Source organism: Trichosurus vulpecula, chromosome 3 (genome assembly GCF_011100635.1).
Source record: "Trichosurus vulpecula isolate mTriVul1 chromosome 3, mTriVul1.pri, whole genome shotgun sequence".
In the NCBI taxonomy this organism is placed as follows: Eukaryota; Metazoa; Chordata; class Mammalia; order Diprotodontia; family Phalangeridae; genus Trichosurus; species Trichosurus vulpecula.
In genome coordinates this window covers 260,527,337-260,671,515 of record NC_050575.1, presented here as the reverse complement: position 1 = coordinate 260,671,515, position 144,179 = coordinate 260,527,337, and the positions used below count along the sequence as shown (strand labels likewise).

General features: G+C 38.4%; 1 protein-coding gene across 2 annotated transcripts; it reads left to right on the top strand.

The window, feature by feature from the left end:
• Positions 1–71,677: 71,677 nt before the first annotated feature.
• Positions 71,678–129,339, top strand: FERMT1 (fermitin family member 1). 2 transcript variants are annotated; one of them, XM_036748129.1, is made up of 15 exons: positions 71,745–71,810; positions 75,842–76,009; positions 86,056–86,289; positions 91,146–91,292; positions 92,394–92,607; positions 94,146–94,248; positions 97,966–98,073; positions 98,922–99,053; positions 104,108–104,157; positions 110,148–110,272; positions 113,163–113,269; positions 114,486–114,704; positions 118,458–118,582; positions 124,088–124,229; positions 127,635–129,339. In XM_036748129.1, the coding sequence occupies exons 2-15, from the start codon at positions 75,859–75,861 to the stop codon at positions 127,806–127,808; spliced, it is 2,031 nt and encodes a 676-aa protein (XP_036604024.1). In that variant the 5' UTR covers positions 71,745–71,810; positions 75,842–75,858; the 3' UTR covers positions 127,809–129,339. The 2 variants fall into 2 exon arrangements, with proteins under 2 accessions (XP_036604025.1, XP_036604024.1); XM_036748130.1 differs by lacking the exon at positions 75,842–76,009 and having other exon boundaries at positions 71,678–71,810; positions 127,635–127,876.
• Positions 129,340–144,179: the final 14,840 nt, after the last annotated feature.

The following is a 144,179-nucleotide window of genomic DNA, read 5'->3' as shown; positions in this document are numbered from 1 at the left end:
TATCACAAAATATGAGAGACTCTCCATATAGAAGGTAGAAGTAAAATATTTATTCAGATACCAGATAACCAGATCCCATAACCAAGCAACCACAACCAGTAGGCCCACTTTATAATAACAGCAAGGAACTTAAAACACAATATCACATCATGGAGCCTCACCATCCCAAAACCATCCACCTCCCTGCTGGGGTCTTCCCACAATCACATTCACACAGTGCAGGACAGCACATCTGCTCTGTCCCTCAGCTCTATCATAACTGCTCTCTCAGCATTTCCTGTGACATAACTTCCTTTTCCTGTCAGGAAGCTCCTCCCACCACATGTGACTTAGACTTCCTGTGACATAAGCAGGTCACATGGCCTATTAATGGGTGGGAAAGATCTTCAAATCTAAATTGCTATTACAGGAGCGTGACAGTTTCTAGATACATCCAACTCACTACAATAGTTGCTAACAATGGTAACGATGGCTTAGATTTTTGTAGCTGTAAGATTTACAGAGTCCTTTGCTCCCAACAGTTCCATGAGTTATTCAGATGTAATTATTATTCCCATTTTATAAGCAATGAACTGGTTTCCCTTGTAAATAGAAAAGCTTACATTCCAATCTAGGTCTTCTTACTCTAAGGCTGGTGTTCTTTCTGCTACAACATGCTACCCCTCCCTCTGAAATTCAGTTCTTTGGGTATCCCCATTTAATGTGTTTAAGTAAAACTCTCTCCCCATATGGCTTTATGCGTAGTATCTTGAAAATCTAATCAAATATTCTTTAAGCTAAAAATGATCGAGGAGACAGATAACTACCTTTTTATAACCCTCAAACTAGATAATAATGGTAGTAACAAACAAAGAAGAAAAAAGAGCATCTGGGTCACCCAGAAATGACAAAAGGCAAAACCAAGAAAGGAAGAGACAATGGCATATTCCATGTCATAGGTATCACTGAAACTTGGCAGGATAAAACTCATGACTGGACCATGGCTCTAGATGGGTATATCTTAATTTTAAAAAAACAGGAAAGATAAAAGTGCTGGGGTAGCGTTGTTTATTTAAAAAGGCATACTAATATAAGAAAATATATGAATCATGGGAGAGAAACATGATATAATTTGGGTGAAGGTCAAAAGAGGGAGACACAGAAGTGATTTTGTAATTAGAATATATTTCTGACAACCAGGACAGAAAAGGGAATGAAGAGTTTGGACAATAGATGACAAAAAGCTGGGAAACACAGCTAATCAACTGAACAACAAAAGTCAGAATCCAAAAAGATCTTGACAGACTGAAGTGTTAGGTTGAATATAAAAAGATGAAATTAATTATGAACCAGTGTAAAGTTGTATATGTGGGGAGGGAACAAGCATTTATTACATGCCTACTACGTCTTGGGCACTGTGCTAAGCACCATACAAATCGTATCTCACTTGATCCTCAGAGCAACCCTAGAAGGTGGGTGCTGTTAATATTCCCATTTCACAGTCGAGGAACCTGAAGCAGATAGAGGTTAAGTGACTTGCCCAGAGTCACACAGCTATTAAGTGTCAGAGATTGAATCTGAATTCAGGTCATCCTGAATCTAGGTACTGCACTCTAGTCACTGGACCACCAACCTGCCTATTGGGTACAAAAAAAATCAGCTTCACAGGTGTAAAATAGCAGAGGCATAGATAGATAACTGTTGTTTCGAAAAAGGCCTTCCTCTTTCATCAGACCTCATCCACTCTGTTCTGGGTGCCACAGTTTACGAAGGACATCACTAAGCTGGAGAGCATCCAGAAAAGGGTAGCCAGGATTGCAAAGAGTCTCTGAATCCCAGATATATGATGTTCATTTAATTGGGAATATTCAGCCTAGAGAAAAGATAAATGAAGGACAGATCAGACTTGTAGTTTGGTATCAGAAAGGAAAATCAAGAGCAATGAATGGAAGTCGCAGAAAAGCAAATTTGGACTTAATGTCAGCAAAAACTTCTTAATGATTATTTCTGCCCAAAAGTGGAATGGCTTGCCTTGAGAGGTAAGAGTGCAGGGGGTGGGGCTCCCTTTCCTTGGAGGTCTTCAATTAGACACTGGCCAACCACTTGTCAGGTGTCCAATGGTGCAGATTCTTTGGAGTGTGAGTTGTATTAGATGGTGGCTCAGACCACTTCAAAATCTCAAATTCTGTTGTATTCTATGTTATGTTATCCTACTTATCAACCACGAATGAGCACATGAATTAAATATTTTTTTCAGGAAATGAGAAATACTTTACACTGAACCACCCTCATTTTTTTCACCTTCTCTTTAGAATCATTATGAAAAGATCGCTGGCTTTGGAGTCAAAGGATAAGTCTGAGTTCCAGCTCTAAGTCATTATCACTGTGACCATATGAAATTCATTGAGACTCTCTGAGTTTCAGCTTCCTCAATTGTCACAGAACCCCAGGGAAGTAGTCATTCAACCTCTGTTTGTAATCTTCTAGTGAAAGAAAACCCACAATCGACCCAGACATCCCATACGACTTTAGGACAGCTCCGGTTGTTGAGAAGATTCTCCCTATATCAAACCTTAATCTATCTCACTAAAACTCTATCCATTTCTCCAAATTCTGCCCTTTAGAGCCAATCAAAACATCTCCAAAACCTTTTGAGGCAGCTAGATGGCACGGTGGATGAAGCATAGGCCAGGGGAAAAAGTCAAGAAGACCTGAGTTCAAATCCAACCTAGCTGTGAGACCTTAGGCAAGTCATTTACCCACTGTTCCCTCAACTACAAAATAGGGATAACAATAGCACCTGCTTCGCAGGGTTGTTGTGAGGATCAAATGAGATAATATTTATAAAATTCTTAGCACAGTGCTTGGTGTATATATAAATGCTTATTCTCTTCCCTCCCCCCTCTTTTGTGGGGAATACCTTAAATTCTTAAACTTAGATTGTGGATTCAGTATCTCCTACTGCTACCCCCAAGACTTCTCTACTCCAAGTTCAGTAACTTCATTTCCTTCAGCTGGTCCTCACCTGGCATAAACTTGAACCTCTTCAGCATCCTAGTTTTCTTCATCCATCTACTCCCCAGCTTCTCTATATCCTTACTAAAATGTGGCAGTTAGAACTGAATGGAATGTTTAGATGTGGTTTGATCAGGGCAGAATACAGTGATATTTTCACCTCCTTATCCTTCAACACTGTGTTTCACTCAATGCAGCCTATAACTCAAACTGGTTTCTTTGACTATTCTATCACACCGCTGACTCATGTTGAGCTTGAAGCCCACTACGATCCCCAGATCTTTTTCAGAAAAATAAATAACCCTGCTGTCCAGCCATATTTTCCCTATCTTGTATTTGAGGGGCCAAATTTCAAATTATCAGAATTAAATTAATATGGTAATATTCGTCCTATATACCTCAGAAGATCATTATAAGGAGCAAATTGTAACATAGGTAAAGTATGTGCATGGATATGATTGTGTTCTTGTCATTATTATTATGGTATTATGGCCAATTTTAAATATTTACATAGAGGCTTGCCTATTTTAAGTAAGTCATAGAATAAAACAAAGGTACCAGGGAATGAAACTGTTACTTTGCTGCATCCAATCAATCAGGATAATGTCCATATAGTCAGTCAGTCAGCTAGCATTTATTAGGCAACTACTTTGTGCCAGGCACTGTATTAAGCACTAGGCACAAAGAAAGTGAGGAAAATATCCCCTGTTCTGAAGGAGCTCAAAGTCTAACGGGGCAGACAAACAAGTTATGTATGCAGGATAAAGTGGGGATAATTTCAGAGGAAAGGCATTATGATAAAGGAGACCAGGAAGCCTTGCTGCAAAAGCTAGGACTTGAAGGGAGACCTGAAGGAAGCCAGGGAAGCCAATATGTGGAGGTGAGGGCAGAAAGTTCCAGGCATTGAGGGACAGCCAGTGACAAGGTGAGGAGATGGAGTGTCTTGTGGGAGAAACAATAAGGAAACCAGTGTCACTGGATCACAGAGTATGTGGAGGGAAAGAGGTAAGGTATAAGGTGGAAGGACTAAGTTGTGAAGAGCTTTAAAACTCAAGCAGAGGACTTTATATTTGATCCTGGAAGAAATAGAGAGCCATTGGCATTTATTGAGTGGGGGGAGGGGCAGAAGTAGGGGTTAGATTAGAGTCATAGATGTGCATTTTAGGAAGATCAGCTTGACAGAAGAGTAGAGGATGTTTTGGAGTCAGAAGAAACTTCAGGCTGAGAGACATAAGGTTATGGCAACAGTCTAAGTGTGAGGTGATAAGGGCCTACCCCATGGCGGTGGCAGCATCAGTGGAGAGATTTTATGAAGGTAAAGAAAGGCAGAACTTGACCAGTGATTGGAGAGACACAGAAAGAGAAGAGATAGAGAGGGGGAAGGGGGAGGGGGAGGGAGAGAAGACATAGATGACATATATCTAGCATGTGAGCCTAGGGGTCTAAGAGGATGGGGGTGCCCTTGTCTATAACTGGAAAAATTAGCAAGAGGGAAAGGTTTGAGGGGAAATACAACAAGTTCAGTTTTGGTCATGTTGAGTTATTATGTCCACAGGACACCTAGTTTAACATTTACGAAAGGCAACTGGAGATGCTAGACTGGAGGTTGGAAGAGAAGTTAGGACTAGACAAGTAAATATGAAAGTCTTCTGCATGGAGATGATATGAGAGTAGAATCCATGGCAGCTGATGAGATCACCAAATGAAATAGTATAGAGGGAGAAGAGAAGGCCCAGGACAGTGCCTTGGGAGGCATCCGCAGTTAGCAGGCATGACCTGAATGAAGATCTAGCAAAGAAGACAGAAGGAGCAGTCAGAAAGTTGGAGGAAAACCAGGAAAGAGCCCTGTCACAAAAACCTAGAGAAAAGAAAAGTGTCAAGGAAAAAAGGGTGATTGGCAGTGTCAAAAACTACTGAGAGTTCAAGAAGGATGATGATTGTGAAAAAGGTCATTAGATTCAGCAATTAAAAAATCATTATTAACTTTGGAGAGAATAGAGAAAAATGAGGAGGTCAAGAGCCAGACTGCAAAGAGGTCTTTAATGCTAGTAAGTAAATTTATTTGGGGAAAGAAAAAAAAAAGAAAGTGCTCTGAAACTTTTTTAGAGTACAGTTACTTTATTTAGTATCATCCAGTGGGAGAACTACCAGACACCTGCAAAATGACCAAATTCTAATTCTTAGCTTTGTTGAAACCTGGACGAAGTTAAGAGGACCATGAATCAGCAGAGTCAAATTCATTTTGCCAAGTTAAAATGTCACCATTCCTGAGTCTTGGTAGGAAATGGAATAGAGGGTGCCTGAAGTTCAATGAATTCCAAGTAATTAAAATAGAGGGCAAAGGACTTTGGTTTTAGCACAACATGTTTATGATGTTTGTCACGGATGCTGGTCAGCTGTTTGCTCAGAACATAAATAGAACATAAATTTCCAAATTTCCAGTTCTCATTTTTTTTAAAAAAAATTAGATATTTTTGAAATAAAAACAATAAAAACAGAAATCACAGATGATATATGACAGGATGTTAAGCAACTAGGAATGATCTTTTAATCTGGACACTTACTTAGTCATTGCTCACAGACATCCTTTCAAGTAGGAATTACAAATAACTCCCTGCATTGCAAAGTTTCAAACAACCCACTTATCAAGAATTGCCAAATAAACCCATCACTCATCAAGGGTTGCAAGTCATTAGCAAAGGTGGCAGACTTCCTGATCCAGCAAATTCTGGCCTGCATACTTAATGGACATTGACATCCACATACCCAAGACCCAAAACACATTATTCTTCATTGCTTGACTGTTTCTTTTAAGATAAAAAACAAACAAGTGAAATGCTGCCTGAAGAAAATCAGAGAAGTCAAGGAGACACAAAGCAGCCAAAACGCTGACAAAAGCCAGATGGGCCAGCAGCAAACTAAGCACTTGGCAAAGAGACACAGAGACAGTTCATTCCACTGACCCACCTGTCAGACAATCTGGGCAGGTGCTTATGGAACAAAGACTTTAGTTTCCTGGCCCTTCTGTTGTCATTTTTTTAAAAGAGAGGAATATGTTTTACTATAGAGTGAAGATAACAAACTGCATTATAGTATCTTAGAAAAGGAATGGACTTCTTTGATTGATAGATGAGAAAAATGACTTTTAGACAAGCAAAGTGACTTCAATAGATCATAGCACCAGAACCTAAGTCTTCTCACTCCCCATCCAATGCTCCTTTAAAACCATCATGTGGCCATCCTAAAATATGTCACCATGTTTCTAATTTATGTTCAAGAAGCAATATTTCCTGGAGAGAAGGAGGAAACAAAATGTTTCAAGGAGAGTGAGTGGTTTAATCTTTTCATTAAACATGAATATGTTATATGCCTGTTCTATGCCTGTCACAGAAGCAAAAGCTGCAACCTCTGTCGAGTTCACAACTTAAATGGAAATTAAACTATAACTGATGAACCATTAGAACCTATTTTCTTCCTCAATCAACTTTGAAACCACTTAATTATCCACATTTCCATTTTTAAATTTTCATTAAAAATCATAATAGTTTATATATGCATTTATACTTACATATTAAGGTTTTCAAAGTGATTTATATATGCACATATATAATCATATTGGATCCAACAGCACTGTGAAGTAGGTGCTATTATTATCATTCCCATTTCATGAATAAAACTGAAGCTGAAGGAGACTAAGTGACTTACCCACTGTCATACAGTTAGTTAGGGTCAAGTCAGGATTCAAATTCAGTTCTTGATTCCAAGGCTAGCACTCCATTTCCTGTGCCACATATGGGAATAATTTTGTACAGCAGTTGAACCAGAGGAAATTTAAATGTCTACCAAAGAGAAAGCTCAATTTTTGAAGGTTTGTATTTAACAATAGCAGCCTAACAACCCTGCTCCAGATTTAATGTCTGCCAGTTGTAAAGGTCCCCTAGAAGAGAACTTATTTGAAAATATTTGTGAATGCCCACCTTCCATTTATATAAGTCTTTCATATCTATATACCTGTTTCCCCAATAGTAAGGTGCTGGATCCTGAGACACTCATTAAATACAAGAGTAAAAGGTAAATGTAATCTATACTAAAACAAAAGAGATCAGTAAAACTTTATTTTTCAAAAAGATGTGGGAGAAAGGTAGGGAAGGAAGATTAAATGTGAAAGTAGGAAGGGAAAGAGCTAACTACATATTTAGGTGGACTACCCAAACACAAACTAGCACAAAATCTCAATTTATCATTCTTCTAGTAGTCAACAGCATTGATAGTATCCCTTACCTTGTTAAAGCTCCATATTATATACATACACAGTAAACCCATAAACACATTACCTGTGCATTGCAGGTATTTAATAAACATTAATTAATTATGAATTAAATACCTATTAGGTTTTTCATCTTCTTTTAATAAGGATTCTATATGCTTGAAGAATAAAGGGTAATATCTTTTGTGGGGGACTGAGTTGGGAAAGAGAGAGGAATAATTCTGGAAGATGAGAAGCCCAAATTAAAATCAACATCAACATTTAATTTTATGAGGGAACTGCCCACACTGCTGGCATATCTCAACAAGTTTAGTTTTTGTGAAAAGTTTTTTTCCCAATTCCCTCCTCATAAGGAAAAGAAGCATGGCCTTCCAGCATTAAAAAGAAAATGGGTTTAAAGAAAGGTTTGCATTTCTTTATCCTGAGAACTAAATGTAGTGGATTAGATTTCTAGTTAACATCCATGAAGGACTCAAAATGAATGGCAAAGGGTTAGGGCAGGTGTTAATGTGAATTTATAGAAGGTGAATAGAAGAGATTGAATTAGGAATCCTGTATTTCACCTCCTGGTGACTTGATCAGATCCCCTTCTTTGGAGCAGAGGATGGGAGAAATACACACCTTGGAAGTCAGGAAGGATGGTCTATTGAAACCTATGAAAAGTCCCAGGGGTACATATCCAAAGCAGAACAGACACTAAGATCCAAAGTTGAGCCAGAAATTGGTTCCAGGTCCATACCAATTAGGAGGCCTCTAGACAAACCAGGTCTATGGACTTGAGAAGTTCAAGCCCACTAAATAACAGTCTGACCCTCTCTTCTGAGTCACAACTGGTCCCAAGTTGAGTCCATCATTTGCTTAAGTGACTTTAGTCAAGGCATCCTGCAACCCTTTTCTTATGCCTCTGTTTTCTCATCTGGAAACTGTGTTTGTTTATAAACTCCCTTAAAGAGGCTAATATGGAAAGACGACAAAAATCCAGAGCATGAATAAGTTGGGGGTGAAGGGGTGTCTATCAGCTTAAAAGGTCAGTGCTTTCGTAAGAGAGGGCTAAGTGGGATTGTTCGAAGTTTGATAAACAGCACAAGTGTCAGCTTAACCAGGAGGGGCTTGTACAAGATGGGAAAATTCCAGTGGTTTTTCTAAAAATTCCTGACCCATTCCATCTTGCTTTCAAAACAGCTCAATTTAAGTTTTAAAGTAAAATAAAAATTTCCCTAAGCTGAACAGAGAGAACTTTTATTAAACCTCAGATCTCTCATTCTGAGCAGGGTAAGTTTGTGTCACCCCATTGACCTTTCAATTTCTAATCCATTTGCCATAGCACCAATGAAGAAAGTATCCATGCATGAGAAGGTCCCTTTTCCACATTCCTTTCCTGGCAACCAGAACTTGAGGAGCTGTCTTTGGAGAGCAACCTGGTCCTTGGAGTAGCTTTCCAGGGCCCACATGCATGGATTATAGAAAGGTCAGGCAAAGAAAAGAGCCTTATGCTATTGGTTCAGGTTTGAATGGCTCTGTCTCAAGAGAATGTCTGGCAGGAGAGAATTCCATTCACTGGAATCCCAGGCTGAAAATGTTTTCCCTGTCAATTTCACTTTAAAAACAGATGAAATGCATGTTTCTAATGAACTGAACATAACCAAGAAAGAGAGGTAGAAAGAGCGAGGCAGCCTGTGTGGAACTAGGTCCCATCTTAATAAATATGGAGTTACTCTCTAAACATGGGAACAAGGCAGAAACTGCTTAAAGGTGCTGAATTGTATGAGAAGAACAGACACCCACTGAGTCTAAAATGTATTTGCAGAAGAAATCGGGACCATCAAACTATACAAAAACCTTGGTCCTAATTCTGGACATAACCAGGCATTCTCGATGTTTCACTTCAACACAGCCAGTCTAGAATATAAAAATTTAGGTCTTAAATCAAATACTTACATTCAAGAAGAGTCTTAAATATCTCACTAGCTCTCATAATGGTCCTAGGGCAGGTGTTATCCCCATTTGACAAAGAAGGAAAGAGAGCTATGATGAAATGATGTAAGTTGTCTGAGGCCACACAGCTAGGGGCAGGCAGTGGCAGGATGGGATGGAGAAATACTCCTCCATACTCCTGATCCCATACTCTCAATGACCTTGGCAACACATTTTCTACACCACCAAGATAACATTTCATTTAAAAGACCAGAGAGAATTAAATATTTTCATGTTCACTACAAAGGAAAGGGGAAAAGAGCTTGTTCATTATTCAGGGCTGACTTTAGTTCTGAGTAGCTCTGTTGGGAAGTTCTTTCTTATACCATCTTAATTTTCTCTTTGCAACTTCCCTTTAGGGCCAAACAGATCAATTCCAATGCCTCTTAAACATGATAGTTCTTCAAATTCTTGAACCCAGCTTCCATGACTCTCCTAAAGCTTCTCTTCAAGCTTAGTCTCCCTAGTCCTTTTAACCAACCCATCCTTTCAAGGCACTTCTCTGTAATGCTGCTCTAGGTGCTATTAAATGTACAACAAAAGATACGGCACACAGAATTAAATATGATACTCCAAATGTGGTCTGATCAGTAAAAATAAAAAAATAATACAGTCTGGATAGGATTCCTTTCTTAACGTAGCCTAAAATACATTAACATTTTGACCGCCGTATCGCGCAGAGGACATACATTGAGTTTACAATGCCCTAAAACCTACCCTACATTTATTTATTCATATGAACTGCTATCTAGCCATTCCTTCCCCATCTCCCACTTGTGAAGTTCATTCAATAAGAATTGACATTTGCTCCTAATAAATTTCATCTTGTTAGATTCAGTCCAGTGTTCTAATTTGTCAAAAAATAAAGCTGAATTCTGACTCTATAATCCAGTATCTAAATTATCCCTCCCAGTTTTCCAGCTTCTTAAAATCAGATAACCTTCCAATCCACCAGAACCCCTGACTCTTTTTCATATGAATCACATTATAGATATGTATCTCAATGCAGTTCTTGTTCAGCTGACTTTCAATTATGAAAGGTTCAAAGGACTTTATGTTTAATCCTATTCAACTTCATAGCGACAGCTCCTGCCCTTCCTTCTTGTCTAAGGAGATCTTTTTGGATGCCAATTCTGTCAACCAATATATTAGCTATCCTTTCTGGTTTGTGACACTCAAATTCAAATTGATAAATAAGTTATATCTTTGTGAAATTCTATTCAATTGAATTCAAACCAAACATTTATCAAATGCCTCCTCTGTACAAATCACTGTACCAGGAACTAAAGAAATAAGCATTTAGTTCATTTGATCCTCACATGGTAAGGGGATATATGTGCTATTATTATACCCATTTTACAACCGATGAAACCAAGGCAGGAAGAGATTAAGTTCCCAAGGTCACACAATTAATAAGTGTGTAAGGCTGGATTGAATTCAGGCCTTCCAATCTACAGGTCTAGCGCTCTATCCACTGCAACACCCAGTTGCCTCAGGAAGGGCAGATAGAGACAAAGGAGGAAAAGATGAAAAATTTACATAATACAAAGACCCCCATCCTCATAGAGCTTAGTGACACTGAATAAAAGTGCAGGGACAGAGTCTTGTGGTACCCCTCAAGAGAGTCACCTGCTGGCTACTCATCACTTTTGGGGTGTGGTCAATTAGCTAGTTCTGGGCACACAGCAAATTTTTGCCATCACTTATTTCTATTTCTCCATTACATCCACAAGAGGAGCACAAGAGATTTGGTCAAATGCCTTGCTGAAATTCAAGTATACCATGTCCAAAAGATTCTCCTAAACTATGACTCTAGTAAGCCTACCATAAAAGAAAATCAATTAAACCTGGTAGGGTTTGTTTTAAATGAACCTATTCTAGCCCTTGGTGACGACTTTATCCCCCTTTTAATAATCCTATATAGAATTTTAGCAGGAATCAAACTCGACCAGATGTGTTCACTTTAATAAGAGTCACACTTGAGTGTCTAGTAGCCAATGAAAAGCTGAAATGATTTTAAACTCTAAGATGCAAGTTCTGTGTTCTTCATAACGGATTACAAGAGAGAGACAGTATGGGATCCATAATAAAGGTTTTCATATCAATTAGATCACACTTATCACTCAGTTACTATTAATAGAGGAACAAGGTCATCAAATGGTAGGAGCTGTGGACTTGGGGCAATGGGAGCTCCCAGTCAGAATAAGCATATATCAATCAGTACCAAAGACTTTTCTAGTACTGAAGACTTAAGATTAGATACCTCTCTCACCACCCTTCAAAGAGATGACTATAGAGCAAGGATTCTATTTCTACAGTGAGGAGGCCTGGGCAGGGCTAGCCATCCCAAAGACCTCCTAACCCTCCAGTGTCCAGCATTCCATAATCCTTTCTAAATAACCCGTACTCTTTAACAGCAATATTCTACTAAGTGATGCTTTTTGTTGTTGTCTGGCTGTTTGACTCATGTCCAACTCTTTGTGACCCCCTTTGGGGTTTTCTTGGCAAAGATACTAGGGTGGTTTGCCATTTCCTTCTCCAGCTTATTTTACAGATGAGGAAACTGAGGCCAACAAGCTTAAGTGACTTGCCCACGGTCACACAGCTAGTAAATGTCTAAGGCCAGATTTGAACTCAGGAAGATGAGTCTTCCTGAATCCAGGCCCAACACTCTATCCGCTATATCACCTAGGTGCCCTACTAGTGGTGCTGTATACCTTAAGATCTCAGAAGAACCAAAATAAGATTTTGACTTGATCGAGGACTCAAGTACTTATCCAAGAATAGCACAGGCTCTGGGCTGCTTCCCAGTTGCCACACAAATTAGAAATCCAGGATCCCTGGTGGTGGCTGACCACTGCTCCTTTCAGGGTTCTAGGGGTAATCATGTTAAGGATGTTTTTCTAATATTGTTGCTCACAAGCTCCAGTTGGTGGCTATCCATTGATTATCAGTCGATACCAACTAGCCAGTCAGAATTATTTAGCTTTTAGTTGAGTATTCACTAAGATAGTATAATAAGAACAACTGGTACAAAATACTCCCATAAAGCTTGGAACGCATTCTCCCAAGAGTGTATTTAGAGTCCAGAGGAAGTTGAGCTCAAGCTTAGAGAATACATGTAGAAAAGGGGTAACACAAAGGTCCTAGTTGGATGGAAGACCCTTTCTTTCTGTGGATTCCTCATTAAGTTCCTCCCTGAGTTGTACAAAGTGTCCTACTTGTAGAGTCCTGTAGCTGCCCTCTCTTCACATAGCTCATCTTCTCTCAGATCCTAGCTGGATGCATTGCTACTAGTACAGCATCTGTGATGATATGGTCATAAAGGAAATGAGAGAAGGGAGAAGGGACCCTCTCTCTGGACTCTGTCCATTCCACTCTTGCTGCCTTCTTGTGTAGACTACAAGAGGACTTTCTCCTGAAAAGTGACTCCTGAAATAAAATTGCTTGAATCTCCTTCCCATATACAACTAAGTCCAGAGCTATAGCGAATTCTTTCAACCGATTCCAACAACTTTGATCATCATTTTGAAGTACTTCACTCTTTATCAATGTGATTAAGCGGATTGTTCCTATCTAGCTAATACCTTTGATTCAAGTAATTCAAGAAAGGCATATAGGAATTGTTCACGCCTATTTTAAACCTTCAATTGATTACACAAGGAAAGTTACTCTTATTGTATGTTTCTAGAAGAGCAGGATTTTTTGTGATAGGAAGGAAAAGTTGTACAAATCTTTTGTCAACTGGGGAACTAGTACCAGGAGGTCAAATCACTGAGACTAACACCACTGAGAACTAGCTTAATGCTACTGTCACCAGATACATCTTTGAACATGCATTTCTGAGATACCTTCCCTGCCTGTCATATCTATTTCCAAGAAAGGCTAACCTTGAAGACAGAAAGTAACCTTTAAATAGTAAGGCCAATAACTCCAGTTTTTCTGAAGTCCTTGAAGTTGTCTTGCAAAGCTCTTTTTAACATTTCAGAAAGTCTAGCCATACACCTGTTTGTAAATCTTCCCAAGGTATATCGCTAAAGATTCTATTTCCCTTTAAGGGACAATCTAAAGACCATTTTTGATAAAGGAAAACCAAACATGATTTCAAAAAACAAATCCCTTTCTTTTCCTGAACATATAACCCTTTAATTGCTGGAACAAAGGTTCTGCAAGAAACCAAAGGAACAATGCAAAAGGATGTTCCATAGAGACAGAAATGCTCAGTGGCTTAGGTTACTGCTGATTGGCTGTAACAAGTCAGTTTAAATACACAAATTGGATGGGTGTTTTTATACTACTGAACTAAATTTGCAAAAAACCCCAGGGGGAATTTTGTCCAGCCTATTAAAGAGGTTTATAAAGTGAGCTGCAGTAGCTGTTATGCAATAGAGAACACAGCTGTGAAGAACAAAACAGTTCTTAACAGCCCAGAAAAAGAAGGAAAAAATAAAATAAAATAAAATACTGGAGGTTTCATGTACAAACCGAATGCACTTCATCAAACAAAGAAAAGGCTTTAATTAAGTTAAGTCTTTCTTGAGAAGAAAAGAAATTAAATTATAGAAATAACCTACTTTCTCACAATAGTATAATGAGTTTAAGAAAGACCACATAAAGGGACAAACGAAAGACTTTCATCAGACAAAAAGTGTCTGTTTGGAACTTTTCTAAATGCCTAATCATGTTTTATATTAAAGAGGAATAATCTTTCTATCTTTACATTACACCTTCCTGATTGGCTTTTATTCCTTTATTTTAGCTCATTTCAAATAGAAAGTAGTTATATTCTTTCTCTTAGCAATTCATTAGATTAATTTTGTATTTACCTCCTGATTTTTATTACTTTCCTCTTTTTATGGTTTATTTTACACTAATCTTGCTATTGTAAAAATTTGATTATTGCAATGATACAATTCTTCAACCACAAAGAAACTCATTTAATTATGTCAATTTCTGTTCATGTAGTATGCAAAATATGACCCAAACAACACCCAAAAGAAATACAAATAAAAATGTTAGTATGTAAATGATCATTTTGCAAAATCTCATGTATCATGTAAAGATCAATAAATGTATAAAATAAAAAAATTATTTGTTTATAGCAATTCATAACAGCTGTACTTTATACCACTTATAAAGTTTTCCCATATGGTTTACATTTTTGGATTCTGCCATTATTTCCTTAATTTTTCCATTTCTCTCTTAAGAAATTTAACAAGCTAAGGAAGTTTTAAAAGCAGGTTCCCACCCAAAAAAAAACCTAAGAAAAGAAGTTAATTTTTTGTTGTTGCATTAAAATGAAAGTAACTAATAGAGTAAATTTTTAACTGGAATGTTCAGGAAATGGGAGATTTTCTGGTTAATTGAAATTTTACCCAAAACACTTCTGTTTCAAATCTAGTTGAAAAATATAAAAACTTATAGTCCAGTTCTCTTTCATAATAAACACTGAACTCTGAAGATAATTTAAACTTTCCTCAATGCTTAAAAACTCTGTAATCCTTTTGAATCGTCACTATAGACAACAATTCCCAATGTCTAGGACTATAGATATAAAATGTATAGATTATGTTGCCTTTCAGAAGCTTTTAGATTTTTTTATTTAGAATTCAAAAATCAAATAAATGGATCCTTGGTATCAAATTTCTTCTTTTAATTTTTTTAAATGAAGATCTGCCTTCTTTTCCTTCCACATCTTCTCTCAATTGAGAGAGCAAGAAAAATAAAATCTGTTACAAAAATGTATGGTCAAACAAAATTAATTCTCCCATCAGTCATGTCCAAAAAAAAACCTATGTCCCAATCAGTGCACTGGTTCCATCACCTCTCTGTCAGAATGTAGGTGCCTGTTTGATCATGAATCCTCTGTGATAATGGTTGGTCATTATGATGATCAGAGTTCCTAAGTATTTCAAAGTTGATTATCTGCATAATATTGTTATTATTGTATAAATTGTTCTCCTGATTCTGCTCGCTGTACTCTGCATCAATTCATACAAGTATTCTCAGAAAATCTTTGAAACCATCCCCTTCATCATTTTTATAGCACAATAGTATTCCATCATATTTATATATATCATTACTTGTTCAGCCATTCACCAACTGACAGGCACCACTCAGTTTCAAACTTTTTGCCATCACAAACAGAGTTACCATAAATATTTTTGTACACATGGGTCCTTTTTCTTTTTCATTGATCTCTTTGGGGTATACACAAAATAGGGGTATCACTGGGCCAAAGAATATGCACAACTTAATTGCTTTGGGAACAGTTCCAAACTGTTTTACAAAATGGCTGGACCAGCTTACAACTCTACCAACAATACATTAATATACTATTAATATACTATTAATATACTAATAAACATAATATTGTTTTCCCTCTTGCCTTCACTTCCCATGAGGCTCCACTCCTCTGAACTTCATCATACCCCCAGAAATCTCATCATACAATTGAATCACATTAACTGTGGAGCACACATTTTTATCAATACCTTATGCCCCCAGTGCTCCTCCTTCCCTCTAATTGAACAGGGCAAAAGGCATAGAATGGAGAGTTCCTCCTAGATCCTCCTTTAAGGAAGGAATCTACACTAGCCATCTCTTTGTTTCCTACTCCTCTGGACTTTATCATGCCCCTACTGTAGATATCCTCCCCCTCCTTTTTATGTGTTGTCTTCCTCCTCTAGATTGTGAGCTCTTTGAGAACAGGGATTGTCTTTGGCCTTTCTTTGTATCCCCAGCACTTGATAAAGAGGCCTTTATCAGAGAAACTTACTGGAAAGATTATTTTTCCCCACTTACCTGCTTCTATTCTAAGTTTAGCTGCATTGCTTTTGTTTATGCAAAAAATTATTTGATGCCCATTTTGCCTTCTGGGAAACTATCTCTTGGGCAGTCATGAACTCTTCTATCCTTTGATCTGAATGGTAATTTCTTCCTTGGTCTTCTTCATTTACAATTTCACCCTTTATATGTTAAGTTATTGTAATGACAATTTAGATAGGAAGATCTTTCCCACCCATTAATAGGCCATGTGATCTGCTTATGTCACAGGAAGACTAAGTCACATGTGGTGGGAGGAGCTTGCTGAGAGGAAAAGGAAAGTGTGTCACAGGAAATGTTGGGACAGCAGTTAGAGCTGAGGGAAAGAGCAGACATGGTGGCTGTGCTGTGAGCAATTGTTGGTGGCAAGGCCCCAGCACAGGGGCGAATGTCTTTGAGATGGAGTGGTCATCTGCTGTGATATTACATATTGAATTCTTTGCTGCTGTGATGTATTGGGCTCTTTGGTTTGAATTTTGCCAGACTTTTCCAGTTTAACAAGCAATTTTTGTTGAATAGAGCGTTCTTGACCAAAAAACTGATTTTTGGTTTTATCAAACAGTATGCTACTATAGTTGCTTGCTTCTATATATTGTGTACCTAATCTGTCCCAGTGATCAACTTCTCTGACTCTTATGTAGTTCAGTTTTTTTTTTGTTTGATAATCGATCATTGTTTGATGATTATGGCTTTGTAGTATGGTTTGAGATCAAGCCCCCTTCTTTTCCATTTTTTTCATTAATTTCCTTGAAATTTATGACATTTTATTCTTCCAAATGAATTTTGTTATTTTTCTAACTCTATAATCTTTTTCTATTTTTATATTAACAACCAAATAAATAGATCCCTGATATTAGTTTATTTCTTATAATTTGCTTGAACTTATGGAAATTTAGAACTGGAACCTAGAAGTAATTTACTCTAATCTCATTTTCTACAAATAAGGAAACATTCAGAGAAAGTGAGATTACTCCTTATTTATTTCTATAATTATTTTGGCAGAGTGACAGGAAAAAAAATTACAAAGTATAATAAGAATTCTCAAATTTTTAGCATGTTTTCAAACATGAATTTAACTGTTTTTATTCAATTTATGATCTTTGCCCAATAACTAATGTTAAAGCACTACTGGAAGAAATCAACCAAATCATTGGAATTGGAAGGCACATTATCAATGGAAATGGATGCATAAAGGAATCACAGCTAAACAGAAGTATCACTGGCTTTTCTTCTGGGAGTAAACAAATGATTTGATAGATTTGGTTTCATTTTGAGGTAAAAAGGAAAAAGATATCATTTTTGCATATAGCATAAATATTCTGGTCCCACTCTCTCAGTGTCAGGCAGCTACATCTTCCCTCAAGGTTCCAGGGTACTTTTTCCTTATTGACATCACCTCAAGCTCCCATCGGGTATGTTCTACTTCCATTTGTTAGATAGTGACTAAAAACCCACAGTCCTGTGTAATCACTTAAAATCAGAATAGCTTTTATAAAAGGATATTTATTTCAAATGAGTTAATATTTGTCAAAAACACTTTAGCACAGCACCTGGCATATAGCAAGCACTACGCAAATGATTATTCCCTTCCCTCTATTTCAAAGAAATAACAAGAAAAAATATGCATAATTCTCCCTCCAATACTTTAGGAGGAGGAAGGAGGTTATGTTTGGCTCAAAACTTAGCTTTATTACTGCGTAGCTTTGGTCCCACTATTTTAATGTCTACAGTAATATTAACATTATTACATATAACATATATTATAGATAATATATAATAACAGTATAGTATAATATTAATAATACCTGACTGGCAGATGAGCCTAGGTCTCAGCTACCACTGCACAGTATTTCCAAAGGTCACTCCCAAAATCCACACCTTACCCCTCTAGGTATCAATTTTACTCTGTTTATAAAACCTAGACTGTAGAACAAGGAGATGTTAAAGAATCCTTTGGATCTTTCAAATTTACAAGGGCATAGGTTCCACTCCCTTCACTGGTTGCAAAGTTCCCCCAAAAGCACAGAAGCCAAGAGGATGAGACAGAAGCAGAAGCTGAACACAGAAAGAATCACAGAATATGAGATTTGGAATGGACTTTCCTACGATCATCCAAAACAGCCCATTTCATTTTGAGACAACTCTAATTATTGAGTTTTTCCTGATATCAAGCCAAATTTGCCTCTTTGCAGTTTTCACCCATTGCTGCCCTTTGGCGCCAAATGGTAAGTTTAATTCCCCCTTCCAAATGAAAGCTCTTCAAATTCTTAAAGACAGCTATCTCCTGAGTCATCTCTTCTCCAGACTAAACATCCCCAATTCCTTCAACTGAATTCCAGATGATATTGATTTAAGGTCTTTCACCATATTGATTACCCGTCATAAGCTATGGCACCCAGAACTAAACATTCTGTTCCAGATGGGGTCTAATCAATCATGGAAAAATCACCAACTTGTTCCTGGAAGTTATGCTTCTCTAAATGCAACCCAAACTATATTAGCTTTTTGACCACCGCACCACACTGTTGATATATATTCAACTTGCATTCCACTACAAGTTTTCAGATAAAATGCTAACCATGCCATACTATGTTTAAGTTAATTTTTTGACCTTTATAAATTATCTCTATTAAATCCGATCCTGTTAAATTCAGCTCAATGCTCTATCCTGTAAAGAACTTTTAGAATCTTATTTTGTCAATCTGTTTATTAACAATTCCTCCCAGGTTAGTCTGCTGCAAATTGGATGAGCATGCTATCTGTGGTTTTATCCAAGTCACTGATACAAAGGTCAATTCCCCTAAAGCCCCCTTGCCAACTGGACACCAAACTATTAATTGGAAGACTTTGATTCCCCAAATTCAACCAGTTCCAAATCTATTTAATTTGCCTATTGTCTTCTCCACACCTCCCATCTCATCCATAAGAATAGATTGAGATAACTTATCAAATGCTTTGCTAACATCTAGATGAAGTCTATCAAAAGCATCCTTGTGAATTACTGGTTTAGTAACCCTAACCAAAAAAAAAAAAAGAAATAAGACTAGTCTGCCATGACCCGCTCTTGATGAAAACATTCACATTCTTTGCTATCATTTCCTTTCCTAGTGGTTCTTTAGTCATCCCTTTAAGATCCATTCCAAAATTTCCCCAAGAATTGAAGTCAAGCTCATTGGCCTATAGTTTGTAAGCTCTGCTCTGAAAAGCCCTGCGTGTACATCTGTGTACATATCAAGATGCTCATACAGCACTTGCTATGGTAGCAAAAAAAGAAGAGAAGTGGACTATTCAATAAGGAGGGAACTGCTGAACAAATTGTTATATACGACTATTGATGTACTCCAAGAAATATAAAGAATTCAGAGAAATAGGAGAATACTTGTATGAACTAATACAGAATGAAGTAAACAGAGCCCAAGGAAAATATAAATAATGACCATAATAATGTCAATGAAAATAATCCTAAAGTGAAGCCAATGTTGGATAATTGTGATAACCCACTCCCCAAAAACAAAGAGACACAGACAAAGACAGAGAGACAGAAAGAGGAATAAAGAGATGGAAGAAGGGAGGAAAGGAAGGAAGGAGCAAGACAGAGACAGAGACAGAGATGAGGAAGTACCTTTTCAAGTGAGAATAACAAAGAGGGGGACTGCTGTGGGTACAGATTGTTGCATAAACTGTCTGTCCTATGCTTCAGTCTTCTTTCTAACAAGGGAAGGCTCTTTTAGTCACGCAACAGAAGAGTATTTATACCCAGAAATTACTGGCGAAAAAGCATCAATAAGACTTTTTAAATGAAATAAATTATCTACAAAAAGAAAAGGTATGTCTCTAAAGGATACAGAAAATAAAACATACTATAAATCAACACCATTTATGTACATTGATGCAGAATCTTTTAATAAAATCCTAGCAAAAATACTAAAGCAATTATATCCACAAAATTATGACAGGTTGGATTTATAACACAGATTATTTTTCAACAACAGAAAAACAATTAACCTAATTATTTTCAAAGCAAAAACACCCCAATAACATGAGTCTACAAAAACTGCAGTGAAAGCCTTTGACAGAGTACAATGTCCATTTATACTAAAAAAAATCCATAAAATATAAACATAAGTCAATAATTTTAATATAAAAGGTATAAACCAATAGCCACTAAAATTTGCAATGGCAAAGGACTAGTTTTCCTAATAAATACAGGAGTAAAACAAGATATTTTCTTTCCCCACTGTTTTTGACTTAATTCTCAAAATGCAATAGCAGTAGGACAAGAAAAAGAAATTAAAGAGGCATAAAATAGTAAAACGGAGAGAATTATCTTCATTTTGAAAAGGAATTTTTTTTCTATCTCTTCCAACTGGGTTTTATTGGTAATATGCAAAAAGTCCAGTGGTTATTATAATTTTAATTTGTCTCATTACTTTATTGAAGCTATTGTTTCTATTAACTTTGCTTCACTCTCTAGTGTTCTTTAAATAAACTGTCATGTCATCTACAGATCCACTAATTTTATTTCTATCCTGCCTATGCTAAATACCTCAATTTATAGTTCTTGTCTTGTTGCTATGGTTAGCATTTTGGTAACTATATGGAATAACAGTGGAAATGATGGAAATCCTTGCTTTACACTAATCTTATTGGGAAGGCCTCTAGCATTTCACCATTATAAATAATGCCAGTTCTTGGTTTTAGATAGATAACTATTTACCATGTTAAGGAATGGTCCTTTTATTCCTATGATTTTTAATATAAGAAGATGCTATACTTTTCAAAAGCATTTTCTTCATCTGTTGATATAATCATGTAATTTTTATTATTTTTTTGTTATTAACAACAGAGAATTGGCTAATGGGGACTCAATGCTTGCAGCATTCACAATCTGCTCTCCCTGCTGGCAATCTGAATGGAGGCTTAGAGAGCCTTATTTCAGAAATATGTTGTAGCAAATAATGAAAAGACCATATGCCACCAATTCAGAACATGCAGAGATATTCTTTCTCTTTTTCTTGCTGGTTTACTGTATGTGACAGAAAGTTCTTTAATTGGCTACTGAACAAGAACTGAGTGTGAATACAAAGACACAAACAAAAAACCACTCATTTTCACCTTGGCAGCTTTCAAATAAGAAGCAAGAAATGTTGTAAGTTTCCGGAGTTCTAGAAACTCCTCACCCAGGTTACCATGTGGTCATGAACTCATGACAACATCTGTTTAGGGAGGCCCACACTCCAACTCTGGTGCTGAGCCTCTATGTGCTACAGTTATATAGTCTATTATATGTATAGTTTTCCTAATATAGAATCAATCTTGAATTTCTAGTATAAATCCAACCTTATAATATATTTAACACGTTACCATTATGTCTTTATTGTTGTCATATTTAATATTTTCGCATCAATACTCATTAAGGATATTGGCCTACACTTTTATTTTCCTCACCTTAGTTTGTATATCAGAACCATATTCATCACATAGAAAGAGTTTGATAGGACCTTTCTTCCTCTATTTTTATAAACAATTTGTATAGTGTTAGAATTAATATAATGATATAATACTCTTTAAATATTTGCTTAAATTTATTTCATAGTATTCGATCTATGACCTCTAGGGCTTCTTATTTTTTGTATATGGTTATGTGTAGTTTTGCTATTTAGAATTTTAATTGCAAGTGCTATTGTTTCTTACTCTATTAGTATAAATGAATTAATACTATTTGAACATAAAATATATATACCTAAATCTCACATTTACATATAATTACATAATAAATAAGGCTATTATTTCTCTATGAAGATCTTCATTTATTAGAATTTAATTCTCCTGCCCTATGGAATCTGAGCTAACATTTCAAATATAGTCCCAAGAGAAAAAGAGTATAAACACCTCTATAAGGCCTCTAGTCCACTACAAACATTCTCCTATACTGTCTCCAATGCCTGGAACATTCTCCTTCCTCTTATCCAACTATTGACTTCTCTGGCTTCCTTTAAGTCTTAACTAAAACCCCACCTTCTACAAGAAGCCTTTCCCAACTCCTCTTAATTCCAGTGCCTTCTTTCTGTTAATTATCTCCTGTTTATCCTAAATATAGCTTGCTTTGTATACATTTGTTTGCATGCTGTATCCTCATTTGGATTGTAAGGTCCTTGAGGGCAAGGACTGTCTTTTACCTCTTTTTGTATCCCCAGCACTTACCACAATGCCTAGCATAAAGTAGACACAACAGATGTTTATTGATGATTGTTTTATTGATGGATTGATCCCTCTCTTGAGAGACTAATCCAAGGACATTCTTCTGGCATTTCAGAAAATGTAAGAGATAGAACTCTTTGGATGATTTTATAGCCAAAATAATTGGTATGTGTCCTACAAATATTAGTTGCCACTTGGCTGGGGGGTGGGGTTTAAAGGTCTTTTTTTTTCTTTTGCCTCTGAAACCAGTGGAAGTCTCCCATTATTTCCCTAGCAATTACCACAAAATGTCCATTTGGGCCCAGATGGCCCCATAGCACCCAGCATAATGGATAAGACCCTTTATATACCTCTTCGTCACCAGCCCTGACCAAATTAAATAGCATTTCATTCTCACATGCTCCTCTTTTTCAACCAGTTATCAAGTTCGAAGATCTCGAAGCATAGATATGAAAGTAGAGGTGACAGGTAACACCTTACTACCCACCAATTACCATCCTGGAATCCCTGAAAAAGAGGAAACATCTGTAACACATTTTATTAAAAAAAAAAAAAAAAGATGTAATTCCATCCTTACAATGGCCATATCACCACCCCAATTCAGACGTCCATTTGGAGGACTACAGCATTCTATTCCTACCTCCAACCCTCCTGAGTCCTTGATTGTCTGTACTGAACATCACTTAACAAATCTTTTTTTGGATACATAAGATTTGTGTGTGGACCTTTTCTTTTTCCCCGTTTTTTTTAACATCAAATTAACAAAAACTTTGCCAGGGCAGCTAAGTGGCACAGTGAGTAGAGCACTGGCCCTGGAGTCAGGAGGACCTGAGTTCAAATGTAGACTCAGACACTTGACACATTTACTAGCTGTGTGACCTTGAGCAAGTCACTTAACCCCAATTGCTCTGCCTTCCCCCCTGCAAAAAAAAAGGGCCTTTGCCACTAAATGCAGGAACTCATTCAGAACACTGAACTATAGTTGAATACTCCCTAATTCACCATTTCTGCCTTCAATCATTTTGCATTTGGTGTTTCTTCACCAATTTATATTTGTTTGTTCAACCTTCCTTCATTCCATTCAAATAAGCATGAAGACATGAGATGGCTGCTTCTCTTACCCCTGAATCAATGTTTGCATATTCTTCTGATTAGAATTTAAGTTCTAGATGGGAACTCCATTAAGTTAAATCAGAAATTCTTCACTTTTTCCCCCTTTCCCCCTCCCTTTCTTTAGTTTTTGAAAATCAATGAAACAGAAGAAAACCATACCTATGCCTTAGATTTGTCATATTTAACTCACTCTGTAACCCTTGAAGAAAGTAGGATTCCAAAGAGACACATGTCTCTTCCCCATATCAGAATACAAGCATTTCACCACTGCGTATGTAGCCCCTTTCAATTATTCAAATATATTTACCTTTCTAGATTTCTCTTAACTCCTGTGTTTGCATTCCAAAATTTCTACTAAGACCAGAGTCTTTTCATAAGAAATGCTTACAAGTCCTGTTTCATTAAGGGTCTATTTATTCCCTTATAGTACTATATTTAACTATGCAGGCTAAGTTATCTTTGGTTGTAAGATTGTATTTTTGCTTTTTGTAATATCATTCCAAGACCTCATTTCCTTTTACTTGTTATAAAGACTTATGTGATAGTGATTCTGGTTCTTTTGTATTTCAACTCTTTCATTTTGAATGCTTATTTATCTTTTTACTTAGAAGCTTAGGAGCTGAGTTATTATTTTCTTGGGTGGTTTCAGGTTGGGATTTCTTTCAAGAGGTGATTACGAGATTCATTTTGTTTTCACTTTCCTGTCTAGTTCTAATAGATCAAATTTCTTTTAGGATTTCTTGATGTGTGGTTCCACTGTACTTTCTAGTGATCTATTACTTAAGTAAGGTTTGCCACTTTCTATTCTAAGCTATTTAACCTCCTTCAAATTTTTTCCTAAATTTCACTTTTTATATTTTATTTCAAATTTCACTTTTTATACTTTCCTTCATTTTTCATTCCAATCTTATGTTCCTTGTGGTCAAGCCAATTTTTCTCCTTCAAGCTCTGCTTGTTTGCTCTTCTGAGAGTTACTCTCTTCTTCCAGATTTACTTCTTGGGCTTCTCTTAACCCATAATATTTCTTCATAGTGTTCATCGTTTTCTTGTAATTATTCATATTTTCACTCTCAGTTCTTGGTTTAGGATTGTGTGTCTAGACCATCCTGCACTCAAGAATGATTTGTAGGATTTGTTTGGTCCTGTGGTCTGAATTCTGCTGCCACTGACAATCCAAATGGGATAGCTGGCATTAGTTCCCTCCTTCAGCCTCAATCCTTGGCTTGTTTCAGTCTAGAGATGGTGCCTTGGACAGACCCTGTTTGCTTGTATGATTCTCCAGTCAGGGGGTTGGCTCCACCTCCAGCTTTAACCCTGACAAGCCTCAACGTGATGCTGGAGATCCCACTGGTTTCAGGCCTTCTATATCCCTGGTGTTAGTACCCAGATGCTGAGTTGTCATGGCTTCCTTTTATGGCTTCTAGTATTTCAAGGAGAACTATTCCCTGTCTCCCTGGGCAGACCCCCTATAGGGTCTGGGTCTGAGTCTCTTTCTATTCTAACAGACTAGAGTCTGGCCTATGAGCCCCTCATTCACAGTGCTGGTGTCGTTCAGTTGTGTCCAATTCTTTGTGACCCTGTTTGGGGTCTTCACTGGTAAATATACTGAAATGGTTTGCCATTTCCCTCTCCAGCTCATCTGACAGATGGGGACACTGAGGCAAACAGTGTTGAGTGACTTGCCCAGGGTCACCCCGCTATAAGTGTCCGAGGCCAGATTTGATTTCAGGAAGATGAGTCTTCCCTACTCCAAGCCCAGCACTCTATCTACTATACCACCTAGCTGCCCTATTCATAGTGCTGGCTAGATTCAGTTCCATTTATGGGACCTCATGCTGACTTCCCTGGCAAGGTTCTTCTCCCCAAATCCACTGGCTTCATGATGGTTTACTGGAGTTTATGCTGGCTTCTCTAACATAAATTCTTACTTCTTCTTCCACTTTTCACACTTATCTGCATTTGTGCTGGCTTCTCTGAAGACACCCTCTACCAACAACAAGAGTTTCTGGTCATTTTTTATAGATCTGGACTAGATAAAGAAAATTAGTTATTTATTTGTAGCTTTTAAAATTTTTTTTTAAAAATCATTGCTCTTCCAGGGATTATTTTCAGATATTTTCTGGGCTTTATATAGGAGAACTTTCCTATGACCTTTCACATTACCATCTTAACCAGAAGTCTAGATAAACTGTTTTTCTTTATCCCAAGGAAGGATTCAATTTGGGCCTGGGGGTGAAATGACTGTAATATAAAACAAAGTATACCAATAAAACATTTTAATGGGGAAAAAGAAGAGTTAAAAGGTGCTAGACAGAGTGGGTCCCTAAGACATAATTAATAAAAAAAAAACCTGATTATGTCTTAGCAGATAAGAAGTAACTCATTACCAATGAATGTTTGTAGTAATTTCTTGTTCTAGTCATCTGAGTATTTTATATTTTTATAAATATCCAATCATTACAGAATCAATCATCCTTGCATGAACAGATCACGAACTGGTTAGAGTAAAACTCAAATCAATTTTTCAAATTAGAAGTAAGAATAAAGATATAAAAATATTGCATGCACTTAGAAAATCCCAATGTAGATCAAGATACAAAAGATCCTGTAGGAATTTTATCAGAAGTTGGAACTGTAGATAAAAAATAGAGGAAGTCTTTGACTTACAAGTATTAGGACATATGGATAACCCTTTTAAGACCTGGCAACTGAGGAGTTTAAGTGACTATCAACTGTCTTTTTGTTACTTAATTCAGAACTCCTGACAAGTGATTGAACTAGAAAGATACCTTCTTAAGAAAATGTAAACAAGAAGTTTCTCATGCTCAGGAGTATCCAAACTATCACCCTACACACATACACACACCCACACACACACACACACACACACACACACATATGAAACCTACATACCATGGCCAGGTGCTGAGAGAATAAATGTGTAATTCTCGTCTTGTGCTCGGAGGCAGCTAGATGGCACAGTAGATAGAGCACTGGCCCTGGAAACAGGGAAAAGAAAAGAAAGAGAAAGGAGGAAGAGGAAGAAAAGCAGGAGGAAGAGGAAAAGAGAAGGAGAAGGAAGAGAAAGGGGAGAAGAAAGAAGAGAAGGGGGAAATAAAATAACATTAGAAAAGTGGTTGGAACTAGTGTGTAAAGAGACTCAAATAAAAGTCTACAGAATTTATTAAATCCCATAGGCAATAGAGAGCCACTAAAGGCTTTTAACCAAAGAGGTTTCATTGGTCAGACCTGTGCATTAGCAAGATCATTTTAAAAGTTCTGTAAAGATGAAGTGGGTATCTAGGTGGTGCAGTGGATAGAGTGCCAAGTCTGGAGTCAGGAAGACCTAAGTTCAAATCTGATCTCAGATACTTCCTGGCTGTGTGACCCTGGACAAGTCACTTAACCCTGTTTGCCTCAGTTTCCTCATCTTTAAAAGGAGCTGGAGACGGAAATGGCAAGCCACTCCAATATCTTTGCCCAGAAAACCCCAAATGGGGTCACAAAGTGTCAGACATGACTGAAATGACAGAATAACAACAGAAGATGAAGAGGTAGGAGAAAAACTAAAACTAGGGTGACCAAATGTAACAGATGGGCTGTTACAATTTTTTTTCACAGTTGGCTGCACTACTTTGGGATTTCTCTGAATGACACCTCCACCATGTCCCCAGTTGCTGCTGGTACTGCTCACTACTCTCTGCATTCGCCACCTTGCCTGATTTTTTTTCAAATCCACAGAACAAGATGCCCCTCCCAGATTAAGCTCATCAGCTTTAATATCAGGCACTAACTCAAGCTTGGATTGACAGGACCACCCTTGGCCTCTCCTCCCCTCTGATTGGAGGACTGGAGAGTGGAATACCAAACTCCTCCCAGTGCCTTCCTTTATGGATGGCAGAAATTGGACTTTTGGACTAACGGCACCCTGCAGGTGTTGTTTTGCCTGGTTTTAGCTCCACAGAACAAGATGCCTCTGTCCAGATAGCCCCTTCTATTCCTCCCCCACTTTTCTGCCTCCTTTTTAAATTGTAAGGTCTTTAAGAACAGGACCGTCTTTCTTATTAATTTGTATCCTCAGCTTTTAGCACAGTGCCTGGCACATTTTGTTGTTGTCATTCAGCCGTTTCAGTTGTGTCTGATTCTTCATCACCCCATTTGGAGTTTTTTTGGCAAAGATACTGAGGTGGTTTGCCATGTCCTTCTCCACCTCATTTTATAGATGAGGAAACTGAGGCAAACAGGGTCATACAGTTTGTAAGTGTCTGAGGCCAGATTTAAATTAGATCTTCCTGACTCCAGGCCCAGTGCTCTATCCACTGCATCATCTAGCTGCTCTGCCTGGCACATAGTAGGCACTTAGTAAATGTTTATTGGATTGGGATTGGAATCCAAAATATATTTTCCCATAGAACCAATGTTATGTTAGATTCCATTGAAATAGTTTCTGTACTATCCCTCAGCTACATTATGAGTTAAATCAGCTTTTTTAAGCTGGCCTGGAAACCTAACCAGCATACATAAATTGCTTCTATGGAAAAATATGTTCCAAGTTCCAAACAACCAACTTACAAATGAACTTTTGGAACACAACGTTTTTGTAAATTGGGGACAGCCTGTATTGCTGTTCACCATACAGTCACCCCCTTGTTAGCTCCAAACACAGGGGACCAGAGCTAAATAGACTTGGGTTATTCAATATTTTTATTAAAAAATAAGGGAGTTAGTTATTTGTAAAATAAGCAAGAGTTGTTTGAATTACACTTTATTTTGAATAAACCACTAGGCTTTACTAAATCCTGAGCTCTTCCTTTCCCCTCCTTTGCAACTGCCCTTTTTCTTTTAAAGAAATTAGTTCCTGAACTAGAATCCGCTACTGTGTTTTCTAAGAATTTCATCATGATAAAAGACTTCAAAGGCCATCTAGGCCAAAGAATATGAAAATGACAACGTCCAATAAGTGGACATTCAGCTTTCACTTGAAGATCCCCGATGAGGGGGAGCTCACTACCTTTTTGTTTAAAGAAATGTTACTTGAATAGCTCTGGTAACAATAATAATAACAAAAATGGCATTTATGTAGTCCTACTATGTGCTAGGCATTGTGCCAAGCACTTTAAAAACACCTCATCTTATCCTCACAACAATCCTGGAAGGTAGGTGCTATTGCTACCTCCATTTAATAGACGAAGAAAGTGAGATAAACAGAGGTTCAGTGATTGGCCCAAGGTCACACAGTTAGTAAGGGTCTAAGGCTGGGTTTGAACTCAGTTCTTCATGACTCCAAGCCCAGCGCCCTGACCACTCCATCATCCACCTGCTTCTAGATAAAGAAATATAAATGGAGATGGATTGATGAATTCAAAAAGGCATATTAAAAATCTTTGGAAGCAAACAGAGAAAAGGGGGGGGAGCTGATATACTATGGGCACTTATGCAATACTAGTGCAAAGAAGTGTGGGGAATTGAAGGACTATAAGAAGAAAACTTTTACAGATAAGGAAACCGAGACAAACAGATTTTCAAACTTTTTCATCTCCATCCCTCAGGTGCAATACAGGGTGGGGAGGACCCTGGTAAAATGTCTGTACTTCTTAGAAGGCGAGAGATAAGAAGTCTCATTGGAAGGATGTAGAAGGGGAAACAAACCACAAAATCTCAAGACTGAAAGGGTCCACAAATGTCATCTAGTCCAACCTGTAGATGAGCACGACCACCCTCTACACAGTCCTAGACAAGCTAGCATTCAACCTTCCAGTGGTAAGGAATTCACTTCCTCCTGAAGTCACTTTCCAAATATACCACTTTTCAAAAGTGTCGGTAAGTTTTCCCTGATATCAAGTCTAACTCTGTCTATATTCAGGGACCATATAAAACCAGTGAAATCCCTCTTCTATATGGCAGCTTGGCAAATACTTATAGCCAACTATCATGTTTCCCTTGGGAATCCTCTTCTTCAGGCTACATGTGTTCAGTTCTTTCATCTGGTCATTTTTTGGCAGAATAAAACATAAGCTCCTCGAGGGTAGGAACTGTTTCATTTTCGTATTTATATTCCCACCACTGAACAAAGTGTCTGGTCAATGCTTAATAAATCCTTAATAAGTATCTGCTGATAGTCTTGATATGCTTCAGATTGGGTACAATTATAGATAAATTACTTTTTTTGGAGGCAGTAAGGCAGGGCAATTGAGGTTAAGTGACTTGCCCAAAATCACATGGCCAGTAAGTGTGTCAAGTGTCTGAGGCCGTATTTGAACTCGGGTCCTCCTGACTCCAGGGCCAGTGCTCTACTCACTGTGCCACCTAGCTGCCCCAATAAATTACTTTTAATGTATAAATATAATACATACACAAATAGACAATAAACATCATTCATAAACATTATTTATGAATTTATTATAATTTATAATAATAATACTTGTAAATAAAGGCCCCATCACCAGTTATTGAAGATTGCCAGAGTTTTAGGAGAATGACTGATAAAAATAGAAGAGAGACCATTGTCGTGAGGGACAAATATCTTGATTTTCAAAAAAAGGAAGAGAATAAGTACTATATTTCATTTTAATTACTGGGAGAATTCTAGAATGGACTATTAACAATTTAGGCAGTGAATATCCAGGGAAGAGAAACAGGGATCACAAAAGGGTGAGCATGTTTTCATTAAGAACAAGTCATATCAGAATAAATGTTTCTCTTTTGACAGGGTTACTGACTTGGTACATCAGGGAAGATAGTTTGCCTGGATTTTAGAAAAGCAATGAAGTCTCTCATGCTGTTTTTATAAAACTGATGTAGAGATGTGGATTCGATGATAACACAATTAGATGGGTGCGAAATTAGTCAAAGGGTGAATTTCAAAGAATATACAGTAGTTGTATGCCAACTTGGAAGATAGTCTCTAAAGACACAGCCCAAGGATTTATCTTTGGCCTTATGCTAGTTGACATTTTTATCAATGACTTTGATGAAGGTATGACTAGCATGCTTATTAAATTTGCAGATGATACCCAAGTAGAAGAGATGACTAACAAATTGTATACTGGAGCCATGAGACAAAAGCATCTTGACAGGCTAGAAGAAGGGGCTTAATATAGTAAGATAAAATTCAATATGGCTTTTGGCCAAAATGGCTGATTTAACTGAGGAAGATCACCCGTCTCTTACATATTTACTTAAGCAAAAAAGATGAAATCACACAAGGCCAAATAATAATCAATACATCTAATGGGAGACTGCAGTATATAGGTGCATAAAACTTTACAAAATGTCAACAAGAAGCTCACAATGTTATTGTTGTTCATCCTTCGTTTTTGAAGAGGACAATGACATCACAATGACACACTTGTTAGGCAGAGTTGTGCAAAGTCATCAGCCTCCCTCTCTCTTCCAGAGTCATCAAAGTTCAAAGGCAAGACAAAAAGTCCGGACAGCAGGCAATGGCCTGGGATGCAATGGACGACCTTGGCATCTTCCATCTCTAACCAAGCTCTAAGCACCCCACCTAGCACCTGCTTCAGCCACTTTCATGGCCATTGGAACAAATGGTTCTCATCTGCCCATTCCACAGGTGAAAGTCTTTGCATGTTTGAGGCAAATATTCCTTTAATTCACCTATAGGTTTGAAGCCTCTCAGTTACCTTCAACCTGGTTTAGCCCATCTGCTGAGACAGTACAGGTCATGGCCCCTACACATAGTACAGCTTTAGAGCCATAGGTGAGAGTTAGGTGAAAGGTGGACATCATAGGTGGATGAGCAACCCTGGTGTGGGCAGGCTTGTCGAGTCTTCACAGATAATAATAAATTAGACCAGCAAAGCCAGCATTAACACAGGCAGACAGGCCTACATCTTCCCAGCATGATTAGAGATGGCCTAGACAAAGGCACAATCAGTAGGACTTTGTATCCAGAGGCAGCAAGAATAGATGGCTCCCCTGAGAATGACCCAAGATAGTCACAAAACTCCAGGGTGATCAGAAACCAATAGCAGAAACCATGCAAGCCACCAGGACAGCAACAACCAGTGCAGCACAACAGTGCTCTGTCTGGGACAAGATCCCTAGTCCTGAAATGTCATTGAGCCCTACAAATCCAGTGCTGTGATGCTTAAAGGTATAGGCTATGATCAGTGCAGTAACCCAAGCAATCCAAAGCAAGAACAAAAGTTAGACAACCCCTCCCAAAAAAAGCTCCGATCCAGAAACTAAAGCTGAAGAGATGAGTAAATCAAATAAGATGTGGATCAGTACAGAAAATTATTGTAGATGTAACATCACCCAAAAATTCATCCTAGAGGGAGAGAATAACTATAACTGAAAGCAGTGACTACAAGGAAAATGTGTGTTTTCCACAAGGACTACATGAAATCTTAGCAGAAATGAAGCAAAACACTTTTTAAAAAGAATTAAAATCTCTAGATCAAAAACTTGGAAAGAAAAGAAATAGCTTAGGATATAAAATAGTAAACCAGGCCCTGAAACAGACTCCCTAAAAACTAGAAGAGATCAAACAAGAATCAGCATTCAGAGTGAACTAGAAATTCTCTCTCCCTTTTTTAACTTTTGAAACTGACGCAGCACTCCCCTATCCTTACCAAATCAAATGAGGTTAAGTCGGCACACCCGTCGATATCCCCAATTCCATAAAGGTGTCTGGGCTCCTGGAGAGAATTAATCGTGTCCTTTCAAGTATCTCCCCCATGGCTTGTACCAAAGAATCACCACAAAGTCCATGTGGCACGATTCTTTTTGGCCTCTCAAATGCCAAATTACACACACACACACACACACACACACACACACACACACACCATTTCCTTCAGCAGTTATTTTATACATAGATATATATATAAAAGTTTCTTCAGCATTGTTTTAGAAAAAACAAAATTCTAGAAATCTGACTCATTTTACATTCTCTCACTTTTAGGGTCCCTCATGTCACACCTCAACTCTACAATGATATACAACTATAGGACTGATGACTGCTTATGCAGACTCACTATAATTGCCAAAAAGTCATTCAAAATCAAACAATTCTTTCCCCTTTCACATATAAATCTAATTCCCTTCAAGTTTCTTTCAGTAGACCTCCAAGGAGGCAATTGGGTGATGGCAGCCATTAGTAACGATAACACATCCAGTCTCAGCAAAGGTAAATCAAATCTCATCCTTTCACATTCTTTTCTAATGAGGAAAAAAAATTTTTCAATTGCAAAAAAATATATCAACCTCTCCTGGCTGCTTTGAAAGTAAACTGAGTTCTGAAGAAATCCCCAAATAGAATTTTGCAGGGGCTTAAATTACTAGACCAGAAAGCCCAGGAACAACCCAACTGGGGAACCTACAAGTCAGCTGTTTACCACAGCTATCTTCCAGTACACTGGGTCCTTAAGGACCCAGAGTGTATTCCCATTCCTCTCTCCGTGCTGAATGGCCACAGAAAATTTACTCTTCAATCTCCCAAGGAGATTTTGCTATTTCATTGTTTCAGTCCTGTCTGACTCTTCATGACCTCATTTGGGGTTCTCCTGACAAAGATACTGAAGTAGTTTGCCATTTCCCTCTCCAACTCATTTTACACATGAGGAATCTGAGGCAAAAAGTGCTAAGTGACTTGCCCAGGGTCACAGAGCTGGCTGTCTGAATCCAGATCTGAACTCAAATCTCTCTGACTCCAAGCCAGGTGCCCTATTCACTGCGCCACCTACCTGCCCTAGGTTAGAAAAGATAGGGCCCATCTTTATCTTAGAGAAGATAGAATGAAGTAAAGTACACTGAGGTGTTCTTAAAATGGTATTCCTGGAGCCAGTCAGCAATCAGGAGAATTGAGTGCAGCCCCTAAGTGGAAGCTCCTCTAAGGCATGGTATCTGGTATGGGTGGCAACTGGTTGTTGAAGAGGCTGTGAGGGAGGTAGTCTGAGAGAAGGAAGTTCTTTGGACTAATGGTGTCCTTTGGTAGACTCTTAAAGGTAAATACAGTATGAGAGCTCATGAGCTATACTTTTAGGGGCTACAAACCCACAAAATAGCCTTTTCTTGCAGGGCCGGGGGAGAGGGAATAGACCTTTCCTACAATTAGGTACATTCTAGGCACTACTGAGGGCAGCAGTGGATATAGTGCTGGGCTTGAAGTCAGGAAGAGTCATCTTCACGAATTCAAATCCAGCCTCAAACACTTAGCTGTGTGACCCTGGGCAAGTCACTTAACCCTGTTTGCTTCAGCTTCCTTATCTATAAAATGAATTGGAGAAGGAAATAGCAAACCACTACAGTATCTTTGCCAAGAAAACCCCAAACGGGGTCACGAAGAGTCAGACATGAATGAAAACAACTGAACGACAACAGGCACTACTGATCCCTTTCTTGAAAAAAGGTTTTGATGAATGACTATGGAGAAATTATGAGGCCACTAAGTATCTCATCTAGTGGCATTCCTTTTTTTAAGTACTTCCTTCTGGTGTAGAAAAAGCACTGGACTAGAGTCAAAAATACTGGATTTATGCACCAGCTTTACTACTTCACATCTGTGTGACTTTGGACAAGTCATTTAAATACACTACATCTGTCTCTCTCGTGTGAAAAATGAGAATAATAAATACAACTCAGTTACATAATGCTTTAGAGTTTGTTGTAACATTGCAATAATCCCATATGGCAAACAGTGCCAGGATTATTACATCCCCCCAATTACAGAAAAAGACACTGAGGCTGAAAGGTTAAATAACCCGTACGCTATTACAACTGTTTGTCATTGTTCAGTCTTTCAGTCACATTGGATTCTTCATGACTCTGTTAGGGGTTTTCTTGGCAAAGATACTAAGGTGGTTTGCCATTTCTTTCTTTGGCTCATTTTCCAGATGAAGAACGGAGCCAGACTGGGTGAAGTGACTTGCTGAAGGTCATGCAGCTAGTAAGTGTCTGAGGCCACATTTCGACTCTGGAAGATGAATCTTCCGGACTGCAGACCTGGCCCTTTATGCATTATGGCACCGTCTGACTGCTCCATTACAACATCTGGTTACTGCTTTTTCACTCTTGTCCAGGCCTCTTTCCACTACATGACACTGCTTCTCTAGTTCTCACAGAGCTGTCATAGATTTAGAGTTGAAAGAGTCCTGAGAAGCCATTCAGCGCAACGCTCTCATTTTACAGATGACGAAACTGAAGCCCAGAGAGATTAAGTTACTTGCCCAGAGAATTACAGATAGTCTCTGAGATAGGATTTGAATTCAGGTTTTCCTGACCCCAAAATCCAACTCCATCCATTAGGCAAACAGGTCAAAATGCATGCGACTCCTGAAGACCCCTAAGGGACCACTCTATTTTTATATGTAATGTGGCTTCTTGACAAAGGAAATATTTTTGAGTAGGATCCTTTCAGTGTTCTACACTTCAGTCTCCCTACTGATTGGGAGAAGAAAAAAAGTCACTCATTTGATTGTGCATTATTGGTTTTTGTAGTAAAACACAGTGTATGAAAGTCAAAGGAAACATTTTCTCCTTGCATTTCCAATAAACTCTTTTTCACTTCAGACAAGTGAAACATATATATATACACACACACTTATGTATGTGTGTATATATATATATATATGTATACATATACATGCCTGTATTTAAACAGGAAAATGACGATGAGAAATGAAATCTAGTGAAAAACATGGGAGTAAGCCAAAGATTCTGAGAAGTTAAAGATAGAAAGAAAAAAGTTGTCTATAACTTAAGAACTGATATACTGTGAAAGAAATCTACTGACTCCAAACCGCAAAGAAATGTTTGATAAACAAGACCACAGTGGCATCTGCTGGGAGTAGCATGCTAAAGCAGCTGAAATGTCCATCAACCAAAACCATTTTACAATAAATACACCATAACCAAAAAGAAATGAATACTTCTTGAGTTCCACATATACCTGACATCCTAATTTTGGTTTGGTTTGATTCTGTTTTTACAACAGGAAAGAATTCAATGGATACTAGAAAAATGAAGAGGGAAATAAAGATGAGTTTCATCATCATAGGTGGTTTTAACTAATGTGTAATGAGAATGACCTCATCTGTAGAAAGTGGGCCCCATGTGTGTTGTGAGGGTTTTCCCCCCACGTGTACTATGAAAGTGTCTATATGTGGCTCAAAGGGAAGCAGAATAGACATATGTATCCTCTTCTCTCCCCTGCTCCCTTCTCCAAAGAAAACTTTAATTCTTGCCAGGAGGAGAAGTAGGTAGTTGGGGGCAGAGAGAAAGGGTGTCAGGCTAGAATTATATCTCTCTGCTCTGCTCCCTTAAATATTACTAGAATAAGGGACATCATTGGGTTCAATCTAATGTATGATCGCTATTTCATTATCATTGGGGGAAACAGGACCCCAAGTTCTTTATCCAAGATTTTACCCCTTTCCCACCAATATCACTTCTAGAATGAATATACATAGCAAATAGTAAAGAAAACAATTTATCCAAAACATAGCAAAATAGAAATCAGAGAAGATATACATAGAACAATACATACCAGACAATACCCAACAAAGGCACTCTCCCATCGGAAGCAACATAATTCACCTCAACCAAGAGAGACAGAAAATTCTGGATGTCACCCAAAGGGAAACTCCCTGCAGTCTCCAGTGTAGAAAGCTGGGTACAAGGACATTATAGAAACTGCCAGGCTTCTCATGTCTATCCAAGGGCGGGTTTTTTTTTTTTTTTTTGCCCTTCAGCAACCTGAAATGGATTTTTCTCTCTCAAAGCTAGAGCAACTCAGTGATTGAAAAGTCCTAAAGAAGATTGAAGAAGGCTGGAGCTCTCCTGCCCTCACCAACTCTACCCCACCTCTCACACAGAGCAAGGCATTCATTTCCATCAAAGAGGAAAGAGATCTATACCAATGGACTTTGGGTCAAGAGTTACCCTTATAATATAAAAAAAAATTTTTAGCCATTCTGTGATTCTAGGTCATAATCAATTAACAAATATTTATCACTGCGCTAAGCTACCTCTTGGGAGAGACCCCAGTGTCTGGAGGGAGCAAGAAAGGTCTTTCGCATAACATGGCTTCTGAACTGATTCTTATTTTTTAGTTTATGGAATAAAACAAGCATTTCTATAATACAGTACAATTAAAAAGATAATTGCACATGAAACTGCAAATCTACTATGCACAACTTGCTATTCCTTTCAAATATACAAAATTATCACAAAAATTTCTTTTTTTCTTCCCATTCCCCTACCCCTCCAAGAGATGGCTACCATTAGACCCAAATAGGTGTGTGTATGTGTGTGTGTTTATGTATGTATATAAAATTATTCCATACATAATTCTATTTAACAGCTCTTTTTTTGGAAGCAGATAGCATTTTTCTTCATGTGTCCTTTACAGTTAATTTGGGTATTTATAATATTCAAAATAACTTATTTGCTCAAAGTTGTTCTTAAAATAATATTGCTGTTACTGTATACAGTGTTCTCTTGGTTCTGCTCATTTCACTATTCCTTATTTCATGCAAGTCCTTCCACATTTTTCTAACATCATTGAGCTCATCAGTTCTTATGGCACAGTAGTATTCCGTCACAATCATGTACCACAACTTGTTCAGCCATTCCCCAACCGATGGGCTTCCCTGCAATTTTCAGTTCTTTGCCACCACAAAGAGCCGCTACAAACATTTTAGAACATATAGGTGCTTTTCCTTTCTCCCTAATTATCTTCAGAAATAGACCAAGTAGTCGTATTGCTGGGTCAATTCTTTGGGCCTAATTCCAGATTGCTCTTCAAAACGGTTGGATCATTTCACAATTTTACCAACAATGAATTAGTGTCCTAATTTTTCCACATCCCCTCCAACATCTGTCATTTTCCCCTACTATCATTTTAGTCAATTTGATAGTGTAAAATTACATCTCAATTATATCTTAATTTGCATTTGCCTAATCAATAATGATTTAGAGCATTCTCTCATATGACTATAAATTGTTTTGATTTCTTCTTTGGAAATCTGCCTGTTCATATCCTTTGACCATGTATCAGTTGAGAAATGACTTGTATCCTTACAGATTTGACAAAGTTATTTACGTATTTAGATACGAGACCTTTATTTGATAAACTGTCTAAATTTTTTTTTCCAGTGTTCTGCTTTCCTTCCGATTTTGGCTACATTTGAACTGCTTCTTAAAGGAAGTCAGGAATTCTAAAGGGGAGTGGAATAAGGAGGGAGAGTATTCTAAGCATAAGGGACAATCAGTCAACATTTATTAAGCTCCTACTGTGTGCCAGGAACTATGCTAAACTCTGGGCATACAAATAAGAAAAAGAAACGAAGTCCCTGCCCTCAAGGAGCATACAATGTAATGGAGGAAAACAATACACCAAAGGAAGCTGAAGAGGGTTGGGAGGTAGGAAATACCAGAGGGTACCCAGCTCAAAGACATGAGTTTTGTGGAGTTGAAATGAAAACTTAGCTGGAAACATCTGAGCTCTCTATAAAGGAAGACTTTGGGAAGAGTTTATTGCTCTGCCTTCCAGCTCTGCAATTAGTAGCTGAGGATGCCTAGAAGAGGTTGAGTATCAAAGATGAATCAAATCTTCATGATGATGAGATTTCAGGTGATGAGATTATCCTGCAGTAAGCACAGAGTCAAAACCAGGCAGAGAAGCTGATTGAGAATGGAAAAGATAGCTGGTGTAATGTGAAGAACACAATGGAGCTGGATCGTAGAGTGCATGGAAAGGAGTAAAATCTAAGAAGACTGTAAAATTAAGAAACAGATTGTAAAGAGATTTTAAATGCTAATTTATATTTGACCCAGGAGGTAACAGGGAATTACTGGAGTTTGTTGAATAGAGGAGGTTACATGGTCAGACCTGTACTTTAATAAAATCACTCTGGCAGCTGTGTGACAAATTGGATTTAAATGAGAAGAGAAATAATGCATGGAGACTAATTAGAAGGCCCAATAGTCCAGGCAACAGGTGATCAGAGCTTGAATTAGAGTGGGGGCTATATCAGTGGAAAGATACTCACATATGGGACATATGTGTGTGAGGGGAAGGCGAAGGAGGAATGTTGTGGAAGTAGAAATGACAAGATTGCCCCAAAAGGATGACATCAAGGTTGTGAACCTGGGTGATCTGGAAAATGGTGTTGCCTTCAATAGTCATAAAGAAGTTCAGAAGGGGGGAGGGTTATAGGAGGAAAAATAACATGTTCTGGTTTTGATTTGTTGAATCGAGGTGCCTCTGGCACCTATTTGAAATATCTAATGGGCAACTGAAAATAAAGGATTGAAGTTCAGAAGAAAAACTAGGGCTGGATTATAGTTCTAGGAATCATCTTCACAGAGACAAACCCATCAGAGCTGATGACATCAACAAATGAGATACCACAGTTCAAAGCATGACTTAGACAAATATTCTACAAGGAAGACTGGAGAAAGAATGGAAAAGCTGGTGGGAGGGTAGCCAAGTGGGAGAACTATCATGAAAAACCAGAGAGTAGGGAGTATCCCGGAAAGAAAGTGATTAACATCGTCAAATGCAACAGAAAGTGTAAGGGGGAGGAGGACTGAGAAAAGGCCACTAGGCCAAATGGCAATTAGGATTCCCAGTAACTTTGTTGAAAGCAGTTTTAGTTTAATAATAAAGGCAGAGAGAGGATTACAGAAGTGAGAGTTTGTAGAAAAGAATGAGAGAAATGGAAGCAGAAGAACCAAGTGCTGACAGCTTTCTTAAGGAATTTAGCAAAGAAGAGGAGAAATATCAGGCGATAATTAGCAGGAATAAAGGAATCAAGTGAGCATCTTTTGAAGATGGGAGAGAAGTGTTTGTAAGAAGCAGGAAAGGAGCCAATAGATAAGGAGAGACTAAAGATTAGAGGGTAAGGATGACAGTACGGACAGTCTGCTGGAGAAGGGGGAGGAGGTAGGATCAAGGGTTCATGCAGAAGTGTTGAGCTTGACATAGAGAAGGTCCACCTCTTCATCAGAGGCTGGAGCAGGGGAGATAGTAGAGAAAGATGTCAGGAATGTGAGATTAAATAACATAAATTTGTAGTATACCCAACCAGTATGGTTTTGTGACTTTCTCCAGTTCCACTGAGCAGTTTGTGAAGATAAGGAAAAAGGCAGATGTTGGGAGGGTCCAGGGTTTGGATTTGGTGACACATGATCTGTAGACAGGTCAAGGAAGCAAGTATTTGAGAATCAAAAACAGTATAGAGTTGAACTGGCTCACCAAAGGAGATTGGAAAGGGAGGAAAGTGTAGCCAAGGCAGGGCTGATGGCTTGAAAAAGTATTAAAGAACAGAAGGATTAAGGGCGCTATTGAGAAGGAAGAACAAGGTTAAGGGTAATAAGGCAAGGGGAAGGATAGAATAATAAAAGATTATGATAAGATAAAGGAATTTCATGAACACAGAAGTAGAACATTTGTGGGTGATGGCACGATCAAGGTTATGACCACATCTGCGTGTAGCTGAGGTGTAATAGCAGAGTATACCAGGGAAACTGAGTCATTTGAGGAACTGGGAAGTTAAAGTATTTGAGGGAGTATCAGTATGAATGTTGAAGTCTTCCAATGTTGGAGTAAGAATTGAGGCAGAGAGAATGACAGTGAATCAGGCACTAAACTCAATGATAAAGGAGAATGTCTTGGAGTTTTAGTAGATAATGCCCACTAGCATATGTACTGGGTGATAAATTCGGATAGCGTGAACCTCAATGCTGAGGTTGACAAGTGATGGTCGTAGAGGAAGAAACTGCAAATAATAATGGGGAACAAGGAATATTATAACTATGCCCCTTTTCCCTGAAATACACACCAGTGAATGGAGAATGTGAGGGGGAAAAAAAACAGCAAATGCTGGAAAGTGTGGCCAAGGAAGCAGTGCTATCGGGCAGAAACTCCATCTCAGTGAGTACCAGAAAATGGAAGGAGTGAGAAAGGAAGAGATTTAAGATAAAGGGAAATTTGTCAATTATGGAGCATGTGGCCCACAGGGCACAGTGGAAGGGCCCAGAAGATCTGGAGCAGGACACTGTAAGAGGACAGCTGAGGTGGTTAGGAATAAGGGAAGGAACAGCTAGGGTTGGGAAGGGGAGACTTTAGGCAATGGGATTCAGAATCACTGAGATGAGGAGTATATAAGGGGGTGAGTATATACTAAATATTAAGGAATAAGTCCAAGCAGAGGGGGTTGGGAAAGGTACTTTGAGGGAGGCATATGATTAAACATTAAAGTGTTCCTTAAGGCCTAACCTCATGACCTGTTGCCCTGTAAGAAGGAGATATAACTCACTGGAGACTGGGAGAACAGTCAGAAGGCATGAGGGGTTGGTGTGAGGTGGGGGAGTAAGCCCCTGGAGTAGGGACCAGAAGTTGATGGTATGAGCCACCTTGACTCATAAAAAACTTTTTTTTCTGACCTTAATTATCCAGTTCAGGAATTATTACCTAGGGGCCATTTCACCGCAAGAAAAATACAGAAAGTAGGCAAAAGAAATAAAAAGAGATAGCATGATAATTAAGTAATGTGCTTTCAGCAGCTCTAGAAAAATCTTTAGGTATAATTGAAGCTCACAGAAATTTGATAATTATCAACAGATTTCAGCTAACTATGCTATCTCTATCTAAATCCCCTGTGCTATTAGATAATCATGAATTGGAAGTACACTACAGAGGCTACCACTTATAGGCAAAAATGTTCCCGTTTATAGAGAGACATACCAGACAGACAGTCCAGAGAAATGCTATAGCCTTTGAGAACTATTCAAAATTATTATAGTTCTTGACTTCAAGTAGAATGATATGCTTCTGCCCAAGTAGGAACTAATCCTACTGCCTCCCATAGTCATTAAAAAAAATCCTGGTATTAACTTTTCAAACCACATGCATCTATCTCATTTTATCCTGACAAAGCTAAGAAGTAGGAAAAATAGATGTTAATATCCCCAGAAAGTTGCAAAAAGATTAAATGATTTGTCTAAGGAGAGACAGCTAGTTAGTAGCAAGCTTGACAATAAAATTGAAGTCTCCTGACTCCCCTCCAATATTCTTTCCACCAGACTCTACTCCAAAGCCCTCAAAGTCTGAATGTTACAAAAGTAGTTCTAATGAGTTCATTCTTTTGTTCACCCTACTTATCTAATCAGAGGTAACTTTTCATTGGCAAGGCTAATTGCCCCCTTTTTAAAGTATATTCAAAATTCAAATAGTTTTAAATGGCCCTAAAAAGGTTTCCAAATGGGTCAGGCTAGCTGGCCTGAAAGTATCGATTGTGGCCCTTTTTCTGATTTGTTAGAAAGAAAAACAAGGTGGCATCAATGTAGAAAAGGGAGCATCTAAAAATGCTGCTATGAAATCACTGAATTTTAGAGCTAGTGAAAGCCATGGAAATGGCAAATTCAATTCACTGATTTTACAGATGTAGAAACAAACAGAAACAACAGCTAAATACCTTACCCAAAGTTACATAACTAGCTGGTGCCAGAGCTAGGATTAGAACTCAGGACTCCATTTACAGGATTTTTTCAACTACGGGATCCAGATTCATACAGTTATGAATGAGTATTGTATATATGAATAAAAGTGTACTGCAATGAATTACGTGTTTTAAAAGAATAGAAGAGCCAAAGGAAAGAGAAATTGTTTTCTCAGGAGATGATCTTTCCACTGGGAAGCCGAATACAAAAATGATCAGCAGGAAGCAGAAACCCAAGACAAGTGAGGAGCAGGTCAGACAGCATCTAGGTGTCCTCAGCCAGTTTTAGTTACCAGACCTCGTTCACTGAATTCCTAGGACAATGAAAGAACTAGTTTATAGGACTGATGCGCCATTGTCAGTAACCTTAAAAAGTTCTTCATTAACAGGAACGATTCTGTATTGAACTGGAGACAGTCAAATGTTGGCCTGATTTTCAAAAGAAAGAAGAGGCTAGAGGCTACAAAGTATAGCTTCACTTCTTTTCCTGGTAGAGGTGCAGAATACGTTACTTATTAGCTTTTGAGCACTCGGTAATATCATTTTCATAGTCATTTTCAGTCACGGCCAACTCCGCATGACTCCATTTGGGGATTTCTTGGCAAAGATAGTACGGTTTGATATATACATATGATATATGGTTTGATGGTTTCTTGGCAAAGATACTAAGGAAATGGTTTGCCATTTCCTTCTCCAGTTCATTTTCCAGATAAGGAGACCAAGGCAAGCAGATTTAAGTGACTTGCCCAGGGGCACACAGCTAGTAAGTTTCTGAGGCCAGATCTCAACTCAAGAAGATAAGTCTTCCTGACTCCAGCCAGCACTCTATCTACTTTGCCACCTAGCTGCCCTTGTCAGTAATAGGTTATAACAGATCAATAATAATAAACATTTATATAGCACTTTGTGGTAGACACTGTATGAAGCACTTTACAATTGTCATCTCAATTGAGCCTTCCAACAACCCTTATAGTTAGGTGCTCTTATTATCCCCATTTTTACAGAGGAAGCAACTGAGGCAGAGCTTGTTACTCACATCATTTCCTTCTTTAATAGAATCAACCAAACAGGCAGCCAGAAGAATGGTATAGAAAGAGAACACTTTGAAAATTATTTAATAAAGTCTTGCATTATCCATATGAGAAAGATAGATTTAGGCTAGATCAGAGAATTATAGAATTTCAGAGTCTGAAGGTATATCAGTAACATATCTAGGATTAAAAAAGAACTGCCCCAACAACACACCTCGCTAGTGAAGACCCAGCTTTTGTTTGAAGACCTTCAAAGTAGGAGAACTCATTGCCTCCCAAGGTATACCTTTTTCCATTTGTGGATAGCTTTAGTTGTTAAGAAGACTTGTTAGACAGAAAAACAAGATGAATAGATGTTAATCCGTATGTCAAGCCGAAATTTCCCCAGCTGTTTCTGGTCTTATCTTCTAGAACCAAATAAAACAAAGTTAATCCTTCCCTTTCCAACACCGGTAGGAGGTGGTGGATCATGAATCAATTTGTATAGTTTTCTGATAAATCTGATGAGATTACAGAGAACGGTATGCTATTTGGAGGCAAGCGAAAGCTACCTCTTCCTGAAATACGAACATGCCCACCTCCACTATACTGAGTTTCAGAGATTGTAGCTGCCTCTTAAAGATGGCTGACTGAGTCGCTCCCTGTGGTCTATAAAAATATGCTACAACATCCACCTTATCCACTTGTCATTCACTTTCGCTCCTCTTTTCTATTTTCCCTTGTACCTTCTTTTGGAATGTAGCTAGGAGTGTAAATGGTATTTGTTCCTTCTCCTACCCAATCCCAGATCACTCAACAATGATGATTTACAGGAGAAGCACATATATACTGGGACACAGTCTAAGAAGGTAGTTCATAAGAAATGTTGGTGAGCCTTAAGTACCCTGAGGATTGCCAGATGTTCATGGTTCTTGCACAAAGAAGAAAATATCCATATGGTTCCTGTGTAAGGTCCCACTTGAAGAGCAAAGCCAGTGAGTTACTCAGGCCGTACGAGTCTGATGAGAAGGGGTTTGCATCACTTAAAATATCTTTATATTCCAGGGTGAGTACTATGCGGCTTAGGGAGAGTATGTAGGATTGATTCTGTGGCAAAGAGACTCATCAGAATAACAAATGACTGCCCCAATAGAACTCCAAAGTTCAATTCCCTTCCAGAGGTAAATGACAGGCTGTTTGAATGTTTTCTTTCTGTGTCTAATGATGGGCTCCTCGGTGTCCTTTGCATGTTAAGCATTTTCTATGGGGTAAAGTAAGGCTGCAGATGCCTAATCTTGACGTTGTATATTGAGTGAATGCATAATAGTCCGGGGCCCTGTTCTTCATAGAGACACGAGTTATCTGCACATACTCAAATGCATCTGTGATTTCACTGATTTGGAAGTGCCCTCCAATGACACAAATCTCAACCTCCCCCCTTCCCCCGCCTCCATGCCTGACATAATTATGAGACTTTCATCCAAAAATTTACCACAGAGGTTCCATCCAATATGCTAGAGACTTCCTTTGATTTCTACTGATTTTGCAACAGGACACTCTGGTTTGTCTTCCTTTCCTAATAAATAATTTGATGACATCTTTTTGATCCTGTTCTTTGAAATTACTCATTGGTTACATGGAGCAGACTATGGACACTAACCATTCCCTTTTTGTGATATTCGTTTTTAATTTGTCAGAACCTATTGTATCCCGTGCTTTGCTGCAACAGAGGAACACCAGTAGAATGTTAGTATTCAAAAAGAAAGGCTTTGCTTTCATGGGAAGTTTGGATTCATTAAAAGAGCTTCACAATTTCCTTAAAGCAATCTGACATGTTCTCCTCTTGTTCAACTCTGGGCCCAACTCATCTATCTGTTCGTCTGTGTGGAAATGATTCATTTAGATCCCTAGTTTATTTAGACCCCGGGTTAGTATTATTCAGCAGAGTGATTCCAGAGGGGCGGTGATTATTGCCATTATACTTGTCTACTGATATACAGTTAGTCAGTCAAGTGAATCCACTTGCTTAACCAATGACTGATGAGTAAATGACCAAGCCCAGTGTGGCAGAGGTGATTCAACGACATGGAAAGCCCCCCAGCTATTTTTTATTGTACCTCCACCCTAGGTATCCCTCCACCAAGGGCCAAGAGGTCCTATGAGTATTGGACGAATAGGTGACCCTATCCACATTGCAAGAGCTGCCTGTGAAAATGTTCCCCAATCTATTGCCCAATATGGGGCCAATGAAAGACCATCAGCTCTGGCCACTTTTGGATACCTGCTACCAACTAATATATTGCAAGAATAATCTAAAGGTTCTCCTGGAAGGTCAAAATATAATCTATCAACTAATGAGCCTATGCGTTTTACTTTCCCTCTTCTGTATCATCTGGGTAGCAAGCAATATAAAACTAAAACTTTAAGGAAAGGGAGCATTTCAGATCATGAGAAAGGTCTGAGGTCTTCTTCATTAGAGGGGGCCATGGACCCTTTAATAAAGCGCTATTGGCTCAGAGCTCTGACTCAATTTCTTTTATTATAGATTGGATAAAACTGGACCCCACATCTATACTCTCTGTCCTAGACATACATACTGATGGACAAACCCTATAGGAGATCCATCCAAATGCATGTGATAATCTAGAAGTAAGGTATATACAGATTTGTCTGAGGAAAGAGGCAAAAACATGGACAATTCTGGAAGAGAAAGCAGCTCTCAGAGAAAAGTACTTAACTGAAGGTAAAGATAACCAAAGTCTGCTGTTTCATAGGAGTTCTTTATACATAATGAATATCCCCTTAATGAAAGGATTTGTTCTGTAAAACTTGGGTTGAATCAAAAGGCCACACCCAAGGACCTAGAAGGCCACATGTGGCCTTTGGGCCACAGGTTCCCCACTCCTGTTTAGAATTTTGGGTAAATATAGACCAATTATATATTGCCTATTTAAAGCATGAATGCCTAATTGAAATACGAAATAAGGTTTCTCAGCTAAAGATAGAAATGACTTCTCACAAGGAAACCCTGTTCAGAGTAACTGAAGTCAAGGAAGAGAATAGAAACAGAATATTCTCCAAAAAGCAGAGCAAAGATGGAGGAAAACTTAAGGGGCGCCATTAGCAGAAGAGACTACTCCCTGCTACTTGAAAAGAGTCAAGCTCAGCCGAATCTAGCTGTGCAGAGGGCTTAGAACTACAGTTGGGGAAGAACCAAGTTTTTTTCTTAAGGAGAGGGAAAAGATTTTCTCTCTTCCCTACCTGCTTTAGCCATGTTACCTATATACATGCCCAGACGAAAATATAGCAATTGGAAAAGTCTGAGTTTGAGGTACAGTTTAAGGGATCATAGACAAACACTCCAAAAAGATATAGATACCGAGACAGCCACTTGAAGCTAAAAGTAGATTCAAAGAATGTGACCTCTGGCAACAAAGAAAGGACATAGCTAGGGACTTATAAGAAAGGCAGCCCAGACTAACTACATTTCATTGGAGATTTCTCAGTAAAGGCCAAATGACCACTTTTAATATATTGTTGAGATGGTTGTTTTTTTAGATCTAGGTTGGAACAGATATTGAGATCCTTTCCAACTCTGAAATTCTATAACTAGGAAAGTAAGAGGACCAGAGAACATGGCATTTGAAGGCTGGTTGAAAGAAAATGGGGATTTTTAGTCTGGAGAAAATTTATGGAAGAAATGACAGTAAAATTCAAGAATTGGAAGGGCTTTGTGGGAGAGGGATTACACTTGTACTGTTTAACCCCAAAATACAGAACTAGGAATAAGAGGGGAAATTCAGGCTTAATGTCAGAGAAAGCATCCTAACAATTAAAGCTACCCAAAAGTGAAATGTGCTGCCTAGGAATGTAATGGTCTTCAAGAAGAGACTAGTTGGCCCCTTGTAGAGGGGATGCTTTTCCCTTTTTTTAATCTTCTAAGTTATTATTTATTTATTTTTGGCATGTTTTTTTTAAATTTGAGTTCCAAATTCTCTCTCTTCCTACAGTCCCTCCCCTAACCACAAAGAAGGCAAATGATACTCATTATACATGAGGAATCATGCAAAACATACTTCTATATTAGCCATGTCAACAAAAAAAAGGAAGAAAAATAAAGACTGCGAGAAAATTATACTTCAGTTTACATTCAAGTCATCAGTTCTCTCTCTGGAGATGATAGCAATTTTCAACATTAGTGCTTCTGAATTGTCTTGGATCATAGTTTTGCTCAAAGTAGCTAAGTCTTCCATAGTCAATCATCGTTACAATATTGTTACTGTATGCAATGATCTCCTAGTTCTGCTGACTTTATATCAGTGCATATGCATTTTTCTGATTTTTATGAAACCATCCCCCTCATCATTTCTTATAGAACAATAATATTTCATCACAATCAAATACCACATGTTCATCCATTTCCCCAATTGATGGGCAAAGAAGATGCTCTTTCAGGTATTGGTTAAACTAGTGGTTTCTAAAGGCCTTTTTCTCTGTTGGGTTCTGTAGTTCTGTACAACGATCTGAATTCAGATAATCTCAATGTAGTATTTAAAAACAAAAACAAGGTCAAGTAACTAAGAATAACTTATCCAAGCCATTATGATGGTACAAATGGAATACTAGTTTATGATTTGTCTAGACATCAAAGGTAAGTGTGGTCACTAGCAGAAACAATTATTGACATTAAAGGGCAGAAGAAAAGAGTGAAATCATACATAAACTTCTACAATTAGCAGCAGCTGCTCTTGCAGTGGCCAAGAGTAGCTGTCAGTCAGATATTCTGAAATGTTGAAGAAAATGACATTTCGTAAGTATCAGCAGGTGGCAGCATACACTGAGTTGTTCTGAATGCAAGCCAGAACCTGTAATTTTTAAGGAGCCCAGGGAAACCCAGTGATTTTAATTTTGCTGTACCCAAATTAAAATGACGACTTTTCCAAATTTAATTATTAGCATATATTCATTTCTTCACTGAACTTGGTAGGGTTACATAAGATGCCTAGATAAAGCAAGGCTCTTTTCTAGACCCTATTTTCTTCATCTTTCTTTATGAGTTTTTCTGGTTGTTAAAATTCTTACGATTTTAACAACTATCCACTAAATTTATAGTTATGCATCAGACAATAAACAGCATTCATTAAGGACTTACTTTAGGGTGGTACTATGCTGAGTGATGGGGATACAAAGGCAAAGTAGAACCTTCAAGGAGCTTACATGAAAATGTAGGAAGGAACAAATAAACATAATTGTATATTCAGAACATGTACAAATGGATACAAGGTTGTTTAGAGAAAGGAGGCACTACCAGCCTGGGGGAGTAGGAGGTGGGGGTAAGGGAGGGTGAACTAGAAAAGGATTCATGAAGAATGTAACACATGAACTGTGTCTCAGATGAAACCAGAGATTCTAAGAGGTAGAATTAAGATGGGGATGTATTCCAGGCATGGGGAATGACCAGTACAAAAAAGCAATGAGATGGGAGATGAGCATCATATGTGTAGAATATGGAGAAATTAAAGAGGGAAAGGGAGGGAGGTGAAGTGTAAGAGTTAAAGGTGATAGGACTAGGCTGGATTTATTGTAAGATTACAGGGTTGTTTCAATATAAGAAAAACCATAAATATAATATACCATCCCATTGATAAAAATCAATAAAAATCACATGATTATAGCAGTAGATGTTTAAAAAGTTTTTGACAAAATGTTACACTCATTTCTGTTAAAAATCCTGAAAAGCAAAGCCATTCCCCAGTAAAGAAGTGGTCAGATGATATGAACAAATAGTTCTCAGAACAACAAATTATTAATAGCCATGTGAAAGAATGCATCAAATCGCTAACTAATAAAAGAAATGTGAATTAAAACAACCCTGAGGTTTCATTTCACCTCAGATAAACTAGTAAAGGTGAAAATACTCAATGCTGGAGGAGTTGTAGAAAGACAAGCACACTAAATGCATTGTATGTGAAAATGGTAAAGCCATGGGAAAGCAATTTTTATTATTTAAATAAAATGACCAAAATATTCATCCCCTTATCAGAAATTCCACAAGAAGATGTATACTCCAAGGATATCGATGACAAAAAACAAAGGCTTCCTATACAATAAATTATTTATAGCCATGTTTCACAGATAACACACAGGAGGCACTGGAGTTTCTGGACTCCAGTCTCTAACAGGTTCACTCTTGATCTGGTCAGACAGGAAGACAGCTTCAAAAGGGTTAATAATCTTACTTTATTCTAGTCTAGTCTTCTCCAAAGGGTTGCTGATAATTGAAGCACCAACTCCTACAGCATTCCCTAACAACCCTTCTTACAGGCGATGGAGAGAAGGGGGGGGGCAACTACCCCTATGTCTCGATGGGGTCAATCTAGATGGGCACAGCTTGTACACTCCCCTAAATCCCTTCAAGCCTTGATGGGAGCTGGCCAAGGCACACACAGATTCCCCATGGGTTCTCCATGGTTTCCCCCACTCACTGACCAGTGCCCACTTGCTCCATAGGGCAACAGACAAAGAAGGCATCTTGCCAACATTAAGCTCACAGATTAACTTCAGCAATATCGTCATTCTGTGCAGGCATAGTAAATATCAATTATGTCACCCCCATTTCTCACGGCACAGCCTCAGTAGGACTGCCTATCACTATGATTCTAGGAATTACTATCTAAGATACTTGGGGCTACTCTGGGAGTTACTATCTAACACCTGGAAACTAGACATTGACATGGCCGTGGATCCTGAGAAACTGAACTCTAAGAAGGATAAAAAAAATCCTCCTTACTTGCAAGCCACACTTTTCACGGCAGCAAAGAACTAGAAACAAAATGGAAGCCAATTCACTGGGGAATGGAATGCAATGGAATATTATTGTGCTGTAAGAAACAAACGTGATGACCATAGAGAAGCATGGAAGGACTTAGACAAACTGATGCAAAGTGAAGTAAACACGGCCAGTAAAACATGTGTGTACATGTATATATACATGTATGTGTGTGTGTGTATATATGTATACGTCGACATAAATGGGAAGAACGATGACCACAAAACATTGGAAAAAAACGAATGTTGAAAAAGGTATGTGTCACAAGCTTGGCCCCAAAAAACAGGGGTTAAAATACAGTCCACCCCAATCTTTTGAAGAAATGGAAAGTACACAAGTGTCAAACACTGAATATAACATCATTTTTTAACGTGCTGATCAATTTTAGAGACTCTTTTTTATATAGCTCTCTGTAAGGGGTGGAGGAAAGATAAAGAGGGAAATCTAGGTAATGTTAAAAATAGAAATATCAATAAAAATTTATTTTAGAAAACACTGGAACAAATATACCTTCCCCTAATATGATAATACCTAAAGAGACAGTTGCTTTATTCTTTGCATTTGTATCTCCAGGACCTAGCTGTGCCTGGAACAAAGTAGGTATCAGTCAACAAGCATTTATTTTAACTTTCTTTGTGCCAGGCACGGTGCTAAGTGATGGGGATACAAAGAAAGGCAAAAATAGTCCCTGACCTCAAGGAGCTCAGTCTAATGGAGGACACAACATACAAATGACTGTGTATACATAGGATACAGATAGGATAAATTGGAGATAATCTCAGAGGGAAAGTACTACTGTAAAGGAGGACAACCTATGACCTCCTACAGCAGTTGGGATTTGAGCTGAGTCTTGGAGGATGCCAGGGGAGTAAGGAGGTAGAGATGAGAGGAAGAGCATTCCAGGCATGGGGGGAAATGAGGGACAGCTGGTGCATTTAGACACATGGGTGGGGAACCTGCACTCTCGAGGCCACATGTAGCCCTCTAGTTCAAGTGTGGCCCTTTGACTGAATCCAAATTTCACTGAAGTTCAGTCAAAGGGCCATACCTGAGGACCTGGAGGCCACAGGTTCTCCACCACTGGAAGAATGTCTTATATGAGGAACAGCAAGGAGGACAGTGTCACTAAGTCACAGAGAACACTGAGTGAAATGTAAAAAAATTTGGAAAGTAGGAAAGGGCCAGGTCATAAGGGGCTTTAAAAGCCAAACCGAGGATTTTTATTTGATCCTGAAGTCAATAAGAAGCCAGAAGACTTTATTGAATAGGGGTTAAGGTTGACATGGTCAGATCTGGGCTTTAGGAATACTACTTTGATACAGCTAAGTGAAGGCTGGCCTGGAATGGAAAGATACTTGAGTCAGAGGCCAACAATTATAGTAGTCCGGGCCTCGGGTAATGAGGCCCTGCCTGCATCAGGGTGGTGGCAGTATCAGAGGAGAAAAGGGGACATATACAAGAGATGTTGTGGAGGTAAAACTGACAGGACTCGCCAACAAGTTTGATACAAAAGGTAGGAGAGAGTGAAGAGTCAAGGATAGCACTTTGCTTAGGAGACTGGGTAATTAATTGGGAGGCTGGTATAATATGGAAGTCAGGAAGGAGAGAGATGTGAGACTGGTGGTCAGGAGAGAAAAGTTAGGGCTGGATAAGTAAATCTGAAAATCATCTGCATAGAGATGATAATCAAATCTAGGGCAGTTGATGAGATTACTAAGAGAAGAAGAACCAGGACAGAGTCTTGGAGGACACCCACAGTTAGCAGGCATTACCTGGATAAAGATCCAATGAAGGATTCTGAGTAGAAAGATTCAAGTAGAAAGAAAACCAGGTAAGAGCAGTGTGATGAAACCCCAGGGAAAAGAGAATATTGAGGAGAAGGTGATCAACAGCATCAAAGACTGTCGACTGATTGAAACTGAGCCACAGAGAAATGAAATTACTTAGCCACGGTTACATAAGCAGTAAGTGTGAAAGTCATGATTTGAACAATGGTCCTCTGACTCCAAATTTAAGACTTTTCCCACTGTGCCAAGCCATTTGCCTATATTTGCAAATGCACCACCTTTTATATTCCAGCTCCTCCTACTACCACAAAATGAGCTCCATCTCCATTAACTCATTTTCCTACTACCCTGAATTCCTATGCCATACTCACTGAGAACTAAATATTCCTTCTTTCCCAGAGCCATCAATAAAGCACAATCACCTCTTCTTTTTTTCTTGTCATAAAATCCTTCCTAATAGTTCTCTTTTCTCCTCCTCATTGACTAAATCTCTATGACTTCTAACAGGGGGTAAGCTCAAGGAGAGAAGTGTTCCAAAAAAAATATAGACATGGTGGTAGCAGGTGGAAGTAATTAGAAAAGCAAAGATATCAGTCTGGTGATGTCATTGGTCTTCTTTGAGAAAGAAGGATGAAGCACAAAAATTAGAAAAGTAGAGCTTTTGAGAGAAGAAACTACCTGAGTGGACCAAATAATCCAAGTGCTCTCACACTTGGAAGGCCTTCAAGCAAAGACTTGATGACCTCTTACCAAGGATGTTATAAAGGGGATTCTTGTTCAGATACAAGTTGAACTAAATGGCTGGTTGGGTTCTTTCCAATTCTTAAGATCCTGTTACTTTGCACCTAAAGAGCCCTGGCTGAACAGAGATCCATGGAATTTTTTTTAAAGAATATGTGGAAGAAACCAAAAGCTAGGATAAGTAACTAAGGATGAATAACAATATACAAGGAGTAGCAATCTACAAGAATGGTGTCAGAAATCCTAAAGTCCAGTAGGAGATCAGGTTAGGATTAAATATTAAGGACAACTAAAATATTTAGGAGCAACAGGTAGATCAAGAAAGATATAGGAATCCTGCTGGTTGTGTATGGGGAAAAGATAATTGATTGTTGAGAAAAAACAAGACTAATAAATTCCTTTTTTGCTTCTGTTTTCTCTACTAAAGGGAAACTCCACATTAGGAGAGGGAGATTAAATATTGTTGAGAGAACTGAAACTCAAGATAAGGAAAGAAATGGATGGTAAAGAGGATCTAAGGACACTAAAATCATCCATTCAACAGTCAACAAGCATTTGTTGAGCACTATGTGTCAGGCACCGTGCTAAGCACTGATACAAAAAAAGTGGTGTGTTTTTTTTAAATAGTCCCTGCCCTCAAGAAATTCACATTCTAACGGGAAATAACATGCAAATAACTATATCTATCTATATGCTAGATACACAGGGTATACTAGAATTAATCTCAGAGGGAAGACACTAATACTGAGAGAAATCAGGAAAGGCCTCTTAAGGAGGGTGGGATATTAAATGAATCTTGAAAGAAGGCCAGGAAGCCAGGAGGCAGAGAATAGTAAAGAGAGCATTGCAGGCATGGGGGACAGCCCATGAAGGCACAGAGTTGGGAGATGAAGCACTGAATGACAGGAAAAGCATGAAGACCAGTGTCATTGGATCATAGAATATATGGAGGGGAATAAAGTTTGAGATTAAGAAGGTAGAAGAGGACCAGGTTGTGAAGAATTTCAAATGATGGAGGATTTTTCATTTGATCCCGGAAGTAATAGAGTTGGAAGACTAAATGAACTACATGTACAGGTTACTGAAAGAATCTGGGAATTGCAACTAATGAACTTCTGTCAATGAACTTTGAGGAAGCAAGCAAATGAACCAATTTTTTAAGAATGAAAAAAATGGATACTTTGTAAATATAGCTAAATATGTGTACATTTAAGTACATACTTTAAGTATATAGGTAAGTGAACTTGACAACAATTTGGGGGAAATTTTACAAAAAGATTATTAAGGGAGAGGTACGAGCACTTAGAATAGGAAGTAGTTAATACTAGGAGCTAGTACAGGTTCATTAAAAATAAGTCATGCAAGGCTAACCTAATCTCTTTTTACAGTGTTATTAAATTAATAGATCATGGTAATATTGTAGGTATAGTATAGTTTGAATTTCATTGGAGCATTTGAAAAATATCTCATAATATCCTTGTTAATAGTAGGGAAGGATATGCATTTGATTAAATACAGTCAGATGAATTTCAAAATGGTTGACTGATAGACCCAAATATAGTGACCGCATCCACATCACAACTTTCTCCATTGTGGTTTCCATATATCACAGGTCGACATAAGAAATTAAATGGGAATTTGGGGGGAGTTTTGCAGAAGCTGCAGACAACACACAAAGGCCAGCAGATGACGCAGAGCCTATAACCAAACACTTAACACAAATTTTACCACAAGGTACTACTGTAAATGCTCCGTAAAAGAAAAAGAAAAAATTAGACTTCTCTGGTACAAAGGGAGAGAGAGGCAAAAAAAATTTTATTCATATTTTCTAGATTGGGAGGTGGGGGTAGGGGGTACTGCACCCCTAACCCCCACAATGTAGAAAGAATAACTGTAGCATTGATAGGATCACAGATTTGGAACTAAAATGGACATCATATATTACATAGGCTAATCCCCTCATTTTGCAAAGGAAGAAACTGAAGCCCAGAGAAGTTAGATGATTTGCTTAAGATTATACAGTTAGCAAATGGCAAAGACATGATTCAAAACTTAGGTCCTCTGGCTCTAAATCTAATACTAGATATACTACACTACATTTGATCGATGAAGCTGCCATGGTCAATGTTTGTTGGCAAAGCTATGAATGAAGACATGTCAATTTGTAGATGACACAAAGATGAGAGGGGATAGTTCATCTATTGAATGATAGAACTGTCATCTTTAAAGATCCCAAGAAGCAGGGGCAGCTAGGTGGCTCAGTGAGTAGAGCACTGGCTCTGGAGTCAGGAGGACCTGAGTTCAAATTTGACCTCACACACTTGACACACTAGCTGTGTGACCTTGGGCAAGTCACTTAACCCCAATTGCCCTGCCTTCCCCCCTGCAAAAAACAAAACGAACAAAAAGATCCCAAGAAGCAAAACAGTGAACTCACACAAACAAGATGAAATTTAACGGGAATAGACATGCATATATGTGTACGTATATATGTATATACACACATATGTAACCTTTTTATATAAAGTCCTTTATTTATACATTGTTCAATCATTTCAGTCCCATCTGACTCTCCATGACCCCGTTTGGGGTTTTCTTGGCAAAGATACTGAAGCAGTTTTGCCATTTCTTTCTCCAGCTTATTTTACAGATGAGGAAACTGAAGCAAACAGGGTTAAGTGACTTGCCCAGGGTCACACAGCTAGTGTCTGAGGCAGGATTTGAACTCATGAAGATCAGTCTTCTTGACTTCAGGCCCAGCACTCTAACCACTGTACCACCTAGTTGCTCAGGCATAAATATGTGTACATATATGTACACACATGTATATACACACATGTACACATATGCACATGCATATGGACACATCTGTATACGTGCATAAACTTTTCTATTTAAAATCTTTCATACATATATGTGTACAGAATATACACATATACACATAAACACATGTGTGCATGTGTACGTGTGTGTGCGTGTGCATGTTACTTATTTTGAGTTTCATTGCTTGGTCTGCCTTTCCCAATGTGAAAAGTATTCTCCTTGGTAGAGAAAACAGAAGCAAAAAAGGATTTTAGTAGTCTTGATTTTTCTCAGTAATTAATTACCTTTTTCTCATACACAACAAACAGGATTTCCCTACTTTACTTGATCTTCCTTTTCCCCCTAAATGTAGTTATAAGCATTTCTTTTAAATCTTTTGGTTGTCCTTAGCACTTATCCCTAACTTGAGTTCTTAGTAGACTTAGGCCTTCTGACACCATTCTTATACACCGTGTTACTCTTTTGTATTCATTTTCAGTTACCTTTCATACATGCACATATATATGTGTGTATGTATACATATATAATATTCCTACAATAGGGTTAAATAAATTACTTCTCCAAGTACAGGAGAGGAAAAAGTCAGGGTAGAGGGAAAGGGGGTATCATGGCTAAAAAGTAGTTTAAACTGAAAGATCTAAGGGATCTAATGGGTTTATACTCAATCTTAGTCAGCAATGCGGTGTGGCAGCCAAAAAAGCCAATGCACTCTTAAGTTGACTTAACAAAATCCTGTGATCCTACATTTAGAGACAGAATGAACCTTAACTATCGCCTATTCATCCAATTTTACAGATAAGGAAACTGAGACTCAGAGGTTAAATGACTAGCCCAGGGTAGGACAAGTAGTAAAACCACAGGGCCAGGATTCAAGTCCAAGCGAACTAATTAGAATCAAACCTCTTTAGGACTCAGTGATGAAGACAATAGCCTGTATTGTACTCTTGTCTTGGTCAGCCGACCTCTGTAGTGTTGTGTTCAGTTCTGGGAAGGTGCCACATTTCAGAAAGGATATTGGCAAGCTAGAACATGTCATGAGATAGGTAACTAGGATGGTGAAGGAACTCGAAACGATATCACAAATGGAACAGGCTGAGGGAGCCAGGGATATTTAGCCTTATGGTAGTCTTAAAGGGCACATGAGAGCAGTCTTCAAATATTTTGAGTTGTCATATGGATTAGAGATTATATTTATCCTTCTTGGACCAGGAAGGTAAGAAGGACAAAGTCCAGCAGGAGAAAATTGTAGGGATATAAATTTAAGTCCAGCATAAGGAAAAACTTCCTAACAATTGAAATTGTTCTCAAACAGAATAAAGTTCCTTTGAGGTAGTGATTCCCCAATGTTGTAGGTCACCAAGTAAACCTTAAATGACTACTTATTGGAGATATCAGATGTGGGATTTGATATTTTAATAGGAGCTAAACTAGATGACGTCTGAGTCACTTTCATTCAGTTCTAAGTCTTATAAGTATAACTCTAAAATTCTGTTTCCTTGCGAGAGATAATATAGGATAATGGGGTACAACCTGGGAGTGGGTCAGCCCTAAGCAGTCAACGACAGCATGAAGTGACCATAGTTGAAAAGCACTATGGAAAGTTAGGAAAAAGGCAGAAAGCTCTAATCACCACAACACAAGTGTAGCACTCCCAGCTACTTCCAAGCTTTTAAAACCTGCCTTGAACTTGATCTACTCAAACTAAGGCTTGAGAATCACTGTCCTTCTTAATTCTTTCCTAAAAGACTAAACTTTTTACTACTGATAACATGACATCACATGGTGCTGGCAAAAACAGATAATTTACTTAAAGTAAAAAAGCAGAGTGAAACAACAAGGGAAAAAACTGAGACCATGTATTTCCTTACTGCTTATTTCCCAAAGAAAAACCCCCTTACATTATGGTTTCCAGGAGGACAAACCCTGCTTCCCTTAGCTCCAGGCTGCAATCAAGAGACCAAAAAAGGGTATAAGGACATGCCTAATGGACAAACAGTAAAATCTCAATGCCTGTGACAAGTGGCACCTCTCACACCGAACTAGTGAATCCCCAAGGTTAGTAGGAAACTTTGGGAAAGCCATGCAGGTGTATGCACCCTGCAGATAATCATGGAAATCTGGGCTGCTTCCACACAGGTATAGGGCGTACACTGCTCCCAGGCCTTACTATTTCTACCTCCTTAACATGGTTGTTTCTGATGATCACATATGGATGAGAAATCACAGGCGTTACAATCTTCTGCTACAAAATAACTTCCTCTTTAGCACCTCCCTCCACAATCACTCACAGGTGATTGTGTGAAAGGTGTCCTTTCTATGCTCAACTTTTGTAATACCTCCCGAGACCTTCTTTCAATAAACACAGTTCTCTGCTGCAAAGTCTTATGAGGACACATGTCCACTCCTCTAGTTACAAATATTCAATTTACAAATGAATGCATAGGTTTGGATGCTTAAGCACTCCTCCCCACCCCCAAACCAGCTCACATAGTTAACAAACCAAGTTACCCCATAGTTGCCTCTGGGAACAGCCTGATCTATCCCTTCTTTCTCAGTTCCCTCAGAGAGGATTAAATTCATATGCTGGCATAGGCATTTTCCTCTGTCTTTTATCTCCATGAATGAAAACCATAGATACAGCCTAACTCTGCAAACTGAGAGCATAGCCACAAGATCATAAATTTTTTCAAAACCAGTATTCAAGGGTGTGCCACAAAGAAAGGGAATGACTGATGATTTGGAGGGTAACCAGAGTGGCAAAAGACCTCAAATCCATGCCATGTGAGGAATGGAAGACTGGGGGATTAGGGTAATGATAGCTGTCTTCAAGTATTTGGAGAGCTGGCATATTCAAAACTTGATCTACTTGAACCTAGATGGTAAAAATAAAAGCAGGGAAATCTGGGCTTGATCTAAGGAAAAACTTCCTAATTGGAGCTACCCAAAAATATAATATGGGCTGCCTCAAGAGGTAGTGAATTTCCAATCAGTGCAAGTCTTCAATCAAAGGTTTAATAAATACTTTCTGGTTATGTCAGATAAGGATTTCTTTGGTAAATATAGGTTAGACTAAATAGCTACTAAGGTCAATTAATTAAAATCTATTTGTTAGACACCTACTATTGCCATTCAATATTACTAGGCACCGGGGATACAAATGCAAAAAAAAGGAAGCAATCCATACTATCTAGAACTTACATGTGTGTATGTACAGTTGAACCTCAATTTTTTCAAGGGTAATGTTACCATAAAATGGAGGAAAAGTCAAAAATGCAAGTGTTGATACACTACACCTATGGGAAATAGGATCACCAAAAACTATATTTCACTAGAGATTACTGAAAATATACTTTTCTGCATACAATTCTTTATAACAAAACATTAATTCTGATAAATATACTTTTTCTAACATAGTAGCCATGATATAATCCATAAAATGCAGTACAGAAAAGATGGTAACTTAAAACATTTTTTCTCTAATGTTCTTCTAGTTCCCTAGAATTCTGCAACCTTTTGTACTAAAATCTCAATTAAAAATTTTTATTTCAGACAATATTCACTTTTAATAACATATGAAATCTACAGTACCATAAAAACTATAAAAAATAAAATTCTTAAAATTCAAACATTTTTTAACCTGAATCTTAAATTCCACTGTGTCAGATGGCAGTGTGAGGACACTATACCATGTACAATGCTATTGCTATAATCCTCTCTACCTTGGCCAGCCTCTGAAAACCAAGGGAGAGGTTGCTGACACTTTAATAGCTGCTGTAGGAAAAGCAAAGACTGGTAAAGTTCCAATATCACCTCCAACACTCTGTCCTTTACGGCTGGTAGATGGCATTAGAAATCATGAAGGGCACATCAGTCATTAACATCTTCTTCATCTGCCAGTTTGAGATCCTTAAGTGTCTTGGAATATGGGAGCATAGCAGAAGCAAACTGGCATTTAACCTTGAGGCTGTGATTGCGGATGGAATGGGCAGCTTCAATGTTTCTAGCCAGCTCGTTGATTAGGCCAAAAGCAGCTGCAGACATTCCAGCATGAAGTTTATCTAATACTTTTAGATTTTCACCAAGCAATATCACTGACTTTACACACTTGGGCTTGGAACCCAAAGGACTTAACACTAAACTCTGACAGCATAATTCTAACCCAAAACCTGAGTTTTAAAGACAAATAATGAAAATATACAATGAATGCAGGGGTAGCTCTTTACAACAGTAGGGTGAACAAGACCAGTGAAATGCCTAGTGGGATACCAGCAGCTCCACAAATTTGCACACATAGTGCTTCTCTTTTTTCTCTACTGTGCAATAGCCTTCAATGTGTGAGGCTGCCCACACAGAAGTGAAAATGAGGTTACTAATAAAATCCTTCAAATGCTTGAAGTCACGAAAGTTAAACATGTGAACGTTGAATATTGACTGTATATTCAGAATAGATATACAGAGAATACAATAGATACAATTTAGTTGAATATAAGGTAGTTAGGGAGGAAAGAAATTGGCTGTTGGGTAGATCAGGAAAGGTTTCATGTAGAAAGTAGTACTCCACAGAACCAGGACATCATTATACATGATTACAGACACATGGTGTCTGTATGGACTTTGATAGACGTGGCTCCTCTCATCAATGCAAGGTTCAAAGACAGGTCCAAAAGACTCACAACGGAAAAAGCTATGCACATCCAGAGAAAGAATTATGGAGTCTGAATGCAGATTGAGGCAAACTATTTGCTCTCTTTCTTTCCTTCTTTTTTGGTTTCATTTCTTCTTTCTCATGATTCATTCCATTGGTTATAATTCTTCTTTATGTAAATAAGTTCATTGTGAAGATATATGTAAATAAGTTCATTGTGAAGATACATGTAGAACCTACATTGGATTACATGCCATCTTGAGGGGAAGGGGGGAGGAGAGGGAGGGAAAGAAAATTTGGAACCCAAAAAATAGTGTTGTAAACTAAAAATAAAAAATAAATTTATAATTCAAATAAAGAAAGTAGTGCTCCAGCTGCAACTTGAAGGAAGAGAGAGTTCATTCCATGTGTCAAATGTAAGGAGGAAGTGCTTTCCATGACAAGTGCAAACATACCAAGATGGGAGTTGGAGTATCATGATATGGAACAAAGAGGGCAGACCAAGCATGTGAAGACTTCCACCTGGCAGAATGGGGGATGGGAATAATTTGTTCCAATAGCCATGAAGGTGGCTGAAGCAGATGCTATGGAACGCTTAGCAGTTGGTCAGAGACTGAAGATGCCAAGGTCACCCGCTGCATCCTGGGCCATCACCAGTTGCTTTGAGTTTTGTCTTGCCACTGGACTTTGATGATTCTGGAAAAAAGAATGAGTTTGATGATAACTTTCCACAACTCTGCCTCACTTAAATCCAATCCATAGGCAAGTCAAGACATCACCCTCTTGATGTCATTGGTCCTCTTTGACAATGGATGAATAACAACAACAACCCGTTGACCTATCAATACTGCTACTAGGGTTATACCCCAAGGAGAAGAAAGAAAAAGGAAAAGGACCAGTATGCACAAAACTATTTAGAGCAGCTCTTTTTGTGGTGGCAAAAAAATCGGAAACCGACAAGATTTCCACAAACTAGAGAATGGCTGAACAAGTTGTAGTATGTGAACGTGATGAAACACTATTGTGCTACAAGAAATGATGAAGGGGATGATTTCAAAAAAGCCTGGGGAGATCTGTATGAACTGATGCAAAATGAAGTGAGCAGAACCAGTAGAAGAATCTACAAAATAACAATATTGTAAAGATAATCAACTTTGAAAGACTTAGTAACTCTTCAACACAATGAGCCACCACAATTCTATCATGAAATATGCTATAAACCTCCAGATAGAAAATTGATGTACTCAGAGTATAGATTGAAGTATCTATATTTTTCACCTTCATTCTCTATTTTTTTAGCATGGCTAATGAAGAAATTTGTTTCGCATGATATATTTGTAATAAGTTTTGTTTTTCTTGCCGTCTCCATAGGTGGGAAACAACATAGAAGGAAAGATGTTGGAATTGAAATAAAAGGGTGTTTTTTAATGTTTCTTTGCTTTAAAAAATATGTAAGTGAATGTTAATGGGACAAGTGTACCTATAAAATGGAAACTGATAGCAGATTAAAAATTTGAATTCAACAATATGTTGCTTTCAGGAAATGCTATAAAAATGAGAGATGCACAAAAGATAAAATAAAAAGCTGGAGTAAAATTTATTATATAAAAAAGCAGGGGTAGTAATCATGATCTCAGACAAAGTTAAAGCTAAAATAGATTTAATCAAAAGAGAAAAATAGGGAAACTACATTATGTGTCAGCAATATTATTCAATATTGTTTTAGAGCATTTAAAGTAAGTAGACAATATAAAATACCAGAGAGTATACCTGCCAAAAGACACAGGAAGTATATGAACATAAACACAAAACACTTTTTATACAAATTAAGTCAGATCTAAATAACTGAAGTTATACTTATTGTTCATAGGTAAGGCCAATATAATAAAAAAATGAGAATTTTACCTAATGTACTTATTCAATGCAACCCAATTAAATTGCTAAATAAATTATCTTACTGAGTTAGAAAAAATAATAACAAAATTCATTTGGAAGAACAAAAGGTCAGGAACTTCAAAGAAACCAGGGTAAAAAGATGCAAAGGAAGCAGATTCAGCAGTATCAGACCTTAAACTGAGAGCATTGTTGAAATATAAAAAATGTATTTTTATTATTTTAAATAAAAATTTTCTCATATGAACAAAACCTAGCAGCCAAGAATAGGAGGAATGCAGAAAATTGGGAGAAACTTTTACAGACAATTTCTCAGGGAGAAGTGAATGGGCTGGAATATAGCTGTGGTGTGGGAAAGGATGAGCTAGCTGATTTAGAAAAACATGTAAAGACTTGGACTTATGAAGGAAGATGCTATTCAACTTCAGAGAAACAGATGACAAGTAGGAATAAGCATAATACAGTCTTACACATATGTATATGAATGTATGTGTGTATATATGTGTAGGTTTATAGATATCTATGTATATATATGTATGTGTGTACATGTATATGGATATATGTGTGTGTATATCCATTTTTAATTATAGCCTTCTTGGTGGGGAAGAAGAAAGATAAGTAAAAAATGCACAGCAGAGAACAAAAGAAAACCTAGAAGGAAGCAAAGAAAATCTGGGCAGCTTTGAAAACAATGTGTAGTGTTTATTATATAGGTTTTCTTGAAATGGAAATTCATTGTTCTGCTGTGTACATGGCAATGTTTTTATTTTTCTTTTCTCATTTTGTATTTAAGCTTAAAATAAATTTTAAAATTTACAAAAATAAATAAATGTGTGTGTGTTTTTAAGGCTGACTTCGATTTATTTGATTGATACAGGTCCTGTTCACACTCAGTTCTTATTGCGTGACTTAATCAAAAGAAACATTCGCACCTAATCACCAGAGTCAAATGGATAATCTAGACCCACCCTTACAGTGGTCTGTCTCCAACCCAAGTCAATATTTCACACTGAATCTAGGATGAGGATTCTTAATACTTTTTTTGGTTCATGGACCCTTTCGGTAGTCTGGTGAAGTCTATGGGAACTCTTTTCAGAATGAGTCTTCCAGAATAATGTTTTCGAATGTGTAAAATATAGAACATAGATTTACAATTATATTGAAATAGTTATCTAACTGCATTTATATCTATCTATAGATGTACATATAAGTATATTTAAAGTTCACAAAACCCAGGTTAAGAACTCCTGACCTAAAGATTCAGAGAACATCCCTTTCTCTCCTCGGCTGTCTCTTCATATTCTTCCTCTATTCAAAGTACACCAGAGCTGCTTCTTGAAACATCTATGAGAAGGAGGGAAAAAGAGCCATAACCTCCACCAGTACTAGGGAGGGAGAGATTTATAATTACTACTATATTAATACTAATACTTTACAGATTGGAAAGTTCCATCCTCACAAATATTCTGAGTGATAGGAAGATATACTCCTGCGTTTGGATAGGGCTGAGAACTATAGCCCACTCAATGAAAGGGAATGACCTTGTCCTCTATCTTTCTTTTCCCATCTGCCAATCATGAGAGACTCTCTCATTATGGGTAGGGGAAGAGCTACTCTCCCTCCATCCTAGAAGCATGATGGTTTCCAAATTATGACAGCTAATGATAACATATTGGCCTAGTTAATAAACATTAATTAAGCAACAGTGTGACAAGCCCTGCCAAGCCTTAGATTGAATTTCAAAGCCCTGGCTGCCTTTGGTTTTGTTTTGTATTTCTTTCCTGAGTAGCTGACTGAGGAGCTGACTGAGGAGTGACCCTGTTATTATCATTTCCACTTATGGAGGCAACCTGATGAGTTCAAGAGGTCTAGGAACTTCTGAGTCTCAGTCAGTGATAAGTGAACTTCAAGAGGAGCCCTTGTAGCTTCTTAGAGATGATGACCACAGGCAGGAGGAAGAGACCAACCCCCCTGCCTTATCTCGTCAGTAGATGTGGACGTAGAAGAATTTCTACCAATGCTTCAGAGTCCAGCTGACAGCAAAATGCTGATTCAGCAATCCTACAAAATGCTTCATGTTTCCATCTCTTTTAAGTATCAACTTAGCAGGAGAGTTATGACAGTAGTTAGAGGTTATTTGTTATTAAGTCTTTGTTAATGCACATTTGTGGACCTCTTGTGTTAAGCATTTCATAACAGCTGCATTGTCTACTCCACTCTTTAGGGGAGACCCTAGACTATGCAAAACTTAAACTTTAGGTGATTTTCTCTAGGGTTCTGTAACCACAATGGCCTTTGTTTTCTTTGAGTGACTCAGCTTACCTCATTGAGCCTCTGGACGCTGTGGCTTGCTCTTCCGGGGCAGGAAGTCCAGCGACCATGCCAGGAATCAGAACTTCCTGTGTGATGAGTCCCAGGGCTGGTTGAGGGGAGGTGTTAACTCTAGGACCACGCCCTATTGGGTATTAACCTGGTCTACGCTAGGGGGAGGGGCCAGCTCAGGAACCAATTGGCTCTGGTCATTCAGGCGGAGCTTGATGATGTCAAAAACTCTACAAGAGGGGAGAGGACAGCTTGAAGAGCCCTCTTTTCCTTTTCCGGTTGGTGTGGGAGCAATGGGGAGCGTGACTCTGGGCCAGCCCTTGCTCTCGGGCCGAGCCCAGATGTTGGTAACTATGAATTGTATTGGGTCTGTCTGTTGATATTTGTAATTTGTTTGTATTTTGGTTTTGAGGTTCGGGGTGCTGGTTTGTTTTCCCCCGAACTAAATGAATGTTTTGAACCTCAGGGTGCTGGCTTTTTCCCCTGAAGTACGTGGATGAATCTGTATTTGGTATATCTCTTGATGCTTGTCTCTTTGCTCCCCTGAACTAACCGAATGCTTACTGAATGCTGGCGTTTTCCCCTGAACTAAATGAATGTTGTCTGTATGCTAACTGAATGCTGGATTAAAGTAAGCTGGTTAACCCCTTCACCGTGCTTTCCTTGTTTAAGCAGATAAAAAGAACCTGTGCTTTCCCGGCATCCTGGCAGCCTCCTGGGTCCCGGCAGCCTCCTAGGTGCTGGCTGTGGGTGCATCTTACACCCCCACAGAAGCTGCTAGCTGGGTTGTTAATACAGGTTCTGTGGTCTGAACACAAAAAGTGAGAGGGCACAAATAAAAGAGCTTGACACACCACCACCGCCATCACCCACTCCCAGGACCCAGGCTCCCCCAGGATTGAACCTAGTCTGCTGACTAAGTGAAAAGTTGAGGGGACCTCTTATCGGAGAGAATAGGGACTAGTGTTCCAGCCTCCTGGCTGAAAATAGCCAGAATTGGCTATTTGTATGGTTATACACAGGGGTGTCATAAGCCTCAAATGAAATAATGGGTATAAAATACTTTGTAAACCTTAAAGCATTGTATAAATGTGAATTATTATTATCATAATTATTGTGCTCATTATCACTATCATCTTCATTGTTATTATTAACCTCCAGTTACCAGGCCTGCAGTCAGGTGATGACTTCATTCCCTGAGCCTTCTACCACACTCCTGCTAAGCTCAAGCAGTGTTTATAGAGCAATACAAGGTATGCCTGTAAATGTTTAACAACTGGGCTGGGGTGGGAGGAAGGGGAGGGCACGAACACTTCTAAATTTAATCTTCATTATTAACACTTAAGACAATCGACACAACAATAAATCAAGCTCGGATTTGTAACTGATTGCTGATTTATGAGGTATAAATTCTTACATTGAAAATTTAACAATGGGCTCTCCCAAGGCAGTGAGAGCTGGCTCTCTACTCTTTGCTTTACATAGAACTGAGAGTGCCAACATTCTTCTTGAATACACCAAAACAGTAAAAACAGAACAACATACAACACCGTATTAAAGGATCATAGAAGTGCAGGGTCTTTGAGATGATCTGTTTACAAATGAGAAAAACGAGACCCGATGAGGTTAAATGGCGTGTCAAGGTCACACAGGTAGCAAGTGGCAGACAGTATTTATACCCAGATCCTCAGACTGATAACCAGTGTCCTTTCCACTACACCATTCATAGGGAAGTTTCTCCTACTTAATTCCCAAGTGCCCAAAAAGCATTTTTACTTCTGCTATCCTTTCTTTGTTCATGATATTTTATGACAGTAATAGCTAATGATAACAATCGCTAGGATCTATGTATGTCTATATATTTGCACATATACATATCACTTTAAGGTTTGCAAAGCTCTTCACATATGTTGCATCATTTAGGCTAAAGATTTGCTGAACAGATTTTAATTAGCATGCTAAGGATTTGTCTTGACTACTAAACTTAGACTCTTGACTAAACAAAAGTTCAAACAAAACCTTTCCCCCTTAAAAGCATTGCTATACTTTCATCTGTGAGATCAATGGGAAGTAAGTCCCTAGCAATTAAATTGACTAAGACTCTTACAATCACAATGCTAGTTTACTTAAGACTTGGGAGTTAGTTACATTAATTTTAAGTGAAGTTAAGAGAGGAAGATACAAGCTAATGAATTCAGATAATTTTATCCCAGTATAGCTGTATCCTTACACAACAGGACCTTCCAAAAGGACATCACCTCTCTGCAAGTACCCATAGGTCGACTTGTAAAGTTATATATAACTGATTATAGGTACTATTTGTATTTTTGTATTTAGGGGTTCTTTGAGATTGGGGGATATCTTCACTCTTTGATAACCCCTACACTTGGTACATTTTGGATCATTGAGATAAGAGTCTTACCCTATGATTTCATTGGTATTACTATTGAGAACTCTTAGCTAAGGAAACTCAGCAACTCTTCTGAAACTCATAATCATAGAAAGCTACCTGGAATACAGAGAGGTTAAGTGACTTGCTCAAAGTGACCCTTGTAGTAAGTAGCAGATCTGGGATTCAAATCCAAGTCTTCTGATTCTAAATTTTTCCAAGAAACATAACTGATCTATGTGCTCAGTAAATACCTGTTAACTGATATATATCTACATATGAATTAGAGCATTTGGAAAGAGGATGTTTAGTTCTGCCTGTTATTTTATTTTAAATACTTGTTGTTTTCTTAACCCTTCTGGGCCTCACTTTCATCTTCTATAAAATGAGGGAAATGGATTAAATTTTCTCTAAAGTTCTTTACTGTACTAAGTCCTATTATCCTATGAAATTTGATGAAAAAAGGGTGATGAGAACTGGATAATGAATAACAAAGCTAAAAGAAATCCTGGGAATCAAAATATAAACTAATCTTTAGCTCAGCTTGTTATATTTTCAACTAAAATAGGAAAGCGTCAACTTTGAGAAACATATTAACAGCTCTCAAACTGCAAACAAGATCTTGAATTTAGTCTGTTCTCAACATGCCATTTTGCTATTTGCAAAAAGCTTGCTTCACAGGCTTTCTGCACTTGTAGGATAGTCTGTTAGGGTGGTGTTAGGTATGTTAAAAAGGTGGGTGAGATTTGCAATTGGCCCTACCCTCACGTGCCACTACCCCGAAGCTAGCAACCTCTACCTAGTCAAGAAATAGTTTCAGAGCTCTTGGTTAAAATCAAATCCTGTGTTTACTTCTAATAAACAAATTACTCGTAGATTTGATTTTCAAATATTTTCAACATCTTTATTGAACCATAACCCTGACAAGGACTCTTTCCTCAATGAGTTTAAGGCAACAAATATTCATTAACCACCTTCCACAGGCAAGGAAGGTACTATGCTAGGTACTGAAGATACAAAGACAAGAACAAGAGTTCCTGCCTTCCAGGAGCTTACGTTTAACTTGAATTTATATCCCATAAACTCAATATGCAAGGTGTGATGCATATAATATTTCTGACACAGAAAGCTAACATCATATAGCCCAAAAGTTCAAATATGAAGGATTTTCAGACTAAACCTACTGACAAAATAAGATAAGCCACGTTGCTCTACTTCCATTTTTACTGCTCCTACCCTAGTTCTGGTCCTTATTACTTTTTACCTACATTTCCTAATAGCCTTGTAACTGGTCTTACCTTAACTCAAGACTGCCCTGCATGCCCCCTATTAGAATAATCCTCCCCAATCCTGGCTATCCTATTCAAAAGCCTTCAAAGGTCCTACTTCAAGGGTAGAGCCAAGAGCTAGCCATTAAATGAATGGGGCTTTGCCCCAGTGCTCCTCCCTCCACCATTCCAGCATCTCACCTTATGATTCTCCAATCCATTCCCCATCATCCCCAAGGTCCCTCTGCTTTGGGTCACGTTTCAACTCCCCTTGGTCCCTACAACCTACTCCTAGGGGACGAGGGCAGGACACTCAGGGGAAAGGGTCCTTCCTTCTCACAGCATGGCTGCACCCTCAGAGAAATTCCTTTCCATGCCACTCCCTCCAACTGTTTTTTCCCCAAGTGAAAAAATACCTAGCTAAAGCTCCACCCTCACTAAATTGGCATCACTCTCCTTTTACAGCTTTTTTTTTTCATGTCTCACTTCTTTGGGTAGTCTGTGCTCTAACCTAGAACCTGGATCCTTCACCTTTCCCACATCTCTCTATGACAACACTGATGTTGCCTATTGGGGGAATGTACTCTGTCCCATTCCTGAATGTCCAACATTGGTTCTAAACCTTCCATGAAGTTTTCCTTGATTCTTGACTGAAGGTGATCTCATCCTCCTCTGAGAATGCTAAATCACTACATCTTTACTAAACATTAATAATATTATATTACACATACAATAACATAGTATAAATGCCTGGGAGGCTTCTCTGTCTTGCTCCCTTAATGCTATTGGAGAGGAAAGAGCACTGGTCAAAGGACCTGGATTCAAATCCCACCTCTCCTACTTACTGCCTGTGGCAGGGGTGGGGAGCCTGGGGAATTTGTTCTGCGAAGGTTGGATTCAGTCAAAGGGCTGCACTTGAGGACCTAAAGGGCTACAACGTGGCCTCAAGGCCGAAGGTTCCGCACCCCTGTCTTGTGAGAAAACTTGAGGCATTCTGCATTACCTCCCAATAAAAATAATATTCAATCATTTGTTGTAGTTATTTTTCAGTTATGTCTGGCTCTACATGACCCTACGTTTATCCATGGGGTTTCTTGGCAAACATATTGGCATGGTTTGTCATTTCCTTCTCCAGTGTGTCCTCATTTTACTTATGAGGAACTGAGGCAAATTAAAAGTGACTCACCCAGGATCACACAGCTAGTAAGGGTCTGAGGTCAGATTTGAACTCAGATTTTCCTAACTCCAAACCCAGTGCTCTATCCGCTCTACCACCAAATTCTGGTTGAATTTTTTGTTTCTTAGAAATATAAATTCTATTTAATTTTTAATTTATGGGACAAAGCAAGCATTTCCATAACATAGTAACATTTTCAAAAAGATGACTGCACATGAAACTGCAAATCTATTATGTACAACTTGCTATATAAAGTAGCATGTAAATTTCTTTTTTTCTCCCCGCCCCCTGCCCTAGAGATGGCTACCATTAGAAATATAAGTTCTGAAAGTATACTTTTCTAAAATAAGCCTGTTTCATCCACATTAAAAATTTATTGATCAATGTAGCCACTTTCTTCAATTATTTTTTTACAAAATATCAGTATATTTAGCCGCTATGTCCTCATCTGCGCTGATGCCTAATTATGCATTTGAACTATATGAAATTATGTATTTTAACATTATGCAATTGAAATCAATTTTAAAGTCACCGAACCAACCAAAGCTTAGAGTAAACGTTTCTTTAGTCTCTACTTAATGTTAATTTTTGTTCACTGCTTTATATAAACTCGAAGCTTTTATCCCAATGGCTGCCTTGCTAAGATGAATGTGTTTTTATTTGCGATCTTCAATCCATACAGCTAAAACATTCCATTTCGTGGGCACTGACGTGCTCTCAGGCCACCAGACTGACAACCTAGGTGTCATCCTTGCCCCCTTACTCTCTCTAATCCCCCACATCCAATCTGTTGCCACAGCCTATCGATTTTACTTTCTTATTATCTCTGGGCAGGGCCTTCTCTGGCTGACACTACCACCACCTTGGTCCAGGCCCTCATCACCTCATGCCTGGACTATCGCAATAGCCTCCTAATGGGTCTGCTGGCCACATGCCTCTAGTCCATCCTCCACTCAGCGGCCAAAGTGATCTTTCTAAAGCACAGGTCTGATCAGGTCACCATGACACTCTATTCCATAAATTAAAGGATTCCTATCACCTTCAAATATAAATCCTCTGGCATTCAAAGTCTTGCCCTGTCCCACCTTTCCAATCTTACACTCTGCTCCCCCAAGTACTCTTTGGCCTTCTTGCTGCTCTTCCAACAAGACACTCCATCTCCCTACTCAAAGAATTTTCCCTGGCTGTCCCTCATGCAAAGAATACTTACTTTCCTCATTTCTGCCTCCTGGCTTCCCCTGGCTTCCTTTAAATCCCAGCTAAATACCACCTTCTACAAGAAAACTTTCCAGATCCCTCTTAATTCTATAGCCATCCCTCTGTTGATTATTTCCAGTTTATCCTCTATGTAGCTTGTTTGTAAATAGTTATTTGCATGTTGTCCCCCTCCATTTGATTGTGGACTCCTTGAGGGCAGGGGCTGTCTTTTCCCCCTTCTTTTTTTTTGATATATAACAGCACATCACATCCACAGCCAGTGTAGGTTAAGTGCACAGTGAAGAGTAAGCAGCCATGTTTCAACCTTTCATTAAATGCAACCTAGTATTTTATAATTTGCACTAAATCGAATTTCTCATTATTCTAACATTAATCCAGATCTGCTTAGTATATATCTTTGACGCTAAATCACTACATCTTATAATATTAGTGGAACAGGACACCCTACATAAAATGATCTAGCAAGCTGGATTAATTTAACAGCCTCAACACAACCAAAAGTGAGGGTAAACTCCATTGTAACTAGATGAGATCACAAGAGCTCTAAAATCTGACAGACCAACTACTATACTATGCCTGCACAAGGGAGTGAGTGAATGAGTGGTTAGTGACAAAGATAGAAAAGGGATGTCCGGACTTTGCAAATTCACTGGATGAGCCATCACAGGAAATCTGTAATCATTACCTCACTGGATTTTTTTGGGGGGGTGGCGTAGGAACAGAGGGTGAGTTGAAGCAGTGGTACATTTTCCTCCTTTGTTGCTCCCCTCCTATCTGAAAAGGACTACACCCCACACTTGGGCTGGGAAGGGGAAGGGGGGTGGAATTTACGTCACTTTGTTACTCAGATGGATCTTGGCTGTTTCCCCCCACACACACAAATAACAGCCTCCTGGATATGGAAATGGTCGTTGCCCTTTCAACTCGTTTTGGTCTGAAGGAAGGGCACTGTCTGAGCAAGAGTGGAGCCAGCAGCCAGAAAAGCCAAACAAAACAAAGCTGGCTTTTGAGCCCTCTAGAAAGAATCCAGTGGAAACCTGTGGCTGGAGGGTGCTCAGAGAAGTCTAACTTGAATCACCAGGGTGCATCTTTGGCAAGATTTCAGAAGCCCAACCCCAACTCCCCAAGGTCTCAGGGAAAAGTTGGAGGGACTGAGAGCAAAGAACTGCTAAGAGGAAGAGGGAACTGGGACGACCACGTCCAGCCAGCCTTTCCATCCTTAGTTGGAAATCGGGTTCTTGAGGGTTGTCATTTGCCCACCCTATGCCCAGAAAGGAGTCTAGAGAAGGCGCCTCCTCTCTCTCAGAGGAATGAGACTCGGCACGCCTGGGGCTGGGTTGGGCGGTGTGGGCTCTCTCCTGACCCAGCCCTCTGCTCCCCCAACCCTTGCGGGCTAACTTTTTGCTAGAAGGGCTGGGGAGAGGAAAGGGCTGGAGCCCGGCTCGCGCTGGGGCGGGGTACTGCGCAGAGGGAGGTCCCGGGGGCGGCAGTGCGGCCGGGCTCCAGGCTGACCTGTTGTTACCTGTCGGGGAACAATCCGGGACAAGCCGCCGGGCCCCCGCCAGACTGGGCGGGCTCAGCCCCCCTGAGGAGCAGCTGCTTTGCGGCTTACCCTGCGCGCCCGGGTCGGGCTTTTCGAGACTGACAGCCTTCCAGGGACGCTGGCCCAGCCCCCACTAGGGCCCGGGGGCGGGGACGTGGCGCTGCGCTCTGGACTACTGAGCTCCGCTGGTTCCTACCTTTGCAGCCTCCTCTCGAGCCCCCAGGGGACCGTGCCAAACTTGGGAAGGCATCTTCCTCTGCGCTCTCCAGGAGCTGCAGCTGAGGCAGGGAGGCAAGAGAGAACAAGCCCGCAGGAAAGAAGGTGAGCGCTGCCGGGGAGAGGACACTGCTCTGGGGGTCAGGAGGCTTCAGTGGGGCTGCGGTGAGGGGAATGGGTGCGTTTTCGGGGGACTGCTGAGTGGTGTAGAAATCTGGATCCGTCCTTCCTCTCTGTCCCCCACCTGTGTGACCTTGGGAGAGTCTCTTTCCTTCCGAGAACCTCGGTTCCCTCATCTATTAAATTGGGGGTGGGGCAGGGGTTTGTATTTGACGGTCCCATCCAGCTCTAGCTACGATCTTTTACATCTCTTTCCTAACTTTTCTTGCCCTTTATCACTTCGGGTCCCAGACTACGCTATTTTCACCCCTTGCCCCTCAAATAAGCTAGCTACCATCCCACCTCATAGATGAATACAGAGCGTAGGGATCTCCATGCCCTCCCCTTTAGACCCTTCCCAAGATAGCCCCAGTGAATGGAGCTTGCTGGTATCACCGAGTTGACCTGCATGGGTGCCTTCTGGTTTGGGGGTGTCTATTCCCCAAGGTGGGAACTAAAGGTAATACTTGAGGTGTTTCGGCCCCCTTTTTCTCACTTTTTCCAGTGAACACAGGTGGAGAAAGGTGATGAACTCCTACTGGACATAGAGGGTTCCAATCACAGACTTAGAGGGGATTTGAACTAGTCCCCTTCTTTTATAAACGAGGAAAGTGACTTTACCACGGTCATACAGGTAGCAAGAAGAGTTGAGATTTGAACCCAGGTCGTCTGATTGCAGATGAAGCACTCTTTGCAATATGCCACAGTCTCCTATTTGTGTTTATTTTCAGTCCCAACAGTCCTCGGGTCATTAATCTCAAAATTGTTTGCCATAACAAGTAACAACTTGCACAGAAGAAATTATGTTCAAAGTTCACTCAAAAATGAAGGCCTGAGAGGAAAGGCTAGAAAAGGAATGTGGGGGAACCAGATTTTCTCATTTTAGATTGAAAATTTGTTTCAATAAAATAATCATCCCTCGGATACATCGAACATGGTTTGATCCCCTAAAATGGGAAAAGAAGGTCATAGGGAAAAGTTAGGTCTTGTCTCTCTTGGGACAAATTAAAATGTCACCAAACCACTTTGCAGAATTTTGTTTCTTTAAATGCCCTGTTTACAGAAATAACATTCTGGGTGGATAGGAGGAGCATTTATGTTGACCACCCCCCCCCCCAAAAAAAAAAGTGTAAACAAGCAGCATTTATTAGCTTGATGCTAACAGAGAGAGATTTAACCAGTCCTGGCAAAGTCACACCAGAGGTGGAAGATCTTTACCAAGGGCTTTTCCTCCATCAACATAATTATGTTCAGTTCACGGCATTCATTGTAAGCAAGTTGTATATTGCTTATGTGCGTATGTAAGTTTATGTGTTACCTATTACGGCTTTATCTGACATTCTCACTCTTCACTCACGGACTCACACAAGCTACATAGATTCTGACAAACTTTTTTTCCAAGTCTGCCCTAAATAGGTGAGCTTCATTATAATTTTCTTTGTGCATATTTGCGTTTGTGAACCAGCGTGACTACTGCTTGTTGTTTCGGTTTTTTTTTTTTTTAGTCCTCTGATTTCACGGTAGGATTAAGGTAGTGGTTCTAAAAGAGAACAGAGTGCTAGTCATGATTTTTCATTGTGTACTTTGAGGTGTTTTTTGGGGGGAGGGGGGGAACACTACATGTCCTTAAAGCAGAAAAAAAAAATCTCCTTTCCTTCTTGTTTCTTCATAGGGACTGCCTCCTTGAAGAGCCTTTTTAATTCCTCCCTCCCTTCCTGCCCCCACCCTCCAGACCCAGTTGTTTGGGCCCTCCCTTGAAATACTTCCTGTTACTTTGTCTATACTTTGTATTTATTTATCAAACTCCATGCTTTATCTCTAAGTGGAAGACTGGAATTGTCTGGTTTTATTCTTCTATCCCCTAGGCCTGGCTCACTGAAGGTGCTTCATAAATTCATACTGAATTGAAGCATTTACTTTTGTTGTTTTGAACAAACTCCTGATTCATATGGGGAAAGGCTTGTGGAAAATGCCATATCTGTTGAAACTTGGTTATATGATTCGGGTTTTAAAAATCAAATGTATTTAAATAATACCTTTGATGGTAAGCTCCTGGAGGGCAGGGGTTGTCTTTTGCCTCTATCTGTATCCCCAGTGCTTAAACAAGGCTTGGCACATGTGCTTAATACCATTATAGAAGCTTTTTTAATAGGAAAGAAGTGTGTATAGATTCTCCTGACTATGAGACCTGAATGTAAAGGAATTCAGTGATAAATTAATCAAATCTACCCTATATGCCAATCTGGAAGTAATTCCCCTTCTCAAAATTTCTCATGTTATTTTGAAACAATTGATTTTAAATGCTTATAGTACAGCTTCCTCAATGAAGAAAAAATATATAGCTTTTCTATTTACCCCTCTTCACATATTATAGAGCTAATGCTCTATTCACCTCAGTTACAGCTCACAAGAGTATCTCTTCAAAAAAATAAAATTTCACTGGATAAGTTGCTCAAGACTTAAATGCGCCAATTTTTTAATAAGACATAAAATGGTACCCATAATGCTCAAAATATGAAGTATCAAGTGTCTTATCACTAATGTTTGCATGCTGTTATAATAACAGAAGATCAGAAGTGACTTTGGGTCCTCTTATATTACGCTTGTTGAATTTTCATGTTCAGGAAGGTGATATCACAATCCCAGGAAAAAATTAGTGACATGGAATTTTTTTAAAAAAAATGTTCTCATTTTCAAAAATCGGTTAAATGTAATGCCCTTTTCTGAAGAGACTTTAATTTTTTAAGGTATGTGTGCCTATATAAGGCCAGCTTTGCGTAGTTTATATGTATATGCTCAGCCAGCTGTTGCATTCATAGCTTTGTCAAGTTGGTTCCTTGGCTTTATAAGATGATTTATCATTTAATTTACTCTTTTGAGTACCTATGAGGCTGTTGGTACTGTATGAGCCTACAAGGTTATTAGTACTAAACTATAGCCAGAAAAAAAAATGGCTGTATATGGAGAGGGAAGAGGGACTTAACAGTTCAATATTAAAAAGACAGAACATGCAATCTAAGTGACTATGTACGAGGCTGTTTACGAGTCAACAAATACTTATTAAGTGCTTACGGTGAACCAATCACTGTGCTAAACATTAGGGATGAAAAGAAAGAAAAAAACACATTAGCTGCCGTCAAGAAGTACATAGTCTGATGAGGAGTACACCAAACAGTCAATTTATATACATACAAGATAAATAGAGAATAAATGGAAGTTGATCTCCATTAGGCCAGGTGGGAGGCTGGGAAGAGAAGAAGGCTGTCTCCAGTTCTGAAATGGGCTAGACAATAATGGATTTTAAAAGTTAAGAGATTATGTACCTCACATCCAGTTTTAGCCTAAAGAGAGATATTGAGAGTAGAGGGAGTGGAGGAAGGAATGTAAAAATTAATCTATAACCTTATGGGCCATGCCACATGGAAACCTAGCTTCTTGAAAATCTGGGATCCTAAAGAACCATATTGGGCAAACCTCCCCGGCGCCCACCAAATTATTTTAGGCAGCTATTTCTGAATATCAACTAGCCAACTAACAAGTATTGATAAAGCCAGGCCTGATGCATGATCCCTGCTCTCAAGGTGCTTCACACTCAGGGAGAGGGGGGTCAAGATATACCTGAAACAACTAGCAGAATAGTATTTGACTATATGTGCTAAAAACATGATATATAGATCATACTAGAGTTGAGAATGATAGGAGGACAACATGGAGGTATGTCAGAAGGAAATGCAAATGAGATAGCCAGCACTTATTTGGAAGGGGGGGAGGGAGGAATAGAGAAAGATGGTTGTAGATGGCCTTGAATTAAGATCCCAAATTGAATATTCTGAGAAATTGGGAGCACTGGAGAGTTTGATGAGGGTTAACAAACTTGGAGGGGTGAATTTGAAAAATTGACTTTGATCATAACAAATAGGCTAAATTCTCTCCTACTTTAAAAAAATATTATCTTGATTTTAATTTTTATTTGGTAGGTTTTTGTATTCCCAGGATGCTTTCTTCCAGTGACTATGGAACCACCTCCTGGGAACTTAGTATCCGTGTTGCTAACCAGCATGGAGAGGAAGAAAAAGGATTCACACTTAGAGTATCTGGAGACTTACATATTGGGGGAGTCATGCTCAAGCTAGTAGAACAAATCAGTAAGTTAATTTTAATGTTTTCTAAAATTTCTAAAATTTTCTCTCTTTCTCCAAATGCATAGATTAGAGGTCTTGGTGAATAAAGTACACTTTTCATTTCTCCCTTGATCATATGATTTTATTTCTCATATACATACATACATACACATATATACACATACATGTATATATGTGTATATGTTATATGTATGTGTATATGTACACACTCTCACACATACACACATATAACCAGATAGATCAACAGACTATGTTGTATTTATCACCTTATGCTGTTTCATCTGTGTTGGTACTCACTGGTGGTACATAGATCCATCAGTGACAAATAGTTGTAACCCAGCTATGCCCTTAAACCTGTAAAATCACAGTCTGTACAGGGTCCCCAAATAGTATATTTGTCTTATACTAGTTAGCTCCAGACAGTATTAGTAATATCTCTTATATTACTCATACAGTGATAAGGTCTGATAACCAGGTGTTGTCTGATTTGATTCATGGTGACCTGTAGTTTTGCCAACATTCAGAAAGATTTCCATTCAAGTAGAATATCAGCTCTGAGTTGCCTCAGCTACTTATGTAATCAGCAGTGCCCCAAATCACCCGTCTGTGCCTGTTGAAGTTTAATAGGAATTGCTCACATGCATACAGGGGAAAAAACTGGGCCACAGGTATGTAGGGGAGCAGCAAACATATTGTTTCTACTGCCAGTGATTTCATCATGAGTTTTGCAAGCAAGCCAAAATGCAGAGATTTGAGAATGTAATGAAGCCAGAAAATCTAAACACTAAGTGAAGTGTGCTCTGTCCTGTGATATCTGCCAAGTAATTCTAGTATTTTTTTAAGTGGTCATATAGGAAATGAAGTCCAAAGAAATAGAAAACAAACTTAGAAATGATAGCTGATAGTGCAACGTAGTGGTGGGCACTGCTCAATTAGTATAATCCCTGGTGAACAAACCCATTGTAAAAGCAAGTTAAAGGGATTTTAGTCCCGTCCCATCCCCGCCACCCCACCACCCCCCACCCTCCACCACCTTTCTGGCAGTGTTCTAAATTAGCAACAGTACATGTCCTTTAAAATAGTTTCAGGACAATTCATTGTAAACCAATATTAAAGCAGATTTCTTTGATTTGATTCAAACGCAAGCATTTTGTATTTCATGGAGAATCTGATCATTCGATTACAAAGCTCTTTTAAGAAAATATGTTAGAGAAAAATGTTGGCTTACTCATTTATAAAGTTGGCAAGTTGTCCAAATGCGAAGTTGCAGATTTACAGAAAGTTAAAACTGATACCATAATAATAGCTTTATATCTGCTTTTGCTTTTAGAAATAATGAGGCTGATACTGTTGCAACCTATGTAGTGGATTTAGATGAAGACCATTGGATGGCCTCCAAACCTCAGTCCCTGTTGTTTAGTTTCTGGTATTGAGTACATTAAGTAGCATCCTTGGCAATTGTTACTTGCCCTGGCTCTGTTCTCTGCCATATTCACCTCTCTTTTTCTTCTCTCTGCCTGTGCCTTCATTTTTCCAGTGGCACCAACAATCAGTCAGTCAACCGATGAACATTTATTAAGTGCCTGTTATGCTCCAGGCGCTGTGCTAAGTGATGGGGATGCAAAAAGAGGCAAAAGACAGTCCCTGACTTCAAGGAGCTCACAATCTACTGGGGACTATGGTTAGCCCTACTGACGGTATTCATAAATGATCAGTTTGCTGACCCCTGTCCTGGATGACTGTAATACTAATTTGGGTTTGAAATTACAGATTGAGAATCAACTTGCTGAACAAATGTTTTTCACTGTGATTTCTTCAATTCAGTGAGTAGATTCAGAAAGTCTTAATGAAATCTTAAGACTTAGTTTTAGATGACACTGTTATGTCCTTTCATAATTCCCCTTGCCACCCAATGTAGAAAGCTGGCTACATAATAGGACCATTTTGATTTAATCCATATTCAGAACTATCCATAAGTCTTTGAAAAGGAAACTGGAAATTGTCTTATGCTTCCTGTTTTCTGGAGAAACTCTTCTATCTCAAAAGATTTAGTTGAATTTAGAGAAAGTGCAAGAGGAATTCTGTGTTCCAAAATCATATTTCATTTATTAAATGCCTACTTTGTATAAAACACTGTGCTAGATACTGGGGAAAATATGAACACTGTTAAGACAGAGTCCCATTCCTCATAGACTTTGCAGTCTAGCAAGAAGATACAAATATGCACAACTATGAATCATGATACAACAGGGGTATTGCAAAGAGTATCATTGAGTGAGTCCTCATAACAAAATACTGTGTAAAGTCAGAGAAAGGAAAAGTTATTTCCAGCCAGGGAGGAGTGTGACCAGGAAAGGTTTCTTAAAGGATATGGCATTTTAGCTGGACTTGTGGTTAAGATCTCAAGATATAGAGCAGGGAATAAGGTAACTCTTTCCAGATAATGCAGAACAGTGAGATGGTATCAACAAAGGCAGAATAGAAAGAGTGGTAGAGATATTTTAAAGGAGGTGGAATAGTCCATTGTGACTGAAGTGTAGTGGAAGTAGAGAGCTTTTAATTCCAGGTTAAGAAGGAGCATACCTAATTGGAGATTTTTTTTAAAAATTGCATTAAATTGAATATTCTGTAAGACATGGTTGACTGGTTAGTTTTGCTAAACTGATTTTCCCCCTTTTCAGATTCTCTGTTACAGAGCATAGCTCTCTGGGGAAGGGAGTGGAGGCAGAAGTATTTGGAAATGAAAGTGATGTAAAAGCAAAATATAGCAACAAAATTTTTAAACTGGCATAATGAGTCACTTTTCGAGACAAAGTCCAAGATTATTCACAAAGAAATAATGATGTTCTACTTACTAAATAGCTACACAACTAGGACCTACTTGTTCTAACTAGTCATACAATATTTGAGCATGTTGATTTCTTTCTTCATTTGAAGTAGATCCTTTTCTAGTTCTCTTGAATTAGAACCACTGTCTTTTTATCTGGATTAGTTTAATCATCTTCACTTATGACCCATTTTTAACATCTAGTTATAGGCAGCTAGGTGGTACAGTGGGTAGAGTACCACCCCTGGAGTCAAGAGGACCTGAGTTCAAATCTAGCAGCAGACATTTACTAGCTGTGTGACCCTGGGCAAGTAACTTAACCCTCTGCTGCCTCAAAAAAAAAGAAAAGAAAAAAGGCTAGTTATATAACCCTTAATTGTGACAGGCTTTAAATCCCAAATAGGAGTTTATATTTTATTCTAGAGAGAGTAGGAAGCTTCTTGAGTAGGGGAGTCAAATCTGTGCTTTAGGAATACCAGTTTGACAGCTGTGTGGAAGATAGTTGGAACTGGAAGAATAGCATAAGGGAGATCAGTTAATAAGGTATTAGAATAATTTAGGAAAAAGATGATGAAGGCACAGATTAGGTTGATTGTGGTATAAGTGGAGAAAAGATAATTTGATATAGGAGATTTTATTGAGAAAATCAGCAAAACTTGGCAACTATTTGGGTATGGAGGGTGAAGAGAGTGAAGAGCCTAAAGACGTGAATCAAGGTGACTGGAAAGATTGTGGTACGCTTACTAGAAAGAAGAAGGTTAGGAAAAGTGGCAGGTTTAGAGGCAGAAAGTGTTCTATTTTGGACATGTTGAATTTTAAGTGCCTACGGGATATTGAGGAGAAAATGTCAGCAAGCATTTAATAATGGTACAGAACTGGAGCTCAAGAGAAAGGCAAGGGATGAATATGCATATTCAGGAGTCATCTACATTGAGATGATTACTGAACCAATAGAAGCAGATGAAATCATCAAAAGTGTAGAAAGAGAAAAGAAGGGAGTCCAGGACAGAAGCCTGTAGTGTATCCACATATGTGGTGAATGATGCTTATATGATGATCCAGCAAAGGTGACTGGGAAGGATTAGTCAGGGAGGAAGAGAGTGTATAAAGGGGAGAGTAGGGTTAGAAAAACAATGGCAGGTGGCCAAAAGGAGGTCAAGAATGATGAGGACTGAGAAAAAGCCAATTAATTTGTCAATCATTGGTAACCTGGGAGAGAGCAGTTCCAGATCAGTAGTGGGATCAGAAGACAGATGGCAAGAAGCTAAGGAGTGGGGAAGTGGAGAGAAATAGAACGATAGTTTGAGAGGATAGTAAGAGTCAAGATTTTTAAGAATGGGGAAGATTTGGATGTTTTTGTAGACACGGGAAAGCATGTGGTGAGACTTAAGAATACAGAAGATTTGTTCAGTGGGTTATATAAAACTTTTATACATGAAGCTCTTTATACGTTGTTCAGTCATTTCAGCCTTGCCTGACTCTTCATATTCCAATTTGGGGTCTTCTTGGCAAAGACACAGGAGTGGTTTGCCATTTCCTTCTCCAGATCATTTCACAGATGACAAAACTGAGGTAAACAAAGTTAAGTGACCTGCCCAGGGTCACACAGCTAGTAAGTGTCAGGCTGGATGTGAGCTCATGAAGATGAGGCTTCTTGACTCTAGGCTGGACAGTGCACTACACCATCTAGCTGTCCTAAAAAGAGAAGGAATCATCAAAAGGGAAAATCTAGAAGGGGGATGGGATCAAAGGCAGAAGTAAAAGAGTTGGCATTGGCCAGGAGAAGAGCCATCTCTTCTGAGGCTAAAGCAAATGAGAGGAGAATGGGGGATTTTGAAGGAATTTAAGAGGTGGACTTGAGAAAAGGGAGCTTACGACAGGATGGCCTCTGTTTTCTTTGTATGTATCTAGTACTAATTCAGGCACTGGTGGGAATACAACAAAAGCATAACATATGGTGACTGCTCTCTAAAAGTTTACAATTCATTTGAGAATACGACATCTGTTAAACAGATAAGTAACAATACAAGGAAGCGTGTGATTTAAAGCCAGCTTAGGGGTGGAGACAACATGTTCTATGAGATTTTGGAGAGGGGAGAAATCAATATGTGTTAGAGTGATCCAGGAAGGACTCAGGAAAGGTAGGGTTTGGGCAGGGCACAGAGCATCTAAGAGGTCATTCTAGGTGAGGGGAATCAGTAGGAACAAACCTGCAGGGAGTCAGGAGTTGTGATGGCCTGTTCAGAGACTGCTTCTCTTAAACTTCACTAGATGCCTCATTTGATTTGAAGTCATAGGATTCATGTTGTGGAGTAGAGAGAGATAAATTTTAATGTGTGGGGAGGAGACAAGTCATGGACGGGCTTGAAGTGCTTATGTTTTATCCCAGAAGCACAAAAGATTCTTAAGCAGTTAAGTGTTTATGAAAATCTGGCAAAAACACATAGGTTCTATCAGTTGAAGAATGGCATAAGGTTGGAAGCAGAGTTATCAGTTAGTATGAGGTTGTTGCTGCAATAATCTAATTATGAGATGATATAAGTTTAGACTTAACTTGCTGGCAGTGATAATGGAAGGACTGAATGTGAGAGATATGTCAAAGGAAGAATTCAGACATAATTAGTATATCCCCAGCTACCTAAGTTCTGTCTTGGGTAGGATGAGAGTGACCTCAGTCATTAGTCAAGTACAATCCTAGCTCAGGGCCAATGGCCAGAAGCAGGCGTGACTGGTTAGACTGTGTTCAGCTTCAGCCAGGAGCAGAACCCTAAACAGTATAGGAGACCAGGTCTTTACTAGAAGTCACCGAAATTTAGAAGGTGCTAATGGGGGCAGTTGGGTGGTGCAGTGGATAGAGTGCTAAATCTGGAGTCAGGAAGACTCATTTTCATGACACTAGCTGGGTGACCCTGGGCAAGTCATTTAACCCTGTTTGCCTCAGTTCCTCATCTTTATAATGAGCTGGAGAAGGAAATGGCAAACTGCTCCAGTATCTTTGCCAAGAACCTCAAACGGGGTTACAAAGAATCAGACACGACCGAAAAATGACTGAACAGCAAAAGCAAGTAGCACTGGAGAAGGAAATGGCAAATTACTCAAGTATCTTTGCCAAGAAAGCTGTGGGCATTATGGTTTACAGGGTCACGAAGAGTTGAACAAGATAGATGAACTGAACAATGACACTTTGGTCCCTTCTGCAGGATAAAGACAAATTAGCTTAGCAGCTAATTAGCAAAGATAGTTAACAAGAATAATCAGTTTCTCCTTCTGTCATAGGTTCTAGTGACCTTTAAAATGTCCTTGTGTCTCCAATCACAAGGATTCTGGCCCTCCCTCCAACTGAATTTTTCTTTAAAAGTTGGAGGGATTTTTGTTACTTGACCCTAAGGATATTTTGGGTTGAGCACCAAAATCACTAGCTAAAATCCTATCTTCGAAGATTTGGGGGCAGGCCGGAATCAAGATTGGTTCTGTTCACAGACAGCACTTTGGTTATAGTCTTGTTCTGGGAATCAGGAATCAAAGTGGGATCAAATGAAAATCAAGTCTGAGCAGCACCAGGGAGAACGATTGTTGGACTCGTTACTGTGATAAGTGTTTAAAACATAATCTGCTCCTTTATCCCTGGCAGTTCAGGTCTCAGCAGACCACTCTGGGTTTAGTAAGAGCTGGGCCTTTGGAAACAGATCCCCAGTGAAAAGGTTGATTCTTTATCTACCCTGGAACCTGCGGTCTGCTTGTGCATACAAGCAGACTGCATCTTAATTACGGATGCTCACATGATAAGGAGGGAGAGTTCAGGAAAATTAATACTGGTTTCCACATTCAGTGTCATCCTTAAATTTTCACTCTAACATCCAGTCCACTGCCAAATCTAGTTATTACTACCTTTACAACATCTCTCATATAGGTCTCTTCTCTCATGTAGGCATTACCCAAGTTCAAGCCTAATTCAGAAAATACCATATCCATAAATGTGTATTTCCTCATAAAGTTACTTAGAACTCTTTTCTCACATTTAAAATACAATCAGATTAGCCAGATTTGGGGGGTTAGAGGAGGAGTGATTGTGAATGTACTTAATCTTTTTCATATTGAAAATGTAAGTAGGTCATCTGATATCATCAGTTTTGATTACTACAACAACCATAACATTATAATAATAACTGGCATTTACACGGCACTTTAAGGTTTGCAAAGTGCTTCATATATGTTATCTTTGCAACAACCCTGGGAGGTGGGTGCTAGGTGTAATTATCATCCCATTTTACAAATGAAGACCCTGAGGTAAACAGATTAAGTGGCTTGTCCAAGGTTAAGTCACATAAGTATTTGCAGCAGAGGAGTGATACCTAATTGCAGAGGTCTGGTTGTAGGTTTCTGTGCAAAGAGAGCACTTCGTCATCATGTGTGGGATTGTTAGGAAGTAGGAGAGAGCAGAGTCAGGGAGGACAGGTAGCTGTCTCCAGTAATCCAGGGGTCAGACCATAAAGGTTTAATTGATGGGAGTTGGCAAGATGAATGAAGAGGAAAGGGGAAATGGGAAAGCCATTTCCAAAGAATAGATGACAGGGAGTGAAAAAATTGACTTTAAGTTTCAAGATAGAAGAATGGTGTTACTCTTAACCGAACTAAGGTAGTTTGCACTATTATGGGCAGTTGAAATGGCGTAACATTGAGTTTACTGGATAATTATTTGTACTTTCATTGGGAATGATTAGCAGCATTTTGTGTCTAATACTAGAGCATATTTCTGGGAAATAAATAATATGGTCAAACTTAGAGCCAGGTTCCTTTATACCACCCCAGGAGAGAGTTAATTGCAAGGAGAGATTTGTCGTTGTATCATGAGCAAGTTTCTTACCTAAGTGTTTCCTTTCCAAAGTGATTGGATACAGAAGACAAAGTTCAAGTGCTGTTAAATTTTTTTTTTATTGGTAAAAATTTTTTTTATAAGGGACTTGGAGAGAAGCCAAATCCTATTGCACCTATAGAAGGAAATGGAGTTTCTCATCAGGAGCTTTTGAGGAAAAAGAAGATTCATAAGATTTGTATTATTTCCTTATTCCCTTGGCTTCCATCCTACCTTGTTCTTCAGTCTCATCCCTGCTTGATACCTTAAGGCAACATCAGGGACATAGATCAGAATTCTAAAGATGACAGTTTGCAAGAGCTTAAGCTTAAAGTAAATATTTAAAGAAAAATCATCTAAACTTGTGGCAACTGTGGGACTAGATCTCAGTTTTCTATGTTTTGCATAATGAGAGTAAACCATAAAACATTCTTCGGTTAATTTTTCCATTCTACCCTACCTGTGACAGCTATAATTCTGTGGGAGAAGGAAGCCAATTTTAGTCTCTCCTCTCTACAGACCTCAGCAAAGGCCAATGCATTGCTAATAGTGCTGGATCAGAGAAGTCAGCAGCATGTTGGAGGTGGGAAAGGGAGGGGTGGGAGTGCTAAGACTGCTTCATCATGTCTTCTACAAATAAAAAACACTTTTTGCTTTCACGTTTTTTCAAAGCAGCATCATCTTTATGTACTTTTAGATTCTCAGCAACTCTGTGATTCAACAGCTATCATATTTTTCTAATTGGCAGAGAGCTAAGCTAAGGGACAAGTTAGTAAGTAAAAAACAAAACAAAAAAAACACCAAACTAAGAATAAATCTTGGGGAAAGGAGGGCAGCTAGGTGGTGCAGTGGATAGCCCAGCCGTTCTGGAGTTAGGAAGACCTGAGTTCAAATGTGGCCTCAGACACTTGCTAGCTATGTGACCCTGAGCAACCAGAGTAAATCTTGGTGCTCTCAACTCATATCAGGATTTTCTCCACTAGAAACAGAGCTAGAAGAGAAACCAAGTTTAAGGAAGAAGCAACTTCTTTTTCTGTCTTACCTGCATACCAAGAATGATTACAAATAACAAGACCCTGGAAGCATATTTGTTTCCATTCCTTTGGGCTGAAAAATGGAGGATATCACACAATGACATTATATTGCATTCATGATGAGCTGAGGGAAAAAAACAAACTATGTTATCTAAAGAATAAAGAGCATTCCTACTGTAATTCCTTTTAGTGGTGTGGAATAGGGTCCTTGAAGGAGTTGATGGGGGAACACAAAGTCTGGAAAGTTCTATCAAGCTGATAAATTGAGTGTGGGCCTAGAGACTTGGGTCAGTCATCCAAGGATCATCCCAACTATGTACGAGGGAGCCTTATGACTAGGTTGTTTACAAAGTAATGCATGCTTCAGCCACAGAGGCTCTTAAATTGTAGAGCAGTTCTGTAAAGGAAATACCCTCAGTAACCTGGTAGCACAGGTCCTTAAATCATTGAAGTAAGGAACAGTTTGGTTTTCCACATGGAAGAGTTTTCAAGGTGAGTTTACCTTGTTTTGTTCATATACCTCTTTAAGTTTGCTTTGCAGCAGAAATAGTTAATGCCTTAAAATAGATGGTGTTTCAGTTTCTGTCGCTCATAAATTCCATAATTATCTCTGTACCTTTGACTGAAATAACCATTTTGCAATTTCTTATAGAAAGTGCTATTTCTGTCAAAATATCTGCACATGTGAATTTTTGTTTTAATCAGTAACTCATTAGATAAAGTTGGTTGGAAAGCAATGCTAATGAGGCCAGTCATAGGTCTTTGAAACTTTTGTGGGCTAGTTCTCTTCATTACTTTCCCAAGTAAGGTTGCCTTGCAATCTTAACTCTAGCTGACCGTTTCATGGAATGTATATTCCAGCTTTGATTATTGCCTGTATATATAATGACGGCAGTGATCTTCAGCAAGTCATCATCATCTTTCTTCATCATCAGTTTCTTCAAGTGTAAAATGAGAGGGTTGTACTTGATAGCCTCTCTAAGGTCCTTTTCATAGTGAAATCTGTGATGATTATGCTGTCACGTATACCATTAGGCTAGGGCCTGGTGAGCAAGTATATATGAATGGTTTGGAACAAATTCATCATCTCTACTGGAAAAGCAGATGAAAGCAATAGTTTTATTGCCCTTTTTGTGACAGTACATATATATATATGTGGGGGGGGTATACATATATATATATATATGTGTGTGTGTGTGTGTATACACATATATATATGTAACTCAAAGTTTGTGATTCTGGTTGATTTTCTCATGTAATAAAATTGATTTGAAATTACCTACTCCATGTCCTTTAATTATCTGCCATTTTGTTCACCATGTTTTTGTTCTTGCAGATATAGCTCAAGATTGGTCGGATTTTGCTCTTTGGTGGGAACAGAAACATTGCTGGCTTCTAAAAACACACTGGACTCTGGACAAATATGGTGTCCAGGCAGATGCAAGACTGCTTTTCACACCTCAGCATAAAATGTTACGCCTACGTTTGCCAAACATGAAAACTGTGAGACTAAGAGTCAGCTTCTCATCTGTTGTCTTTAAAGCTGTCAGTGATATCTGCAAAACCCTTAGTAAGTACATTTGGAGTGAGTGTAACCCTTTGGAAATTTCTTACTGAAAGAAGACGAGAATAGGATACCTGCTCTATACTTTTCACAAACCACCTGAGGAGAATACAGGCACAATTGGATAGTGGTATCTGCCTTCTTCAGGTCTCTTCTCTGACTTTCAGCTTCTCCCTCTCTACTAGTTCCTCTCCCCTGCATACTTAAAAAGACTTATGAATCTTCTCTTGTCTCAATCTGTCATCCTGTTTTCCTCTTCCACTCCGTTGCCAAACACCTAGAAATAATACTTCAGACTTATTGCCTCTACTCCCTCCCTAGCTACTCACCCTTCTACCACTTTCCAGTCTCTTTACTGAAACTTTACTGAAACATCTCTCACCAAGAACAATATTTATATCCTTATCACCAAACCTAATAGCTTTTTTTTTCCTTTTCTCCTTGCCTTTGGCATTTGATGCTTTAGACCATCTTTTCCTGGTTACCTTCTACTCCTCTATCTTTATAGCACAGGATTCTTATGGTTCATCTCCAACCACTCAGTTCCTTTTCTGATTTCTTTGATGACTGCTTGTCCTCCAACCCCTTAAACATGAGTATTTTCTAAAGTTCTATCCTAGGCCCTCACTCCCTTGGCGATCTTCATTCTGCTTCCCTGGTGCCTTCAAAATGCAAATTTCACCCCCATCCTTAAACTCTCATTTTATCTAACCATACCCACCAGGTGTTACCTGTCACTCTCCTCTCCTTTGTGACAAAACCTCCTTGAGAAAGATGTCTACACTTAGGCTCTCCGATTGTTCTCCTCTCCCTCTATTCTAACACCTTTTGACCTCATCATTCAAATGAAACTCCCCTCTCCAAAGATATCTTCATTTCCAAATCTAATGGCTTTTTCTCAATCCTTATCCTTCTTCGACTCTCTGTAGTCTTTGGTACTGACTATAACACTTTTCCCCTGGATATTTGCTCCTCTCTAGGTTTTTGGGACACTACCCTCTCCTTATTCTCCTCCTGCCTGCCTGACCACTCCTTTTCAGTCTGCTTGGATAGCTCTTCCTCCAGGTTCGTGCCCAATAACTGTGGATGTTCCCCAAGTTTCCAGTTCTTTTCTCTTATCCCTCTATACCAGGGATCAGTAAATTACATCCCCTTGGTCAAATGCACCACCTGTTTTTGCACAGCCTCAGCTAAGAATGGGTTTTCTTTACATTTTAAAATAAAATTTTATGCTATTTAAAAGTGTAAAAACCAGTCTTTATTCACAGACTGTATTAAAACAGGTGATGAGCCTTGTTTGGCCCTTAGTAGTTTCTCTATCACTCTTGGAAATCTTATTGGCTCCCATGGATTCAATAATTATCTCTATACAGATGATTCCCAGTTCTCTAAATCCAGCCCACGTTCTCTTCTGAGTTCAGTCTCATATTACTAACTTCCCTTTTGAATATCAGGAACTAGATGTCCCATTGGCATCTCAATCTCAACATATCCAAAGTAGAACCCACAATATTTCCCCACAAGCTCTACCATTGTCTGAACTTCCTTGTTATTGTTAAGGCAAAACCATCTTCACATTCCCCCAACATGTCCAATCTTTTGCCAAGTCTTCATGTTTCTACCTTCAAAACATGTCCCTTTTTCTTACATAGCTGCCCCCCTGGTAGAGGTCCTTATCCCCTCATGCCTGGAGTACTGCAATAGCCTTTTTGTTGGTTTCTTAGCTTTGAGTCTTTCTCCTCTTCAATCCATCCTTCTCTCAGTTGTTATTTTCCAACTATCTCTCTCCCCTCCCTGCCCCATTCAGTATATTCTAATAGCTCCCTCTTACTTCCTGGATCAAATAAAAGTTTTCTGTTTATTATTTAAAGCCCTTCACAATCTGGCCCCTTCCTATCTTTCTGGTCTTCTTATGCTTTATTCCCTTGCACCTATTCTTCGATATGGCAAAATTGTCTTTCTGACTGTTCCTGGCATATAACACTCCATCTCCCCTACGTATATAATCTCTTCCTGTCGAAGTTTTTTTTCCTTCCAAGCTCAACATAAATGATGCCCTATCCAAGAAGCTTTCCCATATACACTTAGATTAAGATGTTCTTTCCCCCTTCAGTTTTGTCATAGCTGACTAACTCACCTAAGAGCCTATCATATTCTTCCTTGTGTCATACTGATTTGTATATGCATTATGTGCTTTCCTCTACTAGACTATATACTTCTTGAGGGCTGGAGCTGTCTTTTGTTTGTATTCATTTCTCCAGTACCTAGCATAGTACCTTGTGTTTGGTAGGCTCTAATAATTAATTGTTTTCTTAATTGAATTGTTAATTTAGTGTTAAATACACTTTTACTAGAGACTGTCAATTACATTAAAGTGTAATTTGCCAAGCAATGGTTTATGTTCAGAATAAATGGAACTAGACTGAAAATAAATTAGACTTAATTTCCATGAAGCTTTATACCCATCTAATGCCAGATTTCCAAATCTAAAAAGACAAAGGCATGAGACATCCACCAGGAGAAAAAAAAAAAACTTTTCCTTAGGCCATATTAGCATCACTATCACATTTAATGCAATTATATTCAATCCAATCACTTATCACTATTGATATGGTAAATATATTTTTATTGTGTGGATGTGTTGTAATATCACAGTTGCTTCATCAACATTTGGCTCCATTAAATAGTTTTCTCTACAGAAGTCATTTGTGGAACTTTTATTAAATCACCCCAACGGGCTTTGAAGACAAATTGTAAATTACAAGTTCATATAGTTGACTTGTTGACTGACTAGAGTTAATAATCATTTATTAAGCACTAATTATGCGCCTGGTACTTTTCTCAGTACAAAGGATAAAATTCTAAAAAGGCAAAACCTGAGGCTGTCCAAGAGATATGAATTTTACACAGATGCTCTTTCATTACAAAGGGATCCACAAAAGATGGGGAATCCTCCCCGATAAACAACTTCATATTTTGCAGTTAAACAAAGAGTGTGGGAGAACCGCATATGTGAGCCCCCAAAGGAAAAAAATCTACCAGTTTAGTTTATACCATTAATTTCAATAATAAAAGAATGAAGTGCTAAAAATTCTTTGCAACATATAGGAATAGATAAAAGACATACAAAATATCCCCTAGTTTTCAGTAACATACAAATAAGTCAGAGCCTATGCTTGAAAAGACTATTGAATAAACTGCATATTCCATCTATTCTAATAAAATAAAAAGTTTACAGAAAGTAGCAGGGTCAGTAAACAATGAAATCAGTTGAACTTCTTTCCTAAAATCATCTTTGTGATGGTTCTGAAGGGTTGGATTTAGTATTGCCTTTAACTGTCTTCCCATTAATATGTGATTGATGCCAAATCAATATAAATATGCAGTTGGATTAGGAGATGTCTGGTTTAAGGTACCATGGGTTTGATTTTTCTTAGAATTGAGAGGGGGAATGAAAATATACATACTATCCATATTTTTAAAAATTTCTAGTGAATAAGAAAACGTAGCAGAGAGGTCCATACAATTCTGAATTCCTTGTTCATTATGAAGGATGATCAACAGGACCCACTGAGGAACTATCCTTAAAAAGTAGCTTGTGAATGTTTTAAGCACACCCCTGATAAAAGAAAAAGGACAGACTGAATTGACCTCTCAAGGGACCCACTAAGCCTTTTGAGTTTTTGTTGTTGGAGGTCGGGGTAGAATGTATGTTCATACGGGATACAATGCTGCCCTCACTTAATTGAGAAGTGAATACATTCTAGATTTTTAGAGCAAATAAAAAAGGCTTCATGACTATTTCTGGGTCATTATTTTCTCGGCCATTTCTTTAAAAAACTACAATGGAGTTTTGGTATTTCAGCACAATTATTTGTGCTTTGAATTATGCAGTTCAGTTAACCATATTTGTTGATCAGATAATTACCTTATCTTAACTCTGATTCATTTCGCAGCTTGGGGTAACCTCATACAAATCTCTTTACTTGTCTTTATCCCATTTTTCCGTACAAAAATGAAAAAAAGTCATTTATTGCTTAAAAGCTTTCTGAGCAGTGATGATTTCGATTCAGATTCAGTAAGCTTTTATTAAAAGGTCTGTTGTGTGCAGTACAGAGTACGCACTGAGTGCTAGGGCATATACAGTGCTATAGAAATTTGAGCTGTTGTTATTGTTGGCATTATTAAACAAAATAAGTCCCTGCCCTCATACATATTACAGTCTGATTAAGAGGTGAAATGAATACAAATAACTACAGGGTGTTCCTAAAGTCTGGACACATAGGCAAAAATGCATATTTTCAAGAAATGAAATGAATGAAATTTTCAACATTTTATTTAATTGGAATATTAACAAATAATGTCTTCAATACGGTTTCCATCATTTGTGATGCAAAGGTTGATGCTCTTTGCAAGATTCACGTGAACTTGGTGCACTAACTCCACATTTCCTACGTGTCCAGACTTTAGGAACACCCTGTAGGTGTGAAATAATGCATGATAAGTGCATTAGAGGACTATTAATGCCATTGTGTAAAGCTGAGGGAAAAAGGGTCACTATTCACTGTCAGAGGTTTCAAGGAAGGGCAGACATTTGAATTGGGCTAGATGGTAATTTTTTAAAAGTTACTAGGGCAGTGTGGAGGTGGGTAACAGTAGAAACAAAAGCATGGTGACAGGACAATTCAGAATGTGTTAGATAATAGAGTCCAATTTGATTGGAACATTGAATATTTGGAGGAAATTGCTCTGAAATAAAGTTAGTCAGGTTGGGTGGTGCTAGACATGGAAGGAACAAAAGTTTACATTTATTATTACTTTAAAGTCTTGAATGATACTGGTGTTTTTTCTTTGTTCTTAAGATATTAGGAGATCAGAAGAGCTCTCTTTGTTAAAACCATCAGATGATTATTTTAAAAAGAAAAAGAAAAAAGAAAAGAATAACAGAGAGCCTATAATTGAAGACATTTTAAATTTAGACAACTCTCCAACCACTTCAGGTTCTCCAGGTAAGAATATGAGGTAGCTCTGTGTTTATGTTTACATTTCTTATAATCAAGAAAAAAAATTATTCTTGTTCTTTCCTACATAAAAAAAATGCTCTAATTAGGAAACATCCTAAGCTTTGGAATAAACTTATTGAAATTTTCTCTAAGTTTTTTTTAAAGCATTCTTGACAACTTATTAAAGCACTATTATTTTACTAACAATCTACAAATAAATCCAGTGGCATAGCTATAAATTGGAGAGCCACCAATCAAAAATTTCAAAGAGGTCTTGTTTACTGTTTAATAATTATAAAAATGAACAAGCTTCTGTTTCCCTTACAATATAGGGGCTAGCTAGTTGGGCATTATTTATTCCTAGGAATAAGGGAGGAGGAAATTTGTAGCTCCCCTATGCAAAACAAAGCCAAGTGAGTTATTAACACAAACTAGGTACTAATCTTCAGGAAGGGAGTGTTTAATTTAAAGGATTTATCTGCAGTGATTATGGTATGTAACTGGAAAAGAGACTTAAAAGTCTCTACTGACAGTGTAAATTCTCCTTTTTAAGTTACGAGGTAGGGAGTATTCCCCCTATTCTGAAGTCCGGGTGAGTTGACTTGGGACCTTTTCAGCCTCTAGGTCACAAACCCTTTCAGGAGCTATCTCAGAAGTAGCTATGTCTATCCATAAATCCTATAAATGCCTTTTATCTGCAGGTGCTTAGAGACCATGATTCATAATGATTGTGTGAATTTTTTGTTTTTTATTAAACATTTTCATATTTAAAATATGAAATTTGTTTTGGTGAAATAGGGTGGCACAATAAATAGAGAGTTGGTCTTCAGAAGATTTGGCTTTTAGTCCAGTCTCTGAAGCATATTGGCTGTGTGGCCTTGAACTTCTCAGTGCTCCTGGCCTCCCTCTCAGATTACAAATTGCCAAACAGTTGACCATTTGCAGCAGAATTTTTTCGTTGGGAGTTTCTTACAACAATAAATCACAGGTCAAGCTTCCCTCAAACTGTAGCATTAGTGATTTGATATTGTTTTTAATGAGGTATATCCTTAGATTGTTTTTACCCTCAAATGCCGTATTATGTTTTGTATTCTCTTTGCCTTACAGTAAGTCCTGGCTTATACAGTAAAACAATGACTCCTATTTATGATCCTGTCAATGGAACACCTGTTTCTTCTACCATCACTTGGTTCAGTGATAGTCCTCTGACAGAACAAAGCTGTAACATCCTTGCTTTCAGCCAGCCCAGTCGATCACCAGAAACACTTGCTGAAATGTTCCAGCCTCGGTCTCTAGTTGATAAAGCCAAACTTAATGCAGGGTAAGGATATCTCTCCTCATTGTGCCATTGTAAGCTGATATTGGCATGATAACATAAATGCTTATGTTGGCCCAGGTGCTGTGTACTTTTAAAAAAAAATCCGTGCTGATTTTGAAATGAAAGTCAAAATTTGAACCTTTAAGTAAATTTAAAAATTTGATGAACTTGACATACCCAACTTGTATATTGTTTTCTACTGTATCTCTGTGGTTGAAGTGGAAGGAGAGTCATGCAGAACTTCTAAGGCCATACTGTTCTTGAAAGGGTGTCTTCAAAGCCACTTCTTTATGGATGCTTTCTTATACCATTTTGTTTGTTTAATGTATTGAGTGAATATGAACAGCCTGCAACAGATAACAGATAAGGAACTTGAACTGGATGTCATCAGGGAAATATTTTAACCAAAAAAAGGGGGTTTCTAATATGGTCAGAACAAGGAATAGTAGCCAGACAGCCCAGATCCTCTGCTGATAGCCTCAAAATGTCAAGTAAAAGTGAGGAATTGTGAGGTCCCACTGTGGTGAACTTCTGGGAGAACATGGAAGAGAGTTGTATAAGATGAGCAGACACGAATGGGCTGTTCTATCATTAGAGGGGTCATGCACATGAATGGGATCACAAATGTGTTTAAGAATCTTAAGTATAGTATGTAACAATAATACCAACAACCCCACATACAGCACTTTTAGGTTTATGAAGTACTTTACAAATATTATTTCATTTTATCCTCACAACAACTCAGAAATAGGTTCTGTCATTATCCCTATTTTACAGATGAAGAAACTGAGGCAAATAGAGGTTAAAGTGATTTGCCCAGGGTCACATAACTAGTAAGTGTCCGAGGTGGGCTTTAAGCTCAGCTCTTCCAGATTCAAAGCCCAGTGCTTTGTCTACTACACCACCCACCTGCCATTATATACTGAGCATTCCACTTATTTCTGGAAGCCTATAGTCCTTTCTCTTAAACTTTTGGTTTTGTTTTTTGCTTTAAGAAATAAGATACAGTTTGTGAGTTGAGCAGGATAGGGGAAGTGAAGTCCTAAATTCTAGACCCGATTTCACTAACGTAGGATCTTGGAAAAGTCATATTTCATTTAACCTCTCCAAACCGCAATTTCATCAGCCATCAAATGGAGATGAAAATTTCTGCCCAGCCTACCTCACGGGATTTTTGTAAGGATCGGTGAAATCTTTTGAAAACGACAAAGCATTATGCAGCTCTAAGTTATTACTGTTAAGTAGTCTTCTTCATCAGTTACCTATTTGGCTCAATCATTCTTGTCCAGTGACTTTATTTCAAGAATCTAAGCATGGTGGAAAGAAGACTGGATTTGAAGTCCAAGGACTTGAGTTCAAATTTCACCTCTACTGTCTGTGTTTCTTCGGGCAAATCACTTATATCTCTGGTCCTTAGTATCCTCATCTTTACATTGAGGGGTAGGAGTGTGGGACAGATGTCCTCCTAAGGCCCTTTCTAGCTTTGTTTATGATCCCATGAAATTAATTTCCTTTTTAACTCAGTTGTTTTCTTTTTTCAGTTGGCTAGACTCATCCCGTTCTCTTATGGAACAAGGCATTCAAGAAGATGAGAAACTATTGTTACGCTTTAAATACTACACATTCTTTGACTTGAATCCCAAAGTAAGATCTTATTTTCTGGACACATTCAAATGTCAAAATGTAAATTCCAAGCGTTAAAAAATTATAGTGAAAATAAACGGATAGTCCAATATCTATTTAGCGATCCTATTTTTAGAATGACAAAATGTGTTTAGTGTTTTGCATTTCAGCATTGTGTTTTGTTTGACCATTATAACCAGCTCTTAGCTAGAATTTAGTAGGTGTCATAGGCATTTTCCAGTTTCTTCTCTCCTCCCTTTTATTGAAATCCCATTTATCTTTTAAAGCCTGACTCTTTCCAAAGACACCCTCTCTGATTTGTCTAGCCCACATGGAGCACTCTGTTCTTGGATGTGCTCTTCTACTTCTAGCAAAAGGTGAAAGATTTATTGAAAATAAAGAAAACCCTGAATACTTCCAATAAGTACCATGCTGTTGAGGACCGAACTTGTCTCATTTGTTTCCTATCTGTTGGTGGTGGTGTCTCTCCTGCTAGCCACTGTTGAGGACTGTACTGATACTTTTTCTGTATCCTCCACCATGCTGAGCCATAGCAAATGTTCACTAAATGCTTGTTTGGGTAATTGATATAGCACAGTAAGTGTGAATCCTGATTGAATCAGACGTGGTTGATATGTGACCCTGTCACAACTTTCTGGCTAGAGAGAAGCCCTTGGGCTTATTAGTCTTTGAGTCCCAAAATGCCCATACTGTTGTCCTTCTTTGTCAGTACCCATTGCAAATTTTCTGCAGAATTTTTGAAGGTGAATTAAAATTGCCCTTTAATATTAAGTATCCAGATGAGTTGAGTTCTTACATGAATATTAAACATGGCCTGGTTATGTGAAACATAAACATGAAGGTGACTAGGAATATTATTTTGGTTCTTCATAGAGGGAACCAAGTAATAATCAAAGATGGGGACAGCGTGAAGAACTCTTTTCAACAAGCCAAAAGGATTAATGGAAAGAAGAACATTGAGCTGGAGCAGTTGAGACAATTGGGGGAGGGATGATGGAGAAATACTTTTTACTGTATAAAAAAGAGACAAAGTCTAGGTTTGGCAGGGAAGGAAGAAGAAAAGCAGAGAGATTAACATGGTAATGATGACTATCCTTTCCAAATTTGCAAACAGATTGATAAAGGCTTGAATATCATCAGTGACACAATAGAAGTTGTGGACAAACAATCAAAGACATGAATTTAAAATTTACCTGAAACAATAACAATAAAGAACTAGACTCAGAGGTAGGGAACCTGTGGCCTCGAGGCCATACGTGGCCCTCTAGGTCCTCAACTGTGACCCTTTGAATCCAAACTTCACAGAACATATAATAATAAAAGGATTTGTTCTGTAACACAGACTCAGTCAAAAGGCCATACCCAAGGACCTAGAAGGCCACATGTGGCTTCCAGGCCGAAGGTTTCCTACCCCTGCCCTAAGATGTCCTCAGAAACAATATTTGAAAATCACTATTCTTGGTTCTCCAGCCATCCTCTGACTTACTGAAAGCTTTGTATCTAATTTTACCTTTATCTCTTCACAACTCCAGTAAGAGACGTGTCTGAACAGTATTCTACATTACCTACTTATCTGGCAGTGTAATTTGCTGATTTTGGCATAACTAAAATGTTTACCTCATGTTCATAATCTTTTCTCCAAGAAACTATGATTATGTGTAAATGACAGGTGAAACATAGAAAATGATAGCACCACACAGAGCTGGAAAGGACCTCAGAGGCTATTTAGTACAACCCCTATTCAGACTCAGATCCATGATTCAGATCATGAATCCCACCAAGGGTATCCCAAACAAATAGTCATCTGGCCTCTTGATTGAAGAATCCCAGAGATAAACAACTCCCTGCACCCAGGGGGAGTCCATTCCATTTTGGGAAAGCACTAATTGTTAAAAAGTTTTTTCTTTACATTGAACTAAAATCTACTTTCCTGTAACTTCCACCCATTGTTTTTAGTTCTCCCATTTATGACCAAGCAGAATAAAAATATTTTATCTCTCATGTGACATTGTAAGTGTAAGCTAATGATAATTCCTTTTGGGGACTGTCTCAGCCCCTTATTTTCTATTCATTTTTCTTCCACCTACCTACTATTCACCATTTTCACTATTTATTAACATAGTCACCAGCTCTGGTCCCAGACCAAGCCCTGCTTGGTCACTGTTTGGGCCCTGATTGGCTCAGAATGAATGTAAATGACAACTGTTTCTATTATGGTCAGAAACCCTTAGGGTCTTCCCCTCCCAGATCTTTTTTTTTTTTAAGAGGCCATTCTTTGCCTCATTTTTTTAAAGTCTTAATCACTGAATGGGCACTGCCTCAGCCAAACTGAGACCAGTTAAAGATCTTACTCAGCTTGAAAAGGCCAAGGTCCCCCTCTGTATCCTGGGCCTTCTTTAGTTGTCCTAATCCGTATATGGCCAGTGGACCCAGATGGCTATGGAGGAGAAAGTGAGTCTGGTGACTTTGCATAGCCCTCCGTCACGTAAATCCAATTCACATGTATGTCATGGCATCACCTCCCTGATGTCATGGTCCTCTTTTCAAGAAGGAAGGACAAACAACAAAGGAGCAAAGAAAGAGATGGAACAGATTAATACCCTTGACTTCTTATCATCAGTAACCCTTGAAAACTTTTTCATGAGAATGAGATCTAGATTAAGGGTTAAAACAAATAGAGGGGGCAAGGATCATAGTTTCTGTGTCTTTGTACAAGCCCTCTCCCTAATTAATAGATGTAGTTGACTATAGTTGACATCTTAGTGTGTTGCACTATCTACAATGCAGATACTTTTAATAAACGTTTGAACCAATGAACGAATGAATAAATGGATTTAATCTAAGATTCGCAGGTTAAGAAATATAGTCTTTTCCACTATTGCATTGTGGGTGGAGTTGTGAACTGATCCAACCAGCAATTTGGAACTATGCCCAAAGGGCTATAAAAATGTGCATATCCTTTGACCCAGCAATACCACATTTAGGGCTATATCCCAAAGAAATCATACAAGGGGGAAAAGACCCATTTGTACCAAAATATTTATAACGGTTCTTTTTGTGGTGGCAAAGAATTAGAAATCAAGGGGATGCCCATTAATTGGGGAGCGGCTAAACAAATTGTGGTATATGAATGTAATGGAATGCTGTTGTGCTATATAAGAAATGAGGAGCAGATGGACTTTATAAGAACCTGGAGAAACTTACGTGATTTGATGATGAGTGAAGGGAGCAAAACCAGGAGAACATTGTACACAACCACAGACACATTGCTTCTGTGATGACTAACTTTGATAGACTTGGCTCTTCTCAACAATGCAAGGTACTAAGACAGCTCCAAAAGACTCATGATGGAAAAGACTATCCATATCCTGAGAAAAAGTTGCAAAAGTCTGAATGCAGATTGAAGCATACTATTTGCTCCCTCTTTTTTTAAAATTTAATTTTATTTATGGTTTTGTTTCATCCTTCTCATGATTCATTTCATTGGTTATAATTCTTCTTTACAACTTGGTTATTGGGAAAATAAGTTTAATGTGAAGGTGTATGTAGAACCTATATCAGATCACATGCCGTCTTGGGTGGGTTTAGAGGGGGGAGAAAATTTGGAATTCAAAAACTTGTGGAACTGAGTATTGTAAACTAAAAATAAAATAAATAATATGTGTCTTAAAAAAGAAATATCTTTTCTCTCTAAACTCTTTCCCCTTTTAACCACAGTATGATGCTGTTCGAATAAACCAACTTTACGAACAAGCCAGGTGGTCCATTCTTTTAGAAGAAATTGACTGCACTGAGGAGGAGATGTTGATCTTTGCTGCTTTACAGGCATGTATCAGGTGCTGAGTACCCTTTTCAGCAAGTGGGCAAAGAGTTGGAGCCATAATAAGAATCCGTTGGGGAAATCTATTATCATGCCATCTTGCTTAAAGTTTTCAATCTTGTGAGTTTTTTTTCTCTTCAGTGAGGGTATAGGAAGTAGGGTATTTTTACATTTTAAAATGGTCCACATAAATCACAAAAAATAATACATCTGTGTATGTATACATATATGTAAGTATATATTTATACATATATGCACATATGTATATGCACAAATATTTGTGTGTGTGCTCACTTTAAGAATCTCCAGGTATTCTTTCCACTGATGAAGATTACAACTTTGTAAATGATTTTCAAAAATTGTTCTAGCTGAAACATTCACTTACAGTTGGTGAGCCTCTCCAAACTAAGCTAAGCTGGTTCTTTTGGACAACAGACGTACAGTCCATCTTGAAATCATTGCAATTTGGTAGGGCTGTTGTTTTGAGCCTTTTCATTACCCATGGTCACCTGCACATCATGATAAAGCATCATGGTAAGACTGAAGTACAAGTCACACGTGTGTATAAGGAGGCCTTATTCTTTCTATGCTAGAATCTAAAGGAATTCGTCCCATGACAATAGAAAAATTAATGGGGGGTTAATTATGATTTTATAGGTTTTACATAATTTCCAAAAATCTCAGAATGACCTATATAAAAGGATTATGTTAAAGTCCCTGCATATTTCAAAGAATGTTCACTGTTATTGTCTATTTGATATTCAGATGAGGCAAGGATTAGCAATATAAATTTTGGGTGCTAAAATAATATTTTTGTGTTTATGGCATTTACAAAATGTCCTCTTTTTTTTAGTATCATATAAGCAAATTGTCATTGTCATCAGAAACTCTGGATTTTACAAACGAGTCTGAAGTGGATGAAGTAGAAGCTGCCCTCTCTAACCTGGAAGTCACATTAGAAGGTGGAAAAACAGAAAACATTTTGGTATGAGTTTCCCTTGTGTGAAATGATTTCAAAAACAATGACTGTTTTTATACTTATAAAAACAAATTGATCCTTCAATTTTGTTTTAGAACATTTAACCTAATTTTTCAAAAGAAAAAAATTCTCTATGGGCATTTAAATTCATTTTTCTAATTTGTCTGTCTGGGAGAAAAAAGGCTTAAGCTATGTCTCTTGGAGGGGACACTTTGAATGGAATTGAGATATTCAGGATTATTTGACCACAAAAATAATTTGTATGGTTTTCAAATGACTCATCTGTTAAAATGAGGGCTTCTGGAAAATGGTCCCAATTTTCAAACAGACACAATGATGGAAGAGTACTATTTGCCAGAACTGCTGATTTTCTGTTTCTGTGATAATTCTTTAGGACAAGATCCTCAAAATTATGTGAAAGCACATAATAATTGTTTGCTGTGAATTTTTTCTGCTGGATTGCTCACTCATCAGGTCAGAAGAGACAGCATTTCCAGAGAGGCAAAATGTAGCATATGTATAAAGTTATTAAAAATGTCATTTTTTTAAAGTTGTATTTTTCACTTGAAAAATGATGTCCCCAATGCATTCCAAATAAAAATAATTTGGCCTAACAAGAAAGGAAGGAAGGGAGGGAGGGAGGAAGGAAGGAAATTAGTTCTCAGTCTTGGGTGTAAACCCATCACTAAGACCTGAATGCACCTTCACAGATAGTAGATATATACATTTAGAGGATTAACAGCCACAACAAACAAACACTAAGCTTTGTGCAAGGAATAAAGTCAGGATGTGGGAATAGAAAGAAAAAAAAAGTGAAACCTCAAGGAGCTCTTCTAGTAGAGGATCTGGGGGTTGGGAAGAATACAACATGTGCACAGATAAATATTAGTTGGAAGAGGGACAGTGCCCTAATGCGGGCATTCACAGAAGGCATCATGAAAGAAGTGGCATTTGGGCGGAGCTTTAACGGATTATAGCAGGCAAAGATAACAGTGGATTCCCGGAAAAAGACAATAACTTGTGAGAAGGCACGCATATGAGAAGGGGATTGCATCTGGATCAGAGAGTTCCAGAAGGGGAGCAGTAAAAAGGAGGCAAAGAGTAGTTCAAAAAGTACTAGACTTAGATTCTGAAGGCCTGAGGACAAATCTCGCCTCAGACCCTTACCAGCTTACGTGAACAGGGCAAGTGACCTAGCCTCTCACAGCTTCGTTGTCTTTATCTGTAAAATGAAGTTAACAGTCCTTACATCAGGTAGTTCATAGAGTTTCTGTCTGTCAGCCTTGAAGTACTATCTCCATTTGAATTACTATTTTTAAAAGTGGGTTGGAAGCTGGCTTGGAAGGCCTTCTATGCCCAGGCTAAGGAGTTTATATTTTATCCTAGAGGATATCCTAATAGGAAGACACTGGAAGTTTTGAACAAGAGAGGGATGTGCTCCAATTTGTCCATTTGGAAGACTGTTTTGACAGTTGTTGGAACATAGATTGGAGAAAGGAGGCTTGAAACAGGAAGACCAAGTTAGAGGCCTTTAGTAATCTGGGGGAGAGGTGATAAGGGCCTGAATTAGGGTCACAGCTATATGATTGGAGAGAAAGTGGTGGGTATGAGAGACATTGTGGAGATAGAAGTGACAAGACTTAGCAAGTGATTCTGTTTTACCGTTGCAGAAGTCTCAAAGTAATGCATCTCCTGTTAAGGAACGGAAAGAGAGCAAACATTTATTTAGCACTTACCATGTGCCAGGCACTGTGTGGAGTACTTTACAAATATCAACTCCTTTGATTCTCACAACAACCCTGTGAGGTAGTTACTGTTATTATCACCCCCATTTTACTGAAAACTAAGGCAGACAGATCCAGTGACTTGTCCAGGGTCACACAGCTAGTAAGTATCTGAGCTGGGATCTGAACTCCTGAATCCAGACCCAGTACTCTGACCACTGTGCTGCCTAGCTGCCTCTGAGGACCAATAAATTAACATGGTAGATAGAAAGAGCACTGGACCGGGAATCAGGACACATGGCTCTGTAACCATGCGTGACTTGTGGCTAGTCACTTAACCTATGTGTGATTCCTCTTCTGCAACATAAGACTAATTTGGCAGCATTTGCCCTACCTATTTCAATGACTTTCTGTGAGGATTAATTGAAATAATGGACTGGCATATTATAGAATGTTTCAAAACCATTTTGAAGAAGAAAGAGTTAAGAAATTTGAAATTTGAAACACACTAAGACTATTAAGGGGTATAAACAAAACAAAACAAAAAAACTCCAGTAAAATTTCATTCCCTTCGGAGCTTTTTAAATGGATCTGCGGAGAAACACTTCCACCAGCAGTGGGATCACCACCCCTGTTTGATTCAGTCACTGATTTTCTACTACCTTTTGTTTGCCTTCTTTATCTTAGAAATAATTATGATATTTACACGTGATGAGAGAGGAAGTGAGCTGTTTGCACACAATTGCTGACCTATAAAGAGTAAGAAGGAAAAAGAAAAAGGTCCTGTGAGATAACAAGAATTACACATTTTGTGTGTGTGTGTGTGTGTGTGTGAGCACATTTTCTTAATCTAAAGACTTTAAATGGGAAGTTCACTTCAACAAGCATTTATTATGTGCATACTGTGTACGAGACGGAAGAGAATAATAATTGTCATTTATATAGCAGTTTTAAAGTTTGCAAAGCATTTTTTACCCATTATCTCCCTCAGACCTCCAAAGAATGCCATGAAGGAGGTTTGGCAGGCATTGTCATGCCTGTTGTACTATGAGGAAGTAGGCTCAGGGAGGTTACCTGACCTACCTGTTGGCACACAGCTAGTAAGAATCACAGATAGGATTTAACCCAAGTCTTCCCTCACCTCCAAGTTCAGTTCCGGACCCAAAACTGTTTAAGTTAGTGTCTATACTCTATAAGTTAGTATCATAGAAAAACAAACACCTGAGAAAAAGTATATGCCAAATAAATAAATTTGGAAAACTCCCATTGTATCCGCTTCAGAAATGAATATGAAAAAATCAGTACTGATACTACATTGAAAGTAGAGTTTCCATGTTGAGGAGTACTGACACTTACTGGGAATGTAGTTGATTTGAAATGGAAGCTACAGTGCCACTATTCCCATGGATCGGTATGCCACTCTATGTGAGACTTGAATCATAGCTACATGGTAAAGTAGAAGGAGAAAGAGGGCAGTTGGGTGGCTCAGTGGGTAGAGCACTGGGCTTGGAAGTGGGAATACTCATCTTCATGAGTTCAAATCTGGACTCACACATTTATGCTAGCTGTGTGATGCTGGTCAAGTCAGTTCCCTCATCTGTAAAAATGAGCTGGAGAAGGAAATGGCAAATCACTCCAGTATCTTTTCCAAGAAAACCCCAAATGGTGTCATGGAGAATCAGAGACGACTGAAAACAAGGTAGAAAGAGCACTGGCTCTGCCATCAGAGGACCTGGGTTTAAATCCTTCTTCTGACATTTATTAGCTATGTGACCTTGGGCAAGAGTAAGTCACTAGCATGTTCCTCCCCTCATCTCACCCATACCCCCTGTTCTCAGGGTCTTATGAAATGGGAAAGTTGGACTAGGTAGTATGAATTCTCTTCTTCTAGATGTCATTTAATTTAATTGAATGCCATTTAATTGGACTAAATGCTATGGATACAAAAACACAAGTGAAACAGTCATTCTCTCAAGGAGCCCACATTCTGTGAAACAACATTTATCACAGATATGGAGCTAAAAGGTGCTTCTAGTGCAACGCCTTCATTTTACAGATAAGGAAACTGAGGATCGGGGAGGTTAAATGAATTGACCCAAGGTCACATATGTAAGAAGTAGGATTGAACCTGGGATATTGCTTCCTGTACACATAAGTATATGCAAAATAAATATATGCTACTTGGTTGGGGACTAAGAAAGGCTTTATTTAGAACAGGGGTTCTTAACATTTTTTGGTATTTATATACACACACACATCTCCATTGGCAGTGCAATGAAACCTTTGACTCCTTTCTCATAATAATATTTTTAAATGCATAAAATACAGAGGATCATATTGAAGTTGTTCATTCATTTTAGTTGTGTCCAACTTTTTGTGATTCCTTTTGGGTTTTTTGGCAAAGACACTGCAGTTTTTTTTGCATTTCCTTCTCCAGCTCATTTTATAGATGAGGAAACTGAGGCAAACAGGGTGAAGTGACTTTCCCAGGGTCACACAGCTAGTAAATATCTGAGTCTGTATTTCAACTCAGGAAGAAAAGTCTTTCTGACTCCAGGCACTCTTATCTACTGAGATACTTAGGTGTCCTTGTATTAAACGACTGTTATCAAAATATTTTTGAAAATAAAAATAAAACGAGTTCAAGTTAGAAACCTTTGATGTAGAAAGTGTTTGTCTGATATGAGTCTTGAAGGGAAACCAGGAATTCTAAGAGATAGAGGTGAGGAGGGAGCCTATTCCACGCATGGGGGATGATAGCCAATGCGAATTTACAGAGATGGGAGGTTGAGTATCATGTATGAAGAGCGAGGCGGCCTTAAGGCTGGCTGGACCACAAGTGTGTAGAGGATAGTAAAGTTTAAGAAAACTGGAAGGGTAAAAGGATGAAAGCTTTTAAATGTCAGAGGAACTTCTATTTGACCCTAGAGTTTTGAATCTCTGGTCCTATAATTAGCATTGCTTCTCACATATTGCCTACACTGGAAAGAAAATAGGAGACAGTAGTGCTTTTTGGGTAACTCAGTCTTTGGATATTGTTCTATGAAGTCAAGCAATAGACTTTAATTTTAAAAGATGCACTTATATAGTGAAATGAACTTCGAACAGTTTGTTCCGTGGTAGTAATCTGATCCATGATGTTGATTTCTGCATAATTTAGAGATCATTTAAAAACAGAATTTTAAACATATTGAGAAATTATTGAGTCATTTTGAAAAACAGTTCTAAAATTTACTTTTTTCTTTAACCTTACTTATTGAGTGTTTTTTAACTCGTGTGAAAAATTCTTCCTCTTATAAAATTACTGCTGATAAAAAGCTGTGTTCTTCTCCATAGGAGGACATTACAGACATACCAAAGCTTGCAGACTATCTCAAATTATTTAGGTGAGTAACTAAAATGGTTACATAGAAGAACTGAGAAATCACTGGTAATCAAGGTTTGTGGATAAGGAATTCTTTGCTATTTTTTGTCTAAACCCAGCCCCATGTTGACAAAAATGAATCATCGACTCTCTCTTCCTCTGAGCACCAGTCAAGGCCCCAAATCGGAGTTACGGGTTATATGACACAATAGGGGAACAAAGCACTTTGGTGCTTTGAGTTTTCATACTACTCTTTGACAAAATAGGAATAATATCTAGTAAGTGGCAGTCCTACTATAATACTTCAGTGATCAAAATTACTTACATAAAAGGTTTTGCCTTAATTTTGAGAAGCAAAGGCTCCAGTGGATAGGGGTGAGCACTGCACTTAAGAGAGTGGTATGATGTTATCTTTCTCTGAATTCAGATAGCCTTCACCGTCACCCTACTTAAAGACTTGCTAGGTTGTCGGAGTTTTTTCCTGTAAAAGAAGTGATTGTCAAGTCTGTGATAATGCTGAAGGAGTGTTAAGATGAAAGAAATGAAACTTCTTTGAAGTTATATCAGTTACTTATGCCATATTATGATTTGTTGATCTTTCTCAGCAAACAGACTTAGAGCGCTTAACTTCAAAAAAAAAAAAAAAACCCCGCAACACTGGCAGGTTTGTTTATAACCAAGTCAAAGGGCAGAGGAAAGACTTTCAAAAAAAGTTCGATGAATAATAACATATAAGTGTAACACAGATGTTCAAAGGGTGTTTTCTTATATTGTATTTCTGATACTGAATCAGTCATGGACAATATTTTGTGATTCTGGCCATGGATTTATATAGGTATAATCCTGTATTTCCCCCTTTTTCACAAATATGCTGAAAACAAAGTTATAATTGGAAACTCAGTTATCTAGAGATTAGTTTGCTATATTCTTTAGCCATGTTGTTAGTCTAGATTATTAAAAACCAAAATTGGTTTCAATTGGTAGTTAGAGAATTATGAGATAGTGTTTCAAATTGTTTAGAGATCTAGTCTCTAGAGGAGGACCAGGTAGAGAGGGCAGGTGCTGATCTTCTTCAGTAGACATAAATTTCTCAGCCTGCATTTCCTATATTTTTCTCTTTTTTTTTTGGAGGGGGGAAGACAGGGCAATTGGGGTTAAGCGACTTGCCCAAGGTCACACAGCTAGTAAGTGTGTCAGGTGTCTGAAGCCAGATGTGAACTCAGGTCCTCCTGACTCCAGGACTGGTGCTCTACTCACTGTGCCACCTAGTTGCCCCCTGAGTTTCCTATATTGATGAAATCATGGGTCCAGACTAAAAAAGGAAAAAGAAAACAAGTCATAGTATTGCAAAATTTCAAAGTCTCAGAAATCTAGCCTATACCTGAACAAGAATCTCCCCAATAATGTATCCATTGAATATTTTCTTGAAGACTTCGAGTGAAGGTAGAACCATTTGCCTCCAATTCATTTTGGTGGAACTATAATTGTTTGGAAGTTTCTCCTTAATTAAAACTTAATTTCCTTTTTTTTAACTTCAATTTAACAAGCATACATTAAGGACCTACTATATACTACAGTTCTGTGCTAGGTACAAGCACACATACACACAAAATACAGCCATTCCTGCCTTCAAAGATCTCGAATTCCATTGGGAGAATATTACCTGTATACAAGGAAGTATCTGCCAAATTCATCCTTCTTCTGCCCTTTAGGGCCAAGCAGAACAAATTTCATCCTTCTTCTAAGGGGTAGCTATTTAAATATTAGAAGAGAACTATCATGTCCACACCAAGTCCTTTCTTCTTCAGGCTAAACTTTCCCACTTCCTTCAGTACATCTTCATGTGACATGTTCTCCAGGTTCTTCCCCAACTGGGAGCCCTCCTATGGACCCTCTCCACATTGGTGCCATAGAATCATAGGATCATAGGTTTAGAGCTAAACGAGACCTTGGACATTTTACACCTCTGATTTTAAAGAAGAAACTGAGCTAAAGAAGTTAAGTTAGTAAACATTTATTAAGCAGCTATTATTTGCCAGATATTGTGCTAAATGCTAGGAATACTAAAAAAGGCAAAAGATAGTTCCTTCCCTCAAAGAGCTTACAGTCTGATGGGAGAGATATTTGGCAAATAAATATATACAAAGTTGGCTACAAACCTAATAAATAGGAAATAATTAGCAGAGGGGAGGCACTAGAACTAAGAGGGCTTGGTAAGGACTTCTTATAAAAGGTAGGATTTGGTTGAGATTTAAAGGAAGCCAGGTCACCAGGGTAGTAAGGGGCAGAGCCAGAATTCAAAACAATTCTGAGACCAGAAGCACGAACTCTGTTCTGCACCTCTTTGTCAATGTCCTTCCTAAAATGGGCCACTCAGAGCTGAAACCATTTGCCAGAGGTAGCCTGACTGGGGCATACCGCTGCAGGGCTATAATCTCCCTGTTTCTACTTCTCTTACTTCAGCCTAATACCATATTAGTTTTATCTTTTGGCTGCCATGCCATACTTTTAACTCATATTGAGTTTGCTCTCTATTAAAACCCCCAAATCTTTTTCAGATAAACTGCTACCTGATCATACCTCCCTTGTCTTATATTTATGAAGTTTGGATTTTTTTAAACCAAATATAAGACTTTGCAATTATCCCTCTTAGTTTAATCTTTATTTTAAAAAATATATTATTATGAACATGACAGACATTGACAAATATAAACATTTTCTTGTGTAAAGAAGACAAATTGAGACTTGCTTTCGACACTGTGAAGCTCTATTGTTTTAGCTTAGTGGTTTTTTGTTTTTGTTTTTAATATATATTAAATTTCACAAGGTAGTTCCAACACTGCTCTCATTGACTGTATCCCACTGTGAACTTCCTTCTACTTTCATACAGAGGCAGCTGTAAGGGTATGTAAGAGCCGCTGGGTGGCACAGGGGTTTAGAGCACCAGGCCTGGAGTCACAAAGACCTGTGTTTACGTGTAGCCTCATACAGTTACTAACATAAGTGTGACCAACGGCAAGTCATTTAGCCTCTGTTTGCCTCAGTTTCCCCATGCATAAAATAGGTGTGGTAATAGCACCTATCTTCCAGGGATGTTGTGAGGGTCAAATGATAATTATAGAGCACTTACTACAGTGCTTGGCACATAGTAAATACTATATAAATGTTAGCTATTGATACTAGCCGTATTGTTTCCATACATGTATATACATGTATTTGACATTTTATTGACATTTTTGTTTACTTTTTTGGAATCACTATCACAAGCCCAACTTTGTAACAATTAAACGAAGCTAAACCTACCTACTCACTGGCCTTGTTTGAAAATGTAAGTCTCATTTTGCACCTCTAGAATCACCTGTCTGGCAGGAGGTGTGGATCATCATCAGTCTTCTCTAGTCATGAATAGTCATCACATTGAGCATAGTTTTTAAGTCCTTTACAATCATTTTCTTTTTGTAGTCATTGTATAAGTTGTTCTGTTTCTGATCACATGGTTCTGCAGCAGTACATACAAGTCCCACCCCTAACCCCCTGGTTGCTCTGAATGCTCCCTTTTTCTTTCAAAAACTATTCCATTACAATCACATACCATAATTTGTTCAACCATTTCTCCAAAGATGGGAATTTGCTTTGTTTCCAGTTGTGGTTTTGTGTGTGTGTGTGTGTGTGTGTGTGTGTGTGTGTTTAAGTTAGGGGTTTTTTTTTTTTACTATAACAGAAATTGCTATTATAAATGCTTTTCTGCAAGTAGATATACAATGTGTATGCATATTGTGTATATGTATACAATAATATTTACATTGTTCTTTCCTTCTTTCTTTGAGTTCTTTGGTGTTGCTAGGTCAGCAGTTTTATATCCGTTAGTGACTTTTTTTGGCTAGAGTACCAAATTGCTTTTTTCAGTGATTGGATCAATTCACAACTCAAAAGGTCATGAATGTGCTTGTCCCATCCTAGCTCCTCTAACAACGTTTTGCGTTTTTGTCATCTTTGCAAATCCAGTAGCACCTTAGGAGTAAACCTCAGGGTTATTTTAATCTACATTATTCTTATTTTTAGTGACTTGAAGGATTTTTTTCATGAAATTGTTGATAGCTGTCTTTTATGAACTGTCTATCCATAATAATTATCTATTGAGAAATGGCTCTTGTTCTTACATACTTGTTTTCAATTTCGTATAATAACTTATATATCAGACCTTTATAGGAAAAGCTTAAAGAAAAACTTTCTAGATTCAAAACATTATTCCACCCTGTCAAGATCCTTTGGGTCTTGTAATCTATTGTTTTATTGATTCTTCCTAGCTTTGTGTTATCTGTACATTTGATTAGAAACCACTTTTGCCTTTATCTGATTCAATAATAAACATATTACACAACATAAGATCAGGCATAGATCCCTGGGACACTCCACTGGAGACTTCATCTCAAATTAACATTGAGCCATTCATGACTACTGGGATCCAGCCATTCCACAAGTACTAAATTCACATAATAATACAATCATATGTCCTATTTCTCTCCATATCTGTCACAAAAATAAGAGACTATCAGATGCCTCAATAAAAAAGTAGGCAAATGATATATCAGGATCACAGATTGAGAGCTTGAAGGGACAAATAGTATAAACCTTTAATTATGCAGTAGTTAACTGAGAGCCAGAATGGTTACAGGACTTGGACTAGCCTGAGGTCACACAGGTTCTAACTGGCAGAGCTAGGATTTTAGCTCAGGACCTCTGACTTCAAATACAGCCCACTTTCCACTGTACTATGTTGCCACCCTACAACATTCTTCTTATTTGCTAGAATAAATAAGATTAGGCCTTGACTGATTCATAACAAAGCTGTGTGAGTGTTTCATGATCACCACTGTGTCTTCTTCTAAATATTCATTAACTATCAGTTAAATATGTGTATATATGTACATATATACAGATAGATGTATATATGTGTATATATGTACATATATACAGATAGATGTATATATGTGCACATATGTATGTGTGTATATGTGTACGTGTGTGTGTGTGTGTGTGTGTGTGTGTGTGTGTGTATTCTAGAATTTTGGCAGGAGTGAAAAATCAAGGTCACTGGCCTATACTTGACAGATTCTATTGTCATAGATCTTTTGGAAAATTGGGACATTTACCCAGCTCCAGTACACAGAAGAACCTCTATGGCAACCTTCCTTTTGTCATTGTGTATAATTCATATTATCTTTCTCACATTTCTCCTTTCTATTGCTTCTTTTCCAGTTTTCTTTTACTTACCCATTTCTTTTCCCCTAGCTAGTAGCCCCCCGAGCATGGTGATTCTCAGGGGTCCAAGGGCTTCTGGCCCTTGCTTAATGACTTTTCACAACAAATATTTAAAATTTGAAATGTTCAAATCTTGGCTAGTGCTACTTTTAAAAAATTAATTATTAATTGAAAAATAATTTCATTTTAAGCTAAGGTAATTTCCATTGGTAACCAAAAAATTTTTGGTAGTTTCTCTTAAATGTGTCAAGTAGAAACTACTAGCAAACTCCCTCATTTTTGTGATGATCATCAATGTTTTGTACTGTTCACATGAATATTATTTTCTATGTAAGAAATGTTCTGGAAGTCACCAGGCTTATGTATTTTCATACAAAAACCTAATTTCATGTTTTTTATAAATAAATTAGTAGGCAACTGGATGTAATTGAAAAATAACATTCTCTAGAGTCTTCTGACTTGTACCCAAATGTCAGTTCCAGGTCTTGTACCAACTGCGTGTGTGACTGAGCAAGCCACTTAACCTCTCTAGCCCTCAGTTTCCTCATCCATAAAATGAGGGTGCTGAATTAAATGGCCTCATTCCATCTCTAAATTCTGCAGTCCTCAAATTTCAGAATGATTTAATATATTATAAGCTGTATGAAAGGAACACTAGAGGAGAGTAACTTTTTTTTTAGTATCTTACTCAAAATTAAATATGCATTTGTTTTTCTTGGAACTATTAAGCTATTATTCTTTCATTTTCAGGACCAAAAAACTAACATTAAAAACTTTCAAACAATATTGGTTTGTCTTTAAAGACACTTCAATAGCCTACTTTAAAAATAAGGACCTTGAACAAGGGGAACCAATTGAGAGAATGCATCTTAGAGGTAAGAATATTCAATGGCGAATTGAATTATCATGATTAACCTAACAGGTTAGAGGTAGAAGGGTCTTGGAAACTAGGAGATTTAGTCTATTGGTAAAATTATTTTACATGAGTGTGAGATGTATGTTCCATCCCATACCCCAAATATAATCTGCTTCAAGGTCTCCTTCCACATATAGAATAAGCCTTTATTATGATACTGTAACTCTTCAATCTAACATCCTGCTTATTAAAAAAAGCTCCCCATTAATCAGTATTTCCATACATATAGAGAAAAATAATTGATGTTCCTAACAATGATGCTAAGGTACTACAAGATCCAGAAGTGTCTTTTGACTAATTAAGGATTAAATTTAATTCAAAATGGTTTTAGCATTGTGTTTTTATTGCATTGCAGTCTGTTTGAAAACTGGTAATTCATGTATAGCATATATGATACCTTCGATTATTAATAAATATTAAATGAAGGAATAATAACTGGTAACTAAACTATTTCCTTTACTGGATGAAAGTAAACTGTGCTTGATTTATTTGTATATTTGTATTTATAACAGTGCATGTGATTTAAGGTCAACAATCTCAAACCAACAAATTAAATTGCTAATATATCTGAAGCAAATAGTGGGGTAATTAATAATTTTACTTTGTCAGTCAGTTACTAATAACTTCTGATTAAAAAAAATCTTTGAAAATGTGTTTTCTTTGCTCCATGTTTCAAGAGAAATACCTGAGGAAAGATCTAATATTTTATTTCAACAAATATTAAGTACTTCCTACAGGCCAAGTACTGTGCCTTAGATACTGGCAGTATAGAAACAGCTAAAATACAAACCTTTATCTTAAAAGGCTTATAACATAATGAGAGGACTTTTAAAGAGAAATAACTGATAACAAGGGAGTGAGAAAAATGCAAAGCTTTGACAAAATTTGACAAGAAATTTGAAGAGGAGAGTTGATATGCAAGTTATGAAGGGATCAGAGAAAGATTCAAGGAGTTGTCTCTTGATTTCATCTTGAAGGAAGGGAGGAATTTCAACAGACAACGAGGGGGAAATCCATTCTTGGCATGGGGAAACAGCATGAGCAAAGGGAAAGACAAAAATGGAGAACAGAGATTAGATTATACAGTTTGACCGAAGTCAGTAAGTCATGACATAAGAATAAACACTTAGGTTGGGGTAAGAAGTAGAGGACCAGTCTTTTGCCTCTTTTTGTGTCCCCAGTACTTAGTGCAGTGCCTGGCCCATAGTAGGTGCTTAATAAATGTTTATTGACTGACTGACATTGAAAGTCAGAATCAGGAGGTTTATATTTTACTGAGAAGGAAACAGAGAGCCAATGCAGGTTTTTTAATAAATAGGTGATGTGATCAGAACAGATTACCCTAGCGGAAGTATTAAGTACAGACTAGAAAGGAGTTAGACTGAAGATCGGCAGACCAGGTTGAAGGCTATTATAAAGTCTAGGTGAGTAGAAATAGGAACTTAAATTTAAGACAGCTACAGTGTGAATGGAGAGGTGCAAGATGCATCACAGGAGAATCTATGGGACTTGGCAACTGATTGGATTTGAGGGATAAGGGAAAGAAAACAGCTAAAGAAGAATTCAAGATTTTGGGCCTGGATAGCTAGAATGAGAAATAGAATGAGAATAGAATGAGAAAATGCAACCAATTTTAAGGGAATGGTATGAGTTGTATTTGAACATATTTTGAGGTATATTCAACAGAAAGATGTGGGATCAGAGCCACTGAGAATGGGGGAGAGCAGATATAAATTTGGAAGTAATCTGCATAAAAGTGTTACATGAAGACATAGGAGTGGATGAAGGTGAGAAAAAGGAGAGGGCTAAGGGCCCAAAAAAGACAGAAGAATGACCAGAAAAGTAAGACAGCCATGAGAGTATAGCATCATGGGAGCTGAGGAAGGAGAGAGTACCAAGAAAAAAGGCGGTCATCCACAATATACAGTACTACAGAATATCAAGGAAGATGAGGGCAATAAATCAGAGAGGGGTCATTATATTTAGAATTTATTAATGCTCTGGGAGAAATCTATTTCAACAGAATGGTAAGGGTAGAAGACAGGTTGGAAGGGGCTGAGAAGGAAGTAGAGATAGTAAGCATAGGCTTTTCTTTCTAGAAGTTTGGCAAGGAATGGGAAGGGGAAAAAAATATGTTAGATTGAGAAGCAGAATCAAGGAAAAGTTTTTCTTTGTTTTAATGAAAGAATACTGGATATGTTTATTGACAAAAAAAGAGTCCATAGAGAGAAAGAGAGACACCGAAGATTATCATAATGATGATAATTCACATTTCCAAATATTTTATGGATCACAAAGCATAAAAAACGAAGAGGGCCACCTTTCCCTCTGAAACTCAGTGGACGGAGGGGACCATGAGTAAGGACACAGGTCTAAAAGGAATTTGAGAGAAGTTCATGGATGCAATGGCCTCAGGTTTTTTTTTTAAGCAAAATAGGGGTTAAGTGGAGGTTACTTGCTAGGAGAGCAAGTTGGGGATTTAGGGAGAGAAAGTTGGATCTGCTGTGGTTGGGAATAGTAAATAATTGATGAATGAATGGATTAACGTACAGGAGGGTCCAGTTGACATTAAATAGCAGAAACTTGTAGTCAGCCTAGTCAGCATTTCATGATTTCTTCCTGATCAGCATCTTGGAAAAGGGCAGGTATGAAAGGAGTAAAAAGGTAGGATAATTTCCAGACCAAGAGATTGCAGTCATAGAGGATTTAGGAGATAAAGTAGATTTAGGTAATATCTAACGCATGACTAAGCTGATGAAAAATGTCATAATTAATAGTCCACACCCTTTTCTTACTGTGTAAAAGTGAATCCCCGGAAATCAGCTGCTTTCCCTGCCCTTTCTCTTTAGGCTGTGAAGTTGTACCCGATGTAAACGTATCAGGGAGAAAGTTTGGAATCAAGTTGCTAATCCCTGTCGCTGATGGTATGAATGAAGTGTATTTGAGGTGTGACAATGTGAGTAAAAAAAGGTGAAACTGAATGATTGCTTAGTTGTTTAACATAAGGACCAGTGGTCAGAGCAAATGAAGGATTTTTCTCACATATGTGCTGCTAATGTTTTGAGGGATTCATGGTTCAGGTCCCTCTGGCTTTTAACCACCATCTTTCTCATCCTTCTCTCCCATACCTTCAAAGCTTAGATCAGAGAGAAAATAGAGGTGTCTATACAGTGAGCAGTGGAAGAGTCCACCAGTGATTTCCTTTTCAGTGTCCCTGTGCCATTGGTTGCCTACCCCTACAGTAAGATCCAGGCAAGAGAAGAGTCAGTGGGTGGAACTGGAAGGTAGCAAATACCAAACAAACTAATTGGTTTTATTTATTTCTCCTAAAAAAGAGTGGGCAGGGGTAAGGAAAGGGAAGCAAACATGTAGACAAGTGGTACTGTCAAACACCTGATGTTTTTACTTATCTATCTATACTCAGTCATTGATTTATTTAAGTGCTGGTAATATCCTAGGTATGGTGCCAGATACTACACAGAACACCATAGAGCTACTTGCGCTCTAGCAACTTATCCTTTTAAAACTCTATATACACTACAGAGTTTTAGTTGGCAATTTAATGATTGGTAACTTAAAACAGGAAATTATAACTCAGTTTTTTGGAGTGGGGGAGGGAAATCACACCAGTAATTTTATTGGTACAGGGAGATCCGGATGAGGAAACTCCCTCTGCCAATATAGGTGAGTGCCTGCTCTACGACTTATATGCTTACAAAGTTGCCTGTGTCACTGAGAAGTTATGTGACTTCCTCCGTCACATAGCCATTAAGTGTCAGAGGTCTTGCGTACTCCAAGTCTGGCTCTGTAGCCACTCTTTTATAAAGATCTCTTAATACCAACTTTTTTTTTGAGACAGTCAGGGCTAAGTGACTTGCCCAGGGTCACACGGCTAGTGTCTGAGGCCGTATTTGAACTCAGGTCCTCCTGACTCCAGGGCCGGTGCTCTATCCGTGGTGCCACCTAGCTGCCCCCTATACCCTTCTTTTAACATTATCCTTTTATCGTGTCAGAGGTGTTGGTTTCCTACTATATAGTAGGAGGCAGAGTACAGGCAATACTAGCACGTGTTTATGATATACAGAAAGTATAGTCACTGGTGAGGACTTACTTTTCGGGGGAAAAAAATTGCTACGAAGTATTTTAGGTTCCTGTCATGTTTGTATTAACAGGAGAATCAGTATGCCAGATGGATGGCTGCCTGCATCTTAGCTTCAAAAGGCAAGACCATGGCAGATAGCTCCTATTGCCCTGAAGTAAACAACATTCTTTCATTTCTGAAGATGAAAAACAGAAATACAACATCACAGGCACCTTCTGATGAATGCATGGATATGAAACCAGAATGTTTTGTGTCACCTCGGTGTGCAAAGAAATACAAGTCCAAACAGGTAATTCTAACCTTGGCAGAGGTATATAACATTGTTGGCAGAGCCTAGGGCCCCTGGGTCTTCACCTCAGAAAACTTAGAATCTGATTCAAAAATTTAACATATGCTGTCCCTAAGTAAAATGGAAGGAAGTGAGGGAAACTCAACCTCAGACATTAGCCAAGGAGAGGGAGAGAGGAGTTTGGGGGCAGAATGAGGGCTGTATAGTTTTATCTTTTTCTCCTGACATCCTAAGGAATTCCCCCTCTGACATGCCCCTCCCTGGGACTTTCCTTTCCCACTTTCCATTCCAAGAAGACCAGCTTCTCTCCTGACCTCTTTCCTTAAGCAGTGACATTTTCCCCCAGGTAAGGGTGACTACTTTGCTGAAGCCTCTCTGGTGTAATAGAAAGGCATTGGACTTCAAACCCTGTAGGTTGGACTAAATGACCTCCAAGGCACCTTTCACCTCTTAGATTCTATCCTCTAAGCCACCAGAATAACTAATTCTGTCTCCCACTAAACTGAGTTTATCTTAATTACTTATTGTACCATTTATACATTTTGAATTATAGTTTGTTTGAAGGCCGCTTTTATACTCTTTATCCAGTTGTTTGCTCTAGACAGTGGATGGGGTAGTGAAGTAACTAGTTGTGGCTCTGATTATCAGTATGGCTTATACTAATTTTCAGATCAAGTCATGGATCCCAAAAGAAAAGAGGGGAAATAATTTGCAGTTACAAATTAAGGTGACTAATAACGAACACTTATTGAGCAACTGCTGCTCTAGGTGCCGTTTTAAACAGTGGAGATAAAAAGGATGTGTACCGATGATAGTAACAGCAGTGATAAGAGCCAGCGTCTGTGTGGTGATTTAAGGTTTGCAAAGCGCTTTATAAATATTATCTCATGTTATCTTCATAATAACCATAAGATGCAGGTGCTGTTATTGTCCCCATCTTACAGCTGAGAAAACCGAGGCAAACAGAGGTTAAGTGACTTACCCAGGGTCACACAACTAGACCGTATCCCAGGGAGAATTTGAACTCGGGTCTCCCTGACTTCAGATCCAGTTCTCTATCTGCTGTGCCACTCACCAACCTTGATGGCATGGATTTAAAATGCACCATTTAAACACACACACACACACACACACACACACACATATGTATATGTATATGTATATATACATATATATATACACACATACGTAGGAGTCTTACTTAATAAGATATCCTAAGCAAATGCCAAATAAAACATGGTATACAGGGAATAGGAATAACAAATTGACGGTGGCTAGGAGAATTGGAGCAAATATTCAGAGCAGAGCTTTGATTTTTATATGAAGTCATGTATAATGTCATCAGATATTAATTCTCTCCTCCTGAAATTATATTTTATTACTTTGTATTTACTTATCTTAGGATGTGTCAGATCCTCCCTCTTTTCCCCCATACCCTGTAGGATGTAAGCTTCTTGAGGACAGGGTCCATTTCGTTTTTGGCAGTGCATAGTACCTTATTTGCCTGGATCTGTGGAGTCTAGAGAACTGGTATCAAGAAACAAGGTCTGGTGCCTTCCGCAAAGCAGTCCAGGCAAATCCTATGACTCTGGAACACTGCTGTTTTCAGATTCAATTAAAAAAAAATAACTCAATATATTTGTTAAGTGCCTGCTATATAAAAGGCACTACACTAGGTACTCTCAGTACAAAGATAGGGCAGAGATCCCACTCTCAAGGACTTTACAATCCAAAATGGAAGAAAAAACAAATACGCAATTGACTGTGATTCAAGAGATAATGTGATAGATGCAAGGGAGAGACCCAAAGTGCCATGACAAATTTAAGGAAAGAGAGATCACTTTGAGATTTTAAGTAAAGAATTGTTAACCTGGACCCATGAACTTAATTGTTTTAGAAGTATTTTGATAACTTTATTTCAATGTAATCAGCTCTCTTTGCAGTCCTATGTATTTTATTTTATGCACTTAAAAACATTATTCTGAGAAGGAATAGACAGGCTGCTAAGGGGGAGTCCATGATGCCAAAAAGGTTATGAACCCCTGGAAGAAGAGGATGGAAAGAAATAAGATCCGGGAAGGCCTCATGGAAAACTGGTGCCTGAGTTGGACCTTGAATGAAGGGAGAGACATCAGTAAAAGAAGATGAGAGAAGAGTTCACTACAGGCAGTGTAGGCAGAATGAGCAAAGGCCCCTAATGGGAACAAAAGATTCGGGCTACTCCACCAACCTATAGACAAGTCCTTGACTATCTTCTAGGAGTAGTCCTATCCTGTTAAGAAATGACCCTTTCTTATCAATGATTTTATCTCTACTCTTGCCCCCATTTGACTTGAAGTCCACACAATCATTTCTTTCTGTTTCATTTGTTAACTTCTTTCCATTTCATTTCTATTGACTGCCGAATAAAGTCCGAACTCATCAGCCTAGTATTCCAAAGCCTAACCCCAGCACATCATGTTTATCTTATTTCATAACGCCCCCTGTCACGTTAAATATCTGTCAGTGAGTACTCCCCATTCTCCAAATTTATCCCCTCCTTTTCCATCTTCTTGCTTGCGCATGTGTGTCTAGAATGCTTTTCCTCAACTTCTCCAGTCCATCCCTCAGTCTTGTCCCATTGAAATCTTACTGTTCCCTCAAGGTCATATGCATATGCCCTATGCTAGTCATCTCATTGTGTATTATTGACTAGACCTCTCAACAAAATCTAACGTTTCAGTGAAAATTGTTTTACGTCATTAGTTTTTCCACAACAACCCTTATATTCTTAACATGAGGAAAATAACGGTGATGTTTGTATAGGAGTTTACAGTTTGCAAAAAACACTTGCACGTACATTTGGTCCTCAAAACAACCTTCTTGTAAAGTGAGATGGACAGATACTGTGATGGTTGTACGACAGAGAGGAAACTGTGATGCAGGTGGCTTACTTGGCAAAGGTCACGTAATTAGTAACTCAATCCAGCAAATACTTATTGAAGCACCTGCTGCATGCACAGTGTCGGAGATACAAAGACAAAGATGAAACAGTCCCTCAAAAATGAACGGCCTTCAAGGAAATTCTCTTCTAACCTTCATACTACATGAAATATTTTCAAGACTAGAAAAAAGAAGGCAAATTACAAAATCTTTTCTATACTTTCAATAGTTCAAAATCCTGTCAAATATTGTTCCAATTCCAAAGCATGAATGGCTGCTTCATAGGACTTCTCTGGCATCCAAGGTTCATTCCCTTGCTACAAATGGTAGATCACATCTAGTCTGGAAACTCCCAACTCCCAGAATCACATCCCTACCCAGCTACCAAGCTGCATACTTGGGACTAGAATGTGAGGATTCTAACTCCTCGGTCCAAGGCTTTTTCCGTTATGCCACACTAACACCTAGGACTTTCAGGATGCAGAAGAGAGTGTGGCTAAATAAATGGTTTGACAAATGGCAGTTCCATCTGAGCAGATCAGTAGCTATGTAAAAGAAAGTGAGAGTGATAGACTATGAAAACCCATAGTGAGACATCATCAGGACCTACCCATATGATCAATAGATAATATCTAATAATACTTGTGTTAGCTGATAACTTCCAGTATGGACTGTGGTTTCAATGTCTTACAATAATAAAGAATGGACAAGTTGTTTTAGGATCATTCCTGGGAGCCTTGTGATCTTTGAAGAGTGTCCTGGAACTAATGATGATAATGACAGCTGTTAATTAGTCTTCCAGTATTGTCAGACCATTCTTATTGTTCCTAGTTGGCAGCTCGAATTCTGGAAGCCCACCAGAACGTGGCACAGATGTCTCTAGTTGAAACTAAGCTCCGTTTTATTCAAGCATGGCAGTCCTTACCAGAATTTGGGCTCACGTACTACATTGTCAGGTAATAACATTGTTTATTTTCTTTCTTCTTTAAATACTTTGATTTTAAATGACGTATTGGGAATTTGGTTCATTTTCCATTGGGATAAATTTCTAATCTGCGCTTTCACTAAGAGTTGAAACTTCTTTGGCAGTTCGCAGAACTCTTCTGTGTGATAAAAATAATGCACCCAAAGTATCAGAACCCTGAAATTCAGTTAAAAGTTAGAAATGGTCTAATTTTTCTTAAAGAAGCCTGATACCTAGAAGATAACCTTCAATGAAGGAAGGAGAGTCCAGTCCCTTAGTTTTCTAAAAGCGAATGGTAGCTCCTCATTATGTTTGAACCAGTACTTGTGGAATTGAATTTGATCCTCACAACATGGCAGAGAAGACACTGTGCAGTAGGCAGGACATCATCATTTCATGGTATGACTTCACACAGTATTCTAGGTACTTTATTTTCATTGTAGCCATGTGAAGTATCAGTAAAAATTACCTTTTAAAATATACTTTTTACCATACAGTGGTGTCTTTCACTGGCAGAAACATTTCAGTGTACAAGAAGCAACAAATGAGAATTGTGAATGCTCTTGTGTGTAATTTACTTTTTAAGAAATATTGTCATTCACTCATTTCAGTCATGTCTGACTCTTCATGACCCCATTTGGGATTTTCTTGGCAAAGATACTGGAGTAGTTTGCCATTTCCTTCTCCAGCTCATTTTACAGATGAGGAAACTGAGGCAAACAGGGTTAAGTGACTTGCCCAGGGTCACACAGCTTTAGTAAGTGTCTGAAACCAGATTTGAATTCAGGAAGATGAGTCTTCCTGACTTTAGGCTCTGCACTCTATCAACTGCGCCACCTAGCTGCCCTAAAAAAAATTGCAAAAATCACTCCTAGTGTCTCCCTGTGTACTACTTTTCTCTGCCTTTAAAAATGTTTTATTGATGCTTTTTTGGCATATTCGTTATTATCCATGAATCCACCTTCTCCAAAAAAAAGTCCTCCCTTCTAACAAATTATACACACACACACACACACACACACACACACACAGAGTCAAGTGGTCACAATATGACTCTTTTTTTCAACCAGACAGAGCAGAAGAATGCTTATTGTCCTTGGCCTTAGAAGTGAGCTTTGGAGCCAAAAGGGATTATGTAACTATAGAATAACAGAATTGAGGAATTGTAGGGGGGCCCAGGAAACAAGTAGCCAGAGTTTCTTAACCTAGGGTTGGTGAAATTGTTTTGTTTTTTTTCTAAAAAATATTTTGATAATCATGTTTCAGTATAATTGTTTTCCCTTCTGTATTTTATTTTATGCATTTAAAAGCATTATCCTGAGAAGGGGTCCATAGGCTTCACCAGACTGCCAAAGAGGTCTGATACAACAAAAGTAAAGAATCTCTAATCTGGTCCAAACCATGCCCATAAGGCACTCCCACAGTTATAGTTATATGTTTTGTAATATATAAGTTATGTGAAGTTTACACACTTACATAAATTTTAAGTTATATAAAGCAAAAATTATTTCCAGCCTCTGCCTTCAAGGAGGAAGGAATCACAAGCTTCCAAGGAAGCACATTCCACTGTTGGACAACTTTAATTGTTAGGAAGTTTTTCCTGACCTTGTCTAGATTTGTCTCTTTGCAGTTTCTACCTTATGCTCTTGGTTCTGGCCTTTGAGGCCAAAGAGAGCAAGCACAATCCGTCTTCCACATGACAGCCCTTCAGATATTTTGAAAATAAGTTATAATCTGCTCTTCCTCAGTCTTCTCTTTTAAAAACTAAATGGTCCCAGTTCCTTTCATTGAGCGTCATATTATGTGGACTCCAAACTCTTCCCCACCCTAGTTGGTTCCCATGGTCACTCTCTACCTTATCCTTGTCCTTCCTAAACTGACATCTTGAATTGAACAGAATACCCCAGATGAGGTCTGATGAAGAACAGTGGGATGATCACCTCCTTGTTTCTTGAAGCAGTGCCTCTCTGCATAGCTCAAGGTTTTATTAGGTTTTGGTTTGTTTGTTTGTAGTTAGCTGTATCACACTGCCAAGTCACATTGAGATAGCAGTCCACTAAAATACCTAGTTCTTGTTGTTATTTTAAAATAAATTGCTGTGTAATGATACCTTCCATTCTATATTTGAATCCAAATGTAAAACTTTATAACTATTTAATTTCATTTTATTGGATTCAGTCCAATCTGTCAAAATCTTTTTGGATTATGACTTTGTCATCCCATATGTTAGCTATCCAGATTTTTATCATCTGCAAGCCATTTATGCCATTATTCAACTAATCAGTAAAAATCTTAAATAGCACAGACCCAAGTACAGATCTCTGGGGTACTACTGGAAACCTGCTTTGTTGACATTCAGCCATTAACATCTCCTCTTTGAGTCTGGTTGTCCACCAATGTCTGAATCTATCAAATTATATAATCATATATTCCATATTTTTTCATCTCCACAAGAATGGCATATAGAACTTTGTGAAATGTTTTCTAAAATAGAGATAAATTATATCTATTGCATTCCCCTCATCTACCATTTTAATAACCCTGTCACAGAACGAAAGGAGGCTAATCTGGCATGAATTGTTCTCGATGAAGCCCCACTAGCTCCTTGTAATCACAGCTTCCCTTTCTAGCTGTTCATAAACCATATATATCTTTAATGATCTCGTCTCAGATTTTATAAGGAATTGAATTTAAGTTTAGTGGGCTATATTTGGCAGACTTTGTTCCCTTCCCTATTTTGAAAATAAGGACAATACTTGCTCTTCTCAAATCTAGTGGCACCTCTCCCATTTTCCGCCATCTTTCAGTTCTTCCCAACAGTGGCTCAACAGTTACATCTGCCAGCTCTTTCCGAAACCAAGGATGTATATAGTTCATTTGGGCCAGGGGACTTGAATTCATTGAGAGCTCTCTTACTAACTCATTACTTATCTTGGTTATCAACTCTCTGTTAACCATTGTTGTTCTTTTGAATGCAGAAATCTTTCTCCTTGGCAGAGATAAGAAAAGCAAATGGAAGTTGAGCAGTGCTGCCTTCTCTCTGCAGCCAGTTATTACCATCCAATCCACCTGCCGGAAGTACTTTCCTATCTTTGATCCTCCCTTTTCTCAAAAGAAAATGTTTTCAGCTTCTCACAGCTTCAACATACTCTGAGCTTCCCATATTCACCCTCTGTTATCTGAGCCTGCTTCTCTTTTCTGTACTTTTCCCTATTTTAAAACTAAGTTGTTTGGTGCGATCCCTCCAGATCCACATTGGTCTCTTTGGCCAAATCCTACTTTTTCCTCCTCACTGGAATTGTTTTCTTTTATGACTCCAGAATTTCATTTTTGAAAATCCTATCTATCTTGGGCTGATTTCCCCTGTATAATTTTGTCAATTTGAAACCATTCTTCCTCTGAACCCTTTGAGATCTGCTTTCCCAAAGGCTAGGTTGAATATCAGATCATGCCCCAGATGTCCTCTCTTCAGTCACAAATTCTTAACTCTTAAGAGGTAATCTTAGCTTTCCCCACCCCCAATCTCCTTGATTTTACATCACTTTCACCCTGCCTCCAAATGTGTCCACCCCTCTTATCTAAGAGATGAGAAAAATGCAACTCGGAGTTATTTGGCCAAGATCACATAGAACCTTTTCTTAAACTTTTTCCGCTGGAGACTGCCTTTCCTCAGCCTTTGTTGACGTTGCATGGCCCAAGGGCATGAGCAGTGCAAAGTACTATGCTTTGTGTTCAGAAACAAAGCTGCAATGAAGTTGCACGAAGCAACTAGGCCAAGCACTACCAGAAACACCTGATTCATTATGTGTTTGATTTTTAGTTAATTTTTGGTCTTTGCACGCTCAGAAGCCTTCTGCTGTTGTCAAATTTTTCACAACGCACAGTTTAAGAAACGCTGGTAGATAATAGCATAAATGAGATTAAAACAGAACTTAAATATCAACTCCCAGTTTACCATTCTTCACATTTCACTAATATCATCTCCCTAAGGTTTTTTTGGAAAAAAAAAAAAAAGGCAGCTAGATCCTGTAGAAATGCCTAACTTTATGAAATAGGTTATGTTTCTGAAAAGGTATGTGCTAATAGAACCTTTTGAAAGCCAAATCATATATTTAAAGAAATCCTATGATTACTGCTGTAAACAGGTAGTTCCCCTATCATTTATCTTGTCATGTAGTGGGAAAAGCACTAGATTGGAATTGAGGAGAAACTAGGTTCTAGTACTGGCCAGTCTACCTCTTTAGGACTGAGTTGCCTCTCATATAAAATGAGGAGGTTTAGCTAGCTTACCATTAATGTTCATTTGGGGTCCAAAAGTGTATTATTCAACAATAAATCTGGCTGTTCAAGTCCTGGCTTTGCATAAAGCATAATCTCCATATGTTTATGGCTTTTCTCAAAAGCTTGACTTCATCCTTTGCCTTATATTTAACAACTCCCCGCTAGGAGGGATAGCTGGAGAGGATCTGTGCCTATCTTATTCCCTGAAAAGACCTATTTAAAGTTTATTTCTTATCTTCTTTTTCCTTGCCCCCAAATTACAGTTGGAAAAGAAAGAAATAGCCCATTCTTAACTCATCCCAGTAACGTAACAGTGAGCCTGTTCTCTTACTCTGCTGTGTGCCTTTAGAGTTAATCCCCCTGAGGCAGTTATCCTACTAGCCCAAGGAAAATATCCCATGACTTTATGTTCCTCCAGGTAGTCCCTTCTTCTTGAACTGTTTCCACTCTTCTTGCCTTTGCCTCCCCTACCCATTCACTACCTTTCTCCCACCACACATGGTCTGCTACTGTTTGGGGGATTAATGTGCCCTGATTTGGTGATTAATGTAATGTAATAATGTACCCTGACAGACTCTTAAGTGCAGTGGTTTTATGATTATCAAACTTTTCAAAATATGTGAACCAGGAGCATTCACCGTGTTTACACACAATAGTATTCAGACACAAGAAAGCCCTGCAGCCACTGAGCTAAAGATTCTGTACTCCACCCTGTATAGTTTTCCATTTTGCCAACAAAAGGAAAGTGGAAGCAAAGGAAAGTGAGACTGTACGTATCCTAGAAATGTACACATACAAAAATGTGAGACTGAAGAAATATGACATATGGCATAAGAAAAAGAGTTAAGTTACACTGCATTTAATATTATTTTTACTTGAATTTCCACTGCCCTTCTTTCCTCTGATAGGAATTTTTTGGGGGGTCGTAGTATTTGACATCTGTTCTTGTGTGCCATCAAGGAATAGATTTGTTATTCAGTGTCATTTTTTCTCATATATTTTATACAACAATAAAAAGGTATACTTCACTAAGACTTGTTGATGAACTGTCTCAGGCTTTTGTAATCCCGGTGGAATGGTTTAGAATTGTGTGTAGCTCATTTGTCTTTTCCAAAGAGAGACCTGAGTAAGAACCATTTATCTAAAGTTCCCTGTTAAAAAAATGGTTTCCAATTGGATCTTGCTCTCTTAATGAATACAATCATTATTTTTCCAGGTTTAAAGGAAGCAAGAAAGATGATCTTCTTGGAGTCTCATATAATAGGTTAATTAGGATAGATATAGCCACAGGAGATCCAATTACAACATGGAGATTTGCAAATATGAAACAGTGGAATGTAAACTGGGAAATCCGTCAGGTAAAAATGATTTCTTTTTTTTCCTCTTCTAAACAGATGTAGGTCTTGTAAATATGTGTTATTCCAGAGAACCATAGATGGTTTTAAAAGGAGGAACTTTTGTTTCAAAAGCTAACAACTACAAAGGTCTTGTAATTGTATATAAAATAATCACATTTAATTCTGGACAATTTTTTAAACATGTAGAGACCAAAAAATAACTGAACTGACTTGACAAAGTTGTTTAATTCATATTTTGAACATATAGAATCTCTGGCTCCCTAAAATTGCTGAGCTGTACATGGTATTTAATTTTCCTTCATTCAGTATAAGCTTATGAGAAAGCTTAGATTCATCATTTCACAAAGATGAATATAACATGTATAGCTGGCATAAAACCAATCTTAAAGCACACATTCTTGAGTAACTGCCAACAGATCCTTTTGTTTTGAGCCTTAAGCCCCATTTGTCTACCTAAAAATAATTTTACTTGTGAAAGAAAAAAATTGGTTCAATGACTCATTTGCACAGATTGGAAAAGAGCCTGTTAACACTAAGAACCCATAGTATTTAGGCCTTAATACAGAATCAGCGCATTTCAAAATGAAGGACAGAATCTCACAGTTGGAAGGAAAGATGTATCTGATCATGAATCTAATCTCCAACACATTCAAGTGGTCATCCATCCCTCATATGAAGACTTCCAGTACAGAGGAAGGCCCTGTACTTCTGGAGGCCCACTACTCTGAAACAGCTCTAAATGTTAGAGAAAGCTTTGTTTCCATTCCTCAAACCTAAATTTGTACCTTTCCAGCTTCTATCTATTGTTTTGCCATCAGGGCCAAGGAGAGCAAATCTGATTGTGCCCATGTGATAGCTCTTAGATATCTGTTTGCAGCTATCTTGTTCCCCCTGAGTCTTTTGTTCTCCAGACCGTATGTCCCCAATTCCATCAACTGATCCCAATATAACATAATCTTGAAGCCCTCCACAACTTGGTTGCCTTCCTCTAGATACTTTCTGATTTATCAGTTATTATTAATAATAAAATGTGGAGCCCAGAATTAAACAGAATACTTCACTTGTGGCCTGAGCAGAGCAGAAGACAATGGGACTATCACCTCTGTATTCTGGGACACTTTGCCGTTCTTAATGTATTCTCAGTCCAAACTAGCTTTTTTGAATGCCATGTCATGTTGTTAACTCATATCAAGCTTGTAGTCCTCTAAAATCCACAGATCTTTTCAGGTGAACTTCTCTCTAGATATAATTCCCCCATTTTATATATCAGATATCTTAGGTATTTGATTTTTTTTAAGCCAAGAATAAGACTTGATGGGTTTTTCAGTTGTTCAGTCATGGCCAACTCTTCATGACACTATTTGGGGTTTTCTTGGCAAAGATACTGGAGTGGCTTGCCATTTCCTTCTCTGGCCCATTTTATAAATGAGGAAACTGAGGCAAACAGGGCTAAGTGACTTGCCCAAGGTCACACAGCCAGTAAATGTCTGAAGCCAAATCTGAACTCAGGAAGATGAGTCTTCCTGACTCCAGGCCAAGCACTCTATCCACTATGCCACCTCACTATATATATTTATGTATTTATCCAATTTAAATTTACCTCATATTTAGCACAACTCTAGCCTGTCAAGATCCTTCTGAATCCTGGCTCTGTCATCCAGCGTGTTAGCTCTCCTTCCCAGCTTTGTGTCATCTACAAACATTTTTTTAAGCATATTATCTGTTCCTCTATCCAAGTCAATGCCAAAATGTTAAATAGTACAGGACCAATTACAGATTGCTGAAGCACTCCACTATCCACCTCTTTCTCTTAAATCATTACTCTCTGCGTCTAGCCGTTCAATCACTTGTAAATGCTCCTAAACATACCATCATATATCCTGATTTTCTCCTTTTCAGTTAGAATAGTGTAAGAGACTTTGTCAAAAGCATTGCTAGAGTCTAGGTAAATTATATGTATAACAGTCCCTTGACCTAACAATACAGTAACCTATCTAAAAAAAGGAAATTAATTTAGTCTAGAATGACATCTTTTTGAAGCTATTCTTCCTCTCTGGGATGATTGCTTCCTTTTCTTTATGTCATTAACCACTCCTTTAATAATGCATACCAAAATTTTCCCAGAAATTGAAATCAGGCTCATTGACTTATGCTTTGTAGACTCTGGTCTCTTCTCTTTCTTTGAAAATTGGAATACTAGTTTTTCTATTACCCCTGATTCTATGCTCTAGGGACATTTTTGTTCAGTACTTTTCAGTTCAAGGATTATTCTCCTTGTCAGAGAAAACATATCACTGTTGTACTTCGCCATTACCCATAGGCTTTCAAAGATCAATGACAGTTGCTTAGAATGACATCGTGCAGTTCATTCAGTAGCTAGTTCATTTGGGACTGGTGACTTGAATTCTTAGCATTTAACATAGCACTTGCCACATAGTGCTTAGTAAATGCTTTTTCATTCAATTAGATTTCTAAGACTATAGGTAAATACATTCTTGCAACACTTATTAATTATGTTCTATCCATTGACAGTTTATCATTGTGATATTTAAAGCATTAATTCAGAAATCCAAATTCCCATTCTCATGAGGCCATCTTCTTAATCGGCTGTTCACCTCCCAGATAGACCTTTTTTCTTCTTTTAAAGCACTTACTTAAAGTATGGCAGCAGTGATTTTTTAAAAAATACCATCTGTGCCCAAGATTTCATACTCTGATCTTCCTGTAAAAAGCACCTTTAGTCTTCCAGTAGAAATCTGTGAGTGTAGTGTGGTAGGAACACTGGACTGAAAGTCTAAAATCCTAGGTTCCAATTCAAGTTCTGTTACTATGTGATCTTGGACAGGTAGTCAAAAAGCATTTATTAAGCACCTTTTATGTGCCAAGCACCTTGCTAAGCACATGACTTCTCCAGATCTCCATTATAATAGCAAAAATGGAGAAACTCAGACAAAGCCATCTCTTTAGTGTCTTCTGTCATCATTAAAATTTTCAAAATATTTCTCTTGCTCTTTATTAATTGTGATATAAACTTAGCTCCTGTAAAAAGAAGACCGCCTTCATTCATGAGTTGCCTTGTAATATACAAACTACGTGGACAATATTTGCATCTCTTACCATTCAATCAGCAAGTACTGATTAAAGACCAACTTTAGAATTGTCTATTCCCGGTGACTTTCAGAATTTAATTCTCTGAAAGTTTCTGCCACAAGAGGGCACCAAGTGAGCAGTAATTCCCTTATCCCTTTTTTTAAGCTAAGTAATCCAGTTCTTAAATTGTAGACTATTTCACAAGAAACCGGAGTCTAAATAATCATTAACAGCAGGGTTGAATTGTAATATATGATTGCCCATCTGCGTGTGTATAGATTTTTTTCTTACTTGTGCTCTACATTTTTTTTCCAGGTTACCATAGAGTTTGACCAAAATTTATCTTTTGCTTTCACTTGCCGAAGTGCAGATTGCAAGATAGTACATGAATATATTGGTGGCTATATCTTTTTATCCACCCGCTCGAAAGACCAAAATGAAACACTTGATGAAGAGCTCTTCCACAAATTAACAGGAGGTCAGGAGTGAAACAGCTGACTTGGATGACCTTTGCAAACAGTACAGCCATATCATGGTTTTTGGTTTTTTGTGGGTTTTTTTTTTTAATCCTTTGACTCTTCCTGACAGACAGAATAATATAACAATACAGTATAAATCCTGGAATACTTCCCATGCTAAATCCCTAGTGACATGTCTCCTTCCTGCTTTTATTATTACTCACTTGAACCGAGATTCTTGTTGGATGCACAAGTCCAAACACATACCCTTCCTCCCTGAAGCGTTTTCCATGGTGGAATTACTTGAACCTGAACAGTATGACCTAGAGTGGCAGCAGACAATGGAGAAAGAAGATGCAGATAAAGTAAAGCAGTTTTTATACAGACTGAGAAGCAGTGCTTTGGTATCATTCCTGTGAGGTATCCTGAGACAATCCCATCAAGGGTTTGGTCTAATTCCCAGAGGAACTAGGACTTACCAACAGATTTTGAGTGATATGTTTTCATTTTCTGAAGCTAGAAAATGAGAAGAAAACTTAGGATTTGAGAGTAATATATAGAGAATCAGATTATTTCAAGCCTAATTCTCCCTGATTCCAGACTTAGGTGAGGCAAATCAGGAAACCTCTTTCAGTCTCTAGGTTTAAGTCCTCAAGATTTAAGGCCTAATTCGACACTTGGGTCCTAGGACCATATGGTTCATGTAATAAAAAACATATTTGAGACATTTTCTTTTGACACAAACTGGTAATTTGACCATAACCCTGGCACTATCAAGCTTAAGTAAATATCATTTAAGTATTGAGCTACCTGATATTTCAGTTTACGGATCAGAATTACAATATTTAAAAGTCTATATAACTAATCTATTTGTCACAAAGGACAAAGTTGTGCATAATTTACTAAAGTGAAACCTTGGTTTCAACTGAACCATTTGGTATTTCCCATTTGTCTGTCATTTCCATAATAACTTTCATAGATGTTGACTGATTTTGACCAAATTTTGTCTGCAACAAAGAATGTCAGGATATACTTCAAGTTCCATTTATGGGTGCTTGGCTATCACAAAGGTGGCTGTGGCAGTCAGATGAAATCTTCCAAATGAGTTATTTGTACTCAGTAGAGATGCACTTTACAAAAGCATTAGTCTAAATTTAGACTAGCTCATTATCCTCTTAGAGTATTAGATTTCTAAGCCACATCAAGTCAACAGGTCAATAAGCAATTATTAATCACTTACTGTATGCCAGTCACTGTACTAAAAGCTATATGCAGCTCATTTGTCCCGTGTAAAGATATTTGAGTCTATATTCTCCATAGTCATCACTGTAAAATGTTGCTAGTATATGCAATTTAAAACTACTTGCTTTTCTGTCTACATTAGATGGAGAAATATGCATTTAATTTCTTTTATATGGATGGGTACAAGAACTAGGCATCGGGCCTGTGATTTCCTTGATAGAACTACTAGTGAGGACCTTGTACCTCCTCTGCAACTAAGTCTTTTTTAATTCTGAATTTAACAAATGCTAAATAAAATGAGCATTTCCTTATACATGATAGACCAGAGAAAATATTTTACGTGTAACTGCAAATTTATCATATACAGTATGCTTTTCTTTTAAAATACCTAATAACAATTCTGCACTTACAGGCTTAAAGTTGACTGGAACACTAAGAGGTTAAGTGTTAGAGTCACATAGGCAGTTAAGCATCAGAGGCAGGTCTTGAACTCAGGTCAACCTGGCATCAAGGTTGGCTCTCTAATGCTGCCTCTGTACTTTATAATTGCAGTAATAAAATACACAAAGTTTGTATGTTATTTTTTTTTGGTCAGTATTGTTCTGGCCTAATTGGTCCTTTCCCATATCGCTGTCTGTATACTAAGGTAAGTTATACCCTTGTCTTTGTTACAAAGAGAACAAACACAGCTTTCTGATTCTCTCATCCTTCTCCACAACTGCAGAAGGACAGCCAGTTCTCGTCTATCCATGAAAAGAAAGGTTATACTGAAAATCTGGGCAGTTAGGGATATCTGAACACACTAGTTTAGCCATACATTTCAACTTTTTGTGATGTCAAAAATTCTGGTGAAATATGAACTACAACTCCAGTTCTCTCTTGCTTCTATTTCCACCTGTGAGAAGAAATACAAATGACCAGGGTAGACACTGAAAGCCTGGAAATAGCAGTTTCGTAGTGAACTACAGGCTCTGTGTAAGTCGGCAGTTCGATGTGGTACCCCCAAAAAAGTCAATGGGATCATAAACTGCAAGCTTTCATGAATGAGGTGATCATTCTTATGCACTCTGCCCTAGTCAGAACGATTTAAGAGGTGGAGATGAGGGAGAACATCACAGGCTTGGGAGACAGTCAGTGAAAGTGCCCAGAGTCAAGAAATGGAGCATCTTGTACCAGGAACAGCAAGGAGGCTAATGATAAATGTTGGAGAGGAGGAAATTGCTAGAAGACTGGAAAAGCAAGAAAGAGCCAAGTCAGTCAAGTGGAGGATTTTGTATTTGTTCCTTAGGTGGAAGAAAGGAAATGAGCATTTGTTGAGGGTCACAGGTACTGTATTAAGTGCTTTAGAAATATTATCTCCTTTGGTGCTTACAACAACCCTGTGAGGTAGGTACTACCATTATCCTCATTTTACAGATGAGGGATCTCAGGTAGAAAGAGGTTGTGACTTGTCCAGTCACACAAAAACTAGAAAGTGTCTGAGGTAGGATTTGAACTCGGTCTTACTAACTGCAGACCCAGAGCTCAAATCACTACCACCTAGCTGCCTGTAATAAAGAGCTACTGGAGTTTATTAAATACCTGGGTGATCTGGTCAGACCTATGCTTTACTGAGTGGAGGATGGACTGAAGTATGGAGAAGCTTAAGGCAGGGAGACCAGCCAGTAGACTATTGCAGTAATCTAGGCCGATAGCAATGAAGACTTGGACCAGAATGGTAATGGTATCGGAAGAGTGAAGGGGGCATGTAAGAGAGGTGTTATGAAGATAGAAATGACAGGACTTGGTAACTAATTGGACATGGGGAGTGTGAGAGAGGAGTAGAAGATGGCACCTAGGTTGTGAGCCTAGGTAAGAGGATATACCCTTAACTGTAACAGAGAATTTAGACAGTAAGGTGTAGGTAGGGAAAGATAAGTTCAGCTTTGGGCATGTTGATTTTAAAATGTCTGTAAGATACCCAGTTCAGGGTATCCACTAGGATGTTGGAGATGTAAGAGTCTAGTCAGTCCAAAAGCATTTAAGTACTATGTGCCAAGAAAGGTGTTAAGCTCTGGCAATACAAGTAGTAGAAAGAGACTCCCTGCCCTCAAGGAATTTACTTTCTAATAGGGAAAGACAAAACATAAAAGGAAACTGAAAGGGGATGGGAGAAGACTTAGGTATCTGGTGGGGTGGAAGAGACTTAAGGTAGAGGAAGTTAAGAGTACAGCCTAAAGATGGATGAGACCTGGCTGGCCTGGATACCCTCCTTAACTGGAGTTCTGGGAGGAGCTATCCAATCAAAAGAAAAGGGGCACAGACTACTTCCAGTGTGAGAATTCTAAGGCTGGAATGGGCTTCCATGATGAAAAGGTTCCTGGGGCATGATGGAGGAAGTGCAGCAATGAATTTATACCACATGACAAGATAAAGAGTTGACCCACTAATCAGAGTTTTATTGTGTGCTCTTTACGGTGGAGGTCAGGCAGTATGGTTCTCTATTACTTTGGGTTTGGGATTAGATATACTATCTCCTTAGGTTCTTTAATAACAAACTGTCTTTTATAGAGAAAAGCGCAGGGAAGAGGTTAGGGCTGGGCAAATAGGTCGGAGAATCATCCGCATAGAGATTATGATTGAATCCATGGAAGCAGATGAGATCAGTTGAAATAGCATGAAGAGAGAAGAGAACCCAGGACAGAGAGAGGGGGTGGACACATGGCCAGTAGGTGGGATGTGGATGAAGAACCAACAATGGAGACTTAAGAAGTAGGCAGGCTGGTAGGAAGAACGGGAGAGCAGCAGCATGAAAACCTAGAGAAGAGACCATCAAAAATGGGATGATTGACAGTGTCAGAGACTCCAGAGACCAGGAAGAAGGAAGATTGAGGAAAAAAGCGTTAGATTTAAGAGATCAGTGGTTACTTTGGAGGAAATTTCAGTTGGGTGATGGGGTTGGAAATTAGGGTTTAGAAGAGAGTGAGAGGAGTGGAAGTAGCAGTATCGATTATAAATACCCCTCTTAAGGAGCTTGGTTATAATAGGGTAGAGAGAGGCTGAGAACCTTAATTATCTTCCAAACTCAAAACACTAAAATTTTGCCCCCTAAACTCAAACCTAAAATTTTATTATACCCTGAAGATAACCTTTATTCCCTTTAGCCTCCAGGGCACTTTCTCTGGCTGTCCCCCATTCCTTGAATGTTCTCCCTCCTCATCTCTACCTCCTGGCTTCTCTGGCTTCTTTTAAATTCCAGATAAAATCCCGCCTTCTGTAGGAAGGCTTTTCCAATCCCTCTTAATTCTAAAGCCTTTCTTCTGTTGAAAATTTAATTTTCCTGCGGGTACCTTGTATGTCCATACTTTTTTACTTGTTTCCCACATTAGATTGTGAGTTCTTTGAGGGGAGGAACTCTTGCTTTTCTTTGTATTCTTGGTGCTTAGCATAGTACCTGGCACATAGTAGGTGTTTGCTTATTGACTGATTTCTCAAACCCTGACTATAACACTAAGCCCCACTTCTAATCTTAATTAAAACTGTAATGCTGGGGCAGCTAGGTGGTGCAGTGAATAGAGCGCCGACCCTGGAGTCAGGAGGACCTGAGTTCAAATTTAGCCTCAGACACTTGACACACTAGCTGTGTGACCTTGGGCAAGTCACTTAAACCCGATTGCCCTGCCTCACCCCCTGAAAAAACAAAATTAAAAAACTAATACTAACCAAAACCTGAACCTTGGATTCTATCTCAAACATTATATAGAAACGTCATGCCTATCTTGACTGCTACCTCACCATTATGCAGGTACATGCCCCACCTACAGAATGCAGATTTAGTTTCCCTGTAGCATCTCATGAAAAAAAAAAAAACCATGAAACTGGAAATTAGTGTACTGGGTACTTAAATTGAAGCCTGTGTTCTTTCATTGCTAGATAAATAGGGAGCTCTATAATTAATTTTATAATTATAACCCTATAATTACATAATTATAGTGAATAACTATCTCAGATTTGCCACTGACATGCTTTATTACTCCCTGCAATGCTAAAAATAGTAATAGACATTTATTTCCATGATGTTCTCTAATGCAAGTGGTCATTCAAGCTTTTGTTTGAAGACCCTGAGCTTTCCCTTCCTTCCTCCCCCCTCCCCACCTCTCACTGAGAAGAACTCACCACCTTACTATCTAAGGAAATGTACTTACCAGTTCAGATAGAGATGTCCATGTATCTTTGTATACAAACTAGACAGTGTACTAGAAAATTTCACAATTTTTTGTTGAACGAAGCATCGGAGAATTAAGGTCAATTAAAACTCTTGGATGCCCCCCCCCAAACAACAATAGTAGTATTAGGTAGAATAAGTACATTCATTCACTACTTACCATTTAATTAATTACATTATCATTTGATACAATTCCATTAGGTAAGTAATTTTTGTATTTATTGTGATGTCATGGTGGTGGGGAATCTGGTGAGGAAACTGTCACTATTATGTTTTGAACGTCCAGCTACCTCATCCATTACCCAAATGACTAATTCTCTCTAACCATCAATTGTTATCTCTGCGTAAAAGTTGAAACAGCTTTCATTTATTATTCAGATACATAGAGAAATTTTATAACGAGGTTTTCAAGAAACTTAGAGGGAAAGTGGTGTAAAAATTTCAAGTCTCCTTTTTCCTGCTTAAACTGAAACAAAAGAAAGTCTTTCTTTGGTCCCTGTTTACTCCCTCCATCAGTACTTCACCTTAGTAGTTTTTCTTCCCCCTCCTACTGGAACTTAAGCATGGGGTTTGACACATCCCAAATTCAACCCTTGGGGTTCTGTGATAAGACAGATTTACCTGGTAAGAGTCACAACCATAGCAGAAGTATTAGCACTTTTGGAGAAGAAATCCTAAATTATCATATAAGATCACATCTGTAATGTGTAGGAAGGATGTTGATAAGCTGGAGATCATCCAAAGGGGAGGAATCAAGGTGAAGGCCTTTGAGGATTAGTTGAATGAAAAGAACATGCTTAATATAGAGAAGAAATGACTTGGGGTGAGGAAGAGGGGGAACATGATAGCTGTCTTTAAAGATTTTAAAGTTGTGATCTGGAAGAGAAATTAGATTCTACTTGGATACCGGAGGCTGAGTCATAGTAATGAGTGGGAGTTGCAAAGTACTGAATTTAGGCTAACTGTAAGGATAGATTTCCTAAAAATTAGGATCTTCCAAAAATGGATCAAGTAATGGTGGCCTTCAAGTGATGGGTGAAGTGACTTACTTTTCTGGTATGTTGCAGAGGGAATTCTTGTATGGTTTAGACCAGATAGCCAGTGATGTTCTTTCCAGCTCTGAGATGCTGTGATAACCAATTCTCTGGAGAAGTTAAGATGAAGAGAAGACTTTGATTTCTAAAGTCTTTAAAGCCAGTCCAGGCACTGGAGGAAATTCTCCCTTTTTAAAGGAGCCTTATCTCGGCTGTTTTATCTCATCCATAGCCTTTTATATATCATTCACTTTTATCTGTTTCTATAGTTCCCCTCTGATGGTGAAGGAAAGCACTGGGCATCCAGTGAACTTAGTAGGATTTGGTCAGCTTGTAAAATTATGTGGAGGAGAGGAAGTAGTTGAGAGTCAATAGGGTAACCTGACTTCTGGGCTTTTAACTGGGTATAGAAAATCCAAACATGAATTACAGAAAAATTTGATAGAATTAAAATGTTTTACAAATCCTTTCAAGAGCAGTGAGCAAGGCAGAATTTTCTGGTCGTTTGACTTGTCCTTTGGACTCTCTGGCCAGGGAAATTCTTTGGAATTTTCCAAATGTGAAGAAGTAAATGCATCCCAATATATATTTACCTCACCACCGCTGTGGCAAAAAGTCTTATATTGTCTTAAATTTTCTGTTAATGGGGAAGGTGGCTTTGTGCCAAACCAAAAATCTTGTATCTCACCTGATAAATTCCCTGCAACAACCCCCAAAAGCAGGTTGGGAAAGTGCTAATGATCCTCGAATCCAAAGACTGTTTTGGATGTCCTAATTTGGCGACTTAGTAACACTCCCACACCCCCACATGGCACACGCTATTAACAAGGAGCTGGTACAGGCTCTCTTCACCCCAGCAGACCCTAAGCTTCTGTGAACCCATGAACCAAACACCTCCACTTCCCCTCTGTTCAGTGGGTGGTAGATGGGAAGCAAGTATAAACTTCAAAGCTTTGCTCAGTAGCCAGATATTGAAACAACTGTCACTGTCTGCTACACGGGAAAGAGCTCTGGATTTCCAGAGGATGCATGTTCAAACCCTGCCTCTCTCACTGTCTATGTGCAGTCCCTTGGGTAAGTCACTGAATCTCTCTGGTCTCCTATTGCCTAATCTATAAAATGAGTATTGGGACTAGATGGCACCTAAGTCCCTTCCCAGCTCTAAATGCCGGATCCTGCGTTCCTAGGTGAGGAATGGCAACCTCAGGTAAGGTGAAACAAGAGTTTTCTTCATACTAGCCAAGACAGTTTGGAAGATGATAATATTTGCTGAGGCAGCAAATCTTCAGATCTGCCTATCTGGATGATTTAGCAGTGTACCAACATTATGGACAGCTAGGTGGTGCAATGAATAGAGTACCAGGCGTGGAGTCAGGAACACTTCCCATTATGAGTTCAAATCCAGCCCCAGACACTAGCCGTGTGACCTTGGGCAAGGCTTTTAACCCTGTTTGTCTCAGTTTCCTCATCTGTCAAATGAGCTGGAGAAGGAAATGGCAAACCACTCCAGTATCTTTGCCAAGAAAATGCCAAATGGGGTCATGAAGAGTTGAACACAACTGAAAAATGACATTAAAGATCACCACCACTAACAGAATAAACCCCCCCATATTCAGTATGAGCTGCCAATCAGCAAAATGGATGATGGAAAAATATAGCATTCTTTTTTTATTATTAAAAATCTGCACCTAGCAAGGAACACCGTGATAAGCAGCTAGAAAGTTAAACTTGGAAGCGTGAAGACTTGCAATTCTGTTCCCCCTCATACTCCTTATGTGACTCTGGATGAGATATTTAAGCCTCACCCAACTTTCTAAGAATGTAAATTACAGAGCACTTGCTGAAGTACTTTGGTAGAGGAAACGTCTTTAAGGGGAGTTTCCTATTTTGGTGAAAGCACAGGCTCTGCCTAAAAAGGTCCAAAAAATTAGTAAAGTATTTCCAGTAGTGTCTTGGCAATTCTGACTCTGACTCACTGTATGACCCTTGATGGCTCAATCTCTGTTTCTCCGTTTCTTTGACTACAAGGGAATAAGAAGACACCTTTATTCCATGACTTACGAACAGCCAATTTATACATCATTATCATCATGGCATTTATTTAGTGCCTATTATGTGCCGGGCACTGTGCTAAGTGCTTATATTATATCATTTGCTTCTTACAAAAACCCTGGGGTGTAGGTGCTATTATGTCTCCATTTCATAGTTGGGAAAACTGAGGTAAATAAAGGTTAAGAGAATTTGCCCAAGGTCACGCTACGAAGTACCTGAAACAAGATTTCAAGTCAGGTCTTCCTGACTCCTGTCCTGGTGTTCTATCCACTGTGCCACCTAGCTCTCCATCTTTATATATAAAGGTCTAGTTGGTATCATGTTGTGGTCTGAGGCAGTCCCAGAGGTGGACATACAAAAATATAAAATACACATCATGGGTCAATAGAGATGTAATGTGACATTGTGTCCAGTGTCCACTGACACTGGATTTGGAGTCAGGAAATCTTGAGTTCAAATAGTGCCTCAGAACCTTAGTTAGCTGTGTGACCTTGGGCAAGTCACTTGACCTTTCTTAGCCTCAGTCTCCTCACCTGTAAAATGAGGGTGTTGGACTTAATGGCCTCTAACAGCTCTTCTAGTGCTAAATCTATGAACATATGGTTTCTCTTGAGCCAGACCACAAAATAGTGATTAGAGTTGATCCATCTGGCTTTTTAAGATAATCAGTTATTCAAATACCATCTGCCCCTCCCCTCCTTACAACATTCCATTTCTAAAACATATAAGGCACACACACTATAGCAAAAGCATTTAATTAGGACCAAAAAAAATGCAATTAACAGGAAAGAAAGAGATTGTGATGCTCTGTGCTATACACAAATAGGTGCATATTCCCCTCACCAAGTCTTACTCCATGCTCAGAAATGCTCAGGGCCTTCCTGAATGCTGAGCCCAGTTGCCTTGCAATCTCTCCTCTCCATGATTTTCATCTTCATCCTTTTCCAAGTTTGTACCTGTGATGCAAGATACCAGTGTAAATCTTCCAGGATTCTGAGATCCTGGATCTTCTTTAATCTTTAATAAACAGTAGTTCCCCAAAGCCTCATCATTTGGGGCAAACTAAAGCCACGCTAGAGAGCTTCCACTTAGTGAAGAACTGATCCCAAGCCATATTACATTTGGAACCATTTTTTATCCCTTGGGGTTGTGGATAGTCAGGGACATAGACATACACGTGGATACTCTTAGTTTCACTATACTTTAGAAGCCTAGGACCTGGCAAAATGGTGATTCAGAATGAGGTCCAAAATCATAATAGGAAATCCACCAAGAAAGCCACAAAGTGTTTCACTGAGATCTATTTACACTTAAAAAATTCCCAAGTTATCACTTATTTCAATGGAGGCTCTGCCAACTCTAACAAAATGGAAATGAGGCTAAATATAGATAGGTAGATAGATAGATAGATAGATAGATAGATAGATAGACAGATAATCCATCCTTAATTAGCTTGTGTGCCTGCCATTCCTCCCATTCTGGGAGGATCAAGGAAGAATTCCATGCATGTTGGTGGTAAGAATAGTAACCACTTTTATATGGGACTTCACCAAGATTTGCCTTGGTTCATCAGTGATATCTCATTTTTTCTTCCAATGACCACCCTCTCCATGTCCTGTTATATAACCAGAGGGGTCAATGACAAGAATAGCTCACATTTTTAAGGTTTGCGAAGCATGCATTATTTCATTTGATCCTCATAGCAACATGGTGAGGTAAGTGCTATAGGTGTTGTCTCTGTTTTACAAATGAGGAAATAAAGCAATTGAGATTCTGTGGCTCACCTAGGGTCAATTAGTATCAGAGTGGGATTTAAATCGAAGTCTCCTTAATCCAAGTCCAGCATTCTAACACTATACCACATTGTTCTTGAGTTGTTTCTGTTGTGTCTGACTCTTTGTGACCCCATTTGGGGTTTTCTTGGCAAAAATACTGTAGTGATTTGTCATTTCTTTCTCTAGCTCATTTGACAGATATGGAAACTGAGGCAGGCAGTTAAGTGACCTGGCCAGGGTCACACAGCTAGTAAGTATCTGAGGCTGGATTTGAACTCAGGAAGATGAGTCTTGCTGACTTCAGGCCTGGGGCTGTATCCACTGTGCCACGTACCTGCCCAACATGCTGTCATGCTGTCTATTGCCTTTTAAAACTCTTCTAGTGTTTTATCAACAAATGCATCTCATTAAGCCTCTCCTGTCACTTTCTTCTCTCACTTCCATCACTGCCATATCAGGAAGGGTTAACAGTCCCATTCCATTAAGGCACGTTTGTAGGACCTCAAGATGCATAAAGGTTAAACAAATTTCACAGGTTTGTGGCCCAGGCAGTTTTGGAGTAGGTACACTGCTGCACTTGTCTCAAGATAGCCAACCAATACTTTTGTAGAGAAGATGTGGCTATCTGACTTTAGATCTATTTGTCTTTTATAAATTTAAGGGGAACAGGAGACTTGATTTCCTCTAGGTCAGTTAATGTAGTCACAGGATGCACTCCGTAATGCTAAAAAGTTTAAAGCCCTGTTATCCCATTACAGAGTATGAAAACCTGAGTCCAAAGGCAGAAATGTTATTGGATGTGCAGAAAAATGAGCATCATCCCAGCAGGACTTTAAACAGCTAAGCCCTGGAGAGTTCAGTAGTTCAAGAGTTCCATTAGAAGCAGTGGATCAAAGAAAATACCCCTAATGGGAAGATACAGCTCTTCATCTCTTGGACTAGGGGAAAGAGGAAAATTCTCTCCCCTTCCCCCCACTTCCTGCTCCCATACAAGCCAAGGCACTGAGTAATGAAACTGTTTCCCCAGAGGGAGTCAGTTTGAAAGTCTGAGGGCACGGCTGAGGAGATATTTCAGTCGGGCATGCCTCTCTGGAACAGGAAAAGCTGACTTCTGTCAGCAGGGAAGAGACCCAGTTAGCAAGGGAGAGCTATCCCTGGCAATTGAGTTGGGCTGTAGAGAGGACTTCCCGGAGGGGATGGAGCAGAGTACTCCAGATATGGGGTCCAGCCAAGGCGTGTTCAAGGTGGAGAGATGGAAAGTAGTGTTAGAGGAAAGGCAGATAGACCAGGATAGCTGAATCACAGAGGGAAGTGTGAGCCTGGAAAGGTAGGAAGGGCCCAGGTTATGAAGGATTTGAGGTGCTAGAGGACAAGTTCACACATTTTCACTTAAACAATTTCAAAGAGAAAGACTCTCAATAGCAAAGAAACATCCTCTATGAGGAACCTCCTCCTCTTGGACTTGGCTCTTTCCCTCCTAGGCCAGGTGAAGTTTTCCTGCTCTGACTTCTTTCTTTATAAATGGTGCAGCCATGAGACTGACCTACAGGAAAAAAAATGCAAAAGAAAATCTACCTCAAAGGGAAGGGCTCTTAACTTGGAGTCGGTGAACTTGTAGGGTGTTTTTTTATTTTGATAATTGCATTTTAATGTATTTGCTTCCCTTGTAATCCTATGTGTTTTAATTACGCATTTAAAGACATCAGAGAAGTGGTCTATTTTATTGTTCAATCATTTCAGTCATATTCAACTCTTCATGACCCCATTTGGAGTTTTCTTGGCAAAGATACTGAAGTGGTTTGCCATTTTCTTCTCCAGTTCATTTTATGGATAAGGAAACTGAGACTAACAGGGATAAGTGACTTGCCCACGGTCACACAGTTATTAAGTGTCTGAGACTGGACTTGAACTCAGGAATTCCTGACCAGTTCCAGCGCTCTATCCACTAGCTGCTCCTGAGAAGTAGTCTATAGGCTTCACCAGATTTCCAAAAATGTCCATGATACAAAAGAGATTAAGAACCTTTACTTGAAGGTAAAGACTTTGGAGAGGATGACAAATTTCACAGAATCACAGAATATTAGAACAGGAAGGAACCCTAGAGATCAGTTGGTGCAGCCCTTTCATTTACAAATTTCCTCCATTTTTTCATTGCAGATGGGGACCATGAGGTCCAGAGAAGTCATAAGTGAAAGCCTAGAGATGTAAGTACACAAGACCATACAGTTAGTTCATAGCAAAGCTGAAACTGAAGCCTAGTTTCTCCTCAGTCTTTTTTTCCAGTGGTCTCCAGAGTAAGCAGTTCTCTTTCCACTTTCTGAATAGTCAGGGGGAGGGGGAATAATAATAGATTAAATTAATTCCTTCTTGCTGAGGTGTGAGTAGAGACATAGCCTGCTTTTGGACACATACATCTTATATGTTTATTTAAAATTAACCTTATCACTTCATACAATTACAACCCAAAATAAAATACAGCTTGGATTCTACTTTTTTCACATTTTAAATCTAAACCTTTTGTATGCCAACCCTGGGTGTTTTTGCCAACTTACCTGATGAAATCCCATCTTGAGCAACATCCTAACTGAATAATGTCTCAAATTGATACCATTTTTAATTACATCAAGTTTATTTCTTCACTTAAGAATTTTTCTTGTTAGTCTATGTGTCACTTTGATGTTTTTATGTTTTCATTCCAATCACTTGAAATTCCTCTGTAATGGATTTTAGTCGGAGACTTTACAAGCTGGTACCATCTCCTCCCATAATGGCCCTCTTACTGCTTCTCCTTATCTTATGTAGTGTCAGAGAAGTATGCTGCTTTCAATCTTTCACATTCCAATTCTTGCAGTCATGGGGATTAGGACACCCACAACCTGAAACCATCACTCCATAAAAGTTAAAAGGGAAGTTAACTTTAGCTTTCTGGAAAAGAATGACAAATAGCCACACCTGCTCCCGAGGAAAGGTAGAGAGAACATCCCCACAATGCACAGGGTCATTCTCCCAGTGGTGCATTTTTTGCCTTGTGGTCTATGTTTCCCCCTCCCCCATTAACAAAAGTCTATTTTCTCTCCCTCATCCTTCCCATTGGAAAAAAGAAAATCAACGCCCTTGTAAGAATTCTGAATAATCAACAATATAAATTCCCACATTGGCTATGTCCAAAAGGTATACATCTCACTTGGTTCCCTAAGTCCATTACTTCTCTGTCAGATGGTCAGTAGAATACTTCATCATTGTGTGTCTTCCTGAATCATGATTGGTCATTCCATTAATCAGTGTTCTTAAGTATTTCAAGTGTTTGTCTTTATGTGACTGTTATTGTATAAAGTGTCCACTTGGTTCTGCTCAGTCCAATTAGCTTCAGTTTGTTCAAATTTTCCCAGGTTTCTCTGAAACCATCTCTGTTATTTCTTATGGCAAAATAGTGGAGTTTTTAAATTCATTTTGAACTTAAATGCAAAAAGACCCAGAAAAAAATACCATTTCCATGTACACAGCACAACATAAGAAGAGGATTCGATATAAAGTGAAATGGTATTCTATTACATTCATATATTATAATTTATTAATCTCTGTAACAAAAATGAATATGTAATGGAGAGAGAGAGAGACAGAGAGAGAATGAAAGAAAGAGAATGAGAGACAGAGACAGGGACTTAAGTCCCTTTCCTCTAGTTTTGACCTTTTGTGCTATAGGAGAAGTAATAGTGTTTCTGGGTCAAAAGGAATAAACAGCTTAGTCATTTGGGGGGGCAGAGTTCCAAATTGCTTTCCAGAATGGATAGACTTATTCACAGCTCCATCAAAAGTGCATAAATGTGCCTGTTTTCTTGTCATCCCTCCATCATTTGTAACATTCCTTCTTTGTCACCTTCACTAATCTTATTAGGTGTGAAATGGAACCTCCCAGTTGGTTTACTTTGCATTTCTCTAAGTATTCCTCTGAGAAATTGGGGAATGGATCTTATAAATTTAAAGCAGTTCCTTGTGTGTCTTGGAAAAGAGACCTTTATCAGAGAAACTTGCTACAAAGATTTTTTTCTTCCTAATTACCTGTTTCCCTTTTAATTACAGTTGAATGGGTTTTGTTTGCACAAAAAACATTTTAATTGTATGTAATCAAAACTGTCTTCTTGCTCTGTTCATAGGTTTTAGGAAGAATTAGAGAGGGGGAATAACAGGGTCCTAGCACAATGAACATTTGCCTGTCCTGCTTTTGGGGGCTGTCCCACGTTGCTAAGAACTGGACTGAAGTGATTGGACCATTGTGGCTAAATTAGGGCAACAGAATTGATACGTTAGGATAAGGAGAACCACTCTTTGGGATAGAATGATTGCCTTTTCCCCTTCATTTCACTGGCAACTGATAGTCTATAATTTAGAAATGACTCAAATTCTCAGAGGCACGGTCATAGCGTATAAGGGCTAACAGGGCAATTGTGGCAAAATGGAAAACACACATAAGCATGAATTTTTTTTCATGGGCAATGGTTTTTACTAACACTCGAGTGGTGTGTAACACTACAGTGGTGTGTAAATTAACTGCTACCAAGTAAAAAAAGGAAATTTCTTGACATATACAATCAACTTTGTAATTTTTATTTTTAATGCCTTTTAAATACCTTTTTATATTTTAAAAAAAAATTTAACGTGCAATATATCCTTCTTTTGTTGTCATCATCTGTTTTACATGATTTGGTATTGAAGTCACTAATTGTTGACACTTACCTGAATTCTTTATCATGATACCACACTTTTATGGGGCCCTATGACAAATTCTAGAGATGAAAGATTTAAAACCCCCAGGGCATAGTTTCAGATGTATGCCGCAAGGCTGCTGGTGAAGCTGTGGAGAAGATGGCAGGGGAGTCCCTGACAGCCTTCCTCAGAGACTTCTGGAGAGGTCACCCATCAAAGCAATGCATCCTCTTTGGGGTAGTTCGGTTTATTAGGAAGTTTTACTTTGTATCAAGACTATATCACTTTATATGGAATTTTATGTTTATAAGGCATCTTGAATGTATTATCTTGTATGTGTTCATAGTGATGCTACGAGGTGAGTGCTAAATTTGTATACGTACATATATATGTATGTGTACGTCGTTGTTGTTGTTGAGTTGTTTCAGTCGTGTCTGACCCTCCAAGACCCCATGTGGGGTTTTCTTGGCAAAGATACTAGAGTGGTTTGCCATTTCCTTCTCCAGCTCATTTTTATAGTTGAGGAACTGAGACAAACAGGGTTAAGTGACTTGTCCAGGGTCACATAGCTAATAAGTGTCTGAGGCCCGATTTGAACTCAGAAAGAGTTCTAAACCTAGTGCTCTATCCACTGTGCCACCTACCTGCCTGCATATGCATCTGTACATGCATACACATATATATATACATACAAACATACATACATACATACATATGTGTGTATATACAGGGCGACACATAGGGAAAATATACATATTTTCAAGAAATGAAATGAATGAAATTTTCAACAACATTTTATTTAATTGGAATATTAACAAGTAACATCTTCAATATGATTTCCATCATTTGTGATGCAAAGGTTGATGTGCTTTGCAAGATTCACATGAACTCAATGCAATAACTCCACATTGCCATCAATTTTAGCACATTCACTCTTTATGCGTTCAATCAAGTGTATTTCATCTGTGATTTTCATTGAGTGCATCTTCTCCTCTGGCATACCCCAGAAAAAGAAGTCAAGGGGGCTAAGGTCTGTTAATATTACAAATATTTCAAAATATGCATTTTTTCCTATCTGTCCAGACTTTAGGGACACCCTGTATTTTACAGATGAAGAAACTAAGGCCTAAATCACACGGAAGTGAAAGAGCCAGGACTCACACCCAGATCTTCTGAAGCCTCATCAATTGGTCTTTTTGTTACCCTCTGTTTCTAATTTATATTTCCCATGGACCTTCTCCCAGCTCGATTACAGACATGGGCCCTCACAACAATATCTGATCTTAGGTTATGTAATCGATGGCCGGTTGCTATTGCCCCTATAAACCAGGGACTTGGGCTCAGGACTGAATGGCCTGGTAAATGCACCTAGGCTTTAAAGTGAAAAAGGC

Coding starts and splice junctions, on each gene's coding strand:
- FERMT1 (XM_036748129.1), top strand. CDS start 75,859: ATGCTTTCTTCCAGTGACTATGGAACCACCTCCTGGGAACTTAGTATC. Junction 113,270..114,485: donor TGTATTTGAGGTGTGACAAT/GTGAGTAAAAAA, acceptor TTGTATTAACAG/GAGAATCAGTATGCCAGATG. Junction 124,230..127,634: donor TAAACTGGGAAATCCGTCAG/GTAAAAATGATT, acceptor TTTTTTTTCCAG/GTTACCATAGAGTTTGACCA.